The sequence below is a fragment of the Spermophilus citellus genome (genome assembly GCF_964194105.1).
Source record: "Spermophilus citellus genome assembly, chromosome: 18".
Taxonomy (NCBI): domain Eukaryota; kingdom Metazoa; phylum Chordata; class Mammalia; order Rodentia; family Sciuridae; genus Spermophilus; species Spermophilus citellus.
The window spans coordinates 5,110,408-5,240,325 of record NC_138200.1 but is presented as its reverse complement, the minus strand read 5'-3'; the positions used below and the strand labels follow the sequence as shown (position 1 = coordinate 5,240,325).

At 40.2% G+C, this 129,918-nt stretch overlaps 7 protein-coding genes, 1 long non-coding RNA gene and 1 pseudogene across 16 annotated transcripts; 6 read left to right on the top strand and 3 right to left on the bottom strand.

Annotated features, from left to right (window-relative positions):
- Positions 1 to 12,800: 12,800 nt before the first annotated feature.
- Positions 12,801 to 17,026, bottom strand: LOC308638275. The gene is made up of 2 exons (XR_014019806.1): positions 16,858 to 17,026; positions 12,801 to 15,179 (listed from the first exon to the last, which is right to left on the bottom strand). It is a non-coding gene; the product is annotated as an uncharacterized lncRNA (long non-coding RNA).
- A 4,052-nt stretch (positions 17,027 to 21,078) lies between these two features.
- Positions 21,079 to 32,058, top strand: ZNF350 (zinc finger protein 350). Of its 7 annotated transcripts, none has more exons than XM_081275561.1 (5): positions 21,079 to 21,200; positions 23,561 to 23,675; positions 24,578 to 24,704; positions 24,964 to 25,056; positions 29,803 to 32,058. In XM_081275561.1, exons 3-5 carry the CDS (start codon positions 24,671 to 24,673, stop codon positions 31,164 to 31,166), a joined length of 1,491 nt encoding a protein of 496 aa, XP_081131687.1. In that variant the 5' UTR covers positions 21,079 to 21,200; positions 23,561 to 23,675; positions 24,578 to 24,670; the 3' UTR covers positions 31,167 to 32,058. The 7 variants fall into 7 exon arrangements, with proteins under 7 accessions (XP_081131687.1, XP_081131690.1, XP_081131686.1 ...); XM_081275564.1 differs by lacking the exon at positions 23,561 to 23,675 and adding an exon at positions 23,442 to 23,521; XM_081275560.1 differs by having other exon boundaries at positions 23,442 to 23,675.
- A 9,791-nt stretch (positions 32,059 to 41,849) lies between these two features.
- Positions 41,850 to 42,752, top strand: LOC308637344 (vomeronasal type-1 receptor 4-like; the record flags this gene model as incomplete). Its single annotated transcript, XM_081273657.1, has 1 exon — positions 41,850 to 42,752. One exon carries the CDS (start codon positions 41,850 to 41,852, stop codon positions 42,750 to 42,752), a length of 903 nt encoding a protein of 300 aa, XP_081129783.1.
- An 8,143-nt stretch (positions 42,753 to 50,895) lies between these two features.
- Positions 50,896 to 51,864, bottom strand: LOC308637346 (vomeronasal type-1 receptor 4-like; the record flags this gene model as incomplete). The annotated part of the gene is made up of 1 exon (XM_081273659.1): positions 50,896 to 51,864. One exon carries the CDS (start codon positions 51,862 to 51,864, stop codon positions 50,896 to 50,898), a length of 969 nt encoding a protein of 322 aa, XP_081129785.1.
- Positions 51,865 to 57,972: 6,108 nt separating this feature from the next.
- LOC308637345 (vomeronasal type-1 receptor 4-like) lies at positions 57,973 to 59,622 on the bottom strand (the record flags this gene model as incomplete). The annotated part of the gene is made up of 2 exons (XM_081273658.1): positions 57,973 to 58,053; positions 58,771 to 59,622. 2 exons carry the CDS (start codon positions 59,620 to 59,622, stop codon positions 57,973 to 57,975), a joined length of 933 nt encoding a protein of 310 aa, XP_081129784.1.
- A 13,755-nt stretch (positions 59,623 to 73,377) lies between these two features.
- LOC308637343 (vomeronasal type-1 receptor 4-like) lies at positions 73,378 to 74,325 on the top strand (annotated as a pseudogene). Its single transcript has one exon. The product of its transcript is annotated as a vomeronasal type-1 receptor 4-like (transcript).
- Positions 74,326 to 82,366: 8,041 nt separating this feature from the next.
- On the top strand, positions 82,367 to 98,592 carry LOC308637342 (vomeronasal type-1 receptor 4-like; the record flags this gene model as incomplete). The annotated part of the gene is made up of 2 exons (XM_081273656.1): positions 82,367 to 82,489; positions 97,621 to 98,592. The coding sequence occupies 2 exons, from the start codon at positions 82,367 to 82,369 to the stop codon at positions 98,590 to 98,592; spliced, it is 1,095 nt and encodes a 364-aa protein (XP_081129782.1).
- Positions 98,593 to 109,536: 10,944 nt separating this feature from the next.
- LOC308638117 (vomeronasal type-1 receptor 4-like) lies at positions 109,537 to 116,087 on the top strand. 2 transcript variants are annotated; one of them, XM_081275197.1, is made up of 3 exons: positions 109,537 to 109,664; positions 110,032 to 110,163; positions 115,039 to 116,087. In XM_081275197.1, exon 3 carries the CDS (start codon positions 115,085 to 115,087, stop codon positions 115,979 to 115,981), a length of 897 nt encoding a protein of 298 aa, XP_081131323.1. In that variant the 5' UTR covers positions 109,537 to 109,664; positions 110,032 to 110,163; positions 115,039 to 115,084; the 3' UTR covers positions 115,982 to 116,087. The 2 variants fall into 2 exon arrangements, with proteins under 2 accessions (XP_081131323.1, XP_081131322.1); XM_081275196.1 differs by lacking the exon at positions 109,537 to 109,664 and having other exon boundaries at positions 109,758 to 110,163.
- Positions 116,088 to 126,363: 10,276 nt separating this feature from the next.
- Positions 126,364 to 127,284, top strand: LOC308637341 (vomeronasal type-1 receptor 4-like; the record flags this gene model as incomplete). The annotated part of the gene is made up of 1 exon (XM_081273655.1): positions 126,364 to 127,284. The coding sequence occupies one exon, from the start codon at positions 126,364 to 126,366 to the stop codon at positions 127,282 to 127,284; it is 921 nt and encodes a 306-aa protein (XP_081129781.1).
- Between the last annotated feature and the right edge of the window lie 2,634 nt (positions 127,285 to 129,918).

Sequence of the window (129,918 nt, the reverse complement as noted above, 5' to 3'; positions counted from 1 at the left end):
CCCTATATAAGAATAAAGAATTCAGGTGGCTCTCTGTCTTTCCAACAGATCCCTAAGGTTGAGAGCCGTCACTGGGCCCTAAGAAAAAGCTACTTTCTCTGTGTAAATTATTTTGTGTAAATCCAGATTCACCTGGGGTGACTCTGAATGATTTAGTTGAGTGTTGCGGCAGCTGATCTAGAAGAGGCAAAAGATGGAGCATTCAAATTAATGGTTATTTCACAGATTCAGAAGAAATTGATGCAGGCCCAGCTGACCTGTGATTTGTCTTATTCTTTATTCCCCAGTGGATTTGTAAAGACTGGTAAAAGTCAGTGCATTTAAACAAGTATGAATGAGGAATAATGTGATCTGGGGAAATCTGTGCAAAGTAGGATCAGAAATGAATGAATAAATAAATGGGTTGATAGGTAGGTAGTTACTAGGGATTCTACTCAGGGGTGATTATTACTGAGCTACATCTCCAGTTCTTTTCACCTTTTATTTTGAGACATAGTCTCATTATGTTGCTAATGCTGGCCTCAAACTTGGAATCCTCAGCCTCCTGAGTTGCTAGGATTACAGGTGTCTGCCACCATGCTCAGGAGGAAATTATTATTCATAGGGTTTTACACTATTGGAATATGCTATATGACTGTGCAGGAGGACCCTGTAGTTCGCATTAGCTGTCAGCTTATGTGTGATATCTATGACAGTCATACAAGAGATTCACAGTAAGTTGCATCAACTATGAGAAAGCAGACAAGTTTTCAAGGGATGTTGGTGTTTTGTGGCATCAGTTCTGAGGCTCATTTTGGTCATAATGACTTTTCTTAGAGGTGGTGAGGTGGTGATGTCCTAAACTGTAGCCTTCTCATAAATACAAAAGCAGGTTTCCCTGTGTATGTCTCTAACATATTAATCAGTTTTTTATGCACATCTAGATAGGCATTTGTGTATATGTGTTTGATATACTTTTAAAATATAATTCTTTCCAAATTTGCTTAATTATCTATTAATATTTTGTGCTTTGTACATGTTCTTCAGTTTCTTTTGTTTTATTCTATACATTGACCATAGTTGTTTGGTATATATTATCTTGTGATACTAGCATCTGCAATGTTTTTTCATTACTTTGATATTGGCTCAAAGATCCATGGTGCATATAACAATCTGTATTATTTGTCTCTTTAGTGTATAGTTTGGTATTAGCAAATAGATGCTCATATATACATATATATGTACACTTATAGTAGATGTTATTACATTAGCTAGAGGAATTAATGGCTACATATGCCAAAATTTGTTTGAATTTTCAGCTTTGTTGAATCAACAGATGATCGCACAGTCACAGAATATTTTATTTGAATTCTTATTCTATCACTTCGTATTAAGAAAACAAACACCATTTTTCTTTTATTGTGAAAATGAGCAGAATAACTTTTGCACACTTTCCATATCACCAAAGGAACATCATTTCATTAATACTATGTCATTACAGGAATCCCTGACATTTGATGATGTGGCCGTGGTCTTCACCTGGGAGGAGTGCTAGCTCCTGAGCCCTGCTCAGAAGGACCTGTATCAGGATGTGATGTTGGAGAACTACAGCAGCCTTGTGTCAATGGGTGAGGACATCTGCCTTGTGTTACTTGGAGGGTGCTAGACTGTGGCCTTCCATTTTTCAGCTGTCTAAGTCTGTGGAGCATCAGCAGTACTCTCAAGTGGTTGATTCTCAGATCTTCTTTTGCCCCATATGAAGAGTAATCCACCTTTTCCTGAGGGAGAAGCTGTGAGCTATAGATATAAAATTTGGGTTTAGTCCCTAAAATGTAACAGTCTCCCTTCTTGACATACCCTAACCCATTTCAGTGTAAGTCTTCTGTCATTTTCCACAACCAGGGTATGTATCCAGCAAACCAGATACCCTCTCCAAATTGGAACGAGGGGAAGAACCATGGACAACAGCAGGTAAAGTCTACAGTCAATTCTGTTCAGGTGAGTGAGAGAATTGGCCAGGTGGGCAGCCACAGAAGTCATATTTTGCTTACTCAGAATAAAAGGCAAAGCCATCAACCAGCCTCTTTACGTCCCCCTCTGCCCATGTCAGATCATTTCTTTGTAGGAAATATACCTTTCTTTTCTCTTCTGTGCTCTCATCCTTTCTTATTTTATACCTATCTTGTTTTCGTTTCTTTCATTAATTATGTTCTTCCTAGGATTTTCAAATCCACTGTCATAGTGTCTCTGCCTGAGTCACTTACTGTAAAAAATTCCTCTCTTCAGGCCTTTCTAAACAGAGAGCACTCTGAATGCATCACTCTTTTTCTAACTACTACATTTTAATTTTCTTTAATACCATCTAACCTCATCTTGGATGACCTGGTCTCTCACTCAGGGTTTATGTGATTTTTTAACCTTCTCTTTTTTCCCCCCTTTCTGAGATTCTCCATATTTCTCTATTTTATTTTCTGTTCTCATAAGTCTTAAAAGTTTACTTTATTATTTCTTCATTCTCTGAATTAGTCTTTTTCTGGTCTCTGGAAGAGACTTACAAATTGACTTCCCCCTTAATACTATCTAATTTATATTTAATTTCTGTATATTTTGTCCATCTTCATGGCAGCTGGCTGGTGACTTCCCATTGTGTGTGAGGAGCAAGAATCCTCTTCCTCCAAAAATAATTATTTTTTGTTATCTTTGTTTATTGGTTTGTTTATTGATTTAGAGCTGGGATCTCCCTGTGTTGCCTAGGCTGGCCCCAAACTCCTGGGCTCAAGTGATCCTTCCACCTCAGCCCTCTGAGTAGCTGGAGCTACAAGTGTGTGCCACTGCATCCAGTGTGGCTATTCTGACTCAAACTTGGGTTCTCCTAGATCTGCCCGTTTTAGTTTCATCCATCCTGGCATTACCTTAAATGTTCCCGACATGCTGAACTCTGTCTTCTTAAAATCCCCTGTAGTGTTTTGATTGTTTAATTAATTTATGTCCCAAAGCAAGTCAGAACTTAACTCACTTCCATCATAGTTTTGCCAATTCTGAACTTTCCTTAATTCATCTTAGGTGTTGCTATGCATTTATTTCCCAAAAGTTTTTGGGTTTTCATCATGTTTTTTTTGTAGTGTTATTGAGATATGTTCCACATACCATGTAACTCACCCATTTAAAGTGTACAATTCCATGGTTTTTTCCATTTGTTGCTTAAATATCATCTAATTATGTGTAATCAATTTAGAGACATTTTGTATTTATATAAATTATGTTCTCAAGTTGCTTTGATCACTATAGTTTTGTACTAAGTTTTGAAAATGGAAAGTTGAGTCCTTTAACTTGTTCCTCTATTTCAAGGTTGTTTTTATTAGCCAGGTGAGCTGATGCATACTTGTAGTCCCAGAAACTTGTGGGAGGCTGAGACAGTCAGCTTCTACAAGTTAGTGAGACCCTATATCAAAATAAAAATGAAAAAGACTGGGGATGTGGCTCAGTGGTAAAGTGCTTCTGGGTTCAATCCCAAGTATCAAAAAAGAAAAAAAAAAGGATATATATTTTTTTGTTTGAGTCCTTTGAATTTCAATTTGAATTATAGAATGAGCTTGTGATTTTCTCCTTAAAAGCTCAGTAGAATTATGCTGAGTCTGTTTACCACTTTGGGGAGTATTGCCATTTTAATCTTATTAAATTTTCTGATTCAGGAGCAATGGACATTCTATATTTAATTAGGCTTTTAATTTCTTTCATGGTTGCTTTGTAGCTTTCAGAATACAGTGAAAGTTTGGCACTTACTTTGTTAAATATATTTCTAAGTAGAGTTTTCTTTTTTGATTTTGTAATTGATGAAATTCTTTTTTACTTGCATTTCCAGATTATTCCTTGCTAGACTATAAAAATATGATTATTTTCTTATCATGGAAGATTGCTGTTTCTCTTCAAGTGTTCTTAATGCCACAATACCATCTTAATTATAGAGCTTTGATTTTCTTTTTAAATATTAATTCTTATCAATATGCTTTATACGTGTGATTGCCTTCATAATTTACTTCTTCAAAACTTGTGTGTTGAAAGCCTTGCTAATATCAATACAAAAAAACCTGAGGAAAAAATATGTCTTATTTCTCTTCACATTGCTTTCATTCTCAGTGGAGGTGACTATATAATAAAAAGTAAACATATATAAATATGTTTGGGGGGTAAAACAATACTACAAGGAAAATTAAAGCAGCTATAAGAATGTAGGTGTTGGGACATAGCACTGTGCTTTCAGGGTGGTGGGTAGGAATGGCTCCTTATTAAGGGCCTTTCAGTAGGTAGATAGCAGAAGTAAGTAGGCTCCCTGGGTGTGGAGTGTTCCAGATGTGAAACAGTGGAAGTTCTACAACATTGAGGCTGGAGGGAGTTTGTGGAACTTCTAGGAAGCTGGTAGGGAAAGTAGAAATAAGGATAGTTGGGTAGTAGCAGGAGGCTCTGGTCCATGGGCCACATATTGCCTATCAAAGGCATTCAAGATTTTGATTTCACTCCAAATGAGTTGAGAAGGCACTAGGTTTTGAATAGAGGAGTGGCATAGCATCACTACTTTTTAAAATAGATTATTTTCTCTATTATTTAGAATGTAGGCTTTAGCTAGGATGGGAGGGAACTATTATACTCATGTTACAGTCTTTGACAGTAAAGTGATACAAATTAAAATCATCAGGGGCTGGGTTGTGGCTCAGTGGTAGAGTGCTCGCCTGGCATGCATGAGGAACTGGGTTTGATCCTCAGCACCACATAAAAATGAATAAATACAGTATTTTATCCATCTACAACTAAAAAATATTTTAAAAATAGCTCAGTGGTATAGCACTTGGCTAGTATACATGAAACCTTGGCCTCTGAAAAAAATAAAAAAACAAAACAAAACTAGGCTCAAGCTACCAGTCATCTTCTATTAGTGAATCTCTGCAACCAGTGCTGAACTTTTCCAGCAATAATCTTTGACAACATATATGAAGTGTTGCCTCTGCCGTGCGACCAGCACGCTAGCTTCATACTAGAGGTCCTAAGCATAGAGATTAACTAGTGAGATAAAAATAAACACACATAAACTCAATTTACTTCTACCATGCGACCAGCGCACTGGTTTCATTAAAGAGGTTCTTGGCATAAAAGTTAGCTAGTGAGATCAAAATAAACACAGACTCAATTACCTTTTTCTATGACCAGATCCGAGACGGCTCTCCCTCTGGCTCATACTCGAACCACCCGGTAGGGCAGCAGGGATTACTCAGGGCTGGCAGGAGAGAGAGAGAGGCAGAGCACACCAGGGAGTAGCCTTTTATTGGGGAACAAGAAATTCAGGGGAGAATTCCATCCAATGAAGGTTGAGGGGGGCAGCACTCCAAGGTCAGGGTTCAGTGATTGGCCCCAGGGTCAGTGGTCAGTCACACCCCCACACGGACAGGCTCTCGCACCTGGAGAGGGTGGGGAAAGCTCCAACACAGTTTAGCCAGAGCGCCTCACACCCAATCCGGGAGTTGCCCAATCGTGTGTGAGAATGGCTCCCCACAATTTACCTTTTTCTTGACCAGGTCTGAGACGGCCCTCCCCGGCTCCTGCCTCAAGCCACCCGGTGGGGTAGCGAGGTTTATACAAGAGACTAGCAGGAGAGAGAGAGAGGGCATGCCAGGGAGTGGCCTTTTCTTGGGGAACAAGAAATTCAGGGGAAAATTCCATCCAATGAAGGTCGAGGGGGACAGCATTCCAAGGTCAGGGTCAGTGATTGGTCTCAGGGTCAATGGTCAGCCACACCCCCACACGGATGGGCTCTCGCACCTAAAAAGGGTGGGGATTAGTTCTGACACAGCTTGGCCGGAATGCCTCGCACCCAGTCAGGGAGGTGCCCAATCACGTGTGAGAACGGCTTCCCACAGTTGCCTACCAGGGAAGTTCACCCATGTATGGTATCTAACTACCCAGAATCAAAATGATACAGTTGGGTCCAAAGCCTCAGGCATACATAAACAGGTGTCCAACATTAATAACATTGCTAGCATTACACACATCTGGTGTGACCCAAGGCCTCAGGCATAAAAAGACACTCTTGTTAGGCAAATATTCCAGGGACCCAGAGTTAACTTTCAGGAGCCAGTCAAGGCCAGTGCTTTCTTTGGTGTATGCTGTGATGGAATAACCCATGCCTGCAAACACTTAATTGTCCATCATTGTTTATTCCTTCTGTAGCAACACAGGAGAGTATGACCCAGAAGGAGTGAGATTGGGAGTTGGTAATGTAACTTGGTGATAGAACACTTGCCTAGCATATACAAGGCCCTGGATTCAATCTCCAAAACCACCACCACCACCACCAAAAAAAAAAAAAAAAAAAAGTGCTGATTTAATTCTGTGGTGAGAAAACTTCATATCTACACTTTTATTAGTTTTCAAGAGGATTTCACTCCCCTTTCCCCCACAGAACTGAGGATTGAACCCAGGGGATGTTCTACCACTTAATTATATCCCCAGCCTCGTTTATTTTATCTTGAGACAGAGTCTTGATTAATTGTTCAGGCTGGCCTAGAATTTGTATCCTCCCCCATGAGTTGCTGGGATTACAGGCAAATTCCACTGCACCCTGCTAGAGAATCTTACATTCTTGTCACTGTGGGGTATTTATTCCATATATTTGGATCTCTGGAGGTACACCTGGTCATAGTAGTCAGTATTTGGTTTATTTTGGTGGGCTTAACAAATTTCAGAGCCGTTTATATAGGCATGGCTAAGTTGTAGGCCTTATGCATGTACCTTCTCTTTTTCTACTTATTTCTGAGTACAATCTTATCCAGTACTTTCTTTGAATAATTTTGTATGGCTTGATGATATCCACATTGCTATTTCCAGATTAGACCTTTTTCAGTACTTACATATTCAATCAGTTTCTTCATTTTTATATTGGATATATAGTAATCATCTGAAACTTTATGTTCTTAATGTACACTAGATTGTCCATTCATTCCAGACTTCAGTAATATTTCTTATTTCATCATGAGGCTTCCCCCTAATGTGGTGGTTGAAGCCATGTGATTTTTACAGTAATCGTTGTGCCCTTACTTTCATTTATCCTCTTCCCACTCCTCCCATTGAAACTATTAGTAAGTTAAACTTTAGCTTTTCTTCTTTTAGTTATATTCTGATTTCCTATTCCTCCTATATATCTTACTGCTTCCTTCATAACATCTTACAGATGACAGTTACAATCTTTATTTCTTTGATTTCTTTTGAATTCTTTCCCCATAATTCGAACTAAACTTTCATGAAACTAAGGAATATATTTGTATATTCAAAACACAAACATGGCAACTCACACATAGCTGTTGTTCAGCAAATTAATTGTAGAGTAAATAAATGTAGCCTCATATGGTCTGGTATGTCTCCAGCTTACATGGTCTGATGGTGTCCTGTGAAATTCTGGGGTTCCTGCTAAAAGTGACCTTGTTGATATTTTTACTATCTGTACATTTTGTAAAGATTTATTTAGAAAGTAGTCACATCTACAAATCACTCATACAGGAGAGAAACCTCTTTATATATTTATGGGGTTGTCATTAAAGAGTTACATCACACCACAGCATTTTTTTTTAACAGTTTAATGCCTGAAGAAGATGATGAAATGATTCACTGTTCTTGTTTTTCCTAGAAATCAGAAAAGTTGATGATCCTCTGCAACATCACTTGAAAAATCAAAGCATTCAGAAGAATCTGGAGCAAGGCCATGAACATAAAGCATTCAGAAATATTATTAATCAGAGCAAAGTTCATTTTCCACTAAAGCAAAATTGTGAAAAACCTTTAAAATCAAATTTAAGTTTTAAAAGCCAGAATAGAAGCTGTGACCTAAAGAAATTTACTGAGATTAATGGAGATGGGAAATCTATATACATCCATGCAAACCATGAACGGTTTTATACTGAAATTAAATTTCCTTTAAGTGCAAAACCTACCAATATGTCCCTGGTCATTAAACAACAGAGAACTCATAGAGAAAACATATGAATGAGGTGAGTGTGGGAAGGTGTTTGTCAGGGTGTCTCAGTTCATCAATCATCAGAGTTCATACAGGAGAGAAACCTTATAGGTGTAAATGTGGGAAAGCCTTCTCCAGAAAGTCCCAGCTAACAGAACATCAGAGAAATCATACAGGGATGAAACAGTATGAATGTACCAAATGTGACATGTCCTTCCTCAAAAAATTACAGTTCAGTGTGCATCAGGAAACACATATGGGAGAGAAACCTTATAAGTGTAGTGAATGTGGGAAAGCCTTCATTAAGAAGTGTCGACTCATTTATCATCAGCGAACTCATACAGGAGAGAAACCCCAGGGATGCAGCATATGGGGGAAATCCTTCTCTACAAAGTTCAGTCTCACTACACATCAGAAAACTCATACAGGAGAGAAACCTTATATATGTAGTGAATGCGGAAAAGGATTCATTGAGAAGAGGCGTCTTATTGCACATAGTCGGACTCATACTGGAGAGAAACCCTTCATATGCAATAAATGTGGGAAAGGCTTCACCTTGAAGAATAGTCTTATCACACATCAGCTAACTCATTCAGAAGAGAAGTTGTATGCATGCAGTGAATGTGGAAAAGCCTTTTCCATGAAGCACTGTCTCATCGCACATCAGCGAACGCACACAGGAGAGAAACCATATACATGCAATGAGTGTGGAAAAGGCTTCACCTTGAAGAGTCCTCTCATCAGGCATCAGCGGACACATACAGGAGAGAAACCCTATGTATGCACCGAATGTCTAAAAGGCTTCACCATGAAGAGTGACCTAATTGTACATCAGCGAACTCACACTGCAGAGAAGCCATATATGTGCAATGACTGTGGGAAAGGCTTCACTGTGAAGAGCCGCCTGATTGTCCATCAGCGAACTCACACAGGAGAGAAACCTTATGTGTGCAATGAATGTGGAAAAGGTTTCCCTGCAAAGATCCGGTTGATAGGACATCAGCGAACTCACACAGGAGAGAAGCCTTATAAATGCAGTGAATGTGGAAAGGGCTTTACTGAAAAGAGTCACCTCAATGTACATCGGCACACTCATATAGGAGAGAAACCCTACATATGCAGTGAATGTGGCAAAGGCTTAACTGGGAAAAGCATGCTTATTGCCCATCAGCGGATTCACACTGGTGAGAAACCATACATATGCAATGAGTGTGGTAAGAGCTTCACCATGAAGAGTACTCTAGGCATACATCAGCAAACTCACACTGGAGAGAAGCCTTACAAATGCAATGAGTGTGGTTAAAGCCTTCAGAAAGAAGACATGCTTCGTCCAGCATCAGAGATTTCACTCAGGAAACACTTCCTTTGCATGTACTGAATGTGGAAAATTCTCTTTGCGCAAAAATGACCTCATTACCCATCAGAGAATTCACACAGGAGAGAAACCCTATCAGTGCAGTGAATGTGGGAAAGCCTTCACTACAAAGTCAGGACTTAATGTTCATCAAAGGAAACATACAGGAGAGAGGCCCTATGGATGTAGTTATTGTGGGAAAGCTTTTGCCCACTTGTCAATCCTTGTTAAACACAAGAGAATTCACAGGTAGTTATTCTGCTAGTTGTAGGCCCTTGAGATAATATAATAAATACAAAGAATAATAACTTTGATGTAAAGTATATGGTGGTATACTTAGGGATCAATTACCTCATTCATGTTCCATATTGTATGAAACAACTATATACAATCAGTCTTCACAAAAGCATTTCGGGACATTATATGATGGCTAAAAAGTGTATACTCAGATAAATCCCACAAATGTGACAGACTACAGAAGCCTTCAGTTGAGAGAGAGACTTCATCTCCCTAGGTTCATTCCCCAATTCTGAAAAAAGATTATCAAAAAATTATGGGTTATGGATGAAATATCAGCTGATAGAAATATGATAAACACGGGAAAGTCTTTGCCCAGAAATTAAGACCTTAATAGATTGAGAGTGTCGACACTAGCGAAATGCTTTTCTATGGCAGGGTTTGTAGTATTTTATTGCATCACTTGTGAGGAAATCAATATGAATATATTTGAATGTAGAGAACCTTTTGTGAAATATTAAGAGATGATAATGAGGGAAAGAAGCCCTAGCAAAATGATGAAAGAAGTCTTTTTGTCACAAGTCTGTCATTACATGATAAGCTCTTCCATTTCTTTGATTCTGAGTTTAGAATACTTGAAATGGAATATATTAATAAAGTTTTATAAGTAGTATTAAGCAGTGTATGAAGTCAATATAAAGTCAGGCATGGTGGTGCACACTTGTAATCCCAGTGATTTGGGAGACTGAGGCAGGAGGATTACAAGTTTGAGACCAACCTCAGCAATACACTTAGACACTGATTCAGGAAAAAAAAAAAAAAAAAAGAAGATTGCAGATGTTTCCCAGTGCCCCTGGGTTCAATTCCAAGTACAAGAAAAGAATATAACCAAAACTTATAAGTTTTATTCAGAAATAATAAATTTAGATTCACAAAAATCTTACCAAAATAAAGAGTTTCTAAAGGCCCTTAACCAGCTTCTCCCAAAGATAACATCTTATATAACCACTGTTCATTATCAATTACAGGAAATTATTGCCATACTGTTGACTAATAGAATTTATTTGATCACCAGTTTTAACGTTTTGTTTTTAAGTTTAGGGACATTTTATGATATGTAACAACAACAATCAAGAACATAAAGTCACATCAGCAAATTCCTACATGAATTTTTATAGTTGCATACTTTCCCAACTGCGGCAGTCTGGCTGGGCACAATTCAGGAGCCACTTGTCAAAAGAAACAAACTTTATTTTTAGAACCACACACGCCAAACCACACAGCTCTTCAGGAAAACCTTCAGAGCCCAACTGCCACCACAGGCTTCCCACAAGCCTCTCCACCTTCCCCACTTCTCCTGCTCTTGAGGCCCATTGGCTGGGTTGTGTGGGCAGAGCCAAAAAAAAGTCCCCCAATGAGCAGCTCCGTGGTCTGAAAGGGCGGGGAAACAACCCAATGAGCATCACTGCAGAGGAGCCAATCAGTTGGCAGCTAGAAGTTTGCTGGGGCCGCTGTGAGCCAATCATCAGTTGGCAGCTAGAAGTTTGCTGGGGCCGCTGTGAGCCAACCATCAGCTGGCAGCTAGAAGTTTGCTGGCAGCTGGAAGTTTGCTGGGGCCCCTTTGGCTGTGGCTCTCAACACCCAACTTTTTTAATTTTGGGGTGGGGTGGGGTGAAGGTATTGAGGACCAAACCCAGGGCCTCACACATACTAGTCAAGTGCAATACCACTAAGCTATCCCAACCCTTTTTATTTGATTTTGGGACATGGTTTTGCTAAGTTGCCCAGGTTGTGCCTCAATATTTGTAATCTAGCCAATTTGGTGTCCTGAGTAGTTGGCTTTATAGGGATGCCATCCTGCTTGGCTCCCCACCTCACCCCTGGCAATCAGATTTGTTAATATATGTAATTTTTTCATTTGTACAGTGTTATGCAAATAGAAGAACACATCATGTACCTTTGGAGATTTGAGTATTTAACCTTAAGCAAATTATCCTCAGTCCCATCCTGGTTGTTCTTTTTGCTGGTGGGTAATATATTTCATATAGATATACAACAGTTTACTCTTCTATTTGCCCACTGATGGACATTAGGGTTTTTGTCAGATTTTTTTGCTATTATAAATAAAGATGCTGCAAACATTCTTGTACCAAGCATTTGTAAGCACAAATTTCATTTCTCTAAGATGATTATGAAGAGTTTGAATTTTGGGTCCAATGTTGAGAATCAATTTTATGTTGCCCAACTATTTTCCACAGTGCCTGTTCAATTTTCCAACAGGAATATATGAGAAGTTTGATAGTTCCATGTTCTTGCACTTGCCCCTACCATGTGTTATTTAGTCATTGTATTATGTAAGTAGTGCTGTCTCATAGAGACCTTAATTTATATTTTTCTAATTTTTGTTGTTGTTTGCTTTTGTGTTTTGCTTGTGCAGTCCTGCACATTCTAGGCAAGTGTCCTACCACCAAGCTATATCCCTTGTACTTTTCTTTTCTTTATTTCTTTTTTTTTTTCTTTTTCTTTTGAGACATGGTATTGCCTAGTCTGGTTTTGAACTTGAGATCCTCTTGCCTTAGCCTACCAGGTCATTGGGAGTACAGGTGTGGGCCACTGTACCCAGCTCCTGTAATGGGTTTTTGATATTATTTTTTCATGTGCTTGTTTGCCTTCCAAGTATCTTTGATGAAGTGTTTACTCAAATCGTTTGTCCATTTTTTAATTAGGATGTTTGTTTCCCTAGTATGACATTTAGAGATGTTTTTAAAGAGGTTTGTATGCTAAGTACAATTTTCTTGGACATATCACTTACAAATATTTTCCCCAGATGTGGTATATCATCCCCCCCCCAGGAATATAAAAAATATTAAATCCAAATTACATTTTTTCTTTTATGAGTTATAATTTTGATGTCATATCCTTGAATTCATTACCTAGCTGTATCATGATTATTTTCTCCTGTACTTTACAAATGTAGTTTTGCTTTTAATATTTTAAAACTATGATCCATTTGGAGTTAGTTTTTGGATAGGAGTTGAGGGTTAGGTTTCATTTTCTTTGCCTATGATTTATACAGTTGGTCCAACATTATTTTGAAATTACTGTTTTTTTCTCATTAAATTGACCTTGCACATTTGTAAAAAGCGGTTATATTTTGACTACTTCTTGACTCTTCCATTGATGAATTTGTTGTTTCACCAATAACACTAGCAGTGATAGTCATAAAATCAAGGTTCTAAATTTCTTTGAAAGTAGTTTTATTTATTCCAGTTTCTTTGTCTTTCCATACTTTTTAATTAAGCAGAATTTATTTTATTTTTTTCTAATTCTTCTTTTTAAATTAATTATTTTTTATTATTTCTTACATACATCACACTAGAGGAGAGCATTACATTCGTAATAATTAAGCAGAATTTATATCCAAGATCTTCAAAGACTATTACAAACACAAAGTATCCTTCTAAAAGTATCCCAAATTAAAGACACACTATGAAAGTAAACACATGACATGAAGAATTCTTTTAGGTCTCAACTATTTCACATTTCTTTGTTTTTAACCATTTGTAATGTTCTATATGTACGCCATATTTTAAACATTTTTTAAATGTTTAAATGTATCTTTTAAAAAGTGCAATCACAACTATAAAGGAACTTAAAAAGAGATCAAATCTGTTTCATACATAGATTGGGCAACCTAATATACATCATAACATAAATCTTTCTAAACAAGTTTACTATGAAACATCTGTGTTTAGAGCTAAAATAAAACAATATTCTCATTTAGAAAGAATCAAGGCATCGTTTGATTAGTAAGTCTATTCCTTCTCCCAATTTTATGCTTTCTTGTCTTCATTTAGTAATTGCAGATTTATGATAGAACAAATTTTATTATAGTATAAAAATCTTAGGAACAACAAATTACAAATATTCCATTTGTTTTTAACAAGTGTTTTCCTTCCTAAAATGTAAACATCCAGTAAATAAAACATACATGATATCCTAAGTACAGCAACACCAACAACTCACTCATTAAAGCAGTGTATGTTGGTATATTTGGTGGTAACATTGTTTATCTTAGTACAAAGCACTTCACCAGGAGAACCAGGCATTTATTATTTGAGCAATTCTATTTCTTCACTCAGTTTCCATATTTGTAGAAAATCATTAATTACTGTAGAATTTTGTCTGTAAGAGCAGGACACAGGAAGGTCTGAAATACCCCAGTCATTTGCCTAAAGAAAAAGCGCAGGATCTGGGCTCTCTGAAGGGGCTGCTTTTGGCTGCAACACTGGCCAGCAGAGCATCCTTGCAGGTATTCTGCAGGTGGTACTGCTGCAGCAGCCTGAGAGACCCTGGTCCTCCAGGTGGCCTCCAGCTTGAGCTGCTTCGCCAGGTGCTGCGGGTGCTTGCACTGGCCCCTGAAGCCTTGGCAGCCGGTGGCACTGAGCCCTCCAGATAAACTTTAAAATATGCTTGTGTATATCTAATTTTTTTGTTTTATTGAAATTGCGTTCAATGTATTAAATGAAAGTGGGTTGATGTAGCATCTTTATTACATTGAGTCTTCTGACTATGAGCATGCTATAGTGCCATCTATCCAAGCTGGCGACCTATGCTGGGGTCACAAAACCTGACTACTCCAATAACAAAAAACGTCGAAGAAAACACGCAAATACACAGAAGTACCTTTTCAAAATCCAGGGATGGCTCCTGACCTTAGGGGTCAGTGGAAAGGGAGAGAACCACTGGAATTCTTTATTCTTACATAGGGGACACACAAGGGGAGGACCCATGGAACATTCTTTCCCCAAAAGGGCAAAGGAGTAGGATTTCTAAGGAACAGGTGAGTGTAGCTCAACCCCACCAGGTGACGCCTACTCCTGGAGCCAGCCTCATTAGTAAAAGCCCAATGTATTTCAGAGTGCAATAACTGCTCAGGACTCCTTTACTCAGGACTTAAAGGTGTGTACATAGCTCTGTCCAGAGCAGCTCCCAACAATGCTGTCTTGCTATTTGATTAATTCTTGCTCTTACATAAATAAAAAAAAGCTTTTTAGCTTATAGCATACATATCCTGTATGTTGTTAGAAGTTTACCTGAAGGTATCATTTATAGAGCCATTGTAAATGCTCCTATGTTCATGGTTTCATCTGTGTTAAACTTGCACCCTATCATATTGCTAAACTCATTTACTTTTGTAGACTCTGCTATTTCAGCTGTGTTATTTCAGCACTAACATTTCTATTGGTTTCTTTATTACATTTTCTGTCTTACTAAGATTTTCTATCAAGCCATTATTCTCTTATTTTCCTTTAAACCATTCAACATGGTTTTCTTTAGGTCTTTAAATATATTTATCATTTGACTTTAAGTCATTGCTATTTCTATCATTGAAACCCACTCAATTCATTTTATTAATAGCATTGTTTCCTGAGTATTAATGATTCTTCACTGTTTATTTGCAAGGATATATATTTTTGGGGTCAATACTTAAATATTTTTTCATCTCGTATAGTATGCACATGGAAACACATTATAGGTGCTGGGCAGATCCAAGCTTCCATAACACAAAGCACTATGTAGAGTGCAGAGCAGGGGAGGAGAGATTGCCTGTGGGAGGAACATAGCTGAATTTTAGATCAAACTGGAGATAACAAATTCAAATAATTGAGAACTGATTGCAGTACCTTTGATATTCCTCTGATTCAGGTCTTAAACCAAAGAGAAAACCAAATTGTTTTATACTGAGAATTTTGAATTGCATGCATGCATGTGTGCATAGTAGATTTGTTCTTTTGTAGAATGTTCTGCTTTTTCCTCATAAATAAATATCACCCTTACTTATATATGTTGAAATTCTGTATTAAGTCTGCAGATTGTTTTCATGAGATGTCCATGATTTACATAATCACCTGCATATGTATATTTATATTTCATAAAAGTTGGTATTTGCCCCCTTATACAAACTTTACTTGGCTAACACAACAAACTCGAAGGCTACAGACAAGGAACATTTCGTAGTTCAACTGTGCAGGTCGAAGGGTGGACTGCTTGGTTTGAGCTGGCCTGCCCTGGCCTGAGTAGCCTAGATGGTCTTGATCACATATCTAGGCCTCAGATGGAATGGATAGGGGCAGTATTGACAGTCTGTCATTCTCCAGGAGGCTGGCTTGGGAGTCATCATCTTGAACAACATGTACATAGAACTGCATCACCACCCTCTCATTCCTAGAATTGACAACTCTTCCAGTTGTGCACAGATCAAATGTGTCTACCCTGCTCCATCTTAAAACCTGAGTAGGACTCCAAACCATTAGTGCAGAAAGCACCCAAGAACCATCAAGCCCTTGCCCCTTGCCCTGGTAACATGAGGATAGTGCAAGCACCAGGAGAATGCAGCTCCACCCTGGCTCCACCTCTACTCCAGTCCCTAGCAACTGTCCTCTATGATTATCAACACCCCACATCAAGGGGGTCTCTTGGAAGATGGCCTGCACTTTCCCTTGAATGCTTATTACTTGCTGTACTGCAATGGCACTTCTTATTCTTCCTTGAACATGTATCTATTTCCCTAAATAAACCTCCATCTATGACTAGGACTGGTGTGTGCTGAAATTCTTTTCTGGCATATGTGCCAAGAACCCTTCTGGTCCTCAGTCAAGTTTCTCCTTCTCTTAAGTCCTCATATCTTTCTTTGGAGAAATATCTTCTCCTGTGACAGTTACACTTTACATGTTATTATTCTTATATGTATAAAGTGTCTAACTCAGCTACAAATTAAAGTTTATAGGGTTGTCCTACTCTCAAAAGAGTCCAATTTTTGGAAAAATCTCATGACCTCCATCAAAAGAGTAATTGGGTGGTGGGTTTGTCAGACAAATGTGGAAATATTTACTCCCAACCTGTGGCTGCTGTTTCCACTTTCTTAAATATGCTTAACAGCACAATAGTTTTTTTTTTTAATTCCTATTTATTAATTTCACGGCTCATCCGATAGTGTCTTGTCTTGGAACTAACCCACTAACCCAGTTCATAAAGGTTATTGCCTTTGTTCTCCTGTAAACTTTAACCATTTATCCCCACCCCCACCCCCTGTATTGCTAGGAATTGAATCCAGAGCCTCATGCTCTACCACCGAGCCACATTCTCAGCCCTTTCAATTTTATTTTGAAACAGGGTAGAGTTGCCCAAGTTGGCCTCAAACTTATATTTTTCCTGCCTTAGTCTCCCCAGTAACTGGAATTATAGTCGTGGGCCACCTAAACTTTTCTGTCCCTCTTCTGCTTACCTTCTGGTTTTTTGCATGTAGATATCCGATTATCCCAACAACATAGCTGAAAAGTCCGTTCCACTGCATGGTCTGGACACTCGGGTCACACCTCCGGACCCTGCTCCCCGACTCACTCCTTCCATGGGCTCCAGGCCTCCCGCCAGCTGCACCCCTGGGGCGTGGAGCCGCTTCCTGCGAGCCCTTTCCCGCCCACGCTTCCCGAGATGTCTGCTTAGGGACGTCACTGTTCCTTTCCGGAGGCGGTCTCTGCTCCCGGGCACCCGACCTCCTACTGGGCAGACGTACTACTACGCTGGACAGCCGCTGAACGCAGTTCAGTCGGCCCTGAGTCCCTGGACAGCCACCCGTTTTCACGCCACACGTTTTCACGCCACACGTTTTCTGCCAGTGTAGAAGTGCCAGGAAATGAGGCAATTCTGCGTTTCCTCCTTTGGCCGTTCAGAGCGCCTGCTCCCACGAGGCCTTTGGGCCCCCTACGTCAGCAAACATGGCCACCGCCGCGGGCCCACGGCCACCTGGGCGCGGCCATGTTACCTGCGGGGAAACGCCGGAAGTCCGTTGCGTCAGTGCGTCGTTGAAGAGTTTCTACCCCCCTCGGCCGCCGTAGGCTGACGGAGCGCTGGGTGGGGGTCCTGAAGTAGAAGCCGGTCGCCCAATTGCAGCGATGAGGCCACCGTAGGTCTGGAGAAAGTCACGTCGGTGTGTGTTTTTATCCCTGGAAGTCTTGTCCCCCTGGAGGCCTTACGTAGGCGGGACAGCCAGGTTCTTGTGGGAGGGCGGTGAGGTGGAGGCGTTGGCCGCGGGGCTGTGACCCGCCGCTCGGGGTCGCGGTCCCGGGTCGCAGGGCGCTGCGGGGCTCCGGGGCGGAGCGGAGTGGCTGTGGGAGGCTGAGGCCGCAGAGCGCGGCTCGTGCGATGCCCCGTTTGTTCCTTTGCAGTAGCTGCTGGCCGACCTGGCCGTCGCCTTCAGGTCTCAGTAGCGACTCTGCGGCCCTCCCGCCTGGCAGCCGCGCTTTCTGCTCTGCCGACGGAGTCTGTCACGCTGGGGGACCTGGCCGGGTGACCACAGCGCAGTTCATTAGCGGTTCTCGTTGGGTCTGACCCCGTCACGGTGGGTCCAGTTCCTACTCATGCTGCTGATGGTGTCTGAAAAGAACCTTCATTTTTTCCTACTTTGTTACGTTGGTGATCTATTTTTATGCTGGCTTGGCTCAACTCTTCAGGACAGCGTGGGAAAATAGGGTGGCAGAGCACATTCTGGTTTTGTTGCCTACCCATAAAATTCATCTCCTTTATTGTCTGGAGTTAACATTGTCCCTGGAGGTAGTGTTATGCCAGATTCGTGGGACCCCAATCGACCTCCAGGAACCGAATCCCATGCAAGCACACAAGAGTCTTGATTGCAAGCTCCAGCCTGGACTCACAACCGTTCAGACGCAGCGGTCTGGAGGAGTGAGTCCTGGCCCTTAGTTCAGTGAGATTTTATAGGTTTTGGGGGGTACTCTCTGCATCACAACATCACACAGCAAATCATTCCATACCGCTGGAAAGTCAGACAACAACTCTTAACATTGACTAGCACATTCAATGGAGGGAACAAGTTGGGTAGGGGTGATTGGTTAGTACAAGAGGGGGATTCCTTTCAACTGATTGGTTTAGGCCAGGAGGGGTGTACGTGGTAAACTACAAGGTTTCCCAACATGTTATCAACCACCATAAACTACTGGGGGGGTCATCTGGCATCCCAGGTATTTTTCCCAGTCTTATGCTGATTGGAGGTTGCTAGGGGGGTTGCTATGGGTCCTCACCTAGCCTGACCTAGTCAGGGACACTTGGCACCTCAGACCTCTCCTGTTATTTACAAACAACTCAGCAGGGTGGGTATGTGCCTAGGAGTGCTCTGTGGGTTTTTCCAAGGACAAGAGCCACGCCCCCTTCCTTAGGACAGGCCTTGAGGTAGAAGCTGCTGTTATTTATTTATTTTTAAAAATGGAGTCACATCAATTTCTCAGTAGGATCGTAGAATCATGACTTCATCCAGGTCTTCAAATGTGATGACATAAAAGTGCTGGTTTATTATTTCAAGACATAAACAGTCCGAATCATGGCTTCCATTAATACTTATACTTTTTTTGTTAGTACCATTTCCCTCTCTCTTTTGGTCTCTCTACAAATTTATATATTTTATGGGTCTTTTCAGGCACGTTTTTGGTATTGTTAAGCTTTTTTTTTTTTTGGTTAATTTTTCTAAATTTATATTTTAAAATGTACAATTTAATGATCACAAAAGCATATATATAAGCAGTCATTGTCCACATGAAGAAATAGACCATTACCAGCACCTTAGTGGTGTTCTGTGCACCTTTTCCCATCCTTGGTCATGGGTAATTACTGTAGCACTTTTGGCTTTCCTTAATAATTTGTAAATTATATAACGAATATAATTATTGCCCATCTTGATAATTAATTGAGTGTTGCAAACTTTGAACTGTGTATCAATGGCATAGTGCATCTTTTTGTGTATGCACACAGGCTTTTTCTCAGTATTGGTGAGAGTTTCATGTTGTTGCACATAGGTTTGTTTTCCTTGTTCTGTAGCAAGGGAAAGTCAAACTTAGTCATTATTCTGGGACTTGCAGTTTACATAAGGTCATTTGCATATGCTTTTTTTTGTTTTCATTTTACAAGTCTCTAAAGATGTAAAAAATGATGGGATGGGGTGGGGAGGAGAGATATTTGGGACTGAATTAGAACAAAATATATTGTGTGCTTTTACTGTTATGTCAAAATGGATTCTACCATTATGTATAACCAAAAAGAACCAATTAAAAAAATAAGTAAAAATGTAAAAATCATTTTTGCAGGTTGGACCAAAGGTTGTAGTTTTTCTGTCTTGGTCCACTACTTGAATAATGTTTTTTCCTATGACTAATTAAATTTGTATTGCTTGCAGTTTGGATTATTATGCATATTCCTATAATGAAAAGTTTTGTAAATATTTTCTGATTCAAATGTGCCCTTATTTGGGGAGAGGTGGGTAATAGATACCTATCGCAACACAGGACTAAACCAGTCAGGGTCACATGGTCAGGCCAAATATCTTAGTAAAACAGAAATGAACTTTTCATAACTTTGTGATGAGATAGCTCCCAATCTTAGGAAAGAATTAGGTTAGGTTCATCAGGTCACTCCAGGAGAACTGGGCTGGCACAAAATAAAGACAGAGAGAGAGAAGTACCTTTTTCTTTGGGTTCAGTAATGGTTCCTCTGACCCAGCTCCCACAAAGGAGGCAAGGTAGGCAAGAAAGAGAGGGCGCATACCTTGGATGTGGGCTTTATTGGGCGAGGCTGTTTGAAAGAACATTCCATTCATATAAAGCAGAGGGGTAATGTTGCAAGTGGCAGCCCACTCCCACTGGGTAATGTTCACTCCCAAAGCTGTGCTCCTCTGCTGAGTGGAAATAGGGATCCATGTGCCTCCAGGTGAGGGAAGCCAGTCTCCACATTTCCATTGCTCAGCTCCTATGTGGCAGCTCCTGAAAGATACCTAAAGGTGTATTCCCCAGAAAGAAATTTTGCTGTGTTGCAGGGTGTGTGTCACTTAGATCCAAGCAGTCATGCCAAAATGTTTTCCAAAGTGGTTGTGCCTTGTGCTGTTCTCCTAGCAGAGTATCATTTGCTTTATGTGGCCTGCTTATACCATTTTTTCCATACTGTAATAACATTGATAAAGTCTCCAATATTATATTTTGAAAGAATTATCGGTTTGCTTCTCCCACTGAGGTTGGCATTTGACTGCACAGTGGCTTTTGTGTGTGTGGTAAGCTGGATTTCAGCTGTCCTGCCAACTCCAGTGCGAAGCTGGGGTATTTGAGCACAGCTGCTCCCGAGACGTGGAGCGGGGATGGGTCTCATTTCCCACCTTTCGCAATTGTCCCACTTAAACCTCACAGAATTAAGGCACAGCACTATCACGTTCAGAATCTGAGGCTTCATGGCCAGAGATACCAAATCTCATGGGGCACCAGATATAGGGATGGCCAGCAATAGGGGGTCATTGTGTTAAGATGAGTGCCTAGCGGCAGTGACAGTACCAGACTCCGAGGAAATGTGCCATCAAATGGATTTTCTCTTCAAACCACAGGTCCTGACTCCTCAGAACCAAGACAATTACATGAAGGAGGAAGTTTCAAGATTGCAGCATTAGCATTTCTGGGGACAGCTTTGATTGAAGAGTGAGGTTTCTGAATAAGCATTTAGAGCAGGTCTGGAAGACCCCAAGGCAGAGCATCCCAGTGACCAGCTGTTTTCCAAGAACAGAAGAAAATGATCCAGTCCCAGGTAACTGACTTGGGTTGTCCTCATCTTTTCATTTCTTCCCTAAAAGATTTGTAGAAGTTTATTTTAAAAAATACCAATTCAGTTAATCTGAAAAGTATAAATTTAAAAAGTAGGCTCTGGAAAGGAGTACAATCTTCATTATTATTATTGCTCTTATTATCACTTTTTTGAAGTGTGTGTATGTAGTACTGGGAATTGAGTCCAGGAGTGCTCTACCATTGAGCTACACACCAAAGTCCTGTTTAATTTTTTGAGACAGGGTCTTACCAAGTTTCTGAGACTTGTCTTAAACTTGCGACCTTCCTGCTGAAGCCTCTCAAGTCAGCAGGTGGGATTGAGGTGTGTGTTCATTGTGCCCAACTTACTTGTTTTTTTCGAGATGGTGGTCTTGCTATGTTGCCTGCACTGACACCAAACTCCTGGGCTTGCGTGATCTTTCTACCTCAGCCTTCCAAGTAGCTGGGACTACAGATGTGTGCCCCCCACTGCTGGCTTAAATGGGCAGAGTAGTATATGGGAGATGGTGTTCATAAGATACACACCAAATTTGGTGTTCATAAGATACACACCAAATTAATAACTGTGGGATGTCAAATGAGACTGGAGGGTACTGTATGTTACATGAGCTCTCAGCTTGCATTTATCTCTGACAGCCATTGCCACGAGAGATTCGTTTTTATTTGTGTGGTGTGCACTGATCTTGAGTAGAAAAACAGGTTATTTTCTGTACTGCTAGAATAATGCACTCTGATCTTCTCCAGAAGGAACTGGGATTTGATGTGATCTGCATCCTCCAGACTGTTCTCAGTGTAAGCATGGTTTCTTATTCCTGCTTTTGTCATTTTAAAAGGAATCATGCTGCCAATATTTACTGTACTATTCTTGCCTTTTATTTATCAATACATGCCAGTCTAAACACCTTTTTGACTGGCTGCACTGTCCTCTAAGTGATGTGTGTGCCATGATTTAGCTGTTCTGCTGCTCTTGGACATTTAATTAACTATTATTACAGGCCAAGCACATCTCTGGTAGTGCCTTTTTATGAAGATATGTCAGTATTTTTGAAGGTGGCCACAGAGAGGTCACTTGATGAAAGTGCTCATTCTACATTTTAATGGATGTTTCTCTTTGCTGTTCAGAGTGACTGGCCATTCTATTTTATGGGCATTGTAGCCTGATGTTTAAAAGCGTTAGCTCCAAGCCACTGCCACTGTCATGCTGTGTAAAAAATATATATTTTGTTTTTTGGCTTTGACTCCTGGCCAGAGATCCTAAAACTATTGTAATTTCTTTCATGATAAGAACAACCGGAGTCTCTTTGTTATATTTATATGTCCTTGGCTCTTGAAACAGCTCTGGAGGTGACAGTTATCTGTTATTTACAATCTGAGTTTATGTTGATGGGGTGACTTGGAAAGCTCCTAAGGAGAGCTTGGGTGCCTGGGGAACCAGCTGATGAATAGAGGGTTGGCGCTTCAGCCCCACCCCACATCCTCTCCTACCTCTGAGGAATAGAACGTTGGAGACTGACTTAGTCACTGGTGGCCAGTCATTTAATCAGCTATGCCTAGGTAATGAAGCTTCCATAACAACATGAATAAGCAGAGTGTGGTTATGCACATCTGTAATCCCAGCAATTTGTGATACCGAAGCAGGAGATTGCAAGCTTGAGTTCAGCCTCAGCAACTTAGAAAGGACCTAAGCAACTTAGGGACTCTGTCTCAAAAACAAAAAGGACTGGGAATATGATTCAGTGGTTGAGTACCACTGGGTTCAATCATCAGTACCCCCAAGCTCCCAACACAAATAAATTAACAAATTATCAAGTCAAGGAAGGGATCAAGGGACCCTCTGACTTATACCTGGTCAGTCAGAACTATGGTAGGCCCAGTTGTGCCTGTATAATGACATTAGGTCAGTGATGGGCCTCAGGTAATTCGGGAGGCTCCTCACACGTGATTTGAGTCACCTCCCTGGCTGGGTGAGAGGTACTTAGACACAGCCGTGTCAGAGCCTTCCCCACCCTTCTCCAGGTCCAAGGGCTTGTCCGTGCAGAGACGCGTCCGGCCACTGCCCCGAAGAGCCAATCATCGCCCCTGACCTTGGGATGCTGCCCCCTTTAACCTTCATTGGATGGGATTTTCCCTGGAATTTTTGTTCCCCAATGAAAGCCCACTCCCTGGCATGTTCTCTCTCTCTCTCTCTCTCTCTCTCTCTCTCTCTCTCTCTCTCTCTCGCTAGTCTCTTCTGTAAACCTTGCCACCACATTAGGTGGCTGGTGGCAGGAGCTAGGAGAAGCCGTCTCGGAGCTGGTATTAAAGGTAATGAGAGTCTTGTCTCTTTAATTTAAAACTCCCTAGCAATTACTTATGAATCGAACCTTCTTTCATGAAGCCAGAGCTGGTCGCATGGCAGAATATACCACTCATAAGATTATATTGCCTGGTGATGTCCTAGCTGTCTCAGGTTGTATAGGTAAGTATGCTCAGTTTTGTTTGCACAGAGATGAAATTGCCTGACTGATTTTTGGAGAACATAGTCCTGTTGTTAAGCAATTCATGACTGTGTATGTGTAATATATAAAGATGGTGTTTCTAAGTTAGCAAGAAGATTTAAGTACTATCCAATTGCCGGGTTTCTGTTCTCGCGACTAAAAGGCTCAGGGGTCACTCCAGTTGAACTGGGCTGACTGGGCTGTGCAAAATAACCACACAAGAGACACAAATACCTTTTTCTTTGGGGTCGCTGTGACGGCTCCTCTGACCTTAAGGGTCTGCAGAAAGAGAGAAAGCGAGAGTATGCACTGACCTCTTTTATTGAGGAGAAGCTATTCAAATGAGGCAAGGGGTCAGGTTTCAGGGGCTGAGTCTATCTTCATGATGTCCACTGTCAGCAGGTGGACTGACACCTGGGTAGGCCACACCCAAGGGCATAGTAAGAGAAGGGGACACACGCAAGGCACTTCCATGGAAGATTCTATCCTATACAGGGCAAGGGGTTATACTACAAAGGAACAGGTGAGCATAGCTTCACTCATGGGGCTGTAGCAAGACACACCCATGCACAAGACACCGACCCTCAGGCCCAAGAAGTGTGGGAAAGCTCTGCCACATCTCTTCAACTGAGCGCCTCAACAGCCAGCCGGGGAGTGTGACCCAGTCACGTGTAAGGTTGGTCTCCCACATCCAATATAGAAACATCTCACTGGATGAATAGATGATGACTCATGTATAATTATAGACTATTTTATTAGTATTTTACTCCTGCACTGTATTAAATACCAACAACAACTTGGTAGATAGATGCAAACTAAGAAGGGGAAGTGAGCAGAAAAACTAACATCCCATATCATCACAAGGAAATTGCCTCATTGACAGGAGTCGCTGACGCTGGAGGATGTGGCCGTGAAGTTCACCTGGGAGGAATGGCAGTTCCTGGGCCCTGCTCAGAAGGACCTGTATTGGGACGTGATGTTGGAGAACTGCAGGAACCTGGTGTCCGTGGGTGAGGATGGCTGCCCTGTGCAGCTCAGAGGGTGCCAGTCTGTGGCCTTTTCTTTCTCAGTGTCTGAAAGCCTTGGAGGTCCTGTGATGTCTCAGTCCCTCTCTGGTTCCAGACAAGAGGGTGTATTGTGCTCCCTTCTGAGAGCAAAGCCTTTGCTTTGCAGATGTAAACTACGTAGTTCCTAAAATAGAACATTACCTCCTGTTGACAGATCATAGCCCAGTTTGATGAACCTAAGACTGTCATTTCCCATGAACAGGGTGTCAAGCCAGCAAACCTGATGCCCTCTCCAAGTTGCTAGGAGGAGAACCGAGTACAGTGGAAGATGCAACCCATGAGGCAAACAGTCCAGGTGAGAGGGAGAGCAGCTGTGGAAGGCGGGGTGAGCAGCACCTCCCACGTCTGCCTCTCAATGCAGACCTTCTCTTTGGAGGGATTTGGAGAAAATCATCCTCTTTACCTCTTCTGGGAGCTGATTATTCCTTATTAATCAATGTCCTTAAGTTGGCATAATATTCTTCCTACAAGTCCCAGATATTCCCTTCTTCATACCCTTCCAGTTCCGGTGCTATGAAATTGCACCTTCCAAGTCCTTCTCCAGAGAGAAAACTCTGAATCCTTCTTGACTTCTGACTGCTGCACCTCCCACCCCATTGGGGTGCTGCCTGAGGAAGCCTGTCACTCATCGTGCCTTGGCCCCAAGCCTTTCTTCACTTGGAGGTTCTCAAACCCTGTGTTTTCTATTTTCTTATCTGTTCTCACCCTTTAAAATCTCTTTCACTCTAATGAGTTAAGCTCCTTCTGTTCCCAGAGCAGACTCCAAGCTAACATGTCCTGGTGTCATCTAGCACAGATATCTTGTTCTCTGTGAATCCCTGATAGTTCCTGATTTGGACCTCAAGTCTGCCTAGAGTTCCTCTTTCTGCAGAGTGAGAATCATCATCTCTCCAAGAAAACCTTCTTGAGTTTAGCTTCTCCTTTTTTTATGCATCCTAAGTTCCAGCCATCCAGATATTACCTCACATGTCCTCTTCCTGTGTTTCTTTAATGAAAGGTCTAACTGTTCATGGTGAATTTCTAACTAGAAAAGATTTTTTCGTTTTTTCTTTTCCTTCCTTCCTCCCTCCCTCCCTCCCTCCCTCCCTCCCTTCCTTCCTTCCTTCCTCCCTCCCTCCCTCCCTCCCTTCCTTCCTTCCTTCCTTCCTTTTTGGTACTGGGGATTGAACCTAGGGGTACTTTATCACTGAGCCACATCCCTAGCCCTTTTTACTTTGAGGCAGGGTCTTGCTAAGTTGCACAGTCTGGCTGTGAACTTGTAATCCTCTGTCTCAGCCTTCCACATAGCTGGGATTTCTGGTGTGGGCTGTTGGCCCTGCTAGAAAATATATTTTTCACAAGCTGCACTTGAAGGTTCAGCCTGAATCAGATGCTAACTTATGTGTTTTCAACGATTCCTTTGTGTTTTTACTAATTTTGAGCTTTCTTCTAGTTCCTATGGGTCTTACCATCATATTTGCTTTTGTTTTCTTTCCTATTATAGTTCTGATTGCACTAAGTCGCCATTAACCATGTTACTTGTCACAAGACATTGAAGTTCTTCTTTCAGTCATTTATTTGATAGGGTGTCATCTTACTCGCACAGATTTCCTTATTCTAAATTCTCCCACTGTGTTTCATATGTGATTACTTTCTTGATTCCTTCCTTTAAAAATTATCTTTTGGTAGCTCAGTGTATGCTGAGCAGCATAACAGGATAACAGCAGCAAGAAAAACAAACAGTGGATGAGCCACTGTCATTCTAAGAAGCCAAGAGATAAAATAAGGCAGAGCTATGGGACAGAACAAGCAGGTCCAGGGCTGATCTTTTAGGAAGGGGACCAACTCTTGGATGAGGTGCTGTTGAGCCAAGAGAGGTGGAAGCTAGCAGGCTGCTGACTTGGAGGAGGAGTGGGTGCTGATCGTATCTGGGTCTGCTTACAGAGGCAGGTGGAATTCACCCCGAGCTGTCTACCTGTATCGTAGGGTGAGGGAATAGAAGAGAGAAAGGGTGGTGCTGACCAGGTTGGCAAGAAAAGGGGAGCTTGTGTTTACTGTGGTGCAGACGACCTACAGAGGAGGAGATTGGTTTGGGGAATTTAGGAGATTGTAAGGTAGACATGTTTGATAGTGTCCAAGAAGAGCCCTCTGCTGCATTGGATTTTGCCCAAGTTATTCAGGGAGAGGCCAGGCCTGGAGAAGGAATTTTCTACTGATGAAATCTGCCCAAAGGGGAGGAAAGCCATAAGGAAAAGAAGAGCCAAGGGCACTTAGAAGTTAGGTGAACCCAGGCGTGGTGGCACAGCCTGTAATCCTAGCTACTCAGGAGGCTGAGGAAGGAGGGTCTCAATTTGGAGGCCAGCCTGTACAACTTAGACTCTGTTTCAAAATAAAAAATATAAAGGGCTGGGGATGTAGCTCATTGGTAGAGCACCCCTGGGTTCCATCCCCAGGACCAGAAAAGGAAAGAAAGATCAGTTGAGAACTGAGTGAGGTGGGCTGAGAGAGCACAAGAGGTCAGGCTGGGAGTTCTCTGTGTCCTGCTGGCTGTGAGACTGTGGGGACATTTCCAGGTAGTGTGATCTTTATTGCTAGGCTGGCTGTGGCAGATTGTATGGTTCTAGTTGATGGTGGAGTTGTAGACTGTAGGTTTCCTGTTCTACATTTTTCTAGCTTCCCTTTTCTTCTCAGGTGAAGAATCCTTCTGTCCTGTTCCCAGTGAAGTTGACGTAAAGCTGCCATGACCATGATTCAGAAAGAGGCGGTCCATTCAGATACTGACCAAAGCCGGGCGACATCGGTGCAGAATTGTGGGATGCTGCTGTTAGTGGAAGGTTGAGGGCTCAGGGAACCTGAAGAAGGTGGACCCTACCTGTCCAGGAGCAGCATGAAGAGGGGCAGCACATCCTGTTAGTGCAGCTTGGTCCTCTACCCTGTCATGATGTTCCCTGAGGGCCACTGCTGCCCTCCTTCTGTGGGAATAGACGGGGTGTTGCAGCTGGGCCTGTGGGCAGGGTGTCACCCAGAGGAAGTTTCCCATGACTGTGAGACAGCACTTTGAGAAAGCTGGTTGAAGGTCGTGTCAGGAGGAAGAAGGCGAGTTACGAGACAGGGACCCAGGAGCTGTCCCAGGGACAGGGCCGAGTGTGGAAGAATCTGACTTGCCCCTGGGCTACTTGTTTCAGTCACCAGTGTCCCCTGTCAGGATGAGCAACCTGGTTTCCTCCAGGGGACTTCTCCTAGTTTCCAAACTCTAAATGTAGAATGGCTACAGCCTGGCCCTGCATCGTCTTCGTCTTTGAGTCCACATGTTCTCTGAAGGTGGTCTTATCCTGTTCTTTTTATTTACTAAAGTTTTCCAAATTCATCTCTGCAGTTGAAGCTTTTCTCAAGGTTTATGGATCCTTCAAATTCCCCATGTCTACACCTGGGCATGTGGTGGCCTTGACAGGCTAGCAGTTCTGTCTCCCCATTCTGTGTGCAGTGATTTGTCTCTCTTTAAAGGCACTACTGCTGGGTGTGATGGCGCACACCTGTAATCCCAGTGGCTTTGGAGGCTGAGACAGGAGGATTGTGAGTTCAAAGCCAAACTTAGCAACTTATCAAGGCTCTAAGCAACTCAGTGAGACCCTGTCTCTAAATTAAAAAAAAAAAAAAAAAGGGTTGGGGACATGGCACAGTGATTGAGTGCCCTTGGGTTCAATTTATTAAATGCAGTGCTACTTGGGGCTTCGGGCCAGAGAGTGTGCCCTGGTTCCTTTGTTCTTTCCTCCCCATGTGCAGCCATGACTCCCCGTGAGCCCCGTCTTACCTGATGCACTTCTGTCCATCTCCACTGCTCCTTCCAACACCTTGCACAGTCTGCAGCTGCTCCTTTCTTTGCTATTTTAAGTATTTTACCCAGCATTGGTGTGGGCTCTGTGGACACGGGAATGTGTTTGTGAACCCGCAGAATTGGCACTGAGCCTGGCACCCGGTGGGCGTTCAGCAGGATCTGTGGAGTGGATGTATTGCTCCCTCCAACCTCTAGTCTCTATCTCTGCTGATACTTGATGCTCTCTCCATGTTTTAAAAAGCATCTACATCTGTATTTTTTCATGAATCATCTAACCTTGTGTCCATCATTAACTTTTGGTTTGTAGTTGTTTTCTCCCAGTACCCAATCAACTGAGTTGTGTTTACACTCTTTTGATAGTGTTGTCATTAAAGAGAGACCTTAGACCTAGGTGATTTTAAAAAAATTATTTTTAATTTAAATTATTTATTTATTTTAGTTTTTATATATGATGGCAGAATGCAATTCAATTCGTATTACGCATATAGAGCACAATTTTTTCCTGTCTCTGGTTGTTCACAAAGTAGATTCACACCGTTTATGTCTTCATACATGTACTTAGGGTAATGATGACTATCTCATTCCACTGTCTTTCCTACCCTCATGCCCCCTCCCTTCCCCTCCCTCCCCTTTGTCCTATCTAAAGTTCCTCCATTCCTCCCACACTCCCCCATCCCTCACCATTATGCGTCAGCATCCTCATATCAGAGAAAACATTTGGCATTTGTTTTTTGGGAGTTGGATTACTTCACTTAGCATAATATTCTCCAACTCCATACATTTACCTGCAAATGCCATGATTTTGTTCTCTTTTAATGCTGAGTAACATTCCACTATGTATGTATACCACATTTTCCCTATCCATTTATCTACCGAAGGGCATCTAGGTTGGCTCCATAGTTTAGCTATTGTGAATTGTGCTGCTGTAAACATTGATGTGGCCATGTCCCTGTAGTATACTGTTTTTAAGTCCTTTGGGTATAAACTGAGGAGTGGGATAGCTGGGTCGAATGGTGGTTTCATTCCAAGTTTTCCAAGGATTCTCCATACTGCTTTCCATATTGGCTGCACCAATTTGCAGCCCCACCAGCAATTTTTTTTTTTTATGAATGTGCCTTTTACCCCACATCCTTGCCAACACTTATTGTTGTTCACATAGGTAATTTTTAAAAATGCTTTTATTCCAGATCAAGGTGATAGAAAACTCACTGTTCTTTTCTTTCATAGAAATCTGGGAAATTCGTGATCATCTACCAAAACTCTTACAGAGAGAAAGCAAGGTGAACAGGATGGTACAGTGGCATGAACACAGTGCCTTTGAAAATTCTGTTCATCAGCACAGAGCTCAGTTTCTACTAAGGCAAAAGCATGGTATATTTAACTTACATGAAAAAAGTATGAAACCAAACTTACCTTTGGTTGACCAGAGCAGACACTGTGAAATAAAGAACTTTGCTGAGATTTCTAGAAATGGGGAATCCTTTCTCCATGTTTCTTGTGAACAATTTCATACTGAAATTAAATTCCCTGAAAATGGAAAACTCATCAGCACTAAATCTCAGTTCACTTGTCCCAAGCCTCAGAATACTCAAAAAGTAGAGAAACCTCATGTATGCAGTGACTGTGGGAAAGCCTTCATCAAGAAGTCTTGGCTGACTGATCACCAGATCATCCACACTGGTGAGAAGCCCCATAGATGTCATCTGTGTGGGAAAGCCTTCTCCAGGAAGTTCATGCTCACAGAACACCACAGAACCCACACAGGTGAGAAACCTTACATATGCACCGAATGTGGCAAAGCCTTTCTCAAGAAATCACGGCTCAACATACACCAGAAGACTCATACTGGAGAGAAGCCCTATATTTGCAGCGAATGTGGAAAGGGCTTCATCCAGAAAGGAAACCTCATCGTTCATCAGCGAATTCACACAGGTGAGAAGCCTTACACATGTGGTGAATGTGGGAAAGGCTTCATCCAGAAGACCTGCCTCATAGCTCATCAGAGATTTCACACAGGGAAGACTCCCTTTGTGTGCAGCGAATGTGGAAAGTCCTGTTCACAGAGGTCGGGGCTCATCAAGCATCAAAGAATTCACACGGGAGAGAAGCCCTTTAAATGCAGCGAGTGTGGGAAAGCCTTCGCCACAAGGCAAAAGCTCATTGTCCATCAAAGAACTCACACAGGAGAGAGGCCCTATGGCTGCAGCGAGTGTGGGAAGGCTTTTGCATACATGTCTTGTCTGGTTAAGCACAAGAGAATACACACAAGGGGAAAACAGGGAGATTCAGGCAAGGTGGAAAACCCCACAGACGGAGACAGCTCATTGCATACCTGTGATGACCACCAGGAGAAGAGCCCTGTTAACACACTGACTACTCAGGTGCCTTCTGAGGCCCCTCAGACAGCAGTGAACGTCAGTGGGCTCCTCACTAACAGGAATTTGGTCTTTGGGGGACAGCCAGTGGCCAGATGTACACCCTCAGGGGACAGCATGGAATTCACACAGGAGAGAAACCTCACAAATGCAGTGAACATGGTTGTGCCCCCAGTGATAAATTACGTATTATATTATGTCACTGAAAACCCATAGGGAGAGGCTCAGATTCAGTTATGTGGGAAAAGATTGAGCGGAAATTTCTAGTTCACTAAATGGCTGAAAGTATATACAGAGAGCAACTATAAAATGCAAAGCTGGGAAAGAGTGATAGATTCATCCTTCCTCAATGCTGTGTTGTTACAGAGGTACAGTGTGATGCTAACCACTCAGACACGTAGGTACCAATTGCTGTTTTGTCAATTAAATGAGTGAAGGATGACTGAGTTTATTTAAATGGAGAAAATATGTACAGAAATGTTTAAATCAACATCTCAAATGTTTCCATGAATGAAAAATCATAAGAGATGGTTGAAGGAAAAGGTTAGAATTGATGTAGGACACACACATCATCTCACTTTCCCCTGACCAATGTGAAGGAGTAACTGAAAACCAGAAAGTCCATGAAACTTGTAGAACTTCTACAGAGGGACTTGTGAAGTGTCAGCCTTCCCGTGAGTTAATGTGTTCACCTAGCAGGTATTTGACACATTCTTCCTTTGTACCTGGACCCGTCCTGGGAGCTGAAGTTACAGAGGCAAACAAAACAAAATGTTTTGTCGCCGGGAGGAGCACTGTGGTAGTTGGGTCATCCTTAAGAGGTATCTTCACACTCCAGCTGTTCTAGTCAGAGAATGTGAACATCTGCATAGGTGACATGGACACGATTCAACTGATGCAAGGGGACACGATGGCTTATAGCTCAAAGAGCATCTCATTTTGAGGGATGAGATGGACTACTTTTTAAAATGTATATTTTGTTAGGGCATTATAATTATATATAGTATTTATAATTATACATAGCTGCTTTATATAATTTTGATCAGTACTTTCTATATATACGTGAAGGTGAAATTTTCTTTGGTACCTTTATAAAAAAATTTTTTTGTTTTAGTTGTCAATGGACCTTTATTTTATTTATTTATATGTGGTGCTGAGAATCAACCCCAGTGACTCACATATGCTAGGCAAACGCTCTACCACTGAGCCACAACCCCAGCTCCTGGTACATTAAAAAATAATAATAGTTTTTAGTTGTAGATGTACACAATGCCTTTATTTAATTAATTATTAATTATGTGGTGCTGAAGACCGAACCCAGTGTCTTACACATGGCAGGTGAGCACTCTACCACTGAGCTACAACTCCAGCCCCTCTTTGGTACCTTTTTATATGCATATAATATGGTTTTGTTAAATTCATTCTATATTTCCTCCCCTTTCCCATCCTCCCTCCCTCCCTCCCTCCCTCCTTTTCCTACTCTGCAGATCTTCCCTCCCTATGTGTTTATGATATTCAGTGCCTGCTGCACCACCTTCTTTACCTTATTTGAGGAAGGACTGCTTTTCATAGTATTTATGCATATTAGAGCACAAAGAATTTGTTTTCTAATGCCCATGCCTTGAAGGTACAAGAGATTGCAAATTGCTATAGTTTTATGGCAATTTAAGTTACAAAAATATTAAAAACAAATTAGAAATTCAGTGCCTCAGTTCCCTGGCCACATTTCCAGTGCTCAGTAGCTATGCATGAGTAATGACTGTCAAACTGGACAGCACAAACAGAGCAAAACTAACCCATTCCCATCATCCCAGAAAGTTTGGAGAGTGCTGGCTCATGTGATTCTCCCTACACAGAAAAACAGAAACTTCATATTTTATTTGGAAAATGAATGAATGAAATGGAAATTTGCCATGCTGTGGCTGTCTTAGAACTCGGTTGGATTCCTGAGTTATTGGAAGAATTCATTCCTTCAGGAATACTGTGAACTGCCATCACTTGGCAAGGTGCTGTGTTACACTCTGGGGACACTCTGGTGAAGCAACAAAGGAATGGCCTTTGTGGACCTTATCACCTAGTGAGGCAGAGAAATAGAAAAATGAATTACATAATGTTGGTAGGAAGCCGCAGCAAACCCAGTAGCTGATACTAATGCACAGGCAGTAATGGTGTCCCCCATGCCACTACAGAGCTTTTCTGGATAGATGTGTGCTGAGGGAGGCAACCCAGCCATCATATTTATAAGCAGATAATACTCCAGGACTGTTTGAAATTGTTTTGTGTCTCAGGAGTCTGAGAAATTAAAAGAGTGCATACTCCTGAGTCACTCCAGACCTCCTTAAGCTAAAACCTCAGGGCTGGAGGGGCAATATTTTTGCATTTCTAATAACGGTTTTCTGGTGTACACTTAATTTTGAACATCTCCCGCTCCCCTGGCGCGCGCGCGCGCACACACACACACACACACACACACACACATTATAATCGGATGGATTCAGGGCAGATAGTCTGTTTCAGCAGAGAATCAAATGGGTGATCTATAGATGGGGAGTTCTCCTGGGCCCCGGATCCTGTCTCATTTCTGTGTATCTATATTCTGCCATGGCAGCATCAGGCCAGCTCACTCCCTGAACTGGTCAGAGGCTGGGTGGGCTAGACCTACCCTGAGCCCTGTGGACCAGAAGAAAACCTGTCAAGTTTGAAGTCCCGGAATGAGGCCCAGTGTACACCTAATTAAGCTTGGTACATGTATGTCTGCTGCCAAACCCTTCCTTCCTTCTCTCCCTTCCTTTCTTCCTTTTCTCTTCTTTCCTCCTCTTCTTCCTCCTCCTTTTCTTCCTCCCTCACCTACTTGGGGAATGAACCCAGGGAAGTCCACTGTTCAGCTATACCCTGTGATCCTCTTTATTATTTATTTCAATCCAGTCTCCCTAAATTGCTGAGGCTGGCCTAGAACTCCTGATCCTCCTGCCTGCGCCTCCCAAGTCACTGGGATTACAGGTGTGGTCACCTGGCCCCATTGTGTCACCTAGTTTTCTAACTCTTGCCCTCTGTACCACCTGGATTGTCCAAGCCCTGTGGCTGTCAGGCAGAAAAGTTCCTACTGCAGTGAGGCTTGCTCATCCCCCTTTCTTCCTGATGGAGGAATGTACTTGAGTTTCATCTCAAAACTCTGCTGTCCAAACCACCCCTGACCTGCCCTTGGCTACAATCCCACTGCCCCAGCCAATGGTCTTAGATTGGGACACCAACCCTCCCCATAGGTGGCCTGCCCCTGTGAAAGGAGGGAGGGGAGGAAGGCCAATGGTCAACATGCTATGGTATGGAGAAGTGGGCTGGCTACTGCGGGAGGTGGTTTTCATTCATGTTGCAGATGATACTGGTGCTCAGGAGACTCTACAGCTGAAGTGCACAATGGAAGATTCCACCTCTCCTGTTGCACACCTCGAAAGGTGGCTGTTCCACAGATGTGATCATAACTCCCCACATGACCAGCAGTAACTTCCAGTTCATAGGTGCCATGCTAGGAAGACCCCAGGGAGGTGGTCCTAGAGAGCTTGCTCTTTTTGCAAGGTCGTTGGTACCAGCTGAGCTGGGAGGGGTCTATAAGGGTCAGGGCTTGCCAACAGAGGGATCCAGAGAAGTGTGGGGAGCCATCCTGACACGTGACTGGACGACTCCCGGTCTGGGTCTGAGGCGCTCTGGCTGTGTCGGAGCTTTCCCGGCCCTCTCCTGATGAGAGAACCCGTCCGTGTGGGGGTGTGACTGACCACTGACCCCAGGGGCCCAATCACTGACCCTGACCTTGGAGTGCAGCCCCCCCTCAACCTTCATTGGATGGAATTCTCCCCTGAATCTCTTGTTCCCCAATAAAAGGCTACTCCCTGGCGTGCCCTCTCTCTCTCTCTCTCTCTCCTGTTAGCCCTGAGTAATCCTTGCTGCCCTGCCAGGCGGTTAGAGGTGGGAACCAGAGAGGGGAGCCGTCTTGGACCTGGCAATAGAAATAAGGTAACTGAGTCTGTGTGTTTTATTTCAATCTCGCTAGCTGACTTTTATGCCAAGAACCTCGTTAATGAAACCACTGCGCTGGCCGCATGGTGGAGAGAAGCCCTAAGATGCGGATATAAAGGGAAACCATCTAGGTTCTCAACGTTTTTCACAGGATTGAAGGACACTTCAGAAAGCAAGGCACAGGTAAATATTTATTGAAGGACATGCATAGAATTTACACTTGGAGTATGGACAGCCCTTGTCTCAAAAGATGAGTGAGGTGCCCAGCTTTGAGCTCTCTCCATATGATTTTTGAGGGTGTAACCCTATGTGGGAAGCCATTGATAGATTTTGCTGATTTGGAAGATGTTTACAAGCCACCTTGGAGATTGAGTCTTGTGACAATCAGATCCCATGGTGACCACTCTTTGCTTGGAAGTCAGAATCAGAATGTTCCTTGGTCAAATTTGTTGGCACATTATGTAATTTCCTCAGATGGATGATGTTTTAAGTAATGTCTAATCTTTGATAAGCATATATGTTGAATGTTCTGTTTGTCTTGAACTGAAGAAGCAAGTTCAACATAACTTGTTTTATTTTAGTTCTCCATTTACCAAGGGCCTCTCTTCCTTGGCCCATTTTACTTTCCTGTCTCATGGTGAGGGCCTGTGCCTCTGGGCCTCAGTGATGTGGGTGTTGGGGGTTAAAGAAGGGGGTTTGTGGGGCTGATGGGGAAATTTATGTTGTTGACAACCTGGAAGGCTGAAATCGTAAACTGGGAGAATCTATAAGTCATAAATGGAGAAAATGTGGGACTGACAAATGGGAGGCTGTAGCTTCAAAATTAGGCACCTGGAGGGACAAAGGGCCGTTTGAAGTCCCTTTTGTTTAGGTAATATATTCACAGGTTCTGGGCATTAGGCTGTGCACATCTTTATGTTCATTATTCAGTGTGCCACAGCTGTACACTCAGTGCAATGTTTTTGATTCATCTGTTCCGTTCATTTATCAGCACTAATTCCTTTATATGGCTGAGTTGCATTTCTGTGTCTGAATGAATATGGAATAGTTCATTCCTTCTGTTCCTGATGAATTCCTGGACCATTAATAGTTATACCTTTCACAAAAATTAACTTCAAATTCCCCCATAAATTTAAATTTCCCCATAAACAGAAACCTTGTAAAAATCCTAGGAGATGACATGGAAAATCCTGCTGTCTTTTGAGTTGGTAGTGACTTTGTAGGTACTAAAACAAAAGGACAGGCCATAAAAGAAAAATATTTGGTTGAATTTTGTTTAAATTATATATGATGATTTGTGAAATATACTCTTAAAGAGAAAGACAAGCCACAGACCAGGAGAAAATATTCGCAAGATACATATCTGGTAAAGGGCTTTTATATGAGACTTATTAAAAGACCTCTCAAAACTCAACAGGAAAACGAACAACCTGATAAAAGTTGGCCAAAGTTCTGAAGAAATATTTTATGGAATGGGCTAAACAGATGGCAAAGGAGCATAAGAAATGATGCTTATACGTCATCAGTGACAAAAATTTCTTATCCAGAAAGCCCTGCACTATGGCCCAGAAGGGACAGATATGACCCTGTATGGCATCATTTAAAAATGTCCACTTTGAACCACAAGCACAGCCCTGAGCATCCCAAGGCCATTATCTGGCATCCCGACAAATGATCAGCTATTGGATACTTCTCCTCCTCTGCACTTGGACTCAGTCAGTGCAGTTGGAGCATCTGGTGCCATGCTAAGGTGTCCCCTGCAGGTGCAGAGAGCAGAATCTACAACAGAGTCATGCTCTCAGTTGGAAAAGGAACCAGGAGACCTATGAGAGCCGTTGTCCATCAATAAATCATGTGCATCTCTCTACCCCTGTCACCTTTAGATACACCAAACCTCTATTATCCCTCACTTCCATTAGCCCTTCTAGTCTATAGCATGCCCCTACATCCTGTGAACTTCTGGACATGCACCCTAGTTTTTCCTGTTGCAAGGACCACCTTACCTCATCTGCTCCCACATACTCTGTCACCTGTGTCTCACTTCCCATTTCTCTATCTACTCCCAAGTCATACATTTCTGCCAATTTCCTGTGTCCTCTGACCAACACCCTCAAGCCTCACAGTGCTTAACTTTCAGGCAGCTCGGCTCCATGAACTGCATTGCAGGCCCTTGACCAATTATTCACAGTGCTGTCCCTGTCTTTTTCTCCTATATGCTTTAGCCAATGATCTAAACCATGCCCATTGTCCTCCCCAACTCCCTACACTTTCCTGTGCACATCTTTCCTGCATCTCCATGTCTATCTTTTCCCCAGGCTCAACTTCCTTTACTCACATTATGTATCTTCCTTGATTCACTATCATCCAAGGTCTGTCTCCTCCCTCTGTATCCTCCTTTCCCACAGCATGCTTTCATCACATGGTTTCCTCAGAACCTTTATTCTCTTTTGCCCTTTAACTGTGCATTGCTATGACACATTGCTATAGCTTTCTGGGCAATAGGTAGGGCTGCATCCAGAAGTGTCCTCTGGCCAAATAAGGCATCCTGTCAGATCTTAAAAAGTGGAGACTATTTTGTCCCCGAATTATAATTTTATTTACTAATACTGGAACCTATTGCCTCATTCCTTATTACTGGCTTTTATTTTACCCCCGTTAAGATCCATGGTTAATCATCAGACAATGAGTGTAATGGGCCCCAGATAAAGTTTTCTCAAATGTAAAGGCAATCCTCTGAGGTTAAGCATTCTAGTCTACTCCTTTGTCCCCAGAGTGGCAGGAAGATGGAAATGGGGGTGGACCCAAATGATGGTCACAAAAAAATTCAGACTTAAGGTCTGTCTAAAAATCATACGTCCAGATAGAAAATCATGGGCCAAGCTAATGGATTTTGTACCTTCCCAACATGTGTACAGTAGATCCGACAATTAGTCCCTGTGCTTTTAATGCCTGTTCTGCATGGACTCTGATCTGTGCCTTTATCCAGAAGCCTTAGGTCCCCAAGCAAATATACTCAAGTGGAAATGCTTTTTACCAGTTTTCCCTGACATGGCAGGGAGTTTTGACTTCTTCCCCCCCTCATTTAAAACTAATTTGATTTTTAAATTTTTGTCCCCTGCCATCATTAATGGATTTTATTCTTTGAACCCATGAGATAAGAACCCAGAAAGAAAATCAGTGAGACCTACAGCCCACATAGGTTTCATTTGTCTGCAGGAGTGTTAAACTGAGTCCTGTTCTCCAACTCGGGCAAAGAGTGACTAAAAAGCAGAGTAGAGGCCAGGTCCTTTTTGCCAATTTTCTCTATAGACAAAGAAGCTTTCTTGAGTCATCCCCCCCACCTTTTCCCCAGATCTAGAACTGGTGTTCCTGACCCACAGCAGGATGATTTGCAGTTGTCTGAGGCCAGGCTGAGAAGTGCTAGTGCTCAGACTGTCAGCACTGGGTTGAAAGGAAGAGAATTTTTTTTTTTCCAATCCTGCTTTGGTGTCCTGCTGTGCTAGCACATTAGAGGCAGCACCTTTTGCATCCAACTTAGTTATTGACTGTTAAGTATTTGAATACATGCCTGCACATACAGAATATTTATTTTATCTCTGACAAAGTAACTCCCCACTGCAAGAATATACAACGATTCAGTCAACTATTCAAAAACCAGATTGTTACAGTAAAACATCATCTTTTTCTTAGACATATTTATATCTATAGGTGGCCCATTCAGCCAAGATCTTTCCCGAGAGATAATCTAGTATCAATACACTATTGCCCATGTCTTAAAGGGCCAAAAACAGACACAAACAAAAGACATAATGACAAACACCCCCAAGCCATGGATGGATAGATAGGAACCTTTTAAACGGACAGACCAGATAGAGGAAAACTCTCCCCAGATTCCCAACACCCGCTTACCCGTTAATCCTACACCAGCGGTGCCACAGATTTGCCCATGAGGGGACCAGATGCTCCCACAAAGGGGACTCAGAAATGTAGAATCAAGGGTCTGGGTGTGCACACAAGGGGAGCTGGTTACCAATTGGCCAAGGTGTTGCGACTTTACTGCATTCAGTTTCCTTTTTTCTCAAAGTAGACCAAGGCGGAGCCATCCTTACAGAGCAGGGAAGGAAGGTGGAAGTTCCCCAAAGCAAAGGGGCTTTGGCAGCTGCTGGCAGTTCCTCAGAACCCCCCTTTACCTACAGGATTAGCTCCTCTGGTTCGGCTGGGCCTGAGGCATGCCCAACCATCTCCTATCTTTCCAGTAGTCAGCTCTCAAAAAGTTCCCTTTACATCCTCAGCATGGAAGTGCCATTGCTTGGAGTGCCAGGCCTGCCCAAGAGAGCTAGAGTGGGGGCTGCCCTCAAGTTCCATGTGGGGTGCCAAAATTTGTAGGTGAAAGCTTGGTCCCTCTCCCCAGTGCCGATCAAGGTCAATTTAATAATGAGGACACAGTTTTGAGAAAAAGGAAAAATAAGTTTTATTATTTTGGTAGCAAAGGTGAAACACAGGAGACTCCTGTCCCAAAGGCTGTTGTTATTCTCACATTCTCTCTTTTTTTTTGTAGGAATCCCTCCTATCACGAGTGGTATTAATATCAGTATATTTACTTGAAAATTCTGATGTTAATTGGCATTGAGTTATGCAAATAAGTGCAGATGAATGGACTTGTACTTGCTCAGAGGAGTTGTAGGATGCTCAGAATGCAGTGTTAGCATCCAGTTCTTCTTTCACTTGTGTGTGTTTTGAAATTCTTCCCAGGTGTTTTGTTTCATTCCAGTTCTCTACTGATAGGTAAAATGATGGTTCCACTTGGGTAAATGAGCAATAGGAAACAACTAGGTTTGGAAAACAAGGGATGCAGTGGGGCTGCCAGTCCCTCAAGTGTCAGACCACAGTATTTACTCTTCCCCTGCACGTGACTGTGTGACTCCAGGGATCATGGATAGACAGGAGAACCTCCGAGCACTCCAGGATCCTCTTATGAGATACCACTAAGAAACTTATAGTTGTTGTTGAAAGGTGTCACCTGGGGAGGAAGTTTTCGGCAGTGTCCTCAGCTCCCCAGCCTGCACGCCCGTTGCTGCTACAGACACAGTGGTAATTGCAGGTCTCGGGGAGGTGAGGTCACAGAGTCACAGACCCATATCTTAGAAGCTGGCCTCCTCCCTGCAGCACTTGTCCTGGTCACAGAGGTCTCTGCACTGGGATTACCATCCTTGGAAAGAGAAAGAGGCTGTTGGATACCTATGTCAGTGTGAGAGCAGCATTTGTGAGGGAAGACCCATTTCAAGAGTCTGGGTAAGTGATCACATCGGAATCTGGGATTCTGTTGTGATCCGGTTGAATTCCAGAGCCACACAAGAGGCAGAAAAATTCTTGAGGAGTGGGCTTATGTAGTGAAGATCCAGGGGGTCCTAGATCCTGCAGCCATCTCTGATGGCTCCCAGTTGATCATAAAGTGACCCTCCCTGATGGTGGCTGCTGAACTAGGTTACATCAATCTGTAAGGTGCATTTAAAATAAGTCTGCTGCTCGTCTTCCTTACAGAGATTCTGTGCTGCTTTCTGGATTTCTAGAACTGGACCTACGACATCTCCAAGCCTGTTGTGTAGAGTAGGAAGAACTTAAGGAATCCTGGAGTTCTGGGTAGAAATTGATCTGAATCATGATGTTAGACTAGCACATCTTCTCTAACTCTGGGCATGGTGTGGCTCAGGGAGACAATCATTGTACCAATCCTGAAACCATCTGTTGTCTATGATTTTTTTCAGGCTATTTCCCTCTTAATTGATAAGAAATTTATAAGGAAAATGTAATATAATAATTGTGGCTTTCCAACCGTATGTATCATATATAAATCTTGTTTTCAGGTGTTTAAAAACATCCTCCTCATTGTGTCAAATACACCACCTGGTTTAGGAATTTCATGTGGAGTAGGGTATGAGTGTGTAGGGGTATATAGTAAGCCTCTTCACCTTTGGCTCAATTTTTTATCAGCCTAACTGCTCTAAACAGTAGGTCTATTGAATGTATATATTTGAATTGTTGCCCCAAATCTGCTACCTCAATATTTTGAGTGCCCAAGAATTCATGCTGTACATATGCCAGTGTGTATATGTGGCCCCTGTTGTATTATCAGCCACCATCATTGATTCCTTGATAACAGTTTTACTGCAACAGGCACTGGGGACAGGGACCAAGATTTCAGTTACAAATTTTGGCACTTTCTAACATACAGCCAAGTGAGTTCTGTGGTAGCTGTCTTGAAATGGAACCAATACTATCTCCCTGCACAGAGCTCACCATGAGACAGGTGTCTGCTGGATTCTACTTCCCTCAGAGCACCTGCAAAATGTCTCAGGTTCTCTCATAATTGGCATTGGCTTATAGAATAATTCTTTCCAAGCAAATAGAAACACATTAGAATAAAAGCTTAAAATACCATCTGGTTAGAGAATAATAGGAATTTAGAAAATTGAAACTAAACAGTGAATTGGACTCTTTGAAGAACCCCACTCACCACTGTTAAGGAGTCCTGGTGGTTCACTGTGTTGACTCTCACCACTCAGCCAGTCCCCTCCACTCCCCTAATCAGAGCATGAATTTAGTCAGATGTTTAACTGCTGCATGACCAAGTTCTCCTGTCATTATGCAAAATCATCTCAGCAACTGCCTCAAATCTTGAAGATTGAAGAAGTCACTATGTGCTGTTTTCATGCTTGAAAAAAATTCAAACAGACCTCATTAAACCTGCTAAAAAAGAGAAGCATGCAATGTTCACAGTGGGAACTCTGGAGAGTGGGAATGCTAAGTTTTGGTTGACAGGACATACGCAGCCCAGACCTCCTGTTCTTCTACAGGACACTTTGGCTGGGACAGCAGGGAACTGGTGGGATGGCAGCCAGTGATGTGGCTGTAGGCATCATCTTCCTGTCACAGACTGTGGTTGGAGCTCTGGGCAATTCCTCCCTTCTCCTCCATTACCTGGTCCTTTACTTCACTGGGTGCAGGGTAAGACACACAGACTTGATTCTTCAGCACTTGATTGTGGCCAACTTGTTAACTCTCCTGTGTAAAGGGGTTCCCCACACAATGGCAGCTTTCAGTTTGGAATTTTCTCTTGGTGATATTGCATGCAAGCTGCTTTTCTATGTTCACAGAGTCAGCAGGTGTGTGTCCATTGGCAGCACCTGCCTCCTGAGTATCTTCCAGGCCATCACCATCAGCCCCAGGGACTCCAGGTGGGCAGAGCTTAAAGTAAAAGCTCCCAGGTACATTGGCTCCTCCATATTCCTGAGTTACATACTATACATGCTTATAAATATTATTATTCTTATGCATATGACTGGAAAATGGAACAACACAATCATTATAAGCCTAAAGGATTTTGGATACTGTTCTAGTGTTCGTCATGATACAACCACAGACTCACTGCATGCAGCATTGCTAACCTTCCCTGATGTCCTGTGTATGGGGCTCATGCTCTGGGCCAGCAGCTCCATGGTGCTCATCCTGCACAGACACAAGCGGAGAATGCAGCAGGTTCATAAGTCCAGCTCCCCCAGGTCGTCCCCTGAGTCCAGAGCCACCAAAACCATCCTCCTCCTGGTGAGCACCTTTGTCTCTTTGTACACACTTTCCTGCATCTCTCAGCTGTGTTTGGCTGTTATTGATAACCCTAACTTGTTCCTGTTGAACATGGCTGCAATACTCTCTGGGTGTTTTCCAGCGATCAGCCCCTTACTGCTCATAAGCAGAGACTCCAGTGTATCCAGGTTCTGTTTTTCCTGTATATAAAAAAGAAAAACCCCTGATCTGATGAAGATGTGAACTATAAGGTTTTGCATAATTCTTACTTATTCATTCCAACCCATAAAATTTAAAGCATAACTGTATAGTTATTTCACATGGGAATGGTGAGTTTTACACATGCACTCATGTCTTTGTGCTCCCTGCTGGTGTGTGCTGGGTGGCTTAAGCAATTTATTTAAAAAACATCTAAGTATTTTTTTCTCCCACACTTATTTCTACCTTCATGTCATGGAGGAAGGCATTGGTAAATCAAATATCAACACGGACCCATTTGCAATATTTTACACCTGGTTTCTGATTGATAGCACATAAAAATTTAAGCCAGATTTATTTTCAAAATATGAACATTGTATTTTTACAACCAGTCTTTGATGTAAGTGTACAGTAGGTTGGCCTTTTTTTATGGTTTGAACATGACTCATGTCCCAAATCTCCTGTGTTAATGTGGGGATATTCAGAGGTGGAATGACTGCATTGTGAGAGGTGTAACTTAATCAGTCCATCCTGGTTTGAATGAGCTGACCTGATGGTAACTGTGGGCAGGTGTGATATGGGTGGGTGAGGCAGGTCACTGGGGGCATGCACTGGATGGGAAATCTTGCCTTTGGCCCCTTCTCACCTTCCCAGTCTCTCTGCTTCCTTGCTGCCATGAGGGGAGCAAATTCTCCCCACCATGTCATCTACCCATGAAGATCTGCCTCACACTGGGTGCAGAGCCTTGAAGTCGGTCGGCTACGGACTGAGATCTCTGGTACAAATAATCTTTTCTCCTCTAAGTAATTCTTGTTGGGTGCCATCATCACAGCAATAAAAAGATGACTAAAGCAGCTTGCATATAATTTGGGTCACTTTATCTTTGCAGATCAAGAGGTTCTGCATAACATCCTTTTATAGACTGGACTTTTGGCTATTCCCTAGTCAGAAATAAGGGCAAGTATTTACTGTTTAGAGTTTATAATCCTGTTAGTAGTACTTAGTACTAAAACGACATTCTGCCAAAGATCTGAAGACTTGGCTCTGCCTGAATCCCTGGTTCTTTTTTCCCAGCTTACAAAAAGATAAATGTATAAATTGAAATGTCAAAATTTACTTAAAAATTAAACTCTTGAATACACCTTTATATATTTTAAATGTGTACATGTATAGATATATAAATATACATGTGTGTTTGTACATACATATCACTTGGATTAGGTTTATTGTGAGTCAAGCAATAATTCTAGACAATTTTATGTAACAAATGTAAATTTCAGATTTAAGTATCAATTTCATCCAATGGCAAAAGCTTTAACATAAAGTTTTCTTTCTATTGTGTTTTCTTCCTAATCTTGTTGAATCATTTGTAAAACTATGTGGAAAGTGTTTCTTCTATATCTGCTCTTATGCTTCTGTGTTAGCTATGTCTCTTGAAGGAAATACCACTGTTTGTATATTAAAACACTATTTGCCTTTGGCTAATGAAAATTGTCTTACATGTTCCATATAATATTGGACATAATGAAAAACAACAATGCTGTTCTGACTCTGGTTCTATTGAATTTTCTACATTGATTTCTCTTATTTCCAAGATGCTACACTTCATCTTTTCAAAAACTGACCAGATGTGTACTTATTAAATACACTCACTGTCCAACTTGACATTATATGAAATGGGATAGTAATCTTTTGCTTAAACTGGCTTTTTATTTACTGATATGTATTTTAAGTGTTTTCAGTACTAGCCAGGCATGAGATGTCCAGTGAGCTTTCACAAATAAAGCACATTCCACTGTGTGCAGCTCCTACTTAGGAAAACAACATCCTCAGTCTGAGATGCTGTGTTGTTCTCTGACCATCCCTAAGTGTGACAGTCCAGATAACTTTCACCTCTCTCTTATACAATGAGAGTTCGGCATAAACTCTTATATATTTGATGTTAAAAATTCCATTTGCTCTTAAATTAGCATTTATCCATGTTGCTGGTGGTAGAATTTAACTGTAGGTATATCAAATGGTTAAGCAGTCATTTTTTTTAATAAACTAGAGAAAAGTTTTATTTTTATTGAAGTTCAACAAGTGACACCATGATTTCTGAATGATTTCCTCGAATACATTGCTGACTACTTGACAAGCATCTCTGTACCATGATATAGGACCTTTGTCCTGTTCTTTGACTTCAGTGGTCTCATGTAGGAGGAAAACTGACAATTTATGAATCAGTATCTCAAGACCCCCTTTTAGACAATATTAAGCAATGTGAATTTTTTGATAGATCATTTCTTAGGCCAGAAAAACTACAAAATATTAATAAAAGCAAAGCCTTCCAGTCTGCATGACAGATGTAAACTAGTAAGCACAGTCTCTTTAGTTCTACCTTCTTTATCCAACAATAAACCCAACTTTGTAAAAAATAGTCCTGTCAGATCTGCCTAAAGAGGGCTCAACAGTTGGAGTCCTGTTTTTGTAAATCAAGGTTAATCCCCATGTGGGTAGACAGTTTAACCCACGTGTCCTAATTTCTATAGAGTGTAAAAATTTGGAACATAGTATACAAGAAATTAATGTGATCCTACAAATTATGAACATCCATAGATAGTTAGATGTTCTTTGTAAACAAGGTAATGATGTAAGAAGTTCTCAGAAAAAATTAATACCCCTTTAAAATAGCAGGACTTATACATATTCTATATCAACATCTTTATCCCTTAAATTTGTCTTTAGATGGAGGTTGAGTAAAGCAGATTTGCCTTTAACCTTGTTCACACTACCTAATATGACTACAAACCATCTATAAAGTTTATTAGTACTTAGAGAACTTTGTAATTTAATAAGAAATTTAGTTATTAAGATAACAATCATGATTTATAGCTTTATATCCAGACTATCAGATTTTGTAAGTTCATAGGATTTGTATCAATAACACACAACACTTCATTGTAAAACTGGTAGTTCATGTAAACAGATTGTAAACCAAAATAGGCTTTTTAACAAATAAAGTTTTGAATAAACCAAATTTCTTCTAGAACTTAATTTTGTTTTAATCAATCAAAAAAGTGGGGAAAAAAGAATGAAAAAAATCAGAAAATATAGAAAAAGGACTTGATAAAACATGAAATTTTTATTATTTAAATCAGTTTTTATAAATTTGACTAATAACTGATCATCATTTCCAATTGGATTTTATTTATTAATGTATTTTAAAAGTCATTTTAAGTTCCTCTAGAATTTAAGCATTACTAGATTTTAATATCAGGCATGGTACAAGGTCCACGGCAAGGCTTTGAGGGACATTTTCAAAAGGCAGTGAAGCACCTTCTCTTATTAGAACAATAAAACTCAGGCAGTCTTTACAGAAATACAAAAACCACACATGGAAATTATTTGAGTTGTTCTATAAGAAAGACCCTATAAACTCATTTTAAACTCTTGGTTAGCAGCAAAAAGACGGATGTAAGTTTACAGAGAATTGTATAGAGTTTTTAATCTGCTCTTACTGAAGGCTAATTAACATCAATTTTATTTTATTGTTTACTATGTATTTATTTACTTACCTATTATTACTGGGGGATGCTGGTGATTGAATCCAACGGTGCTCTACCACTCAGCTTCTTCCCCAGCACTGTTTTTTTTTTTTTTTTTTTTAAATTTTGAGACAGAGTTTTGGAAAATAGCTGAAACTGACCTTGAATTTGCAATCCTCCCATGCGCCTAGGATTACAAGTGGGTGCCACCAAAGCTGCCTTCTTTTTTTTTAAATTAACATATTTTTCTTCATACCTCACTGTTGTGCATATTATTGGAGTTCATTAACACAATTACACCAGCAATTACACATGCAATTTGCTCCGGCTCAGTCCCCAGGACTTCTGCTTTTCCTGCCCTCACATCTCCCCAGTTCCCTTCCCTCTACTCTACTCATGTTTCTCCTATTTAATTATAGTCTTTAAAAAAATCACATAACACTATATTTTGTGTTTAAAATATTTCACAATTAAATTCATCAAGATGAAATTCTCTGGTATATCTGTGCATAAAATACATGGGCATAAAACAGTTTGGTCAATTTCATTCACATTCCTCATTTTCCCCAGCCCTCCTCCCACCCCCCTTCAATCCTCTCCCTCTACTCAACTGATCTCTCTTCTGTTTTTGTGGGATGTTTTCCACCCAGAATTTTTTCTGTATTTTGGTCTGGCTTCTGCATAGGAGAGAAAGCATTTTATGCTTGACTCGCTGAGTCAGGTTTATTTCATTTACCCTGATGTTCTCCACTTCTGTCCACTAACCAGCAAATGCCATGATTTTCTTCTTTATGGCTGATAGCACTCCATTGTGTATCTAAACCACATTTTCTTTGTTGAGAGGTATCTGGATTAGCTCCACAACCTGGCTGTTGTGAATTTTGCTGCTATAAACAATGATGTGGCAATATCTCTATAGTATGGTGATTTTAGACTTTTTAGATAAACACCAACAGGTGGGATAGCTGTGTCATATGGTGGTTTTATTCTTAGTGTTGTGAGGAATCTCAGTCTCAGTTGAAACAAGCTGTGTTGACTGGATTGCTTCCAGGGAGGCTGGCCAGCTGTGGACTCCACCCAGGGCAGCCACGTCTTGCTGGCTTTCAGTGCAGAGCTGGGTGAAACTGCCCCATCCCCTCACTGACTTTGCTGTTCCTGTTTCTCCTTGGTCTGCTTTTATTCCCAGCTGCTGTTAGGCAGTAAGTTTATATGCTCTTCCTCTCCCTCATTCTCTCTCGGTCACCCCTGCCCTCACCCTGCTCCAGGCTCAGGATTAGGGACTCCTGTCTTTATTTTCTTTTCCTATAACCAAACTTCAAGTGCCTTCAAGGATTGCAGTGTGGATATCCTGAACAGGGTAACGAGGTGGCATGGCCAGGGCTCCTAGTCACTCTGTGCAGTGACCGGTTTGAAGAATTTCATGGCTCTGAAATTGAGGGACCTCTCTAGTTGTTGGATCTCACTGCTGGGAAATTTTGTCAGATGCCAAGTAGCCGTGTGTCTGAGAGTGCAGATAGAATTTGCTAGAATGTGAAAATAATCAATTGGCCAATAAAGGAAATAACTTTCCCTTAGCCAGGCCCTCAAAAGTATATGAAGACAGAGCTTTAAAATGTGTGTGTGTGTGTGTGTGTGTGTGTGTGTGAGAGAGTGTGTTTATATCTTTTGATAAAGACATGTCCTATGTTGTCAGTGGTATTAGGTAGAAGCAGAGTATGGGGACAGTGGCCAACACCTGTGTTTGGAGGATATGGGACAGGGAAACATAATGGGGGCATTTGGTGACACATCAAGGTTGGGAAGACAGTGGAACTGGACAGAGGGAAAGCCCTAGAGGAGAGATGCACATGTGGAGTTGGGGACTGGGACACAGTTGCTGAGGCCACAAAAGTTTTTGGCTGCGATTTTGAAGGAGACCCATAGAGGTGATGGGGACGGGGCTGAGGTCATTTGAATATACACAGATATTGATCAGTGTGGAAGGAAATCATGGAGGTGAGAAAAGGTGAGGAAAGGGTGTTAGTCCCCCATCCCCCCTTTTGTCTATGACAAACACTGGAGAAAAAGTACTTAGAGGAGGAAGGAGTTATTGACTCACTGTTTCAGTCTGTGGTTGCATTCCCTCACTACTGTGTCTCTAGGTGAGGCAGAACTCCACAGAGACACTGGGATCTAGGGGACTGTCATCGGCCCACAAGGGAGAGTATGCTCACCATGACTGTGACTCCACCCTGTCTTTACTAATTGCCTGTGCACCGACCCATGTCCAGATCAGGTTACACTCTGCTGTACAGTGAGAGGTGGGGATGAAGACTTCAAAATATGAATTTTGAGGGGTACATAATTTAAGCCATGAAACAATGGGTATGTGGAGATATCATTCAAAAGGCATATTTTCAAAGTATACCTGTGGATTTGGAGGACAACAAGAAAGCTGCCTAGAGAAGTAGAAGGAAAGGTGTGGTTTCTTTCTTGGGCAAATATTAAGTCCTCTATCACAGTTTCCACTTCTTCCAGCAATACAGCTCACTCTGTGTTGACTAAGAAATTGACAATTAAGTCCACCCAGAAAGATACTCGGCACTGTTTATGGCAGCTTTATCATAATGGCCCAACAGGGAAAGCCATCAAAGAGGTCCTCAGCAGATGCATGGCATGAAGAACTGGGGTCATCCACACAGTGGGACACCACTCAGTGGTTTTCACCACTGAGTTACCAAGCCAGCCCTCTGTGGCCCCACTCAAAACGTAACCACAATCCCACAGCCCTAAATGTGCTCCAGGACTCCCAGGCCCAGAATCCTGCAGAACTTTGGTCACAGAGGTGATGGCTGTCCAGGACGATGTCACCTCCCAGCTGCACTGCACCTGTGTACTGCAGTGGCCAATGTCCACCAGCGACCCTAACTGAGATGACTGGATAGGTGGACAGCAAGTTCACACCAGTGGTTCTGCTCTCTAGGGACAGCCTGAAGGTCACCCAGGAAAGGTGGTGTCCACTGTGCAGCTCATCTTTAATCACTGCCATGGCATGACCTGTGCTGACTGGGCAGCCTGGTCCTCATACTGGTCCTCGGGAATATTTGGCCCTGGGAGAATGTGGCAGTTTACCTAGAGATGACAGTAAATGGTCCCCACTGAACTCTCATCCAAACAGTTTTATTCTGAGCCCAGTTCCCCACCTGTGGGTCCTGCTCTGATATTTCCCATGTCCCTGCCTGAACCAGCAACCTCACTGTTTATAGATAAATGGGTTCTCCTGAGAATACAACCTAGCCTCAATACGTAAATGTATTCTGACTTAGAGAGTGGTAAGTGCTACTTTTTAAGATTGTAGGGGAGGCTGGGAGTGGTGGGACATACCTCTAATCCCAGTGGTTGGGAAGCTGAAGCAGGAGAATCACAAGTTCTAAGCCAGCCTAAGAAACTTAGAAGGGCTTTATACAACTGAGTGAGACCATGCCTCAATAAAACAAATAAATAAATAAAAATATAAACAAGCGCTAGGCATGTGGCTCAGTGGTTAAATGACTCTCTGTTCAAGCCCCAGTACAGTGATAAAAAAAGAGTGTAGGTGAGGATGTGACCATTTATCTATGTGCACTGAAACGCATCTGTGGATATTTTAACAACATGTCAGAGTGTGAGATTACACTGCTACAGTTGTACAGCTCCCAGAAGAACAGGTGCCACTCCTAGATGAGAAACCAGGTCCTTCCTTCCTTGTGGCACAGCAGGCAGCAGGAACACTCTGTGCCCACCAGCTTCTCTTATTCCTGCAAACTGCAATCTGGGTGACATGGAGTGGCCCAAGTGGACATTGCACAGGAAAGGAGTTTGCATCACAACTGAGGATACCCACACACAGGAACACAAACCTTTTAAGGAGAACTGCTGACAAACCTACCTTGTTCCTTGAAGAAACTGTTCAGAAAACAATTCTCTCCTTAATTATAGCAGTTGATAATAAATCTGTCATCCCAAGGTCTCTTTTCACAATTATCTAACAAATAACATTCTGGAACAAAACTTTTCGGGTAATTATAAACTTACTGAAATGTTAAGGAGAATTATCCTCCAAAAAACCCACCTCTCATTTCTACATTGCATTTGTTTCAGGCAGTCTCTCCAGGAGTGCAGCACTTGGTCAAAAGTTGTAATTCAACTGACCTGGAAGCCTGGGAACTAATTCTTTCCATGTGCCTCCAGCAATAGGAACTAGGATGGCCGACTTCAGGATGCTGTGCGTAGGGTGAGGACCACCAGCTCTGTTCCCTTCCACCACAGCCACATGGGTCTCACAGTCAGCCAGCTGAGGACCCCAGTGCTCTTTAGGGTTTGCAACAGAAAGACAATGACTCTTCCATCCATTTCTCTGTTGATGTTTTGAGTGTGAAGAACAATGAAACACTTAAATATTTCTGAAAAAATGGGTAACTTATGCAGTTATGATACAATTATGTAGTTACGATACTTTAAATTATGTTTTGAAACTGGTGATTGAGCCCAGCCTTGTCCCTGAGCGTCATCTGCAGCCTTTTTAATTTCTTATTTTTGAGGCAGCGTCTAAATTGTTGAGGCTCCTTCCACTTGTGATCATCCTCTCTTGGTCTCCCAATTTGTTGTGATTATAGGCGTTTTCCACAGCAAAAACAGATTTTTAATTTTTTTATGCAGACCAAGCAATGCCTGGATAGTTTAGATATAGTGGATTTTCGGCTCATGAGAAGAAAGGGGCTGACAGTGGGAAAACACAGTGAAATGAGGTCATTGGTGTCCACCACCCACCAAATGATGTTGGAAAATAGAGCAATGTATAAATGTAACAGGGAGGAGAGGGTGTGGAAAGTCACAAAGGTGCCCACCAGGACAAGGATTATCTGGGTGGCTCTGGACTCAGGACAGAATCTGGGGGAAACTTTGATGCTGTGAATGTGCTGAACCCTCTGCTTGTGCCTGTACAGAAGGAGAACCATGGAGCCACTGGACCAGATCATGAGCAAGGACAATACCATTTCAGGAAATACAAACAATGCTGCATATACTGAGTCTGTGATTCTATAACGATTTACAGAAGAACAGTAACCATAATCTCTTTTGTCTGTTGTGTTTACACTGTCCCTTTTGCTGAGCATATAGAGAGGAAAAATGGAATTCACCACCATGTACAGGACCCAGCAGAGGGAAATGGAGAAGCCAATGTACCTGGGAGCTCTTCCGTTCAGATCCTTCCAACAGGAATTCATGGGCCTGATGGTGATGTTCTGGAAGACGCTCAAGAGGCAGGTGATGAAAATGGACATACTTCTGCCCACTCGATATATATACAAAATGAGTTTGCATCCAACATCACCGAGGAAATATTTCAACCCAAAAGCTGTCATTGTCTGGGGAATTCCTCTACTGAGAAGCACCAAGGAGTTGGCTATGATCAGGTGCCTGAGAATCAAATCTCTGGACCTCAGGGTGTACTCATTGCAGAAAAGAATTAAATGATAATAAAGCAGAGAGAAATTTCCCAGGATTCCTACTGCAGTCTCTGATAAGAACATCAGTCCCATAACCATATCTCTGGAGTCTATTCTTTCATTCATCATATTTTCCTTTGAATGATAGCAACAGTTCCGCACATGAGCAAAATTACTCATTAACAGTAGCTGTATCCAAGCACAGTGGTGAGAATCTGTATCCACTTGTTACCTGTGGGGCTGAGGCAGGAGATTCACTGGAACCTGGAATCCAGTCTGAGCAACGTAGTGAGCTCCCCATCGTAAAGTAATTTTTGACACCAACAGTATCTTTCATTGCATGCACCCGTGGGATTGTAAATACCTCAAGATGCACATATTGACGGGGAGAAATATGCTTTGTAGGAAAATGGCCTAGATGATCACATTATGCTAAGTTGGGAGGAGCAATGAAAAGTGAGAGCAAATGCATAGAAAGAATTTAGCATTTAATGTTTCAGAATGAACTGATATATGCTGATCACATAGAAAAAAGAACTTCAATCACCATCCATACAATACCACAAATCAGATCTCAGTGGATCTTAGACCTAAATTTTAAAGATAAGCAATGGCATTTTTATAATAACAAAAACCATTTCTGTAGTATTATAAAACAAAATGCACATTAAATAGCACAAACATCAATTTTTACATGCAGTTTTACACTCCTGTGTTTTTTGTTTGTGACTTTTCACTCTGCATTCCTGCCAGACTCCTTTCTCACATCCCAAGTCACTGTACTTTTAAAGCTTAACACTGCATTCTGAAAATGGGCCACCAGACTTTCTGTTGCTCACATTGTCATTCCAGGAATAAAAGAATAGTGAAATCTATAAGTGAATTATTCAAAAATCTTACTTTGTTCTTAAACAATGGCACATGAGACACTAATATCTGACAAAGTAGTTTAGGATAAAACTGAAGCCCTCAGTGATTTCAGGCTGAAATATTCTGTGCACTGATAGATACATCAGTGAAACTGATAGTGGTGAAAGATGATTTGTGGAGGACATTTCAATACACAGGATATGACAGTAGAAGATGGAGGATGTGAAATCTGCAGCATGGAATGAACTGAAATAAAAAGGAGAATGTCCTGAGTTTGTGGTTAGTATTGGAATATTATTGACCAGAGAAGTTACCAGATTTACTTGGTACTGCTGACCAGTGTCTGGTTGTCATTGTTATAATGTTACCTTCTCTTATATGTTCAGCAGGGAGAGAAGTCACGCTAGAGCCATCTCAGCACAGGGATTCTGATGAGACACAATTCCTGTCTCCACTGGGTGGATTGTAATGTAGAGTTGGGGAAGAACACTTTATTCCAGAAATAGTCCCTGGTCGTGGTTTCTGCACAGGATGAGGTGATCCTTACATTTACAGGGTTATCTTTAAATAGACATGAAAGCCTTATACACACAGCCATCAGAGCAGTTTAAAATATATTCTGAGATTTTTAAAGTAATGTGGAGAGCATGATAGTTACCAACTACATTCCTTAAGCCCCTTCCAAATGACAATTCACTGTCAATGGTAATTTTCTTAAACACCCTCAGTGTGTATTTTATTAAATAACTTTAGGAGCCCTGAAGAGTTGATACCAGGTCAGAGACACTTCTCTTTTCACTACTGAGCTCATAAAGAAGGAATTATTCCTCTGCCTTGTCGACCTTCCCACCAACTCTGCTTTCACCCCAGGATTTCTCTGCAATCATGAGCACACCTGCAGACTTTCTTTCCTTACTGAATCTGCTGAAACAAAAGACTGAAATAGAGAACACTCACTGTGCTTCTTGTGTGCAAGGTGCTGGGCTCAGTGTGAGGTCCTGACAGCCAGCATGGAGGGAGGGAGGCAGCTGGGCCCTGAGATAAAGGTCTGTGCTCCTGTGACCTCACTTCCCCTCAGGGCTGCAATTATCACTTCACCTGGAGAGGCAAGGACAGTGCAGGCCTGGGGAGCCCAGGACAAGGCTGAGAAACTTTCTCCACACTTGCTAATTAATAAGGCGATTATGAGTTCCTTGTTAGTAACTTCAGAATAAGGGCTGGGGTTGTAGCTCCAAGGTAGGGCCCTGGCCTACCATGTGTGAGGCCCTGGGTTAGACCCTCAGCATCACATAAAAATAATAACCAAATAAAGTTTTTAAAAAATTAACAAAATTGTTGAGTTTTTCAGAGGCTATTGCTTTGGCTTGATCCATTGAAGCTGACAGGATCTCCTATGGAAGGATCAGGAAATAGAGACGTGTGACCTACGTGGGACTCACAGAGGGTTTGTGTGTCTCACTGGACTCCAGGCTTTCCTGACTTGACCCAGGCTTTCCTTGACCCAAATGATACAAATTCTGCCTTCTTGCTCATACTTCTTCATCCCCCTCCTCAGTGGGAGAGCCTGGGACATGGATCCAGGCCTATCAGGTGGCCCTGTGGGCTCATCTCCAGGCAGGTTGGGGGAATGAGTGTAGACCATATTCAGGGCCAGTGCTCCTGATTGTGACATCGGATGCTGTCATCACAACCATGTCTTAGTGATGGAGCTTGTCACTAGGATGGAAGACTCAGTTGGGGAGTAGCCAACAGGATGGGTTACTTGGGCATTTACTGAGGGGCACTGTGTGGAGGCATCAGGGGGTGGAGCCTTGTGAAGAGGAAACCTGCCCCAAACACTAGAAAGGACCTGGGTTTCGGTGATGAGGACGTGAGAATGCTGCAATCAGCTCACAGGAGGATGGGTACAAAGGCCCTGTCCACTATTGTTCATGGAGTCTGAAAAGAACCTGTATATGATCCTGTAGATGCTCAAAAATGAGTTGCCAAACAATGTCTGCATGAAACACCTGTGTACTGTGTACAGCAGCAGCAGACATGCACGGCAGATCTGCAGAAGCCATCAGTAGGAGCAAGACATCCATCATACATTGTGCCATCTGCAGGGCCAACTCCAACTTTCTAACCTACAGGAGAGGATGGAATACATGGAGTTCCTGGAGTGGGTGGAGGCTCTTCAGCCAGTCATAGTTACCCACTGGGAAGGATGATCTGGACCCCTGGGCTGTGCTCCAGGCTGTGATCAATCACCACTTGGGGAAGAGTGTCTGTCCTGCTTCTATTGTCAGTGGATTATAGAATTCCAAGAACACGGTCGACCAGGGTTTGCCACACTGGACACGAGACAGATAAGCACCCTACTGTGAGAACTACATGGCCAGGCGCATTCCTGGCAAGCGGGCTGCTGTCCCGTTGGCCTGTGCCCACCAGCCTGTTGCGGGGCTCGTCATGATATTTGCATGGTGTGGAGGAGATACAAGAGAGCTGGATGAGCCATCAGGAGGAGAGGGACATGGATAAAGCCCATCCCCTCAGGCAGCTGGGCCTAGAGTCCCCACTCTCCTTCATGCCTCTCCTGAGCCTGAGCCACTCCTCTCCCTGTTCTTCTAGCACTGAATGGCCCTGAAGTCCTTTGCTCAGCCTTTCAAGGGGAAACCCAGGGTCCTGCTCTTCGCAATATTTATTCCCCTATCAGTTTGGGTGGGAAAGTCACCATCTTTGTATTTTCCTGCCTAGGGTTCCTGGCTCCAGGTGTTTTCAGAAAGCATAAAAGGATTTATTTTCCTCAGAGGATCAGGATGGATGAGGAATCTCTAATCACCCCTCCCCTCTAAACCAGGGCAACAGAGCAGGCTGCCTGTGGATTCCAAGCCTCACTCTCTGGGGTCAGACGTCCAGAAGAAGTGTTAAGGGTGGAACCAAAACATAGAAGTAAACAGTGAGCCCAGTCGTTGGCTCTAAAGGTGAGTTTAGGCCTCTGGGCCAGGTGCATCCCTGTTCAGCCTACATTAAATGTGCAGGCTCCACTGCGTCTGCAGGTGCACAGGTTGTAATGCCAAAGATTCCTAGATGAGCCCCTCTCCCACTTCCTCATAATGAGGGGTGGCAGGGTGTGGGTGGGCTTTGACTGAGGTTCAGGTGCTTGTCAAGAAGCTGCTCTCCGGCTTTTGCTGAAAAGACACTGCCTCTGGTGGCATGCCAATAACACCACCATAGACCCCTCTCCAGCCTGTGTTTCATTTTGAAATTATCTATTTTTATAAAGTCTTTGGATATTCATTATAGTAGAATCCATTTTCAATAAATATAAAACCATGGACTATATCTTGTTCTATTTCACATTCCTAAGTGGTATCATTTTGTGATGTTCAGCAAACAAAACAAACAAATAAACAAAAAAATAGAATCACTCAAAGTATCTGAGAAGGATGTCTAATGAGGGGAGAGTAAAAGGAAGGTCATAGAGTCAAAGTTTAATTAGATGTCATTGTTTTCATTTCTACCATGGGATGTAAATTACTTTGGAAATCATAATATCAGACTATTTTACAAAAATGACTTTATGTGTATTGCCCAGCAGCGGTAGATGTCTAAACAGAACACTATCACTAGCAGAGAGTTGTTCCTCAGAAGTAAAAAGACCAGCATTAGCTGGATCAACAAGTTTTGAAAGCCACAGCTGAAGGGGCTTCAGCAAACTTCCAGCTGCCAGCTGATGATTGGCTCACAGCGGGCCCCAGCGAAATTCCAGCTGCCAGCTGATTGGCTCCTCTGTGGTGATGCTCATTGGGCTGTTTCCCCGCCCTTTCAGACCACAGAGCTGCTCATTGGGGTACTTTTTTTGGCTCCGCCCATGTGACCCAGCCAATCAGCCTCAAGAGCAGGAGGAGTGGTGGCATTGAGAGGCTTGTGGGAAGCTGGTTGTGGCAGTTGGGCTCTGAGGGAATTCCTGAAGAGCTCCTGTGGTGTGGTGTGTGTGTTCTAAAAATAAAGTTCCTTTCTGCTTGATAAGTGGCTTCTGAATTGTGCCCAGCCAGACTGCGGCAAACCAGCAAACTCTATCATTTTTATCAAGCATCACTTTACCAAATGCTGCCTTCCCAGCCCACAGGATGGTTATCAGAATTACCTGCACTTGCAGGGAGGTGGTCCTAGAGAGTTTGCTGGTTTTGAGAAGGCCTTGGCGCCAGTGAGCTGAGAGGGGTCTGTGAGAACCCCTGATCCTCACTAGGAGCATCCATGTGGGCTATGCTGGGAATATTAAATGGAAGTCTTCTAGGTTATCCACTTCTTTTACAGAATTGAGGGGCACTTCAGAAAGCATGGCACAGGTAAAGGTTTACTGAAGAACATTGACAGAACTTGCACTGGAAGTATGGACAGCCCTTGTCTCTAAAGGTGAGGGAGGTGCCCAGCTGTGAGCTCTCTATGGATGATGGTTGAGGGTGCGCTGGGGCTCTGCTTGGAGGAGCCATTGTTAGGTTTTACTGATATGGAAAGTGTTTACAGGCCACCTTGGAGATCTCACAGTCACATCGTGTGGTGATCATCCTATGTGAGGGTCAGAATGTACCTTGTCTAACCATCTAACCATGCACAACTTCCTGGCACATTCTGCAACTTTCTCAGTGGTGATGTTCTAATTAATGTCTGATCTTTGGTAAGCATACCTTGAATGTCCTGTTTGTCTTGAAGTGAAGAAGCAGCTCAACATAACTTGTTTTCAGAGGTCTCATTTCCTAAGGGTCTGTCCATTTACTAAGGTCCTGGGCCTCTGGGCCTCAGTGATGTGGGTCTTGAGAATCAAAGAGGAGGTGTGTGGGGTTGATGGGGAATTTGTGGTGTCCGCAACCTTGGGGTATCTGAAATTGGTAAGTGGGAGAGTGTTCAGGTCGCAGGTGGAGAAAACACGGGGACAATGGGGAACTGGAAGCCTATGGGGTCGACATTAGGTACTGGGGACAAAAGGCCCTGTAATGTCCCCTTTGTGATAGATAATATATTCACAGGTTCTAGGCATTAGGATGTGCACATCTTTGGGGTCATTATCTGGTCTGTCACAACTTCTATATTCAGTGTAATGTTTTTGAGTTATCTGTTCACTTCATGTATCAGCCCTAATTTCTATATATGAATGGTATTCCAGTGTATGAGTGAATACACAATAATTTATTTCATTTTCTTCCTAAAGGATACTTGGACCATTATTAATTGCACCATTCACAAAAAACTTAATCCAAATGCACCATAGAATTAAAAGCCTTATAAAAAGTCTAGGAGATGACATAGTGACTTTGATTTTGGCAATGACTTTGCAGGTATACAAACCAAGCACTGTTCACAAAAGAAAAATAGTCAGTTGAACTTTCAGGTGGCATAGCAGGTAGCAGGAGCACTGTTCTGCCAACCAACTGCAGTCTGGGTGGTGTGGAGTGGCCGAGGGGGATGCTGCACAGGAAAGGAATTTGGCCACACCTGAGGTTCCCTGCACATAGGGAAACAGACCTTTTAAGGAGAACTGATAAAAAACCTCTTCACCATTTTCCCTAGAGGGGGATGTTACCTTTATTTCCATTTGTAGAAAATAATTCTGTTACAGAAATGTATACTGTGTATCCTAAACTCCGAAGGTTCTTGCTGCAACAAACTTCAAGCTAACAACAGAAGCTTTCAATAAGATGAAAACATTCACAAAAAATACATGAAGAATTGTCCTTTAGCAATATCTACCACTCGTTTTTCCTCTGTATTTGTGTCTGGCAGAGTTTGGAGCAGTCCAACCCTTGTTTAACAATTGTGATTTAACTCACTTTAATGAATCTATTTAGTGTGCCCCAGCATCAAAAATAATGGTTACTCTCAAAGGATTGTTGCATCAGGATGAGAACACAAGGTCAATCCCCTCCATGAAGCTCATATATGTCTCATATCAGACAGGTGTCCCATAGTCAGCCAGCTGTGGACCCCAATATCCATTAGAGTTACAGTAGAGAGACAAGTGACTCTTCCAGGTTTCTCTGTTGTGAGGGTGATGTATAACTAAAAATTAGGCATTTTACAAAAATTTAAAATTTATGTACTTAAGACAAAAGTATTTTTCTTCTTTATCCAGTTGAAACAGTCCTTGGATACCGTGGAGTCATGTATCATGAGAAAGGGACTCACAGTAGGAAAACACAGGGAAATGATGCTGGTGATCCTCCACAACCACCAGTTGAGATTAGAAGAAAGGGCAATATAAGCATTTAATAGGGAGGAGAGGGTGTGGAAAGTCACAAAGGTGCCCACCAGGACAAGGATTCTCTGGGTGGCTCTGGACTCAGGGCAAGATCTGGGGGGAACTTTGATGCTGTGAATGTGCCAAACCCTCTGCTTGTGCCTGTACAGAAGGAGAACCATGGAGCTACTGGACCAGATTATGAGCATAGAAAAGACAACTTCAGGAAATACAAATAAGGCTGCATATAGTGACTCTATGATTTTGTCCCGACCCACAATAGAACAATACCCATAATCTGTTTTCTCTGTTGTGTTTTCAGTACTGCATTTGCTAAGCACATAAAGAGGAAACATGGAATTTACCATCATGTAAAGTATCCAGCAGAGGGATACAGAGAAGCCAATGTGCTTTGGAGCTATTACTTTAAGATCCCTCCAACAGGAGTTCCTGGGACTGACCGTGATGTTTTGGAAGATACTCAAGAGGCAGATGATGCTAATGGAAACACTCCTGCCTACACGTTGAATACATGAAATAAGTTTGCATCCAAGATCATCCAAGAAATATTTTATCCCCAAGGCTGTCATTGTCTGAGGAACTCCATTAGAGAGAATAACAAGGGAATTGGCTATACTCAGGTGCTTGAGGATCAAATCCTTGGACCTTAATGGGCACTTGTTGCAGGAGAGGACTAGATAGTAGTAAAGAAGAAAGTAATTTCCCAGAATTCCAACTGTGGTTTGTGATAAGAACATCAATCCTATTGCCATGTCCCTGTAGGCCATTCTGTCATCCATCACAGTACCGTTTGGTTTCTATCAGTGAAATGACTCATTTACATTTTTGTAGCCAGACACTGTGGTCTGCACCAGTAGACACCAGTGACTCAGGAGGCTGAGGCAGGAGGAATTCTTGAGCTAGGAGATTGAGATCATCCTGGGAAACACAGCAACAGCCATGGGGATTGGCAAAGACAAGCAGATGGATATGTTCATGGGGAAAATTCCCACCCGATTTTCTTAAAGAAGTCGTCATTAAAGATCAGATGGTGATACCCTGGGAGAAGCAATGAAAAGTGAGCAGTGGACAGAATGCATAAATCAATCGTTTTTCAGAATCAACTGGTATATCCTGATCATATTGAAGAAGAGACAACATCAATCACCACCTACACCATATAAAGATTCATTTCTGGTCTAAATCTGAAAGAAAATGAATGGAACATTTTCAACAACAAAATAATATTTTTATTCTACTTGGTAACCAATTGTACATCAAACAGCAGACATTCCTGAAGAATACGGTTGAAATGACAAATTATATCTAGTTAAACTAAGATCAATTGCCACACCAACACATGATGTGTGCAAAGGAGATTAATGTACCCAGTGGGAATAATTTATACAGAATGCACAAAAGAATTGAAGTAAGCATTACACTCCAACAAAAACCACAAAAATTCAGTATTCAATTAATAGCAAATATGGGGAAAATTTTAGTCAAGTATGACCTTTGAGTTTGGTTTAAAGACTTAATATATAGAGCATTATGAATTAGAAATGAGACTTTATAGATCCTAATAAAATGTAGTGCACTAATCACAATCAATCATCTGGATTCAATCAGTGCAAGACCCACTCAATATTTAGATTGGCAATATAAATAATAATTGTCATTCCAGAGGCAAAAATATACTGGAAGGTATACATAGTTGAACAAGTGTACTTTGTCTCTAAACCATGAAACATGATATTGTAGTTTGTGATAAAATGGTGTAGGATAGAAATTTAGTTGTCATTCATCTCAGGTGAAAAGCTCATGTGTACCAACTCCTATGAAACCATTGGTAGAAAGCAAGATTTTTGAAAGGCACTTTATAAGATATAATAAAATATAATCTTGATACTAGGAATTTCTGGGCATTCTAAGAATAGAAACACAAAGAAATACATTCCATGGGATTGGAATTAAATTGAAAATGTTAATAACCCAGAGGACACAAAAAAAGGCACCTTTGGTTCTGACAACCAATGTTTAATACTCATAAACTTACTTCCCTTATGTGTTGTGTTCCAAAGTTCATCAGGAGAAGAATTCTCACTACAAGCATCACACCATAGGTGATTCACAATTTCTGTCTCCTCTGAATGAATTGGACACAGATGTCGGTTTGGATTTCTGTTCAGGATAAGGTGATTCCACCCTTAATCCTCATCTTTATTGTAGGCATGAAGGCATTATAAACACAGCTCCAATAATATGTATGATTTATTCTATGATTTATGTAGTGTCTGTGGACAGAGGTGCTTTAATTACCACAATGCTTCAGCACTTCCACACCCAGGTTTCACTATGAACATCTGGGATTATCAATAATAGTTACACTCACTGAGGACTTTATTACATTCTATTTGGAGCCATCATGTATTGGCCTCAGGCTAATTCAGAATAACAAAATATTATTCCTTTCCTTGTCTACAATGACACTAGATCTCCTTCTCCCCAAATCCTTTTTCAAAAATGGGTACTTCCCCAAACTTCTTACACATTGAGATTTTTATGACAGAATTAGAAACTACTCACTGTGCTTCTTGTGTGCAAGGTGCTGGGCTCAGTGTGAGGTCCTGACAGCCAGCAAGGAGGGAGGGAGGCAGCTGGGCCCTGAGATAAAGGTCTGTGCTCCTGTGACCTCACTTCCCCTCAGGGCTGCAATTATCACTTCACCTGGAGAGGCAAGGACAGTGCAGGCCTGGGGAGCCCAGGACAAGGCTGAGAAACTTTCTCCACACTTGCTAATTAATAAGGCAATTATGAGGTCCTTGTTAGTAACTTCAGAATAAGTGTTGAGGAGTTTTAGAAAGGCTGTTTCATTTCCTTGATTCCTTAAGACTGAAAGTGTATTCTTGGTATGTGTAGGAAATATTGAGCTGGGACCTATGAGGCACTTAGAAATCTTCTAATTAAAAATCTTACTAATTCTTGGTATTCAGATACTTGCACTTCACGATTCTAACACAGTCTGGAAAAAACAAAGGAAAATGTGAGTAAGCATCTTAGAAGGATGTCTCATAAGGTAAAAGCAAAAGGAAGATCATAGTGTTATAATTGAAATTAGAAAAGTGTACTCATTTGTATAATAGAATTTAAAATTATGTGGAAATAATGTTAGGAAAATATTGTAGGCAAAATTACTTTATGAATATTATCCTAGCAATGGTAGAAAGTCTAATCAGAACATTAGAAGGGAGATGCTTATAACAGTATCTCACAAATAAAATCACCACAATTAGAGGATCAGACAACAAATTGTCACTTTTTTGTGTGTCATATAAGCAAATGCTAACATTTCCATCCAACAGCAATAAATGTTTTTCAGAATTACTCCACATACTTTTGCACAGAAGATTAAAGAAGTATGCATAAACTAGTAGCTAAGGAAGAAATGTTGAATTTAATGTATCCAGTGATAATTAGTGTTACAGAATGCACAAAATGCACAAAAAATAAAAAAATCAAATGATTTCAATAGTTAAATAAACACAAAAAATCATTCAATGATTAATAACAATGGGGGGAAAGTTCAGTGTCTTTATTTAAGCACTCTCCAGTATAAGCACACACCAACATGAATTTAAAGTAAAATGTTAGAAAATACCACGATTGGGAAGGATGACAATAGCTCAGGAATCTCATGAACTAGCAATGGGTGTTAAAATTGGTGCAAACATGTGGAAAAACTGGTGGTGTCCACTTACTGGATCAGATACAAACGTCTATGCCAGCAATTCCAATCTGATTAATGCTCAAGCAGCCCTCCAGAGATTGCCCTGTGTCCGTGTTGGATTTAATGTATGCAAGACTGGCCCAAGTTTTATTTCCACAAGGGAAGAGTGAGACAGTGGAGGCAAGGGAAAGTGAAGTAATGAGAACTGAAAATGGAGAAAATTATATTCCATGCATGCATAATTATGTCAAGATGAGTATTATGTATAATGATAATGCACAAATAAAAATTTAAAAACAAATAAAGGAGGAAAAATTGTTATGAAGAATCAAAACAGATGCTAGGAAACTATGTATTTTAACTTGACAATGGATGGAATAAAATCCCCTCTAAACAAAGATTTATTTCCACAAAAAAGTATTCTTTTGTTGCAACTGCAGGAATAAAAGTGTAGTGGAATCTATAAATGAATTATTCATAAATATTGCTTTGGTACTGAACAATGGCACATGAAGTACTAATATCTGACAAAATAGTTAAGGATAAAAATAAAGTCCTCACTGATTTCACAGCTACATGGTCAAAGTTTCAGTAAGTAGGATTTGTGGAGGACATTCAATACACAAGATATGTCAATAGAAGCTGGCACATGTTCATTCTTCTGCATTGAATAACTTGAAATAAAAAGGAAATTGTCGTGTGTGTGATTAATATTGGAGTATTATTAAACCAGAGAAATTACCAGATTAATTTGTCCTGACAACTACTGTCCAATTCTCATCCTTAAAATGTTGCTTGCTCTTGTGTGTCCAGCAGGGAGAGAAGTTTTGCTCAGCCATCTCAACACAGGGATTTCTCTCCACACGAGGTGGATTGTAATGTACAATTGGAAAAGAGCGTCTTTTATTCCAGAAATAGTCCCAGGTCTGGGCTTCTGCACATAAGGAGGTGATCCTCACAGTTCTATCCTTATCTTTACTCCAGGCATGAAAGCTTTATACACACAGACATCATAGCACTTCAAAATATATTCTATGATTTTCTAAAGTAATGTGAAGAGCAGATTAGTTGCTACTATAGTCATTAAGCCCCTTCGAAGTCAGAATTTACTACTGATACTATTATTCGCCTATAAACATCCTCAGTGTGTATTTTATTAAATAACTTTAGGAGCCAGGGAAATTGGCATCAGGCCAGGGACACTTCTCCTTTTACTACTGAGCTCATAGTGAAGGTCTTATTTCTTTTCCTTCTTTATCTTTACCCCGAATCTCTTCCTAACCCAGAATCTGTTTGTTCCCTCTGCCAACACAAGCACATGCTCAGAATTGTTTTCCTTACTGACTCTGCAGAAGTAGAAAACTGAAATAGAAACTACTCACTGTGCTTCTTGTGTGCAGGGTGCTGGGCTCAGTGTGAGGTCCTGACAGCCAGCATGGAGGGAGGGAGGCAGCTGGGCCCTGAGATAAAGGTCTGTGCTCCTGTGATCTCACTTCCCCTCAGGGCTGCAATTATCACTTCACCTGGAGAGGCAAGGACAGTGCAGGCCTGGGGAGCCCAGGACAAGGCTGAGAAACTTTCTCCACACTTGCTAATTAATCAGGCAATTATGAGTTCTTTGTCAGTACCTCAGAATAGGTGTTGAGTTTGTGAGAGACTGTTGCTTTTGCCTGATCCCTTGAGGCTGACAGGGTCTCCTATGGAAAGTACAGGAAATAATGACTTGTGACCGATGAGGGACCTGCAAAAGGTTGTGTGACTCACTGGACTCCAGGATTCCTGGGAGTTTGTTTTGGTACTTATGTCTCTTAAAAATTTTTTTGGTTCTTCTCAATTACACAGGATAGTAGATGGATTTTGACATAATGTACATTGTGAGTATAACTCGCATTTCTGTGGTTGTACATGATGAGGGTAATGCTGGTTGTGTATTCCTGTATGAACATAGAAAGGTTATGTGCAATTCATTCTCCTGTCTTTCCTATTCCCAGCTGTCTTCTCTTCCCTTCATTCCCTTTTGTTTAATTCAAAGTATTTCCCCCTCCCTCCCATTATTGTGTGTTAGCATCCACATATCACAGAAAACATTATCTTTTTTGGGGAGTGGGGTTTGGCTTATTTCACTTAGCATGATAATCTTCATTTCCATACCTTCACCAGCAAACATCATCATTTTATTCTTCTTTATGGCTGATATTCCATTGTTTATATATACACCACGTTTTCTTTAGCCATTCAACTGTTGAAGGGCAACTAGGTTAGTTCCATTGCTTGGTTAATGTGAATTAAGCTGCTATGAAAATTGATGTGGCTGTGTCAGTATAGTATTCTGGTTTTAAGTCATTTCAGTATAAATTTAAGAGAGATAACTGGGTCAAATAAAAGTTCCATTCCAAGATTTCTAAGGAATCTCCATACTGCTTTCCCGGGAGCTGGCACCAATTTGCAGACCCACCAGCAATGTATAAGTGTATCTCTCCCCCCACATTCTCACCAACATTTATTGTTACTTATATTCTGCATAATTGCCATTCTGACTGGTGTGAGATGAATCTCAGGGAAGTTTTAATTTGCATTTCTGTATTTGCTAGAGATGTCGAACATTTTTTAAGTATATTTGCTGACTGATCATATTTCTTCTTCTCTGTAGTATCTGTTCAGTTTTGATTCCCATGTATTGATTGGGTTTTCCTTTTTATTTTTTTGGTGTTCCATTTTTTGAGTTCTCTTTACATCTTGAAGATTAATACTCTGAGGTGCACAGGGCCAAGATTTAATTTAATTTAATCTCCTTCTGTATGCTCTCTTTTCCTTTGCTGTGAAGAAACGTTTTAGTTTGATTCAATCCAATTTATTTACTCATGATTTTACTTTTTGTGCTTTAGGATTCTTGTTGATGAATTCAGTTCCTAAGCCAACATGATGGAGATTTGGGCCTAGTTATTATTCTCATACATGCAGGGTCTCTGGTCCAATGCCTGGGTCCTTGGTTTATTTTGATTTGTTTTGGTCAGGGTAAGAAATAGTGATCTAATTTCTTTTTGGTACATCAAATTTCCAGTTTTTCCCAGCACTGTTTGTTGAAGAGGATTTTTTCCAATGTATGTTTATGGTGACTTTGTCAAGTATGAGATAACTATATTTATGTGGGTTTGACTCTGTGTCTTCTCTTCTGTACCCCTGGTCTTCATGTCTGTTTTGGTGCCAATATCATGCCATTTTTGTTACTGTAGCTCTGTAACATACTTTCAGGTCTGCTATTGTTTTGCCTGTTGCTTTACTTTTCTCACTGAGAATTGTTTTGACTATTACGGGCCTCTATATATTTCCAAATGAATTTAATCACATTTTTATTTCTATAAAGAATGACATTGGAATTTTAATGAGAATTGCATTAAGTATGTACAATGCTTTTTATAGGAGTGCCATTGTGACAGTATTGAATCTGACTATCCAAGAACATGGGAGATCTTTCCATCTTCTAAGGTCTGCTGTAGGGGTTCTGTGTTTGGGATTGAGGTCTCTGATAGCTTCATGACTGTGGCATGGTTGGTGGCTAGGAAAGCTTCTGTGCAAAGGCACGGGATACCTGGCTGCTGTAGCAATGCCCCACATGAGGAGGCTCTGTGCGAGAGTCTCATCAGCTTCAACCTTGACTCAGGCACATAGCTCCTGGGAATCAAGGGACTTTCTAGATAACTACAATGCTTCACCAAGCTCTGGTCCTACTGGACCTGCCCACTAACATTACTTAAAACAATGGACTTTCTTGAGAGCTACACAAAGCTCCTAACATTGTATATTGCAACTATAGTGTGTAACTGAGGAATAAGCTGCACACTGTTGCTAACTCTGTAACCTAGCTGATGACACAATAAACAATAATGTAGTTATGGCTCTAATGACCTGGTGTAACCTATTGGTATAAATAAACGAGGCCGCTTTGATGAGCAGCCATCTTTCCTGCCTCTGCATCTTGTCTCTGGGTCTCTTTTTATTTTCTTTACAGTCTTTTAAAATGTCTTTCTTTTTAGCCTTCTGTAGTTTTCACTGCAGAGGTTGTTCACCTCTTCGGTTAGTTCGATTCCCAAATTTCCTTTGAGGCTATTGTAAATGGGGTGGTTTTCCTATTTTGTCTTTCTGTTGATTCATCAGTGATGTATAGGAATGTGATTGGTTTATGGGTGTTAATTTTATATCATGCTACTTTATTGATGCCTTCAATGTCTTCTATTTTATTGGAGTATAAGATTTCAAAATAATTTTTAATTAGCCTCTGTATTTCTGTAGTGTCTGTTGTGATGTTACCTTTTTCATCACGGATGCTGGTAATTTGACTTCTCTCTCTCCTTCTCTTCGTTAGCATGGCTAAGGGTCTATCAATTTTATTTATTTTTTCAAAGAACCAACTTTTTGTATTGTCAATTTTTTCAATTGTTTCTTCTGTTTCAATTTCATTGATTTCAGCTCTAATTTTAATTATTTGTTTCATTCTACTGCTTTTGCTGCTGATTTGTTCTTCTTTTACTAGGTCTTTGAGATGTAGTCTGAGGTCATTAATTTGTTGACTTTTTCTTTTAAGAAATGAACTCCATGCAATGAACTCTCATCTTAGAACTGCTTTCATAGTGTCCCAGAGATTTTGATATGTTGTATTACCTCTAATTTTTAAAAATCTCCTTCTTGATGTCTTCTGCAACCCATTGTTCATTTAGTAGCATATTATTTAGTCTCCAAGTGTTGCAGTGTATTTTATTTCTTATTTTATCATTGATTTCTAATTTCATTCCATTATGATCTGATAGAATGCAGGGTAGTGTCTTTACTTTTTATATTTGCTAAGAGATTCTTTGTGGCATAGTATATGTTCTATTTTAGAGAAGGATCCATGTGCTGCTGAGAAGAAAATATATTCTCTCAAGTAAGGATGAAATATTATATATATGTCATTTAAGTCTAAGTTATTGATTGTATTATTGAGTTCTATAGTTTTTTTTGTTCAACTTTTGTTTGGAAGATCTATGTAGTGATGAAAGAGGTGGGTTAAAATCACCCAAAATTTTGTGTTGGGGTCGATTTGACTCTTGAACTTGAGAAGAGTTTGTTTGATGAATGTAGATTCTCCATTGTTTGGGGCATATATATTTATAATTGTTAAGTCTTGGTGGTGTGTAGTTCCCTTGAGCACTATGTAGTGTCCCCCTTTATCCTTTTTGATTGACTACTTTGAAGTCTACTTTATTTGATATGAGGATGGAAACCCCTGCTTGCTTCCACAGTTCATGTGAGTGGAATGATTTTTACCAACCCTTCACCTTCAGTCTGTGAATAGCTTTTCCTATGAGATGAGTCTCTTGGACTTTTTAAAATCTAATCTGCTAGTCTTTGTCTTTTGATTGGTGAGTTTAGGCCATTAACATTCAGGATTATTATTGAGTCATGATTCACATTCCCAGCCATTTTTGTTTATTTTTGGTATTTAATATGATCTGGTTTCTCCTCTGATTAGATTTTCCTTTACTGTAATCCCCCTGTCTGCTGATGTTCATTATTTTTTTTTTCATTTCTTCTTCTTGCAATATTTTACTGAGGTTATTCTGAAGTGTAGGCTTTCTAGTTATAAATTCTTTTAACTTTTGTTTATCATGGAAGGTTTTGATTTCATCATCAAATCTAAAGTTCAGTTTTGCTGGATAAAAGATTCTTGGTTGCATCCATTTTCTTTCAGAGCTTGGTATATGTTGTTCTGTGTTCTCCTGGCTTTGAGGATCTGGGTTGAAAAATCTGCTTGGATATGAATTGGTCTTTCCCTATATGTGATCTGATTCCTCTCTCTGTGTCTTTTAAGATTTTATTCTTATTCTGTATGTTAGGAATTTTTATTATAATGTGCATTTATACATAAAGGAATGTCTGTTATATTTTGTTCATTTGGTGAACTGTAAGTCTCTTGTGTTTGGTTTTCCAGTTTGTTCTTTATGCTTCAGAAATTCTCTGATATTATCACATTGAAGAGATTGTGCATTCCATTGGTTTAAAACTCTGTGTCTTCCTCTATCCCAATAACTCTTAGATTTGGTCTTTTGATGCTGTCTCATAATTCTTGGATGTTCTTTCTATTCATGGTTTCTAACTTTCTTCACTGTGATCAACTTTATTTTCCAGATTATATACTTTGTCTTCATTATCTGATGTTCTTTCTTCCAAGTGATCTAGTCTGTTGGTTATGCTTTCTATTGAGTTCATATGAATATTTATATACACATGGCTGTAGGTAAAAACCTACAATAGTAAACAGGGTGAGCAGTTAAGACAATCTCAGGTATAATATACTGACTATGTTAGAGTTTCTGTATTCTGAATAGGATTTTTACCACATAATCACATGATTATTGTTCTTGACATGTGTATTTATGAGAGACTTTGGATGAGTTTGTTCTATTCTAGTGACCATTTTGCTATCTTTATGGTGTCCTGTTTTCTATTTTAACATTCACAGTAAAATTTATCATTTTTAAATTGGACAAAGTATGTGAGTAGATGTAGTTTTAGAGAAGTCAGAGTAGCCAGCATATATGTCAGTTTTGCTTGTAGAGACTAATCTGTAAAATGCACAAAAATATAAGGAGATATTACCCCACAAGTGTTGGGATGGTTAATATGAAAAAGACCAGAGAAAACAAGTGTTGGCAGGAATATGGGGCAAATCAACCTTGGGCAGATTATGTGGGAGATCAGATAACCTGGCACCCCCACCATGGCAAAGTGCAGGAGGATGCCTCTGAAAATGGAGAGTAAAACTCACCTGTGGGGCAGCAATCCGACTCCCTGCTGCGCATCTAAAGGAAAGTATTCATAGTCAACAAGATGTCTGCACCTCCAGGTTCACTGCAGCACTGTTCACGACAGGAAGGACAGCAGAAAGGTGAGACGTGGTGTCCACCAGAGTGTGCAGGTGTGTAGGTGAGGTGGTGTGTCCATCAACACTCAGGGGAAAGGTACTGAGCCTTCTACCCAGGAAAATCCTGCTACTGTGCTGACCAATGATCCTGGAGGGCAGCATGGAAGTGGCAAATAAGAATACTGTTGGAAGGGCTAGTGTATAGCTCAGTTGGTACAGTGCTTGTCTCAGATGCACAATCCCCAGCACTGGCAAAACAAACAAACAATAACAAAGATACTGTTTGATCTCACCCATGTGGCTTCTAAAAGAGTAAACTTCACAGAAACAGAGTGGAATGAGTATTGTAAAGAGGTGGGTAGTGAGAGACATGGGGAGCTGGTTGGAAGTGCACAGAGTTCTATTGCCACATGAATGAACTCTGGGATCTGCTGTACAACATAGAAACTGCAGTTAGCAAGACAAGGTTGTGTTCTTGAAATTTTCTGAGAGATATTCAATGTTCCCCACACAAGTTAGATATATTGCATGATAGGTAGGTAAATTAACTGGTTTTCAGTAATCATTCCATAGTATCTACCCATGTGAATTCCTCATGTACACCACAAATGTACACAAATTCAGTTGTCAGTCTCACTCCATAAGCAGGGCTGAGTCTGAACACATGTTCCCCTACTGTTCGGGGAGGCTTGGCTTCTCACTCTGAGCTGTAGTCACATATGGAACCTCCCCCATCCCTGAAGCCATGAATCCATTCCATGCCCAACCTCCACACAGCTCTGTTGTGACATATTTAATGTCCGTTCCTCAGTGATGTCTCTCCTAGTGGCCTCAGGACAGCCCTTCTGCCTTCCATTAACCCATCAAGACTCATCATCAGAGCTCTGTCCTCTCTTGTATCCACCCTCAACTCCATTTCCTCAGTCTGTCCCCAGGGCCCCTGGGCCCCACACAACCAAATGTCCAAGGTCAACTCTCAGCCTTCTCAACACCCAATTCAGGCTTGTTTCCCTGTCCACCCTTTCCTCATGTCCTTATTCTTTTAACTACTTCAATATAACTCCCATTGAGTGTCAGGGCCTAAAACCCACCTGTGTTCACATCACAGGTTTTCACCTGGATGGTAAATCTCACAGTATTAGTTAAGGTGCCTCAGTGTATACACTGTCCTTGCAGGGCTGGAGAAAGTACAGTAATGAAAGGGCTCCTGTGCTGTGGTCACCACTTGGGGCTACTGAATTAATATTAGTATTATTAATACCAATATAAGTAATTTATAATTAATTTGAAATAAATGTTACTAATATTAATTAGTAATATTAATATTAGGTTTGATATTACAGAAATATTGGCTCAGACAAGTCAAACTGATCCTGCTGATGTCATTGTTGAAGGAGAATTTTATTTCATTTTGTTTGATAGATATCGTTCTGTTCCTCCCCCCTGTCAGTAGTGGAGGTCAATATTGGCAGGGCATATTTATTCACAAAGTAGAATATAAATTAACATTCAATTACATAAATGTATCCAATGAATTCACTCATCTTTGTGCAGGTGAATCCAGTGACTTTGAAGGTGAACTACTAGCGTCCATTCTTTCTTTTCCTTGTACCTGTGTTAATATCCTTCCTATGTGTTTTCTCTCTTTCCATTTCTCTGCTTATACCTTCAATCTGGTGCTGTTCATTGAAATGAAGAACAGGAAGCAACTATATTTGGGGTAGAAATCTTCCCAGGGAAGGAAGAAATACTATGAGACATGCAAAGCTCACTGCCAGCCCTTCATATGACAAACTTCAGCACTTCCCACCTCTCCAAGTGACACCCTGTTGGTCTCCCAGGGTCATGGATAAGTAAGAGTCTCTCCAAACACTAGAATATCCTCTGAAGACATGTTATGAGGAAAGTTTAAAATTGTTTTTCACAAGTGACACCTGGGGAGAGAGTTTCCAGCAGTGTCCTCAGCTCCCCCAGCCTGCACAGCCATTGCTGCTGCTGGCACAGGGGTAATTGCAGGTCCCAGGGGGGGTGAGGTCACAGAGCCCCAGACCCATATCTCAGGAGCTGGCCGCCTCCCTGCAGCACACATGTTGGTCAGAGAGGCCTCTGCACTGAGGTCACCATCCTGGCAGAGAGGAAGAACCTGGTGAGTGACTCAGGGTGAGTGTGAGAGCAGCATCTATGAGATGAGAAGAGACCCATAAAGAGTCTGGGTAAGTGATCACAGCTGATAAGGGGACACTCCGTTGAACCCTACAGAAGCCAGAGCCACACAAGTATTAAAATGGTTGATGAAGAATGGCTCTAGGTAGCAAAGATAAATGGGTGCTAGCCTAAATGCCAAACCACTATGGGTCCTAATTTAACTCAATGTAATTCTTACCGACAGGGATTGCTGTGGTTTAGTGCAAATAAAAATTAAATGTGATTTTCAAGGTGTACAAGGATGTTGTTTTAAAGTCACCCAGCTGCTCAGTTTCCCTCACAGGAAGTCTCCACTAAATCTTCATGATTTCTAGGTCTAGACTCATAGTATCTCTCTGCCTGTGTGAGGAGCTCACAGGAATCTTCTTAATCCTGTGCAGAGAGAGAGCTGATGGTGACTGTTCAGGCAGAACATTTTCTCTGATTCTCAGCATAGCGCAGCCAACAGAGAGAGTAATTGTAGCAATCATGAAAGCCTAAGAATTCAAGGATAATGAGGCCATTTCTCTATATTGTGAAAAGGAAATAGTGGATGGGATTACTTCAGGTTTCTAGTACTACCTGTAAGAGCTTTGTATTTTTTCATGTGAGATATCTTCTCATTATACTGAATGCACTGTGGCATAGGAATCTGATAGTGGAGCAGGGTATGAATGCGCAGGGGACATAGGAAAGCCCTTCACCATCTGTTCACTAACATGTGAACCTAAATTTTTCTACTCAATAAATTTTGTTAAATATATTCATCTAAATCAATTAAGACATTCTAGTATTTTGACTTTTAAATGACCACACATACCAATTTTCATGGATGGCTCCTATTGTACTATCATTTACTAATCTTACCTCTTTGAAATATTTTTTCTTTGGTTATTAAATAACTCATATTTGTATCTTCTGAAGAAGTGAATATTTTGTTTCAACACTATGCTCTTTAATCACATGTTACTTCTTGGTATTCCAAGAAAGAGTACATGGCCTGGGAATGTGGCAAAATTTCTGTGACAGGAGCCACTGAGCTGGGTTCCTAACACACAACTATATGAGTCTTGGGGTATCTGTCCTGATGTGGAGTCAATCCTGCCTTCTGCAGGTAGCTCTCCATGGGACAGATGCCTCCAGGGCTAGAGTTCCCTCAGTGCATCTGCAGGTATTAAAATATCTAACTGTTCCTTCATAATTGACCTTGTACATAGAATGAATATTTCCAAGTGAATGGAAACATTTTACAATGAAAAGTTTAAGAATAGCACTAGTTTTTAAGACAATAGGAATATAGAAAAATGGAAGTCAATATGATCTGCATTGATAGAAGAACCTGCTCATTACCATTATGGAAGCTTGATGGTTCATGCTATGCTCTTTGTAAATACTCAGCCAGGTTCAAGACCCCTCTGTGCACCTGATCAGAGTATGAATCTGGACAGAGACTTAACATGTGTGTGCACAAATTCTCCCGGTCATCTCAGCCCCTGAGTAATGTCATGAAGATTCAGGAATCACCATGTGCTGCCTTCACAACAGGGATTTATACACACTTCCTACCTCAACTAGCCATGAACCTCATTAAAACCTGCTAGTGAAAATAAATCCTTAGGTAAGTTTCCAGAGTGATAACTCTGGAGTGTGGGCAATATTGGATTTTGGTTGACAGGATACGTGCAGCCCAGGCCTCCTGTTCTCCTGCAGGACCCTCTGGCTGGGACAGCAGGGAATGGCAGAATGGCAGCCAGTGATGTGGCTGTAGGTATCATCTTCTTGTCACAGACTGTGGTTGGAGCTCTGGGAAATTCCTCTCTTCTCCTCCATTACCTGGTCCATTACCTCATGGGGTTCACGGTAAGACACACAGAGACTTGATTCTTCAGCACTTGGTTGTGGCTAACCTGTTAGCCCTCCTGTCTAGAGGAGTTCCCCAGACAGTGGCAGCTTTTGGAGTGAAAGATTTCCTCAGTGATGTTGGATGCAAGCTGCTTTTCTATCTTCACAGGGTGGGCAGGGGTGTATCCATTGGCAGCACCTGCCTCCTTAGTGTCTTCCAGGCCATGAAGATTAGTCCTGAGAATTCCAGTTGTTCAGAGCTTAAAGTGAAAGCTCCAAAATATATTGGTTTCTTCATATACCTGAGCTGGATTCTGTACCTGCTTGTAAATCTTATAATTATTTCACATATGACTGGAAAAAGGAGCAAAAATAATATAACAAGCATGAAAGATTTTGAATACTGTTATAGTGTTCATCATCACAGAACCATATACTCATTGCATGCAGCATTGCTAACATTCCCTGATGTCCTGTGTGTGGGGCTCATGCTCTGGGCCAGCAGCTCCATGGTGCTCATTCTGCACAGGCACAAGCAGAGAATGCAGCACATTCAAAAGACCAGCTCCCCCAGGTCCTCCCCTGAGTCTAGAGCCACCAAAAACATCCTCCTCCTGGTGAGCACTTTTGTGTCTTTTTACATACTTTCCTGCATCTTTCAGGTTTGTGTGATTGTTATTTATAATCCCCACTGGCTGTTGGTAAAGATGGCTGCAATAGTTGCTGGGAGTTTCCCAGCTCTCTGCCCCTTTCTGCTCATGAACAGGAACTCCAGTGCATCCAGGCTCAGTCTCTCTGGAATAAGGAATAGGAAAATTCCTGATGTCAGGAGGAACATCTAAATTGTAGGCTTTGTTCAATTCTTACATGTTTCTTCATTTGTACTCCCAAATTAAAATTATAGTGTTAGTCATATCTCTACGAATGACAATCAACACACATGTGCTTTTTTATTACAGTGTGTTCATGTGTGTGTGTATGTGTACCTTAGTAAGTGCACATGTATACTACTTAGATTTGGCTTTATTGTCCACCCAGAAAAATTTTGGGAAAAGTAGATGTAACAAATATAAATTTCAGACTCCATATACCAATTACAACCACAGCCAAATTCTTCAGCATAAATCTGCTTTCATTATTTTACTTTCTTTATTTACAAGTGACACGTATTTTTCATTTATCTACATATTATGTTTATGTTTCATCTGTGTCTTTTGAAGGAAATATCAAAGTGAACACTACCAAGTGTTTGTCACTTGCAATGAAATGAGACATATGTTTCATATAATCTTGGACATGATGGGAAGCAAAGTCTACTGATGTCCCCTTTATTAAACAGCTTATATTGAATTTATTGATTTTGTGCTGTGATTTTCACAATGCAATATTTCTTATTTTCATAAGCTAATTAGGTTTTAACCTTTATTTAATGTCTATCTTGTTTGTTTCCAACACTGAGTACTAATAAATTTTATTTCACTACTTAATATTGAATTAGTGATATGTATCTTTGAAACGTTTGTATGTATTTGTTGGCATGCATTTCTAATCAAATTTCACAAATTGAAAACACCTGTGCAAGCAGCTGCTATGTGGTAAAACAATGTCCTAGTTGGTATGAATCCTCTTTCCTGTATGTGTTCCCAATAGTGACCAGTATGTGACTTCTAACAGTAGAGATCACTTTCAATGTTTTGCACTTTATATAAATAAAATCATTCAACATCATCTGTTTTATATTTGACTTTGAAAATTCCATATGCTTCTGACATTTGCAGGTAAACAGATGGTGTTGGAGAAGATAATACTAAGTGCAGTTAGCTAATCCCATATAAAGAAATACTGAATGTTTTCTCTGATATAAGGAGACTGACTCATAGTGGGGTAGGGAGGGGGAGCATGGGAGGAATAGATGAATTCTAGATAGGGAAGAGGGCTGGGAGGGAAAGGGAGAGGGCAGGGGATTAGTGAGGATGGTGGAATGTGATGGACATCATTATCCAAAGTACATGTGTGAAGATTCGAATTGGGTGTCAACATACTTTATATACAAACAGAGATATGAAATATTGTGGTATATATGTGTAATAAGAATTGAAATGCAAAAAAACCCCCACAACATACATGTATAAAGGCATGGATTGGTGTGAACATACTTTATATACAGAGATATAAAATTATGCTTTATATGTGTAATAAGAATTGTAATGCATTCCACTGTCATGTATTTAAAAAGACAAAATCAATAAAAAAAAAAGAGAAAATTTCATAGGCTTCAAATATGTGTTTTCCCGTGTTGTTGTTGATAGAATCTAACTGAAGAAATTTCAAACAATTCTAGCTTTTCTCCCTTGATGCACGCATGCTCTAGTATGGATGTAATTTATGTTTTCAACAATACAACAATGAAAACCAACAGCAGGAGGTGGTACAGTAAAGGGAAAAAATAATCAAAGAGGAAAAACAAATCATGTTAAGTAACATAAATAAACAAATATGGCTGGAAGTACAGACCATATCTCAATAGTAACCCTAAATATTAATGGCTTAAACTCACCAATCAAGAGACACAGGCTAGTAGAATTTATCAAAAAAAATTCCAACAATATTCTGCCTACAGGAGATGCATTTGATAGGAAAAGACATCCATAGACTGAAGGTGAAAGGTTGGGAAAAATCATATCACTCATATGGACCTTGGAAACAAGCAGGAGAGTCCATACTCATATCAAATAAAATAGACTTCAAGCTGAAGTTAATCAAAAGGGATAAAGAAGGACACTACATACTGCTCAAGGGAACCATACACCAACAAGACATAACAATCATAAATATATATGCCCCAAACAATAGTGCAGCTATGTTCATCAAACAAACTCTTCTCAAGTTCAAGAGTCAAATAGACCACAATACAATAATTATGGGAGATTTCAACACACCTCTCTCACCACTGGACAGACCTTCCAAACAAAAGTTGAATAAAGAAAATATAGAATTCAATAATACAATTAATAACCTAGACTTAATTGACATATATAGAATATTCCACCCAACATCAAGCAGTTACACTTTTTTCTCAGCAGCATATGGATCCTTCTCAAAAATAGACCATATATTATGTCACAGGGCAACTCTTAGAAAATATAAAGGAGTAGAGATAATACCATGCATCCTATCTGATCATAATGGAATGAAACTGGAAATCAATGATAAAAGAAGGAAGGAAAAATCCTGCATCACTTGGAGAATGAACAATATGTTACTAAATAATCAATGGGTTACAGAAGACATCAAGGAGGAAATTAAAAAATTCTTAGAGATAAATGAAAACACAGACACAACATATTGGAATCTATGGGACACAATGAAAAAGTTCTAAGAGGAAAATTCATTGCTTGGAGTTCATTTCTTAAAAAAAAGAAAAAAAAAACAACAAATAAATGATCTCACACTTCAACTCAAAACCCTAGAAAAAGAAGAGCAAAACAACAGCAAAAGTAGTGGAAGGCAAGAAATAATTAAAATCAGACCTGAAATCAATGAAATTGAAACAAAAGAAACAATTGAAAAAATTGACAAAACTCAAAGTTGGTTCTTTAAAAAAAATAAATAAGATCGACAGACCCTTAGCCATGCTAACGAGGAGAAGAAGAGAGAGAACTCAAATTACTAGCATACGGAATGAAAAAGGCGATATCACAACAGACACTACAGAAATAGAGAAGATAATTAGAAATTATTTTGAATCCTTATACTCCAATAAAATAGAAGATATTGAAGGCATTGATAAATTTCTTAAGCCATATGATCTGCCCAGATTGAGTCAGGAGGATATACACAACCTAAACAGACCAATATCAATTGAGGAAATAGAAGAAGCCATCAAAAGACTACCAACTAAGAAAAGCACAGGACTGGATGGGTATACAGCAGAGTTTTACGAAGCCTTTAATGAAGAACTAATACCAATACTTTTCAAGCTATTTCAGGAAATAGAAAAAGAGGGAGAACTTCCAGATTCATTCTACGAGGCCAACATCACCCTGATTCCTAAACCAGACAAAGACACTTCAAAGAAAGAAAACTACAGACCAATATCTCTAATGAACATAGATGCAAAAATCCTCAATAAAATTATGGCAAATCTGATACAGAAACATATCAAAAACATCATACATCATGATCAAGTAGGATTCATCCCTGGGATTCAAGGCTGGTTCAATATACGGAAATCAATAAATGTTATTCACCACATTAATAGACTTAAAGATAAGAACCATATGATCATCTTGATAGACGCAGAAAAAGCATTCGACAAAGTACAGCATCCCTTTATGTTCAAAACACTAGAAAAACTAGGGATAACAGGAACATACCTCAATATTGTAAAAGCTATCTATGCTAAGCCTCAGGCTAGCATCATTATGAATGGAGAAAAATTGAAGGCATTCCCTCTAAAATCTGGAACAAGACAGGGATGCCCTCTATCACCACTTCTGTTCAACATAGTTCTTGAAACACTGGCCAGAGCAATTAGACAGACAAAAGAAATTAAAGGCATAAAAATAGGAGAAGAAGAACTTAAATTATCACTATTTGTGGATGACATGATTCTATACCTAGCAGACCCAAAAGGGTCTACAAAGAAACTACTAGAACTAATAAATGAGTTCAGAAAAGTGGCAGGATATAAAATCAACATGCATAAATCAAAGGCATTTCTGTATATCAGCAACAAATCTTCTGAAATGGAAATGAGGACAACCACCCCATTCACAATATCCTCAAAAAAAAATACTTGGGAATCAACCTAACAAAAGAGGTAAAAGATTTATACAATGAAAACTACAGAACCCTAAAGAGAGAGAAATAGAAGAAGATCTTAGAAGATGGAAAAATATACCCTGTTCATGGATAGGCAGAACTAACATCATCAAAATGGCAATATTACCAAAAGTTGTCTATAGGTTTAATGCAATGTCAATCAAAATCCCAATGGCATTTCTTGTAGAAATAGATAAAGCAATCATGAAATTCATCTGGAAAAATAAAAGACCCAGAATAGCAAAAGCAATTCTAAGCAGGAAGTGTGAATCAGGCGGTATAGCGATACCAGATTTCAAACTATACTACAGAGCAATAGTGACAAAAACAGCATGGTACTGGTACCAAAACAGGCGGGTGGACCAATGGTATAGAATAGAAGACACAGAGACCAATCCACAAAGTTACAACTATCTTATATTTGATAAAGGGGCTAAAAGCATGCAATGGAGGAAGGATAGCATCTTCAACAAATGGTGCTGGGAAAACTGGAAATCCATATGCAACAAAATGAAACTGAATCCCTTTCTCTCACCATGCACAAAATTTAACACAAAATGGATCAAGGAACTTGATATCAAATCAGAGACTCTGCATCTGATAGAAGAAAAAGTTTGCACATATCTACATATTGAGAGGTCTGGCTCCAAATTCCTTAATAGGACACCCATAGCACAAGAGTTAAAAACAATGTTTTGAACAACTAATAATAAAAATTAAAAAAAAACATATTGGAGCATCATGATTAACACTGACATGTGGGATGTGTGACATGTTTTCATGATACTTTCATGTGTTTCTTCACATACATGTATATATATATATGAGCATATGTTTATGTATAAATATCTACAAATTGCATGCATTTTTCTGATTATAGGTTTATATAGGCTTGCCTTTAGCATGTATGACCCGAGTTTACCAAATATTTCTATGAATTTCAACCCATCAGGTACTCATACTTTTATTTTTATATTTTTGAAGACGGAAATGCTTTTATTAACCTGAACATGAAGAAAAGCAAAATCTTATTATAATTAAACCTGGATAAATAGCGCTGTTATGAAATTTACATTTCTCACATTCAATTGAGAGGAAAATGTTACATGTGAGGACACTTCTTGGTGTAATGAACTAATTTCTACAGAATTTTCAAAATAGTAAATAGCAATTGGCATGTGTTCTTAAACTGTGTTACAACAGATTTAGAATCTCTGCTGATCAGAGGCAGCAGGATAGGGTCTGATTTGTTAAACATCAAGAACTACATTTCTAATGAGACTCCTACCTTGATGCACCTTTTTTATTGATGTGGCCAGTGTTGGCTGTGGGTACCGCATAATAAGCACGTTTCTCCTGAAGTAACAGGTACTCATTGATCAAGTGAATTTTCTTCCAAGAAGAAAAACATACACTGGTCTTCTCTCCCAGGAAGAAAAATGTGAAATGCAGCTGTTGTAAACCTAACTCACAATTAAATGTAGGCAATGAATTATTATTAGAAACATCTCTAAAGTCATTCTGGGATTTAAAGCAATAGGCTTCTACATAACTTTCAAAAGTAGCTTCCCATTTTCATATACAATCTGATAAAGTATTTGATGTGTTTTAGGAATTCTTCTCAGTATACTGCACTTATCCCTCAATAAGTGTTAGAGCTCTGTTCTCAAAGAATTTCTACATATCAAGCATCTTTAAAGAAGTTTTGTTTTTACACAACTGAAGATTTGCTTTGCTTATGTATCCGTGAAGATTAATTTGAGCATATTCATACATACATGGCATACATACGTATGAGTGAGCTATTTACTTCTAGAATAAAACCACACCTGAGGGGACAAGTGTGACGTGCAGTTTGGTCTTCCTAACTAACCCTCCTCTATGTCAAGGAGGCAGGTAGAGTGTGCTGCAGATGCCATGAGGCTGTGGAATGTTCTCATCTGTTAACTCCCATCACTGGTCTCCTCAACACAGCTGCACCCCCATCTGCTTCCCCTGCAGCTCTGGCCTCTACCATCTGTCATAAATGAGATGTGATTGTTGGCACAGCCACAGCTTTTTGCAATGCTCCTCCTCTGCACTTGGTGTTAAATCTGTCTGTTCAGTCAAGTGGCCATCTAGAATTATAAAATACCTCCTTTGGCAGCTTGTGCCTTGCATACTCCTTGAAGGATACATGGACATCTTCATTCCAGCTTCTCTCCACTTCCTGACTGCTGGGACTCCATCTTCATGCCCAGCTCTAAAGGGCACCCTCCCCATGTGGCCCTGTGGTTCTTTTAGCATTACAACCATTAGGTCCAGTGATATGTATGGGCACACATTATCTACCAGGTAATTGGGTCATGTTTTATTGGTTACCTACCCCACATTCAGATGGTGTAGAGATTGTCACAGCCTCATCCAAATGGGAAATTTGTCAGCCTTCTTTATGAAAATATAAACATACTGCTGGTAACCTCTCCTAATGTGTCTCAGACATCTTTAACTTCTTCGTTGTTTAAGAAAATAAAATGTCTGGAAGGCACTGGGAATCCCTGCTGTGTGAAGGATGGAACATGGTGCTGGCTGTGCCCAAGAACCACCTTGGGCTTCGCGAGCTCTGCAACAAGCCCTTTGATTCTCATTTCCTTCTTTGTATAATCCTATGTGTTGTTGGTGAAGATTTCTCTGCTATTTTCTGTGGTTTTTTGGATGACCACATCATGTCTTTACATTACCTAGATTCCTTTCTATCCAGGCTCTGGGGTGCAACCCTCCCAAATCTTATCACAAGTGTGTTGATTGTATGTATGCACAATTGTCAACTGTTTAATTGCTCACTTCACACAGCATTCTAGGGAAGCAAGGGTATTTCAGCTGGTTGCATGTAGAATTGGCCTGGGAATGGTGCAGGAAAGTAGGGTGGGTTGACCTCATTCTTGTACACAGAATCCTTTAATATCACTTTGGTGTTGGCTTTCTTATTTATTTCTTTGTTTGTTTTTGCTGTGCTGGAGATTGAGCATAAGGCATTTTGTATGTGAAGCAAGTTTGTACCACTTAGTTACATCCCAGCCTTCTTTATAAAACACCGTGTTTGCAGCATGGTCTCACTAAGTTGCTCTGGCTGGCTTCAAACTTGCAATCTTCCTGCCCCAGCTCCTGAGTAACTGGGATTACAGGTCTTCCTTGTCTGAACGCCTTGTCCCCTCAATCTTTATTAAATGTTGCTTGAAGCCAATAAAACCAACTTGGTCCTAATGACTGCATTTGTTGAATCACCATTTTACTAAAGTATTCACTCATGGAAACAGTTTCTAGCATGAACACAGTGAAGAAATGGGTCTTGACATTGTTCCACATTGATTGCGTTTCCTGTGTGTGCTCATGTCTCAAGGGTAGGTTCATGTGCTGTTTTTGCTACATCCTGTTCTTTCATGGATGTTGAAGCTAATTGAGAACCTTCAGTGATATAGATTGTGTCAAATTTGGGGGCAGAATACAGGTTTGGTTACTGTAGAGAGAAACAAGACTGAAACCAAAGAATAGCAAGAATTTTGGAGATCCATAGAAGATGATATGCCCTAGTGTCCAGATCCTCAAGCTACAACAACAGATGTCTACAGGAGATATAAAGCCATTCCAAGTAAATGACTCTCATGAGAACAGAGCCATGCAGCCTCCACCATGAATGCTGGTTGCCCACATTCTGGGTTACACATGTACTTAAGTGTACCTTGCCCATGAGCCCATGTCAGAGGGCACTGTAGACTTGTCCCACTACAACAAACGGGCCACAGACACAAGGCCTTGGAGAACTCACTGCCTCATCCTCAGGTTGTGTTTGTGGACCTGTGAACCCTCCTGGGTGCTGTGTGTCCAAGAACAAGCCTCAAGGAGAGAAGGAGTTTGGGTGCCTGTGCCATGAAGCTGTAGGTTTCAAAGATACAGAAGAATGTAGCCCACACCAGATGGAGAGATGACCCCAGGAGACTGAAGTCAGGAGAGCCTGAAGGCCGGATGTGGAACTGGGAATCTTCCAGAGGGAAGAGTCTCTGCCTCTCACACAGGGATAGGAGACAACATGCATAAGCCTGTTTCCCACGTCTATGACAAATCCCTAGAAGCTCAGTTCCCTGAAGAGAGAAGAGTTTGTCTCATGGTTTTGGAAGATCATGAGTATGGCACCAACAGTAGCTCAGTTCCTGTGAGTCTCCTGGGTTATGTCACATGATGCTGGATGATATTAGGGTAAGAATGTGTGTGAGAGGAAGAGGTGACGTGGGGAGATGTATTCTAATGTATATTAGGCCCATTGGGTTTATAGTACTATTTACGTTGGTAATATCTTTGTTGACTTTTATCTTTGGATGACCTATTTATTGGTGATAAAAGTGAATTAAAATTACTAGGTATTATTTTATTGTAGTATATCTTGAATTTAATGTCAAGAATAATTTTATTTAACGTGTCCTGACATTTGGAGCATGTGTATTTACTACTGTTATTTCTTCTGTTTGCATTGTTACTTCAGCAGAATGTACTGTCCTTCTGTGGTTAAATTTTGCTTGAAATCTCCTTTGGTTTCATCTGAGAATAGCTAGCTCCTCCTGATTGTTTTCAGATCCCATTTGTGTGATATATAAATGTCCTTTTACAAACTTCGGCCTGTGGGCATCTTTGCCTCTGTGATCAGTCTCTTGCAAACAGCATCCTCTTGGATCTTATCTTTTGATTTATTCTGCTAATCTATGTCTTTTAATTGGGAAGTAGAGACTATTTTTTTAGAGATAGTTTGAATATAAGTTTGTAGTTTTCTGATATTTTTGCTTTTTTGCTATATTTAATTTGATTTTGATTTTTCATTTACACTTATAGTAGGCATCATCCCCTTGATATATTTGGGGTTTGTTCTGGATTTCTCTGTGTGCACTATATCTTTGCATAGTTTTAATAGTTATAACTTGGTTGTTGTGATTTCTTTTAGTTTATCTTTGTCATGCAATGTTTTAATTTCCCCACTCATTTTGAAATAGATTTTTTGGGGGATATATAGCAATCTTGATGCAAAGTTTTTTTTCAGCTTAGAATACCTCATTCTAGTGTTTCTTTAATATTGGTGTCTTGAGTTGAGAATTCAAAGGTGAATCTTATTGATTTGCCTCTTAATGTGACCTGATGCTTTTTTTTCTTGTAGATTTAAATATTCTGTCTTAATTTTCAGTGATGATTATGATGTTTCTTGGAATATCTCTTTTACTCTTGTCTATTTGTAGTCATTTATGATTTTCTATATGCTGATTTCTAATTAATTTCTTATGAGAACTCTTTTGTGTCACTTTGTCATTGTGTGAAATTGTCATTGATATTTTGGTTAGTATGCATTAAACATTTAAAGTGGTTTTGATTATATGTTCAGTCCTATAATATTCAATCTTCCTATCCAAAACATGGATTGTATTTCCATTTTCTACATTCTACTTCAATTTTTTTCTTCATTGTTTTCTATTTTAATTTTAGAGGCCTTTCATATCCTTGGTTAGATTTATCTGTAGGTATTCTAATTTTGGTGTTATTGTAAATGGGATCACTTTTTGAATTTCATTTTCAGTAGATTCATTGTTTGCATAGGAAAGTGACTGATTTATCTGTTGATTTTATATTCTGCTACTTTACTGAATTTATCACCTGTACAAATGTTTTGGTGGTATTTTGTGTGTACCTTCTCAATTATATCATTTGCAAAGAAGTAATTTTATTTTTTTCCTATTTTTATCCCTTTAATTTTCTTCTTTTTTTAAAATTGATTTTGTTTTTTAAAATACATGCCAGTGAAATGCATTTCAATTCTTATTATACATACTGAGAACAATTTTTCATATTTTGTATATAAAGTATGTTCACAATCCATGTCTTTATACATATACTTTTATGCATTACAATTCTTTTTTTAAAGAGAGAGAGAGAGAGAGAGAGAGAGAGAGAGAGAGAGAAAAGGGAGAGAGAAAGAGAGAAAGAGAGAGAGAGAGAGAGAGAGAAATTTTATTTATTTATTTATTTTTATTGGTTGTTCACAACATTACAAAGATAGGCTGGTAAAAAATCACAAGAAAAACATCCAAGAGATTTGGGATAACATAAAAAAAACCAAACTTATGAGTCATCGGGGTAGAGGAAGGTACAGAGATTCATATCAAGGGAATGAGTAACCTGCTGAATGAAATAATTACAAAAAACTTTCCAGAAATAAAAAAGGAAACAGATATACAAATTGTAGATGCATACAGGACACCGAGCACACAAAATCACAGTAGACCAATGCCAAGACACATTGTTATGAAGATATCCAATATACAGAACAAAGAGAAAATATTAAAAGCTACAAGAGAAAGGAGGCAGATTACATTTAGGGGTAAACCAATAAGGTTAACAATGGATTTTTCATCACAGACGCTGAAAGCAAGAAGATCCTGGAACAACATATTTCAAACACTGAAAGACAATGGATGCCAACCAAGAATTCTGTATCCAGCAAAATTAAGCTTCAGGTACGACAATGAAATAAAATTCTTTCATGATAAACAAAAGCTAAAAGAATTTGCAGCCAGAAAACCAGCATTGCAAAGCGTCTTGAGCAAAACACTACACGAGGAAGAAATGAAAAACAATAACCAAAACCATCAATGGGAAGTGCCTCGGTAAAGACAGAGGACGGGGGGAAAGCTAATCATGGAGAAACAAACTAAATTAGAAAAAAAAAGAGAGAAAATTTTTTAAATATTTATTTTTTAGTTTTTGGCGGACACAACATCTTTGTTTGTATGTGGTGCTGAGGGTCGAACCCGGGCCGCACGCATGCCAGGCGAGCACACTACTACTTGAGCCATATCCGCAGACCCTGCATTACAATTCTAATTACACATATATACCACAATTTTTATATCTCTGTTTGTATATAAACTAGGATGACACCCAATTCGGGTCTTCACACATGTACTTTGGATAATGATGTCCATCATATTCCACCATCCTTGCTAATCCCCTGCCTCTTCCCTTTCCCTCCCTCCCCTCTTACCTATCTAGAATTCATCAATTCCTCCCATGTTCCTCTTCCCTACCCCACTATGAGTCAGCCTCCTTATATCAGAGAAAACATTCAGCATTTGTTTTTTTGGGGTTAGCTAACTTCAGTTAGCATTGTTTTCTCCAACGCCATCCATTTACCTGCAAATGCCATAATTTTATCCTCTTTTATTGCTAAATAAAATTCCATTGTGTATATATATATACTGCATTTTTACATCCATTCATCCACTGAAGTCATCTAGGTTGGCTCCACAGTTTAGCTATTGTGAATTGTGCTGCTATAAACGTTGATGTGGCTGTGTCCCTGTAGTATGCTGTTTTTAACTTCTTTGAATATAGTCTCAGGAGCAGGATAGCTGGGTAAAATGCTGGTTCCATTCTCAGATTTCCAAGGAGTCTCCATAGTGCTTTCCATATTGGCTGCACCAATTTGCAGTCCCACCAGCAATGTATGAGTGTACCTTTTCCCCACATCCTCACCAACACTCACTGTTGTTTGTAGTCATAATAGCTGCCATTTTGACTGGAGTGAGATGATATCTTAGAGTAGTTTTGATTTGCATTTCTCTAATTGCTAGAGATGATGAGCATTTTTTCATATATTTGTTAATTGATTCTATATCCTCTTCTGAGAACTGTCTGTTCAGGTCCTCGGCCCATTTGTTGATTGGATTATTTGTTTTTTTGGTGCTTAGGTTTTTAAGTTCTTTATATATCCTAGAGATTAGTGCTCTATCTGATGTCTGAGGGATAAAGATTTGCTCCCAGGATGTACGCTCTGTTCACCTCAAAGATTGTTTCTTTTGCTGAGAAAAAAATTTTTAGTTTGATTCTTTCTCATTTATTGATCTAAAGCTTAATTTAGCTGGTTACAAGATTTTTGGTTGGCACCCATTATTGTTCAGAGCTTAATATATATTGTTCTAGGATCTTCTAGCTTTTAGGGTCTGTGTTGAATCTGATTTTATCCTAATTGATTTTCCCTTATATGTAATCAGAGTCCCTTCTCTTGTGGCTTTTAAAATTCTCTTCTTATTTTGTATGTTAGGCATTTTCATTATAATGTGCGTTGGTGTGGGTCTGTTGTGACTTTGTACATTTGATGTATTGTAGGCTTCTTGAATTTGGATTTCCAATTCATTCTTAAGGTTTGGAAAGTTTTCTGACACTATTTCATTGAATAAATTGTTCATTCCTTTGGTTTGGACCTCTATGCCTTCCTCTATCCAAATAACTCTTAAAGTTGCTCTTTTTATGCTATCCCATGTTTCTTGTATGTTCTGCTCATGTTTTTAAATCATTTTCACTCTGGTCTATGTTCTTTTCAAGATGACTTATTTGATCTCCATTGTCTGATGTCCTACCTTCTAAGTGGTCAACTCTATTGGTGATGCTTTAATTTGAGTTTTTAATTTGGTTTATTATTTCTTTTATTTCAAGGATTTCTTATTTTTTAAGAACCTCTATCTTCCTGTTGAGGTGATCTTTTGCTTCTTGGATTAGTTTATGTAGCTCATTGTTGAAGTGGCCTTTCACTGCCTGTATTTGTTCTCTTATGTCTCCTTTGAGATTCCAAAACGTTTTAACCCTGTATATCCTGAAATCTTTGTAATTTTTTCTGCTGTAGCTGCCAATGCTTATAATGTGTTGTCTTGATTTGTTTGAGGTACTTTCTTCCCTTGTCTTTTCATGTTGCTCATGTGTCTTCCTTTCCACTCTGTGGATCTGATGTGTTATTGTTTTTACCCTATAGATTTGTAGTGGTCTTGTAGGGCTCCAAGATCTCTCCTTTGTGGGGAAGGGCAATCTCAACAGATCCCAATATCAACAATACATCACCTATGAACAAATTATTGTTATTAAGACATTTACAGTTTAGTCTCAATGTCCAGAAATGTTGGATTCAATTATTATTTAAAATATAATCAGTGGTTTCATAAAAAGTTTACAGTTTCTGGTGGTGGACAATGGACTGGCGGTCAGGCATAGGACAATATGTTGAAGGGAGAAGATGGGAGGGTATATAGTTAATATATCTTAGAAAATGTAAAGGAGAAATATAGTGAAGAGGGTTAGTAGCGGGAGAATAGATAGGAGGTAATTTGGGGTAGACAATTACATGAGAAGACAGGAGAGTACATAAAACAAACACACATATGTTTTTAGAAAAATACAGGATGTTAAAATAGTATAATTTGAAGGGTGAAGGAAGAAGAAAGAGAAAAAAAGGGAAGGAAATAGAGAAAAAATGAGAGAAGAAAAAGAGGCAAAAAAGAAAAAAAAGGGCTTATGCAATTCCTTTATATTATATTAATTAGGTGACTCAGTTCTCAAAGTCCTATTTCATGCAAAGTTCTTGGTTTTACATATGTTGGGGATGTGAGGGCCAGAGGATAGAAGGGTATAAGAGAAAGAATAAGAGAAAAAAAAGAAAGAAAAAATACTCTTAGAGATCCGTTTCTTTCTCTTCTCATGCAGTAGGTGGGGTGGTCTCATTCACTAAGTGTCCCTGCCCTAAGGATGGTGTAGGCAACCAGGGTGGATCTAGTGTGGAGTGTTTGGAAGTTGGGAGTGCCACTCACCAGTCCCAGCAGGGAAACAGTGCCTTGCGGGTCTTTTTTTGTGACCATTTGTCTGACTTGAGACCCTGGTTCATCTCCCTCTCTTGCCTGGAGATTTCCCAAATCCTGATCTCTCTGTTATGCTCCAGACTTTAGTCCCCTCCCCTTTCTTATTTATCAGGTCCCAACTGCAGGACCTTTCACCCCCAGGCTCACACCAGGTGGGCGGTGCCCTGTTCGCACTGTACTCCTGCCCAACTGAGAGCTGTTCTTGTGCTGGGTGGCTACTGTGCCTAGTTACACCATTGGAGATTGGAAATCAGGTACCTGCTCAAATGGCATCCAAACTGGTAGCCATGCCCACCGTAAAGTGGCAAGAAAGGTTTTCCAAGATGGAGTTGGTCTGCTTCCAGCACCAGGATGTCGTCTAGTCATGTGGGGGTAGCTGGGCATTTTTTTAAATCCAAGGTTTGAGAGAGATACATTTCAAGAAATGAACATTTTAATATATATCCAGCTATGTTATAGTTATACAGTAGTTTGGCCTGTTTTATGGCTTGGATATAAATCTCCTGTGCTAATTTAGGGATATTCAGAGCTGAAGTGATTCCATTGTGATAGCTGTAACTTTACCCATCCATATTAGTTTGAATGGACTGAGCCATTGGAAGTCAGGTGTGGTGTCACTGGGGGAGACATGTCACTGGGTGTGAGCACTGGAAGAGAGCATCTTTCCTTGTAGCTTCTTCCTGTCTTCCCATTCTGCTTCCGTCTGCCTTGAGGGGAGCAGGTACCCTCTACCATGCCATCTCCTCAAGATGCTCTGCCTCACCTTGGGCTCAGAGGAATGACGTCAGTCGTCAATGCACTGAGTCTTCTGAGACCATGAACCCACATTATCTTTCCTCATCTAGGTAATCCTTGTTGGGTGCCTTTGTCACAGCAATGAAAAGCTTCCTAAAGTGGCCTGCATATAATTGGGGTCACTTTATCTTTTGCAGATCAAGAGGTTCTATGTATCTTTTCTTTAGAAATGGACTATTGGCTATTTCCTAATGAGAAATGAGGACAAGTGGTAACTGTTTAGAGTTTATATCTCTATTTGTATCCCTTAATACTACAATGACATTCTGCCAAAGATCTCAAGACTTAACTTGCCCTGTGTCCCTGGTCCTGGATTCTTAGTTTGAAAAAGATCTGTACATACAAAAGAAATAAAAATGCCAAAATTCACTAAAACATTAAAATCCAAATACACCTTTATTTTAAAAAAAATGTGTACATGTATTGAGTATATAAATACACATGTGGGCCTGATGGAAAGAGAATTCTCTTGATTTTTCTGTGACATGAACATTACACAGGAGGATGGATGTTCCGTTTTTTTTTCTATGGACTTTCTGTTCAAGGTTGTTTATGCTAATAAGCAGCCTGGGATAACATCGACTTTAAGGGTGGAAAATGTCTTTGAGTTCAGAGGGAATTAAGAGTCCAGGGAAGGAAGAGAAACATCTAAAACATCAAAGGCTCTGGAGGTCCATGGGAGGAGCTGTGCCTGAAGAGTCCCCAGATCCTCCACCTATATGGAGAGGAGTCATGAGAATGAGTTATAAGTCCATCAAATGGGAAGTGAGGGACAGGTCATCTAAGGGCCCCCATCACAAAATCATGCTCACCCAACCATGAATATTGTCAATACTATAGATAAATTATTTTTTTCTTAAAAAATCCTCCTTGTGATACAACGCTAAAGCCAACTGTAAACTTGTCCCACTCTAATGAATATGTTCCAGGTTGTGCCTTGGGATGGCTCACTGCTTTATTTCCAGATTGTACTTCTGGGCCAGGTAAAAGTCCCAGGTGTGGTGTGACCATATGGATGTCAGAAGAACTGATGCCCCAAAGCTTTATTTTTTAAAATACAGAATAACAATGTAGATCATTGTAAGGAAGAGATGATCTGAGGAGGCTGAAATCAGGATCAAGGAAGGTGTGTGCAATCCTGAGAGAAGAGTCTAATGATCTCATATAGATATAGCAGAAAGACTTGTTTATTAGCCTCTTCTATGTCAAAACCCAAGAATTTAGGTGTTTTATTTAAAAGTATTTATTTATTTTTAAGTTTTAGGTGGACACAATATTTTTATGTTACATTTTGGGTATTTCACAGAGAGAGAGAGAGAGAAATCATATTTCAGTTTAGCATCCTCATATGCATGCCACCCACATTGGCTCATTTCCTGTGTGGCTGCATTGTGTGTCACATGGAGGTGGTGGGAAACATGAGAGGAATGTGTGTGTAAAAGATCACATGGTGAATTTGAAAACTAGAAAGCAGACCCTAATATCAACCCTTACATGAGAGCTAGTGAGAGTCTCATGAGAAATACCTTGATTATTTCAATGGACAAAGACCCAGTGACCTGTCAACCTCCACCAGGGTCATCTCATAAAAGTTCCACCACCTCTTAACATTGCCACACAGGACACCAAACTTTTAACTTCTACAAAAGTTACCTTTACAGAAACAGAGTGTAATGGGGGCTGTAAAGAGGTGGGTAGTGAAAGACATGGGAGATTATTGTTAGTGCACAAAATTCCATTACTACATGAATGAACCCTGGGATCTGCTGTACAGCATGGAACCTGCAGATAGACAATTACATGAGAAGACAGGAGAGTACATAAAACAAACACACATATGTTTTTAGAAAAATACAGGATGTTAAAATAGTATAATTTGAAGGGTGAAGGAAGAAGAAAGAGAAAAAAAGGGAAGGAAATAGAGAAAAAATGAGAGAAGAAAAAGAGGCAAAAAAGAAAAAAAAGGGCTTATGCAATTCCTTTATATTATATTAATTAGGTGACTCAGTTCTCAAAGTCCTATTTCATGCAAAGTTCTTGGTTTTACATATGTTGGGGATGTGAGGGCCAGAGGATAGAAGGGTATAAGAGAAAGAATAAGAGAAAAAAAAGAAAGAAAAAATACTCTTAGAGATCCGTTTCTTTCTCTTCTCATGCAGTAGGTGGGGTGGTCTCATTCACTAAGTGTCCCTGCCCTAAGGATGGTGTAGGCAACCAGGGTGGATCTAGTGTGGAGTGTTTGGAAGTTGGGAGTGCCACTCACCAGTCCCAGCAGGGAAACAGTGCCTTGCGGGTCTTTTTTTGTGACCATTTGTCTGACTTGAGACCCTGGTTCATCTCCCTCTCTTGCCTGGAGATTTCCCAAATCCTGATCTCTCTGTTATGCTCCAGACTTTAGTCCCCTCCCCTTTCTTATTTATCAGGTCCCAACTGCAGGACCTTTCACCCCCAGGCTCACACCAGGTGGGCGGTGCCCTGTTCGCACTGTACTCCTGCCCAACTGAGAGCTGTTCTTGTGCTGGGTGGCTACTGTGCCTAGTTACACCATTGGAGATTGGAAATCAGGTACCTGCTCAAATGGCATCCAAACTGGTAGCCATGCCCACCGTAAAGTGGCAAGAAAGGTTTTCCAAGATGGAGTTGGTCTGCTTCCAGCACCAGGATGTCGTCTAGTCATGTGGGGGTAGCTGGGCATTTTTTTAAATCCAAGGTTTGAGAGAGATACATTTCAAGAAATGAACATTTTAATATATATCCAGCTATGTTATAGTTATACAGTAGTTTGGCCTGTTTTATGGCTTGGATATAAATCTCCTGTGCTAATTTAGGGATATTCAGAGCTGAAGTGATTCCATTGTGATAGCTGTAACTTTACCCATCCATATTAGTTTGAATGGACTGAGCCATTGGAAGTCAGGTGTGGTGTCACTGGGGGAGACATGTCACTGGGTGTGAGCACTGGAAGAGAGCATCTTTCCTTGTAGCTTCTTCCTGTCTTCCCATTCTGCTTCCGTCTGCCTTGAGGGGAGCAGGTACCCTCTACCATGCCATCTCCTCAAGATGCTCTGCCTCACCTTGGGCTCAGAGGAATGACGTCAGTCGTCAATGCACTGAGTCTTCTGAGACCATGAACCCACATTATCTTTCCTCATCTAGGTAATCCTTGTTGGGTGCCTTTGTCACAGCAATGAAAAGCTTCCTAAAGTGGCCTGCATATAATTGGGGTCACTTTATCTTTTGCAGATCAAGAGGTTCTATGTATCTTTTCTTTAGAAATGGACTATTGGCTATTTCCTAATGAGAAATGAGGACAAGTGGTAACTGTTTAGAGTTTATATCTCTATTTGTATCCCTTAATACTACAATGACATTCTGCCAAAGATCTCAAGACTTAACTTGCCCTGTGTCCCTGGTCCTGGATTCTTAGTTTGAAAAAGATCTGTACATACAAAAGAAATAAAAATGCCAAAATTCACTAAAACATTAAAATCCAAATACACCTTTATTTTAAAAAAAATGTGTACATGTATTGAGTATATAAATACACATGTGGGCCTGATGGAAAGAGAATTCTCTTGATTTTTCTGTGACATGAACATTACACAGGAGGATGGATGTTCCGTTTTTTTTTCTATGGACTTTCTGTTCAAGGTTGTTTATGCTAATAAGCAGCCTGGGATAACATCGACTTTAAGGGTGGAAAATGTCTTTGAGTTCAGAGGGAATTAAGAGTCCAGGGAAGGAAGAGAAACATCTAAAACATCAAAGGCTCTGGAGGTCCATGGGAGGAGCTGTGCCTGAAGAGTCCCCAGATCCTCCACCTATATGGAGAGGAGTCATGAGAATGAGTTATAAGTCCATCAAATGGGAAGTGAGGGACAGGTCATCTAAGGGCCCCCATCACAAAATCATGCTCACCCAACCATGAATATTGTCAATACTATAGATAAATTATTTTTTTCTTAAAAAATCCTCCTTGTGATACAACGCTAAAGCCAACTGTAAACTTGTCCCACTCTAATGAATATGTTCCAGGTTGTGCCTTGGGATGGCTCACTGCTTTATTTCCAGATTGTACTTCTGGGCCAGGTAAAAGTCCCAGGTGTGGTGTGACCATATGGATGTCAGAAGAACTGATGCCCCAAAGCTTTATTTTTTAAAATACAGAATAACAATGTAGATCATTGTAAGGAAGAGATGATCTGAGGAGGCTGAAATCAGGATCAAGGAAGGTGTGTGCAATCCTGAGAGAAGAGTCTAATGATCTCATATAGATATAGCAGAAAGACTTGTTTATTAGCCTCTTCTATGTCAAAACCCAAGAATTTAGGTGTTTTATTTAAAAGTATTTATTTATTTTTAAGTTTTAGGTGGACACAATATTTTTATGTTACATTTTGGGTATTTCACAGAGAGAGAGAGAGAGAAATCATATTTCAGTTTAGCATCCTCATATGCATGCCACCCACATTGGCTCATTTCCTGTGTGGCTGCATTGTGTGTCACATGGAGGTGGTGGGAAACATGAGAGGAATGTGTGTGTAAAAGATCACATGGTGAATTTGAAAACTAGAAAGCAGACCCTAATATCAACCCTTACATGAGAGCTAGTGAGAGTCTCATGAGAAATACCTTGATTATTTCAATGGACAAAGACCCAGTGACCTGTCAACCTCCACCAGGGTCATCTCATAAAAGTTCCACCACCTCTTAACATTGCCACACAGGACACCAAACTTTTAACTTCTACAAAAGTTACCTTTACAGAAACAGAGTGTAATGGGGGCTGTAAAGAGGTGGGTAGTGAAAGACATGGGAGATTATTGTTAGTGCACAAAATTCCATTACTACATGAATGAACCCTGGGATCTGCTGTACAGCATGGAACCTGCAGATAGCAAGACAGTGTTGTGTGCTTCTAATTTGCTGAGAGATCTTCAATGTCCCCCACATAAGTTAAGTATATTACATGATACGTAGGTAAATTACCTGATTTTCAGTAATCATTCCATAGTATCTACCCATGTGAATTCCTCATGTACACCACAAATGTACACAAATTCAGTTGTCAGTCACCCATGCATAAACAGGGCTGAGTCTGAATGCATGTTACCCTAATGTTCACAGAGGCTTGACTTCTCACTCTGAGCTGTAACCACACACTGAAGCTCCCCCATCCCTCAGAGCCAGGAATCCATTCCATGCATAACCCCCACACAGTTGTGTTGTGACATATTTAATGTCTGTTCCTCAGTGATGTCTCTCATAGTAGCCTCATGACAGCCCTTCTGCCTTCCATTAACCCAACAAGTCTCATCATCAGAGTTCTGTCCTCTCTTGTATCCACCCTCAACTCCATTTCCACAGTCAGTCACCAGGTCCCCTGGGCCCCACACCCAAATGTCCAAGGTCTACTCTCAGCTTTCTCAATACCAAGTTCAGGCTACAAAGTGACTGCAGCCAGGGCCATCGTCCTCATTAGCTCTTTCCCCACCACCTTCCCCTGCTCCTTCATTGTTCTCTGTCTAATTTGTCTCCTCCAAGGCCCATTCTCTCTGCATGGACTCACTTTTTTGTCACACTCTGGGCCTGTTTTGGACAACTAATTAATGCAGTCCCTGTTCCCCCATCCGTATTCACAACTTCCCACCATGTGTATCTATGAACACCTCAGAGGCTTTACATCCAGTAATCTGCAACATTATTTTGTATTCTGTCCCCATCTCCAGAAGCATCTTCATTCCTGTGTGACCTTGCACCCCATGTCTCTCTTACCTGGTTAACCCTATGTCCTTGTGTCCCTTGGCTCCTCAACCCAGGTGTGCCTATACCTCGCCATGTCCATGAGCTTTTTCTGGATAGGTAATGAGTTTTGCCTTTTTTGCATCTACCTTCTCTCTTTTGCACTCTCTCTCCTCCATATCACAGGAACTCTACCATCTTGTTTCCCTGTCCACCCTTTCCTCATGTCCTTATTCTTTTAATCACTTCAGTCTCACTCCCATTGAGTGTCACTGCCCAAAACCCACCTGTTCACACCACAGGTTTTCACCTGGATGGTAAATCTCACAGCATTAGTTAAGGTGCCTCAGTTTACACATTATCCTTGCAGGGCTGGAGAGAGTACAGTAATTGAAAGGGCTCCTGTGCTGTAGTCACCCCATGGAGCTACTGAATTAATGTTAGTAGCCCTTGAGTATCTGATATTTACAGAATTATTGGCTCAGACAAGTCAAACTGATTCTGCTGATGATATTGTTGAAGAGAATTTTATTACATTCTGTTTGTTTGATGGATATTGCTCTGTTTCTTCCTCCTGTCAGTAGTGGAGGTCAATATTGACAGGGCATATTCATTCACAAAATTATGATATGAATTAACATTCAATGTGTAAATGTATCCAATAAATTCACTCATGTTTGTGCAGATGAATCTGGTGACTTCCAAGGTGAACTACTAGCATCCATTCTTTCTTTTTTCCTTGTACCTGTATAATATCCTTCCTATGTGTTTTCTCTCTTTCCATTTCTCCACTCATATATAAAATCTGGTGCCATTCATTGAAATGAAGAATAGGAAGCAACTAGATTTGGGGTAGAAATCTTCCCAGGGAAGGAAGAAATACAATGAGACATGCAAAGCTCACTGCCAGCCCTTCATATGACAGACCACAGTATTTCCCAGCCCCTCCAAGTGACACCCTGTTGGTCTCCCAGGATCATGGATAAGTAAGAGTCTCTCCAAACACTAGAATATCCTCTGAAGACATGTTATGAGGAAAGTTTAAAATTGTTCTTCACAAGTGACACCTGGGGAGAGAGTTTCCAGCAGTGCCCTCAGCTCCCCCAGCCTGCACAGCCATTGCTGCTGCTGGCACAGGGGTAATTGCAGGTCCCAGGGAGGGTGAGGTCACAGAGCCCCAGACCCATATCTCAGGAGCTGGCCGCCTCCCTGCAGCACACATGTTGGTCAGAGAGGCCTCTGCACTGAGGTCACCATCCTGGCAGAGAGGGAGAGCCTGGTGAGTGACTCAGGATGAGTCTGAGAGCAGCATCTATGAGAAGAGACCCATCAAGTCTGGGTAAGTGATCACAGCCAAAAAGCAGACACTCAGTTGAGCCCCTCAGAAGCCAGAGCCCCACAAGTATTAAAATGGTTGATGAAGAATGGCTCTAGGTAGCAAAGATAAAAGGATCCTATCCTAAATGCCAAACCACTATGGGTCCTAATTTAACTACATGTGATTCTTACTGATAGGGATTGCTGTGGTTTAGTGCAAATAAAAATTAAATGTGATTTTCAAGGTGCACAAGGAGGTTGTTTTAAAGTCACCCAGCTGTTCAGTTTCCCTAATAGGAAGTCTACACTAAATCTTCATGATTTCTAGGTCCAGACTCATAGTATATTTCTGCCTGTGTGTGAAGTAGGAGGAGCTCACAGGAATCTTGTTAGTCCTGTGCAGAGAGAGAGAGAGAGAGAGAGAGAGAGAGAGAGAGAGAGCGAGCGCTGATGGTGACTGCTTGGGCAGAACATTTTCTCTGACTCTCAGCATGGTGCAGCCAATGGAGAGAGTAATTGTACCAATACTGAAAGAATCACAATTCAAGGATAGTGAGGCCATTTCTCTGTATTATGGAAAGGAACATGTATGGAAATAGTGGACAAGGTTATTACAGAATTCTATTACCATCTGTAAGAGCTTTATATTTTTTTCAGGTGGAATATTTTCTCATTGTAGTGAATGTACCATGTGGCATAGGAATCTGATAGTGGAGCAGGGTATGAATGTGCAGGGGACATAGGAAAGCTCTTCACCATCTGTTAAGTAACAATTGGACATAATTTTTTTACCCAATAAATTTTGTTAAATATATGCATTCAAATGAATGCAGATATTCTAGTATTTCAAGTTTTAAATACTAACACATACAAAATTTCATGGATGGCTCCTATTGTAATATCATTCACTAATATTGTTATTTTGATACATTTTTTCTTAGGTATTAATTAACACATATCTGAGTCTTCTAAAATGTGAGTACTTTGTTTCTACACTATACTCTTTAATTATGTGTTATTTCTTAGTATCCCAAGACTTAGGAGAAGATCTGGGAATTGGAAAAATTCCTGAGATAGGGCCCTTGAGCTTGTGTTCCTAACAATTCACCATATGAGTCATGGGGAGCTGTCCTGATTTGGAGTCAGTCCTGCCTCCCTGCATGGGACTAACCATGGCACAGGTGCCTGCAGGGCTGAGGTTCCCTCAGTGCATCTGCTGTCATTAAAGTCAATATCTAAATGTTCCTTCATAAGTGACGTTGCACATAGAATTAATATTTCAGAGTAAATGGGAACATTTTACAATGAATTGTCTAAGATACCACTGGTTTTGAAGACAATATAAATATAGAGAAATGGAAGAAAATATGAGCTGGATTGATAGAAGAACCTGCTTACAACATTTAGAGAAACTTGATGGTTCTTGCTGTGTTCTCTGTATACACTCAGCCAGGTTCAAGACACCTCTGTACCTGATTGGAGTGTGAATCTGGACAGAGACTTAATATCTGTGTGCAGAAGTTCTCTTGGTCATCAGCAAAGGCATCTCAGCACCTGGCTCATGTCATGAAGATGAATCACCATGTGCTGCCTTCACAACAGGGATTTACACATACTTCATGATTTGACTATCCATACCAACCTCATAAAAACCTGCTAGTGAAGTAAGACCTTTTGAAAATTTTCAGAGTGGTAACTCTGAAGAGTGTACAATACTGGGTTTTGGTTGATAGGACATGTGCAGTCCAGTCCTCATGTTTCCTGCCAGACCCACTGGCTGGCACAGCAGAGAACTGGCAGGGTGGCAGCCAGTGATGTGGCTGTAGGTATCATCTTCTTGTCACAGACTGTGGTTGGAGCTCTGGGCAATTCCTCTCTTCTCCTCCATTATCTGGTCCATTACCTCAAAGGGTTCAAGGTAAGACACACAGACTTGATTCTTCAGCACTTGATTGTGGCCAACTTGTTAACCCTCCTGTGCAGAGGAGTTCCCCAGACAGTGGAAGCTTTTGGAGTGAAAGGTTTCCTCAGTAATTTTGGATGCAAGCTGCTTTTCTATCTTCACAGGGTGGGCAGGGGTGTGTCCATTGGCAGCACCTGCCTCCTGAGTGTCTTCCAGGCCATGAAGATAAGTCCTGAAAATTCCAGCTGTTCAGATCTTAAAGTGAAAGCTCCCAAATACATTGGTTTCTCCATTTACCTGAGCTGGATTCTGTACCTGCTTGTAAATATTATGATTATTTCACATATGACTGGAAAAAGGAGCAACAATAATATCACAAGCATGAAAGATTATGGATACTGCTCTTCTGTTCGTCTTGACACAACCTTACTATCACTATATGCAGCATTGGTAACATTCCCTGATGCCCTGTGTTTGGGGCTCATGCTCTGTGCCAGCAGCTCCATGGTGCTTATCCTGCACAGGCACAAACAGAGAATGCAGCATGTTCACAAGACCAGCTCCCCCAGGTCTTCCCCTGAGTCCAGAGCCACCCAAACCATCCTTCTTTTGGTGAGCACTTTTGTGTCTTTTTACACACTTTCCTGCATCTTTCAGGTTTGTGTGATTGTCATTTATAATCCCCACTGGCTGCTGGTAAAGATGGGTGCAATAGTTTCTGGGAGTTTCCCAGCTCTCAGCCCCTTTCTGCTCATGAGCAGGGACGCCAGTGCATCCAGGCTCGGTCTCTCTGGAATAAGAAATAGAAAAATCCCCAGTGTCATGAGGAATGTGTAAGTTGTAGGCTTTTGCACAATTCTTACATGTTTCCCCATTTTTACTTACAAATTGAAAGAAGAGTGATACAGTAATATCTCCAAGAATGACAATCAACACACTTAGACTTATTTATTATATTGTGTCCATGTGTGTGTATGTGTGTACCTGAGTAGGTGCACATGAATAACACTTAGATTTGGTTTTATTGTCCATTCAACAATATTTTGGAAAAGAAGATGTAACAAATATAAATTTTAGATATCATATACCAAGTACAACAACTGCTGAATTCTTCAGCATAATATCTGCTTTCTTTATTTTCTACTATTCTAGTTTATTAACTTGTATAAACAAGTGACATGTATTTTTCATTTCTCTACAAGATATAGTTATGCCTTAGCTGTGTCTTTTGAAGAAAATGTCAAAGTGAACACTATCAAATGTTTACCTTTGCAATGAAATGAGACATACATTTCATATAACCTTGGACATGATGGGAAGCAAAGGCTACTGATGTCCTTCTTATTAAACAGCTTATATTGAATTCATTGATTTTGGTACTGTGATTTTCATGATGCAGTATTTCTTCTTTTCATAAGATAAATAGAATTTAATCTTTATTTACTGTCTATCTGTGTCACTTATGACATTGGGTACTAATAAATTTTACTTTACTACTTATTATTGAATCAGTGATAAGTCCCTTTGAAATGTTTGTATGTATGGGTTGGCATGCATTTCTAATAAAATCTCAGAAACTGTACCTGTGCGAGCAAATGCTACATGGTAAAATAAAGCCCTAGTTTGTATGACTCCTCTTTCCTGTATGTGTCCCCAAGAGTGACCAGTATGTGACTTCTAAGGATAGAGATCAGTTTCAACGGTTTGCAGTTTACATAAATGAAATCATTTAACATCAGCTGTTTTATATTTGACTTTGAAAATGCCATATTCTTCAAATTTGTATTTTCCCATGTTGTTGATGACAGAATCTCAATAAAGGATTTCAAACAATTCTAGCATTTCTCCCTTGATGCACACATGCTGTGGTTTGGATGTGATTTATGTTTCCAACCCAAGTCCATGAGTTAGAATTTTTGCCGCAGTGTTATGTGCTGAGTGGTGAAAACTTTGAAAAGTGGGCGAAATACAAGATGGTTGGTCATGGCGAGGTCACTAGGAGGGGATTAATGATGGATTATTGCTGTCTCCTGCTCCCTGTTCTGCTCATTTTATTGTCCATCTAAAAAATATTTGTGAAAAAAAGATGTAACAAATATTAATTTTAGATTCCTTATACCAAGTACAACAACTGCTGAACTCTTCAGCATAAAATCTGCTTTCTTTATTTTCTATTATTCTGGTTTATTAACTTGTGTAAACAAGTGACATGTATTTTTCATTTATCTACACTTTATGGTTATTCCCCAGCTGTGTCTTTTGAAGAAAATATCAAAGTGAACACTATCTCTGGGAGGCCAATCTCACACGTGATTTGAGTTACCTCTCTGGCTGGGTGTGAGGTGCTTAGACACAGCTGTGTAAGAGCTATTCCCCACCCTTCCCCAAGTCCGAGGGCTTGTTTGTGCAGAGGCGTGTCTGGCCACTGACCCGAAGACCGAATCATCACCCCTGACATTGGGATGCTGCCCCTCTTAACCTTCATTGGATGGGATTTTCCCAGGAAGTTTTTGTTCCCCAATAAAAGCCCACTCCCTGGGATATTCTCTCCCTCTCCCCCCACCCTCTCTCTCTCTTGCTAGTCTCTTCTGTAAACCTTGCCACCACATTAGGTGGCTGGAGGTGGGAGCTAGGAGAAGCTGTCTTGGAGCTGGTATTAAAGGTAATGAGAGTCTTGTGTCTTTAATTTAAGACTCCCTAGAATTTACTCATGAATCGAACCTTCTTTCATGAAGCCAGAGCTGGTGGCATGGCAGAAGTGGCACCCAAGAGTGAAGCATAAGTAAATTGACTAAGTTGAGTTTGGGAGTGAGCTATAGAAATACGGAATTTGTGACATTTTTAAGGTCACAGAAGTACCAGGCAGTTTTTGGAGCGAAGGGTCATTAAAAATTTTAATAATGGGGAATTCAACTTCTATTGATAAAGACATACATTTAACTATTTTAGGGACAATAATTAATCAGAAGGGGAAGAAAGTTAAAAAGACTCAGTTGCTACAATTCTTAAAGGTTATAGGTGAATTTTGCCCTTGGTTTTATGACCAAGATTCACCAAATTACATACATGGGACAAATTAGGAAGAAAATTACCTAAAATTTGCCTTTCTTAAAGGATCTGTTAAAAGATATTGCTGGAAGGTTTTGCCTCAAGGGATATGTAATAGTCCTACCTTATGTCAAAAATTTGTGGGTCAAGCAAAAACTCCTATAAGAGATAACTTTCCTAATGTATGTACTATTCATTTTGTGGATGATATATTATTAGCTCATGCTAATCTAGAAGTACTTTCAGAAACTTCTACTCAGTTAGAGGCTTCACTTACAGGAATGGGTTTGTGCATTGCTCCTCAAAAGATACAAAAGATTACTCCCTTTCAATATTTAGGTCAGATAATTCAAGGACGTATAATCCATCCTCAAAATCTACAGATAAAAGTTAAGGAATTACATACCCTTAATTGTTGGGGACTGCATATCCAGTCAAGATGGCACCTGGCAGTTTGCCAGGAGGAGTGGTTTGTGGGGCAACGCCACCGAGCCATTAAGATGGTAGGGATTCCTTATTGGTTGATTGCTGTAACTGGAGGATGCTAATTGAGTCAAGCTGTGTGTAATCAGGTATATATACCTCTACTGGTTTGCAATAAGGTGGGTCCTGCTACCTTGGGTGTCTGCTACCTTGAGTTCCCACTCAGTTCCTGCTGAGTTCCCTCGCAATAAAGCAGTTCCTGCTTCAACCTTGAAGTTGCTTGTCACCTCCTGGTTATTTTTCCCAGCCGGACTGTGGCAACTGGTGGCCCATAGGGGAAACTCAGCAGGAACTGAGCGGGAACTCAAGGTAGCGGACACCCAAGGTAGCAGGAGCCGCCTTACTGCAAAACAGCAGAGGTATATATATCTAACTGATTATACACAGCTTGACTCAATTAGCATCATCCAGTTACAGCAATCAGCCAATAAGGAATCCCTACCATCTTAATGGCTCGGTGGCGTTGCCTCACAAACCACTCCTCCTGGCAAACTGCCAGGCGCCATCTTGACTTGGTATGTGGTCCCTAACATCTCCCCCCTTTTGTTTTATTAAACAACAAGTATGTGGTTTAGGGACCGTGCCTGTTTTAGGTTGTCCAATACTACATATGGTCCTTACCCATCATTAGATGGTCTGACCTCAAATCGTCAGCCTCCTGGCTTAGGTTGGTACCATTGTAATTGGATCTTACCCATCTTTGACTACTGCCCCAACATATTTAGCCATACTTGTGGATAACGACCATAGTGATTTTTATACAAACACCATAAACAACCTGCCACAAGCAGAAGGAGAATGCCACAATACCAAACCAATAACGGCTCCAAGTAAGAAGCCCTTGGAAACATTTTACCACCGATGACACTGTCAGCAAAGATACCCTGGTACTATTACAATTATCCATAGATTAGTTCATAATGCATATAAATGAAACACAGTCCAGGTAAGTTCTGTAAGCAGCTTAAAGCAGATGAATCCATTAATATATCTATTTCTTCTTAAAATAAATCAACTCTTTGATTGAGCATTACTTGTTGAGTTACATTATTCATTGATGCATCAGTTTATACAGTTTGTTGTGATAGCTATCGCAGAAGCTATAGTAGCAGCAGCCGAAACAGCAACAGCTATGATGATAGTAGCTGTAATTCCGAAGTCTCATTTGGTATTTCAATAATACTGGAAATTCTTCTATTTTTGTCTTCACTGGCACTGGGATGGAGGTAGGAATTATGGCAATGATGGCTAAAGAAAATTATGATGGCTAAAAAAAATTGTGTAGCATTCCAGCAGGCACTAAGAAAATAATTTTCTGATAAATTTAGTACATTATCCTGAACAAAATTGTTAGATATAATGAAAAGCAAAGGTGAAAGTAAACAAACAGATCTGTTAACCTTTTTTGTTCACATTTTAAAACAATTCTTGTAAATTTCTGAATTTAGGTAGATTATTTCATAGACATCAACATTTTGAACACCTAGAAAAACTTGTAAGCTTAATTTAAAAGATATCTTTACTTTCATCTGTTTACCCAATTTAAATTAAACTGTTTAAATCACATCAATAAAAGATATTTGGATCCATTTTTTTTAATTTTCATGAGCGCTCCTTAAATGATATATGGACATATGCACATACAGACATACAACACATAACACAAGTGTGCACACATAACACAAAAGTAGAGGCCTTGTAGCTTTTCTCAGGGGAAATCTCCATTGCAATGTTTAAAAACTCCACAGTTGATCAAAAAATAAAACTGATCAGAAAAAACATTAACCTAGGTCTGTATGAGCTCAAAAAATAAAATAGAAAAAAGCATCCTGGCTATCACCTGGGGTTGACTCTTCTTAGATATTTCATACTTCTTCCTGTAACTTGCATATGGGTTTGAAGGTATTCCCACAAGTAAGCCTCAAGGTTTTTTACATTTGAAATAGGCCTTAATGGTGTTCATTATTCGTTAGCCTCCAGGTGTGGGAGAACCATTGTCGAAGATGTAAGGATGGCTGAACTGGAGTTCTGGATATCAGCTGTTATGGATTTGAGCCAAATCATCTTCTTTTTGGTCTGTAGAAATCGCTTTAGTTAGTCTCTCTGGAATCCAAATCAGTTGCTGTTCTCCCTGTGGAAACACACAAACAGACCGCTGACTCTTGACAATCACTGGGTCAGGACCTTTCCATTTTCCAGTTAGAATATCCTTCCAAAGTACCTTTGACTTATGTATATTTTTTTGGATACATGTGCCTTTCTGCAGCACTAAGCCCTGATGAATCCAAATTTAAAAAGTTTAAAGTAAAAAAAAGGGTTATATTAAGTTTATCTTTGGAGGATTTATATCCCTTCCCACTTTATGACTTTCAAAAATTATTAGGAGATATTAATTGCTGAGGCCATCCTTAAAACTGTATACTTCTGATTTAAGTCCTTTATTTCAGATATTACAAGGAGATCCTTTTCCAACCTCTCCACGTCAGCTGACAATAGAGGCCAGAACAGCTTTAAAAAAGGTTGAAATTGCAATTAAAAATGCACAGCTTACTAGAATTAATCCTCAAGAACTAATATATTTATTAATATTTCCAACTGTGCATACCCAATGGGCGCTATATGGCAAAGATTGGGAGTTATTGAGTGGATTCATTTAGCCCACTCTCCCCAAAAGACATTAATTCCTTTTCATGACCTTATTGCTCAATTAATAATTAAAGGTAGATGAGAGTTTTACAATTAATTGGGTCTGAACCTGATATTATAATTATTCCATTTTCTGTTCATCAAAATAATTGGCTTTTTCAAGCTTCTAGTTTATGGCAAATAGCTTTTGCTGATGTTCCAGGTCAGATAGAAAGTCATTACGCTCGTGATAAGATTATTCAATTTGCATCAATAACACCACTTAATTTTCCAAAGATTGTACATGCCCAGCCCCATAAATGGAGCCCTATCTGTGTTCACTGATGGTTCAAGCTCAGGTAAAGCAGGTTTTTATAGTTATGTTCACACAGAGGTAATACAAACCTCATATACTTCTGCCCAAAGTGCAGAGCTACAAGCTCTCATTTGTGCCTTAAATTACTTTACAAATGAGCATATTAATATTTATTCTGACAGCTTATATGCAGTTGGAGTTACCAAAAATATTGAAACTTTAGTTATTGGTTATACCTCATCACAGGAGCTATTTAAATTATTTCATAATCTACAAAAGGCGGTGCAAATGCGAAAATACCCATGTTTCATAGGTCACATACGAGCTCACACATTAATGTTCCAGGACCTTTAACTTCAGGTAATGACAAGATTGATAAATTGGTAGATGTTTGTCAACAGATGTCTCCATATGATTGTGCACAAGCTTCACATTCTTTACATCATCAAAATGCTTCAAGCTTACATAAAAATTTTAATATTACCAGAGAACAAGCGCATCAAATTGTAAGTCACTGCCCTAAGTGTGTTATTCACACTCCATCTTCACCATCAGGGGTAAATCCCTGTGGATGGAAACCAAATCAAATATGGCAAATTGATGTAACTCATATTCCTCAATTTGGTAAGCAATGTTATGTACATGTGATAGCTGATACACATTCCAGACTTATTTTTTGCCACAGCACATATAAAAGAAAATACTCAACATGTAATTTCTCAATGCCTAGAAGCCTTTGCTGTGTTAGTATGCCCTTTACAGATTAAAACAGATAATGCACCAGCTTATGTAAGCTCTTATTTTCAACAATTTTGCCAAGAGTTTCAAATTGACCATAAAACAGGGATTCCTTACAACCCCCACGGTCAAGCCATTGTGGAACAAGCTCATTTATCTATTAAGCTGCAATTATAAAAATTAAAAGGGGGGAATAGTTTTATGACTCCCCAAAATAGCCTCAACCTTGCCTTGTTTGTTTTAAATTTTTATTTATTTATTTGTTTGTTTGTTTATTTATTTATTTATTTTTACTAACTTTAAATATCTGCCTCCAGAGATAAAGTGTCTATCACTTCCTCAGGAGACTGAACAGCAAAATGATAGGTCTTAGGAAGATTTTACTGATATTTTTTGTTTGTTTATTTGTTTTGGCACCAGGGATTGAACCCACGGGCACTTAACCACTGCGCCACATCCCTGGCCCTTTTTATTTATTTATTTTTTGAGACAGGATAGGTTACCCAGGGCTTTGCAAAATTGCTGGGGCCAGCTTTGAACTTGGGATGCTCCTGCCTCAGCCTCCCGAATTGGTGGGATTACAGGCATGTGCCACTGCATCTGACTGATTTTCCTGATCTGTAACCCAAACTTTTCTATTTTCCTCCATCATCATCATCATCATCATCATCATCACCACCACCACACTGGGGATTGAACCCAGCTGTGCTTTACCACTGAGTTAGTGGTAAACTTTTTTTTTTAATTTTAATTTTTAAATTTGAGACAGGGCCTCACTAAATTGCTGAGGCTGTCTTTGAATTTGTGATACTCCTGTCTCGGCCTCCTGAGTCCCTGAGATTATGGGTGTGTGTCACTGTGCCAGCTCAAACTTAACTTTTGGATTTTCTTGTACTTACATGTTCTTGCTATCCTAAGCTACATAATGCTCTCTTCCTCTTTTTTTTATTAGTTGCTCAAGACAATACAATAATCTTGACATATCATACATTTGGTTCAAATATGGTATGAATTCTCATTTTTCCGCGTGTACAGATTGCAGGATCACGTTGGTTATACATCCATGTGTATACATACATCAATCCTAGTGTCAGTTGTATTCTTCTGCTTTCCATCATATCTGGGTGCCTGAACACACATGGAAGAGATAGAACCGAGATTCCAAGGACTGAAAATAGACCCAGAGAATCCTCCACTCAAAAGGAAGAGATATTGAAGAAGAATGAAGAGGAACCAGTATGACCCAGCTGAAAACCTGATCTCATGGGAAGATGTGAAGAAGCTGACAACACACACTTAGCGAATAATTCAACTCCTAGGAAGGAATGAGACTTCATTGATGATGGTAGCTACAGTGATTGCCCTGTGGGGCTGTCAGGCAAAAGGGAGTCGAGCAGACACTCACTGGACATATTTCCCAGATCCAGCCCTGGTACACCCAGCTGTGTGGACTGGAGAATCTATTCCAGTGTTTACTAATGACTCATTCATGATGGGAGGATTTATAGATACTCATATTACTCCCAATCACGTGACTAGATTTAATTATTCTGGTACAGTGTCCAATTACCTTTGTGTTGGTCCCATGATAAACAGGCTGGCTATCTCAGAGTATCAGTTGAGGAAAAGACAGTGATTGGGAGACCTAGATTGTTAATCATACTATTTATGAAGACTTAAAACCTTATACTAGATCAGTGATCAAAATGAGACTTTCCCATAACAAACCAGTCTTTTCTGCAAAACCTCCATGAATACCTCATTGTCCTAGTAGTTATACAATTGAGATTGGCACCTTTCCTAGATGGATAGATTGTGTAAATACTCTTCCTGTACAACATAAGGTGTTTAAAGATAGAGGGTATATTTTAGACTGGTCTCCAAAAATTGATAAAAGACAATTACAAAAAAGTTCTGCTAAGACACCAGCAGGATTTGTTAGCAATATTTTGACTTATAGTGAAGATGGTATTAAAAAAGATGTTTGGCACTTAATTGCTGTCTCAGAGTTCTTACATTTTACGGACAAGCCTTTACTACAATTTGTTGGCAAGAGCTGTAAGGAGGGATCTTGCTATGGTTTATGAGCCTGTGTCAAATCTCCTTACGTTTTAATGATTAGAAATGCAAAAGCTAATTGGATAGATGACAGATATGTTGTAACATGTAACAAATGTAACCTAACCAATTGTATTACTAGATATAATAGAGGAAAAAAACTTCTGGTACTTCATCATCCCTCTTTTGTTTTATTGCCTGCTAATATTTCAGAGCCATGGTACGCTGATGCTGATTTTTCAAGTCTTACAGCAAATTCATACCCAGCTAGTGAGACCTAGACATGCCATTGAAATTATAATTGTGTGAGTTTTGGCCTTGGTTTCTTTCATTGCATCCACTGTCACAGCCTTGATAACTTTATCTCAAAATATTCAACATAAAAAATTTCTTAATAATTTAGCCCAAAATACTTCCAAGGCTATGTGCAATCAAGCGAATACTAATGAAAGGATCTAGACTAAGTTAAACACCTTAGAGGTGACTGTTATAAATATAGGTAATGAACTTTCAACTTTAAAGTTTAAGGAAAGGCTTAAATGCCCCACAAATTATAAATATATGTGTGTTACAGCTGCCAAGTACAATGCTTCTCTCTGGGATTGAGAGAAGGTTAAGAACCATTTGTTGGATATTTGGCAAAATAATAAAAATAGCTTGGATCTTTTGGAACTCCATCACCATATCCAAGATATTCAAAATAATAGAGCTGATTTTTCAGATCGTTCTTCTTTGGCTAACCAAATATTGAAGGAATTAAATGGATTTAACCCTGGAAATATTCTTAAACACTCAGCCTGGTACATTATTGGATTGTTCTCATTGCTGTTAATTCTTTTTTGTGTTGTAATTATAGGATGGCAAATCTTCAGAGCAATAGTGCAGAGACTCAGGAGAGTAAATCATCACATGCTTTTTAATAGAAAAAAAGAGGGGATATGTAGGAGGCCATCTTCACACGTGATTTGAGTTAGCTCCCTGTGTGGGTGACAGGCACTTAGACACAGCTGTGTCAGAGCTTTCCCACCCTTCTCCAGGTCTGAGGGCTTGTCTGTGCAGAGGTGTGTCTGGCCACTGCCCCCAAAGACTCAATCATTGCCCCTGACCTTGGGATGCTGCCCCCCTTAATTTCATTGGATGGGATTTTCCCCTGAAATTTTTGTTCCCCAGTAAAAGTTCACTCCCTGGCATGTTCTCTCTCTCTCTCTCTCTCTCTCTCTCTCTCTCTCTCTCTCTCTCTCTCTCTCTCGCCTCTTCAGTAAACCTCACTACCACAATAGGTGGTTGGAGGCTGGAGCTAGGAGGAGCCATCCTGGAGCTGGTTTTAAAGGTAATTAGAGTCTTGTCTCTTTAACTTAAAACTCCCTAACTTTTTCTCACAATTCACACCTTCTTTAATGAAAGCTGGTTGTGGGCTAGAGGGATCCTCTCCTAGACTTTGCCTGTCAGAGTCTTCCCTGGGCTGGCTGTAACATGCCTTCCTAACCTGCAATGAATGGTGATCATGGGCACAACAGTTTTCTGTGGATGCCATGAGTGCTTCTAGGGAGTTTTGGAGTCCAAGAGTGATTGAGGGGAACCCCCAGACTGACAGATGGGTCAGAGGTGATTGTTATCTTTTGTTTCCTGTGTCCCTCAACCTCTACTTTGGCATAAAACCCTCATGGACAAATGGACGGTGGACATGGTTCAACTTTTCATAAACCAAATGATTGTTTTTGACCATGAAAATTCACATTTCTTCCTCACTTCCTTAGTTACCTATCAATGCAAATTTCTTTAATTTGCCAGAAAAAGTATGTTTAATGATTCTGAAAAACTTTTAGTGCTGTTGGATTGAGGTGGTAGCATCTGCTTGTATGAGACTCAATAAATATAATCCTCTAATGCTGGTGAGTTTGTGAAAGAGTGTCATAAACATCTCTCTTCTAGTGATACTGTTTTGATTTGACTTCCTACCGCCGCTGGGGTAATATTCAAAAATTAATTTTCCTACATTATTTCATATCATAATATTCAAATTAAGTCATATTCAATTATACAAATAAGTCCAGGTCATTCTAAATCATGACATTATAGTTTTGATTTTCCTTTTATCTCATTAGACATCCTTCTCAGATTTCTCCCATTTTATTTATGTATATATGTATTTATTTTGTCTTCTTTTCTTTCTTTTTTTTTGAGAATCAGAAACTCAAATATCTGAATATTAAGAATTAACAACAATTAGGGTAGAAGAACTCAGGCAAGCCTGGAGTCCAGTGAGACACACAAATTCTTGGCAAGTCCCTCATAGGTCACCCCTCAAAATTTTCTGAACCTTCCGTATGAGACCTTATGAGCCTCCAGGGATCATGGAAAAGCAACAACCTCTCTCAAACTCCTCAGCATTTATTTTGAAGTTACTAACAAGAAACTCATGATTGCCTTAGTAATTAGCAAGGGAGAAAAAAAATTTTTCAACAGTGTCCCCAGGCCTGCACTGTCATTGCTTCTACAAGTGAAGTGATAATTGCAGCCCTGAGGGGAAGTGAGGTCACAGGAGCACAGACCTTTATCTCAGGGCCCAGCTCCCTCCCTCCCTCCATGCTGGCTGTCAGGACCTCACACTGAGCCCAGCACCCTGCACACAAGAAGCACAGTGAGTGGTTTCTGTTTGTGGCTCTGAGACAGAGTGTGTAAGAAGGGAAGTTTGAGGAAGAGAATTTGGGGTAGAAATAGATTCGGAGCCTGTGTACACAGGGAGAGGAAGAATTTTTGGGTTATGAGCTGAGTTAGTAACAGGGGCCATGTCCCTGACCTGGTGTCAACCCAGGATGGCTCCAGATGGAATGTAATAAAGTCCTCACTGAAGTTGACTATTGTTAATAATCCCAGATGTTGATACTGAAATCTGGTTGTGTAGGTGCTGAAGCACTGTGGTAGTTAAAGCACCCTGCTGTCCACAGTACATCATGGCCCAAATCGGTATCACTATAGCTGTTTTTACCATGCCTTCATGCCTACAGTGAAGATGAGGATAAAACCATGAGAATGTCTTAATACTGAACAGAAATCCAGACCATCATCCATTTATGATCCACTCAGTGGAGATAGAAATTGTGTCTTCATGGAATCACCTATGGTGTGTGATGCTTGAGGTGAGAATTTCTCCCCTGATGAACTTGGAATGCACCAGGTAAGGGACATATCTTTATGCGTGTTGGACAGTGGTTGTCAGGACCAAAGGTACTTTGTGTTGTTTCCTCTGGTTTATTAATGTTTTCACCTTAACCCAAGTCCCTGGCGTGTATTGATTTGTGTTTCAATCCACACAGTGCCCAGGACTTCCTGGTCTTCATATTCCATGTAAATCTTTCTTTTGCCTTTCAAAACTTGCATTTGTTTATCAGAAGTTTAATAGGTATTGGTCAATATAAGCTTTTAGCATGAAATTTCTAGGGACTTAATTTTTTCATATTTTATCAGCTGTTAGTATTTCATGCATCATGGTTTAGAAAAAAGTATTTTTCAATAATTATTTATTTATTCTACTATATTTTTGTTCTACTATGACTTTTGCTTCTATTGATGCATTACAGTTTTGCAGTATAGTTGGTTCATTTTGAATTAACCAAACATGCTCCGTATCAGTCCTCAGTGCTTCCTCTTTCTCTCTCCTTCTCCTTCTTTCCATTAATCTTTCACAACTGTACTGGTTTTCCTTTTACTTATCAATTTTAATTGGCCCTTTATAGATATGCATACAGGTGGAATTCATTGTGGCCTATGAATGCATGGACATAGTGTGATATTGTCAAATTCATTCCCCATTTCCTCCCTTCTCTGTCCCTTCTCCCTCCCCCTTAATCTGATTCTCCGTCTCCACCTGTCTTCCCTCGTAAGACCCCTTCCCCGATCAACTTACTTTGCACTAGCTTCCTCCTATGAGAGAAACCATTCACCCCTTGTTTTTCTGAGTCTCTTATTTCACTTAGCATGATGCTCTCCAGTTTTATCCACCTAGTGAAAATGCCATAATTTCATTCTTTATAATGGCTGATAAAACTCCATTGTGAATAATTTTCTTAATTCCTTCATCTCCTGATGGGCACCTGGTCTGATCCATAACCTGGCTATGATGAATAGCTCTACACTAAATATTGATGTGCCTGCAGCACTATAGTAGGTCAGTTTTGTTCTTTTGGATAAATACCAAGGAGTGGGATAGCTGGGTCATATGGTGGTTCCATTTCTAATCTTTTGACAAATACCCATATTGCTTTCCAAAGTGGTTGTACTAATTTACAGTCACACTAACAGTTGGTGAACCTCCTTCACCACTTACCTGCCAGCATTTATTATTGTATTCTTATGATTGCTGTTCTAACTGGAGTGAGATGGAATGTTAGTGTACTTTTGATTTGTATTTCCCTGATTTCCAGGTAGTTGAACACTTTTTTTCATATATTTGAGTTCCATTTATATTTCTTTTTTTTTGGGGGGGGAATGCCTCTTCATTAACCCATTTATTGATTTGACTATTTGGGTGAGTTTTTGTTGTTTTAGTAGGAATTGAACCTAGGGGCACTTAGTCTTCAAGCTACATCTTCAGCTCACTTTTATTATTTATTTTGAAACAGGGTCTCTCTAAGTTGCTGAGGACCTTGCCAAATTGCAAAGTCTGGAATTGAACTCCCAATCCTATTGATTAACCTTCCAAACTGCTGGGATTATGGACTTGCATCACTGCACCCAGGGGATACTTGTTTTTCTTGTATTGTGGCGTTTTTACTTTTGATGTTACACATTTTGAATTCTTTATGTATTCTGAATGTTAACCCTCTGTCAGAAGAGAATATAGCAAAGGTTCTCTGCTATTCTGCAGAATCTCTCTTCATGATCTCCACTGATATTAAGAAGCTTTTTAATTTGATGTCATCTATGTTGGTTTTATTTCTTGAGTTATGTGGTCTTGTTAAGAAAGTTGGTGTCTGCACCAATATGTTGCAATGTTGAGTCTATTTCTTGTTCTAGCAGTAGCAAAGTTTTTCCAGACTTTGCAATTTGGCAAGTTCCTCAGCAACTTAGAGAGACCCTGTTTCAAAATAAATAATAAAAATGGGCTGAGGATGTAGCTTGAAGATTAAGTGCCCCTGGGTTCAATTCCTACTAAAACAGCAAAAATTCACCCAAATAATCTAATTCCTAAGTCTTTAATCCACTTATTTGACTTTTGATCAGGTTTGGAGATAAGGATCTAATTTTATTCTTCTACATATGGTTATCCATTTTTCCCAGTTCCATGTGTTAAAAAGGCTCTTTTTTCCCAACATATATATATATATATATATATTTTTAAAGAGAGAGAGTGAGAGAGAGAGAGAGAGAGAGAGAGAGAGAGAGAATTTTTAATATTTATTTTTTAGTTCTCACGGACACAACATCTTTGTTGGTATGTGGTGCTGAGGATCAAACCTGGGCCGCACACATGCCAGGCGAGCGCGCTACCGCTTGAGCCACATCCCCAGCCCCCAACATATATTTTTGCCAATCTTGTCAAGTATCAGATGGCTGTAACTCTCTGTCTTCTATTTTATTGGACTTCATATCTTTTTGATGCCAATATCTGCTCTTTTTCTCCTATAATTCTGTGGTATAATTTGAGGTACAGTATTATGATTTCTCTAGGACTACTCTTGCTCCTGACTGCTTTGGCTATTCTGGGACTTTTATTATTTCAAGTGAATTTTAGGACTGTTTTCCTAGTTCCATGGAGAAAGTTATTTGGTATTTTGATGATGATTTCAAGGAATCTGTATAATGTTTTAAAAAATACAGATATTTTGATAAAATTAATTCTGCCTATCCAAGAATATGGGAGTTCTTTCCATTTTCTAAGGTTCTTCTTAATTTCTTTCTTCAGGGTTCTGTACTTTTAATTATAGAAATGATTCACCTCCTTTGTTAGATTTATTCCCAGTTACATATTTTTTCTTGAGGTTACGGTGAATGGGATTGTTTTCCTGATTTCTTTCCCAGCAGCGTAACTGTTAGAATATGGTAAAGCTATTGATTTCTGAACATTGATCTTGTAACCTCCTACTTTGGTGAATTAAGGGTCTTCATTTTTAGCATTAGATTATTTATTGGGGATATTTCTGATATTTTTTAGTGTAGGCATTCAATGCTATGAATTTTCCTGTTAGAACTGCCTTTATACTGTCCCAGGAATTTTAGTATGTTTTATCTCTGTTCTCATTTATTTCTAAAAACTTTATTTCTTCTCTCATTTATTCTATTATTTATCCCTCACTTAAAATGTATTTTTCAATTTCTGTGTATTTTTATGATTTCTATATATCATTCTGTTTACTGGTAGTTTCATTGCATTCTGATCTGATTGGATTCACAGGATAATAGCATTTTTCTTTTTGTATTTGTAAGACTTACATAATGATGTAGAATATAGTCTATTTTTTAAAAAGTGTCCCAGAGAGATCTGTATTTAGAACTTCTCATGAGTGTGCTGTCTTTGGGTTACTTCTCTATGTTTCAACTACAGCATTGGATGTTGATAGGTGGGACCTGGGGTCCCACCCCTAGATGTTTCTGCTTGGGGCCTGGTCATTAGTTCAGCTGTTTGTCTCTTTTATTCTTTATATTAAGGTATAGCTGAAGATTGAGTGTCATTAATTTGTATGTCATTGACTGAATTTATTTCAGCAGCAGAGTTTCTACCCTGTGAACTCATAGTGTCATTATAGACTCCAGCACTTCACAGAAAACAATAAACATCAATCTATGTAAACATTATACAGCATTAAACTAAATACTTGGTTCCTACTATGCCATTTACATTATTAATTGCAACAACAAAAAAAACCAGAAATGGTAGGGTCAACAATTTCCAGCAGGAAAAAAAAATAATAAATAACCATGAACTATATCTGCCATTGAAGCAACAAGAGGTGTCAAGAATGGCACCCACAGCAGTAATAATTGCAACAGCATTAATGGTGGGGTCAGGAGTTATATAAACAATTAGTGCTAAAAGATGGTAAGAACAGAGTTAACTAAGAGAAAAGGACATGTGATAAGAAGGTAGAAAAAAGTTCATGATTTGAAAGATTGAACAGAGAGAATGCAGAAGAGATGTAGCATGTGATGGTTTAAGGGAGGAGGGAAAGGGCTGAAGTTTTAGTCAGTGGAAGAGCACTTGCTTAGCATGTGTGGGGCACTGGGTTCAAGTCTCAGTACCACATACAAATAAGTAAAATAAAGGTCCATCAACAACTAAAAATATTTAAGAAAAAGAAGAATGGAAAGTTAAAAGTAACAAAGGGAGAATGCAAGAGAAAATAGTAGAATTTGGCTGTCACAGAAGAAAAGAGAGAAAATAAACCATAGAAACAGACAAATGAAAACAATAGAAAACAAACCCATATTACTCATCAAAATCCCAACCCTCAATAGACAAGGCAAGGAAAGATTTTAAAAATGATAGACATTTAAAAATGCTACAGTGAGGGAAAAATAAACAAATATATGTATGTATATATGTGTGTGAAGCACTGAGCACAGCAAAACACATAAAAGAGGAGAAAACAAAACAAAAAAAGATAATGAAAAAGTAAGGACTAATTTCCACTGAGGGGATCAAAATAGTTCTCTTTTTTCAAAATGATTATCAAATAGCAGTTTATGCTGCACATGTTGAGCTATGCTTTCTCTCCACTGCTCTCAATTTCCATTGCTTCCCCCAGGTTATCATCACCTGATTTTTAAAGTTGAATTCTCTAGGAAAATAATCAGGGAACTCCCCCCATTCATATGTACATCTCGATATTTTAACAATGAAAGTTGTACTTGGTGAAAATACACACCCAGAGGCAGGTACTGCAATATTTTCCAGGCTGAGTTTTAATGCCTAGTTCAAACCACACTTCTGCCCCAGCCTCCTGTGGAGCTGGTGACTACAGGTCTAAACCTATGTGCCTCACTACAAAATTTTTAATGAGTCATTTTGTTCACAGGAAGAACAGTTGCAATCACTTAAAGGGATATGTGCTGAGAGAGGGAATGGACTCCAGAGACCTGGCCATTGGACTGATGCTCTTATCACAGTCTGCAGTTGGAATCCTGGGAAATTTCTCTCTGCTTTACTATCATTTAGTCCTTTTCTGCAATGACTATACATTAAGGGCCACTGATTTGATTCTCAGGCACCTGGTCATAGCCAACTCTTTGGTCATTCTTGGCAGAGGAATTCCCCAGACAATTGCAGCTTTTGGGTTGAAGTACTTCTTCAGTGATTTTAGATGCAAACTTATTTTGTACATGCAGCGAGTGGGCAGGAGTGTGTCCATTTTCATCACCTGTCTCTTGAGCATCTTCCAGAACATCATGATCAGCCCCATGAACTCCTGTTGGAAGGATCACAAAGAAAGAGCTCCCAAGTACATTGGCTTCTCCATTTCCCTCTGCTGGATCCTGTACATGGTGTTGAATTCCATTTTTCCTCTCTATGTGCTTGGCAAATGGAATAGCAAAAACCTGACAGAGAAAAGATATTTGAGGTACTGTCTTGACATTGGTCCTGACAACATAACAAACTCATTATATACAGCATTGCTTGTATTTCCTGAGGTTGTCTTTTCCATGCTCATGATCTGGTCCAGTGGCTCCATGGTTCTCCTTCTGTACAGGCACAAGCAGAGGGTTCAGTACATTCACAGCATCAAAGTTTCCCCAAGATCCTGCCCTGAGTCCACAGCCACCCAGAGAATCCTTGTCCTGGTGGGCTCCTTTGTGAGTTTCCACACGCTCTCTTCCTTATTAAATGTTTGTGTTACCCTTCATTTTAATCCCAGTTGGTGGCTGGTGAACACCAATGCCCTGATCTCCATGTGTTTTCCCACTGTCAGCCCCTTTCTTCTCATGAACCATAACTCCATTCTGTCCAGGCTCTGCTCCTAAGGAATATAAAATTCTTAATTCTGAAATAAGTATGTGAATAGTATGTGTGGAGACAATGTGCAATTGTTTAGTCATTCTTCATGCTCAAAACACCAATCCAAAAACTCTGAAGTAGTCACTTGTCTTTCTATTGTAAACTCCAAAGGACATTGGTGTACTCAGCTGCCTGAATGTGGGGGCTACATATTCATTGTGGAAGGAAGTTATGCTGATTGTGTTCATGCTGTTGCACAGCAACCTGTAGATTGTCATTGGAATTCATATAGCTGGAGGCAGATCAAATAAATGAGTCCCAGTCCTTGAAAGTTGGTTTAATCACAATGACTGAACAAGCAGTGTACTCCTGAAAATATTTGCCAGAAGAAAACACAGTGGAGACATGAGAGATAGATAAAGGAGTATAACAATTATCCATGTATTTATCTCAAATCTTCCTATCATGTGGAGAGCTTTTGTTGAAGAGTGAAATCAGATCCAGAAGTTATCTGGGATAGATGTGGAATTAATAGATATGTTTTCCAAAATTGTGTCATTAGTGTGATCAGAGGATGAAGATGAAAGAGAGGCTCAGACAACAGTAGGTAGATGGTGGTGGCCCTGCAGGTTGGAACCGAGTGCACCACACAGAGGAGCAGTGTCTTTCAGGCATCCTGCCTTGTGCAGGGTAATGCAGTCCAAGATCCCCAATGCATTTCAGAACCCATGCACACAACTGAATCCTATAGCAGGTTGGAGGCCCCAGTTAAAAACAATGTGGTTTGGAATCTAGAGCAGCCAATCAAGTCCACACCCGAAGGAACAAGAGGATCCCGTCATTTTACTTACCTTGATTCTACCTCCAACTCCTCAGCCCCCAGGCTTCCCTGAAAGCAACCACTGTTCAACTATAGCATAACCGAAAATCAGTACCCTAGCAGAGGCTGAAGGGATCAGATCTGGTGCTGAAAACCAGCAAAAAACATATCCAGAGAGAATTTTCACTAACTTTTCTGAAATTCATTTCTCATAATTTTTCTCCATTTGACCTGACTCAGAATTTGATCACTGTGCACACACTCCAACTCTTGGGGCACATGTCAAAAATAACCAGCAGCAATTGTTTAATAGTGAAGCATTTAGAAGAGGGAGAGTGCCTGGCTGTGTGACAGATGAGAGTGACAGAGGACACAGGGAAATGGATGACAGGGTTAAGACAGTGGAGCGGAGACCCTGGAAGGTGGGTTTATGAAGTGCTGGGGAAGAGCAGAAGGTGGAGAGTGAGAAGGCAGAAGGATATCACATGTTGCTCAGGGGCTCAAGTCAGTGCTGGGCTTAAGTTAGAAAGACAGCCTGTGTGTACAAGGAAGTTAAGGATATTGGGTTCTGGAGGGGAGGAGGATGACAAGGTGTCCCATTAACAGAGGGTAAAATGACAATGCATGGTTCAAAGGCTAAAGAAGGTTATGGTTCATTGGAATGTGATGAAGTGTGCTGTGGGGAAGGAGCAGGAGAGGGGGAGGTCGATCTTGGTGGGCAATGGACAAATGCACATACAGGTGTAAATAAAGAAAGTGGAGCCGGGGGACATGATAGACAAGGGGAGGGAGAAAAGACCTGCACAGGAAAGGTAGGGAGCCTGACAGAGGATGGGACCTGGGGCATGAGTGGGCAAAAGCACCCAGGAGCGAAGGGCAGGTCCTATGGAGTTATGGGTCGTGGGTCAAGGTCATGCATGCAGGATATGGAGGAGCTGAGGATGCCTGAAATTTGACCACCATGGCAGGCTGCCTGCCCATGGGCTGAGCTTCCTATCTCAATCTTGAGTAAAGGAGGTGTTTGGTCTGGCATCGCCTCACATGCACTGTGTGAAGCAAGTGGCCTCCACCTTCACCTGGCAAAGAAGTTTGTTCTAACCCTGGACTTGGGCGTTACCCAGTGGGTTTGGGCAACCTTCTTTTGAGACCCTATCCTCTGCCTTATATGGTTAAGAACATTCCAGCAAAGCTCTTTTGTATGTCCCCTCTATAAAGTAGATTCTGGTGCATGCTCTCTTTCCAGCACTGTCCAGCATGGAAGCTGACCCATTGCAGACCGGTCCTACCCTCGACCTGAAAACCTCATGTCCATGTGTGGTATTATTTCTTCCCAATGTTGCTCTTTTGAAACCAGCTCATCTCGCCAACATGGGCAGGTGGCAAGAGACCACTGTGGCTTTTCACATCACCTCCTGTGCATTCACAGCAAACACCAGAGCCTGTTTAAATGCTGCATGTGGACAATGCTGTCCTTTCTGTGTGTGGCAGGATGAAAGGAATGTAAAGAACACACAAGGCCACCTTCTTTATGGAATTCACAGGCGTGTAGATAAGCACAAACTTACGTATCTGTACAAGGTACTGAAATACACAATGAAGATGAATGTGTGAGTGATTATGTGACAGAGTGGGACACGACCTTTGTGTTGGTGTCTGCATTGTGAGTGTGTGTGGGTGAAAGCGAGAGTCTGGGAATGATGGTATGTATGTACATGCTCCAGTATGCCTGAGTATGGGTGTGTACACTCTGTGTTGAAATATACACATGAGCTGAAATATACACGTGGTGTTGATACTGGGCATAGCAGAAGATGCAGGGGAGTGTCAATACTTAGAAAATTTCCCAGCCTGGAGCAATTATCAGATAGAAGCTCACTCAATAGTAGTTGCATAAAAGTAGAAGACGTAATCATCCCTTCATAGGTGTAGAAATTCAAACAATATAAAAAACCCAGGGAACAACCCCCGCTCCCTCTTAGTCCACAACACTGCAAAACCTGACCCCATTTACAACACAGTGCAGAAAATATTAGATAAAGAATTTAGAAGGTTTATACTTTAAAAAAGGAAGGAACTAAGAGATAAAGGCTTGGCACAGAATCACGAGCCACCACATACCTTGTAGATTCAAACAGCAATTCTTTATTCCCGAACTCACACCGGCCTCAACACAGGTTTGGGGGCAATCTCAAATCTTCTACCACCCAATTCACCTACTCCACGAGGCTTTTATCCCAAAATCCCATTTTAATCTCACGAGAACTCAACGGGAACAAGCAGCAGGAACACCCTAATCCCAGCAGCAATAATCTTCAACCTCCAACTTCCCTAAAACCCCTATTGTCTTAAACCGGGAACACCTTAAAACCAAATTATCTTAAACCCGGATACTTCCTAAAACCTGGATCCACCCTGGTCATTGAGCAGGGTCACCTTTCTCAAACACACATGCAAGGTTACAGCAAATTTCCAAGGCAAGTCCATTTAACATGGGGTACGCTGGCAAGGAAATATCGATGCGTCATTCCTACTTGGCAATGGCCCTCAGCACTCTTCTCAAATATAAACTATACAATCTAGAAAATAAATTTGACAATAAAGAAAAGATGCATAAAAATCATGACTAGAATATTCAAGAAATATAACATTAAGAGACCCATCTAAAAGTCATTGGCATAGATGAAGCCCAAGATGCGTATGCTATTACCCAACAGGGTGGAGAGTTGATGAGTAGAGCTTCAGTGGATTAGACACAGGAAAATGAAGAGAAGGGAGAGGGGATAGGAATAAAAAAGACAGTAGCATGAATCTGACAACTTTCCTATATCCATATATGAATACACTACCAATGAAACTCCACTTCAGTACAATCACAAGAATAGTATCCTAACTACAACAAATTATACTCCATGTATGTATAATATGTAAAAATGCACTCTACTGTTATGTATATCAAAAAAGAAAAAAATTTAAAAAATACAACAAAGTTTCCATAACATCTTCAAAGAAATAGTATGAGGAAAGTTTTCAAATCTTAGGAATTAGATGGAAATCCACATGCAAGAGGCATTTTAAAATGCAAATAGATAATATCCAAAATAAGGTCCTCTTTATAACACATCAAATTAAAATTCCTAAAATAGAAAACATTGTTAGAATTTTGAAAATATGAAGATAAAATGGCACATCTCATTTAGAAGTAAAACAATTAAAATTTCTACTGATTTAGTAGCCCAAAACTTAAAAGCCAAAAGGATCTGAAAAATACATATGGATCCCTGAAAGATAATAGATGTCATAGTTTCTATGTCAATAGAAAACTATAGTTCAGAATTGGTGATGAACAGAAACTAAAAGAATTCATAGCCACTAAGAAAGCAGTGTACAAGATACACTTAATGAAATATTACCCACAGAAGAAATGAAATTAGAAATCACTAACAAGACAAAAACAGAGCCCATTTATGTAATAAAATAAACCCTTCTCAATATTAATAATCTAGTAGACCACAAGACAACAATATTGAGTGATTTCAACACACAGCCTCACCACTAGAGAGATCATCCAGACACAAACTAAATGAAGATTCTTTACAACTAAAAACCACTATTAATCAAACAATCATTTAGAAAATATTTCATCCAATAACAACTGAATTCCCTTTCTTCTCAGTGTCCCATGGAACATACTCTAAAATAGATCACATTTTAGGGAACAAAGCAAATCATAATAATTACAAAAACTAGACATAATTTCTGGGATCCTTAGAAGATGGAAAGAGTTCCCATGTTCTTGGGGTGGCAGCATTAATATTATAAATGTGCCCATACAACCAAAACCACTTTACAGATCCAGTGAAATACCCACCAAAATATCAATGACATTCTTCCACAATGAGAGTGACAGAAAAATTTCTCTACCATATGGGAAATCACATAGGAGCCCAATAGAGAAGATCGAAGAGAAACTCTACAAGCACATCATAATTAAGATAGAAAATAAAGAAAAAATATTAAACACCATAAGAAAAACATACTAGGTCACAATGGATGTCTTAGCAAATAAAAAAAGATACAATCTCATGCATCTTATCAGATCTAATAGAGGGAACCTAGGAATCAACCACAAGAAAAATGAAAAAAAAAGATACATGAGATTGAACCATACTGCTTTAAATAAAGAATGGATCATAGAATACATGATAGGATAAAATCAAGAAATTCTTAGAAACAAGTGAGAACAGAGATACCATATATCAACTCTGGGCCAGTATGAAAGGGATTCTAGGAGGAAAATGTATAGCATTGAGTACCCACACTTAAAAAACAGAGAGTTCTCAAATATCTGAATATTTATTAACAAGATTGGACGTAGAAGAACTCAGGGAATTCTGAAGTCCAGTAAGATGTACAAACACTTGGCCCCATGGTCACACCTTAATATTTCTGAATCTTCCATGTAAGACCCTGTCGGCCTGCAGGGATCAGGGAAAAGCAACAAACTCCTCAAGACTCATTCTAAAGTTACTAACAAGGAACTCATAATTGTCTTGGTAATTAGCAAGTGTGGAGAAAGTTTCTCAGCCTTGTCCTGGGCTCCCCAGGCCTGCACTGTCCTTGCCTCTCCAGGTGAAGTGATAATTGCAGCCCTGAGGGGAAGTGAGGTCACAGGAGCACAGACCTTTATCTCAGGGCCCAGCTGCCTCCCTCCCTCCATGCTGGCTGTCAGGACCTCACACTGAGCCCAGCACCTTGCACACAAGAAGCACAGTGAGTGTTTTCTATTTCAGTTTTCTACTTCTGCAGAGTCAGTAAGGAAAACAGTTCTGAGCATGTGCTTGTGTCAGCAGAGGGAAAAAACAGATTCTGGGTTAGGAAGAGATTCAGGGTAAAGATAAAGAAGGAAAAGAAATAAGACCTTCACTATGAGCTCAGTAGTAAAAGGAGAAGTGTCCCTGACCTGATGCCAATTTCCCTGGCTCCTAAAGTTATTTAATAAAATACACCCTGAGGATGTTTATAGGCGAATAATACCATCAGTAGTAAATTCTGACTTTGAAGGGGCTTAACGACTATAGTAGCAACTAATCTGCTCTTCACATTACTTTAGAAAATCATAGAATATATTTTGAAGTGCTATGATGTCTGTGTGTATAAAGCTTTCGTGCCTGGAGTAAAGATAAGGATAGAACTGTGAGGATCACCTCCTTATGTGCAGAAGCCCAGACCTGGGACTATTTCTGGAATAAAAGACGCTCTTTTCCAATTGTACATTATAATCCTCCGCGTGTGGAGAGAAATCCCTGTGTTGAGATGGCTGAGCAAAACTTCTCTCCCTGCTGGACACACAAGAGCAAGCAACATTTTAAGGATGAGAATTGGACAGTGGTTGTCAGGACCAAATTAATCTGGTAATTTCTCTGGTTTAATAATACTTCAATATTAATCACACACACGACAATTTCCTTTTTATTTCAATTTATTCAATGCAAAAGAATGCACATGTGCCAACTACTACCGATATATCTTGTGTATTGAATGTCCTCCACAGATCCTGCTTCATTACTGAAACTTTGACCAATGTAGCTGTGAAATCAGTGAGGACTTCATTTTTATCTTTAACTATTGTTCAGTACCAAGGCAATATTTATGAATAATTCATTTATAGAGTCCACTACACTTTTATTCCTGCAGTTGCAACAAAAGAATACTTTTTTTGTGGAAATAAATCTTTGTTTAGAGGGGATTTTATCCCACCCATTTTCAAGTTAAAATACATAGTTTCCTAGCATCTGTTTTGATTCTTCATAACAATTTTTCCTCCTTTATTTGTTTTTAAATTTTTATTTGTGCATTATAGTTATGCATAATACTGGGCCTCATTTTGACATAATTATGCATGCATGGAATATAATTTTCTCCATTTTCAGTTCTCATTACTTCACTTTCCCTTGCCTCCACCGTCTCACTCTTCCCTTGTAGAACTTAAACTTGGGCCAGTCTTGCATACATTAAATCCAACATGGACACAGGGCAATCTCTGGAGGGCCGCATGAGCATTCATCAGATTGGAATTGCTGGCATAGACGTTTGTATCTGATCCAGTAAGTTGACACCACCAGCTTTTCCACATGTTTGCCCCAATTTTAAGACCCATTGCTAGTTCATGAGATTCCTGAGCTATTGCATCCTTCCCAATCGTGGTATTTTCTAACATTTTACTTTAAATTCAGATTGGTGTGTGCTCATACTGGAGAGTGCTTAAATAAAGACATTGAACTTTTCCCCCATCGTTATTATTCATTGAATGATTTTTTTTGTCTTTATGTAACTGTTGAAATTTTTTGATTTTTTTTATTTTTTGTGCATTCTGTAACACTAATTATCACTGGATACATTAAATTCTATATTTCTTCCTTAGTTACTAGTTCATGCACACTTCTTTAATCTTCTGTGCAAAAGTATGTTTAATTATTCTGAAAAACATTTTTGCTGTTGGATGGAAATGGTAGCATTTGCTTATATGACACACCAAAAATGACAATTTGTTGGCTGATCCTCTAATTGTGGTGATTTTATTTGTGAGATACTGTTATAAGCATCTCCCTTCTAATGTTCTAATTAGACTTTCTCCCACTGCTGGGGTAATATTCATAAAATAATTTTGCCTACAATATTTTCCTAACATCATTTCCACATAATTTTAAGTTCTAGTATACAAATGAGTACAGTTTCCTAATTTCAATTATAGCACTATGATCTTCCTTTTGCTCTTATCTTATGAGAAATCCTTCTAAGATGCTTTCTCACATTCTCCTTTGTTTTTTTTCCAGAATGTGTTAGAATCGTGAAGCATAAGTATCTGAATACTAAGAATTAGTAAAATTTTGAATTAGAAGATCTTTAAGTCCCTCATAGGTCCCAGCTCAATATTTCCTACACATTCCAAGAATACACTTTCAGTCTTATGGAATCAAGGAAATGAAACAGCCTTTCCAAAACTCCTCGACACTTATTCTGAAGTTACTAACAAGGAACTCATAATTGCCTTATTAATTAGCAAGTGTGGAGAAAGTTTCTCAGCCTTGTCCTGGGCTCCCCAGGCCTGCACTGTCCTTGCCTCTCCAGGTGAAGTGATAATTGCAGCCCTGAGGGGAAGTGAGGTCACAGGAGCACAGACCTTTATCTCAGGGCCCAGCTGCCTCCCTCCCTCCATGCTGGCTGTCAGGACCTCACACTGAGCCCAGCACCTTGCACACAAGAAGCACAGTGAGTATTTTCTAATTCTGTCATAAAAGCTCAGTGTGTAAGAAGAGAAATTTGGGGAAGTACCTATTTCTGAAAAAGGATTTTGAGAGAAGGCAATCTAGTGTCATTGTAGACAAGGAAAGGAATAATTTTTTGTTATTTTGCATTAGCCTGAGGCCAATACATGATGGCTCCAAATAGAATGTAATAAAGTCCTCAGTGAGTGTAACTATTATTGATAATCCCAGATGTTCATAGTGAAACCTGGGTGTGGAAGTGCTGAAGCATTGTGGTAATTAAAGCACCTCTGTCCACAGACACTACATAAATCATAGAATAAATCATACATATTATTGGAGCTGTGTTTATAATGCCTTCATGCCTACAATAAAGATGAGGATTAAGGGCGGAATCACCTTATCCTGAACAGAAACCCAAACCAACATCTGTGTCCAATTCATTCAGAGGAGACAGAAATTGTGAATCACCTATGGTGTGATGCTTGTAGTGAGAATTCTTCTCCTGATGAACTTGGGAACACAACACATAAGGGAAGTAAGTTTATGAGTATTAAACATTGGTTGTCAGAACCAAAGGTGCCTTTTTTTGTGTCCTCTGGGTTATTAACATTTTCAATTTAATTCCAATCCCATGGAATGTATTTCTTTGTGTTTCTATTCATAGAATGCCCAGAAATTCCTAGTATAGAGATTCTATTTTTTTTATTTCTTGCAAAGTGCCTTTCAAAACCTTGCTTTTTACCAATGGTTTCATAGGTGTTGGTACACACAAGCTTTTTACCTGAGATGAATGACAATTAAATTTCTGTCCTACACCATTTTATCACAAACTACTATATCATGTTTCATGGTTTAGAGACAAAGTACGATTGTTCAACTATATATACCTTCCAGTATATTTTTGCCTCTGGAATGATAATTAATATTTATATTGCCAATCTAAATATTGAGTGGGTCTTGCTGCTGAGAGCCATTGCCAAGTAGGAATGATGCATCGAAATTTCCTTGCCATTTCCTTCCTTTCCCATGTTGCTTAGAGGAAGGACTCGTGGAAATGGACTTGCCTTGGACATTTGCTGTGACATTGCATGTATGTTTGAGAAAGGTGACCCTGCTCAAGGACCAGGGTGGATCCGGGTTTAGGGAGGATCCTACTGGATTAGGGCGGATCAGGTTTTATGGAGCATCCCGCTGCTTGGGTTTAGGGCAGTTCCAGGTTTAAGGTGTACCCTGCCGGGGGAATAGGGCGTATCCTGCTGCCTCAGGCACGCCTGATCCTTGAGTTCCCGTTGAGTTCTCCTGGGATTCAGAAAGTATTTGGGATTAAAAGCCTGGTGGAGTACGTGAATTTTGCGGCAGAACGTGGATTTCCCCAGAACATGTTTGTAGAGTGCCGGTGTGAGTTCGGGAATAAAGAATTGCTGTTTGAATCTACAAAGCTGTGAGTGGCTCACGATTTTGTGCCCAGCCAGACTGCGGCATCTTGCTTTGATTGAATCCAGATAGTTGACTGTGATTAGTGCACTACATTTTATTAGGATCTATAAAGTCTCATTTCTAATTCATATTTCTCTATATATTAAGCCTTTAAACCAAATGCAAAGGTCATACTAGACTAAAATCTTCCTCATATTTGTTATTCATTGAATAGTGATTTCCTGTGGTTTTGGTTGGAACATAATGCTTATTTCAATTCTGTTGTTTATTGTGTATAAGTTATTCCCACTTGGTAAGTTAAACTCCTTTGCAACACCATGTGCAAATTGATCTTAGTTTAACCAGATAAAATTTGTCATTTCAACCGTATTCTTCAGGAATGTCTGATGTTTGATGTACAATTTGTTACCAAGTAGTACAAAAATATTCTTTTGTTGTTGAAAATGTTCCATTCGTTTTCTTTCAGATTTAAACCAGAACTGAATCTTTATATGGTGTAGGTGGTGATTGATGTTGTCTCTTCTTCAATATGATCAGGATATACCAGTTGATTCTGAAAAACGATTGATTTATGCATTCTGTCCACTGCTCACTTTTCATTGCTTCTCCCAGGGTATCACCATCTAATCTTTAATGACGACTTCTTTAAGAAAATAGGGTGGGAATTTTCCCCATGAACATATGCATCTTCTTGTCTTTGCCAATCCCCATGGCTGTTGCTGTGTTTCCCAGGATGATCTCAATCTCCTAGCTCAAGAGTTCCTCCTGCCTCAGCCTCCTGAGTCACTGGCGTCTACTGGTGCACACCACAGTGTCTGGCTACAAAAATGTAAATGAGTCATTTCACTGATAGAAACCAAACGGTACTGTGATGGATGACAGAATGGCCCACAGAGACGTGGCAATAGGATTGATGTTCTTATCACAAACCACAGTTGGAATTCTGGGAAATTACTTTCTTCTTTACTATCTAGTCCTCTCCTGCAACAAGTGCCCATTAAGGTCCAAGGATTTGATCCTCAAGCACCTGAGTATAGCCAATTCCCTTGTTATTCTCTCTAATGGAGTTCCCCAGACAATGACATCCTTGGGGATAAAATATTTTTTGAATGATCTTGGATGCAAACTTATTTCATGTATTCAACGTGTAGGCAGGAGTGTTTCCATTAGCATCATCTGCCTCTTGAGTATCTTCCAAAACATCACGGTCAGTCCCAGGAACTCCTGTTGGAGGGATCTTAAAGTATTAGCTCCAAAGCACATTGGCTTCTCTGTATCCCTCTGCTGGATACTTTACATGATGGTAAATTCCATGTTTCCTCTTTATGTGCTTAGCAAATGCAGTACTGAAAACACAACAGAGAAAACAGATTATGGGTATTGTTCTATTGTGGGTCGAGACAAAATCATAGAGTCACTATATGCAGCCTTATTTGTATTTCCTGAAGTTGTCTTTTCTATGCTCATAATCTGGTCCAGTGGCTCCATGGTTCTCCTTCTGTACAGGCACAAGCAGCGGGTTTGGCACATTCACAGCATCAAAGTTCCCCCCAGATCTTGCCCTGAGTCCAGAGCCACCCAGAGAATCCTTGTCCTGGTGGGCACCTTTGTGACTTTCCACACCCTCTCCTCCCTATTAAATGCTTATATTGCCCTTTCTTCTAATCTCAACTGGTGGTTGTGGAGGATCACCAGCATCATTTCCCTGTGTTTTCCTACTGTGAGTCCCTTTCTTATGATACATGACTCCACGGTATCCAAGGATTGTTTCAACTGGATAAAGAAGAAAATTACCTTTGTCTAATGTACATAAATTTAAAATTTTTGCACCATGCCTAATTTTTTAGTTATTAGTCACCCTCACAACAGAGAAACCTGGAAGGGTCACTTGTCTCTCTATTGTAACCCTAATGGATATTGGGGTCCACAGCTGGCTGACTATGGGACAGCTGTCTGACTATGGGACATATGTGAGCATCATGGAGGGGATTGACCTTGTGTCCTCATCCTGATGCAACAATCCTTTGAGAGTAACCATTATTTTGATGCTGAGGCACACTAAATAAATTCATTTTCTGTCCTTCAAAGTGAGTTAAATCACAATTGTTAAACAAGGGTTGGACTGCTGCAAACTCTGCCAGACACAAATACAGAGGAAAAATGAGTGGTGGATATTGCTAAAGGACAATTCTTCATGTATTTCTCGTGAATGTTTTCATCTTATTGAAAGCTTCTGTTGTTAGCTTGAAGTTTGTTGCAGCAAGAGCCTTGGGAGATTAGGATACACAGTATACATTTCTGTAACAGAATTATTTTTTACAAATGGAAATAAAGGTAACATCCCCCTCTGGGGAAATGGTAAGGTGGGTTTTTTAGCTGTTCTGTTTCCCTACATGCAGGGAACCTCAGGTGTGGCCAAACTCCTTTCCTGTGCAGCATCCCCCTCGGCCACTCCACACCACCCAGACTGCAGTTGTTTGTCAGAACAGTGCTCCTGCTGCCTGCTATGCCACAAGAAAGGAAGAAGTGCCTGGGGTTTTCCCTAGAGATTGCACCTCTCTACTGGCATCTATACAAGACTTGCAGCATGATCTCACACTTTCAAACTCTGGGCAATAAAACACAACTATGATACAAAATAAGTAGAGAAATGCTTATCTATTCCCTCCAAATCTTGTATTTGTTACTTTCTAAATCACAGTCATTTTTGTTATAATTTTTTAACATTTATTTTTTAGTTTTTCGGCAGACACAACAGTATGTGGTGCTGAGGATCGAACCTGGGCCATACACATGCCAGGCGTGCACGCTACCGCTTGAGCCACATCCTCAGCCCATCATCATTATACAGAATACATGTACGATGTTGTGAGGAGAAAAAGAAAAAAAGTGTGTCACATTAGATTGGATAAAGAGAAATGATGGGAGGGGAGGGGAGGGGAAGGGGATAGGAAGAGCAGCAGAATAGAATAGACATTATGATTGCTGTGTGTATACAGGTGACTCTTTGACCAGTGTGATTCTACAATCTGTACCATCAGAAAAATGAGAAATTATACCCCAATTTTTTCAAATGTATGAATTGCCAATATCATTGTAATGTCATGTATAGCTAATAAAAAAAGAAAAAAAGATATCATCAACACAGGCCCTTGCCTGAGGGAGCGGAGAGAAAGCTGCTAGAAGCACCTTCAGAGTCACTTTCTTTTTTTCAGGAAATGGAAAGTACTTGTGTTACCAATGCCTTTTACTGTTGAGACTCTCTTTCTTTAACAATGGTGTTTTGCTGACCATTAAAGGGATGACTTCTTTGAAAAAAATAAATCACATTCATCTTATGTAGTTAGGCTGGGTTGTACACAGGAAGACCAAAAGATCCTTGCACAGCAGACAGTGCTCAGTAGAATGTAAGTTGTTGGTGGCAGTAGGGATATGAGACGAATCACAGCAGGAACAATGGGTGGAACACTGCCTCTTGACAAGTGGGTGATGAGAGAGTCCTAATGGGCACACATTCCTAGAGGACCTTTGGAGGTAAAACTCATTATTATACAGGATATAAATTTATTTTCCCTTGATTGCCCTGATAAATCTATTCTTATCACCCATGGTATATCTTCTAAAAATGCCACAGAAGAAAGTATTTTTTGTGAATGCATCTATGAGGAATATTTGAGAGAGCTACAATTTTTTTTTATAATCTTAGCTTATGTAAGAGAATCTTAGCTTATGGAAAAGGCTGAATTGAGCATAGAAGAGATCCAGATAAGTGAACAACTTAAGTATTAGCATAAATTCCATGGAATATGCTAGTATTTCCAGGTTATCAGAGTGATATGGGAAAAGTAAGATCTTCAAGGGGAGAAAATAGACTTAGAAAGTACTTGCAACATATGTGGAATAAATAGATATTTTTCTAAAATATGTCTTTTGTATGCTTAGATAATAGAGATGAAATAAAGAGTGGCCCAGAGTAGAGTAGGTAGTGGACCTGGCTGTTCACATTAAGATCTGCTGCATTGAACAATGGAGGGTCTCATGCATTAGTTTTTCCTTATACAGCAGATACAATCGAACATCTCTGATGCATTCCTAAATACATACATACTACTGAACTACAGACACTGTTTTCCTATATATGTAAATACACATATGATCAAGATCAGGTTATCTTTAGGGATACAAAGACATTAATTAATAACAGTAACTTGCAATAAAGTAGAACAGTTACAAAACTATATTCGAATGAGAGTGGGGTGAAAGTGCTCTGCTCTCTGGGATTCTCCATTTAAACTGAAGTTGACCACAGATAACTGGCACTGTGATGGCGCACTGCATACCCAACGCTATCATCACATAGTCGTTTCCCATCTAGAGCAGCTCATTAAATCCACACAAAGGAGACTTCTTTCATTTTAACTTAGCTTAGTCAATACCC

Excerpts from the sequence above, each read along its gene's own strand:
- LOC308638117 (XM_081275197.1), top strand. The coding sequence starts at position 115,085 with ATGGACTCCAGAGACCTGGCCATTGGACTGATGCTCTTATCACAGTCT.
- ZNF350 (XM_081275558.1), top strand. Across the intron at positions 24,705-24,963 it reads CAGGAACCTGGTGTCCGTGG|GGTGTCAAGCCAGCAAACCT; the intron begins GTGAGGATGGCT and ends TCCCATGAACAG. Across the intron at positions 25,057-29,802 it reads CCATGAGGCAAACAGTCCAG|AAATCTGGGAAATTCGTGAT; the intron begins GTGAGAGGGAGA and ends TTTCTTTCATAG.